This window comes from Chroicocephalus ridibundus, chromosome Z, assembly GCF_963924245.1.
Source record: "Chroicocephalus ridibundus chromosome Z, bChrRid1.1, whole genome shotgun sequence".
Classification (NCBI taxonomy): Eukaryota; Metazoa; Chordata; class Aves; order Charadriiformes; family Laridae; genus Chroicocephalus; species Chroicocephalus ridibundus.
This window is the reverse complement of record NC_086316.1, coordinates 17,207,117-17,351,295: the sequence shown is the minus strand read 5'-3', so window position 1 is coordinate 17,351,295 and position 144,179 is coordinate 17,207,117. Positions and strand designations below refer to the sequence as shown.

The window sequence follows — 144,179 nt, the reverse complement described above, 5'->3', positions numbered from 1 at the left end:
TGCCCCATCCCTGGAAGTGTTCAAGGCCAGGCTGGATGGGGCTTTGAGCAGCCTGGTCTAGTGGGAGGTGTCCCTGCCCATGGTAGTGGGGCTGGAACTAGATAATCTTTAAGGTCCCTACTGACTCTAACAATTCTATGATTCTATGAATGAGAACCCCTACCTCATAATAAGACTGGGTGTAAGTTATGATATTTGAAATCGGTGATGTCTTGCATGGAAAGGAAACACCTGAAACTGAAGAGACTTTTCTGTCCAGAGGCAAAAATGTCCATTCTGTTTACCTGTAGCTATATAATTAATGACCGATCCAGTTTGAGTGTGCCATATGCTGTTAAAAAAAAAAAAAAAAAAATTGCTGACTGAACAAATGTATTGGTTTCAGTCTTGTAGCCTGGGCAGCAAGAAAGAATTGCAGAGTCGTTTCCACTCTCCTCTGCTTTATATACAGAGGAAAGTGGTGACCTAGTTTCAAAGAACAGCGTTATCTCAAATGACTCCTGCCTCACCTGTACAAGACATGAATGCATCAGAAGGAAAAAACACTTGTATAAGCATTCACAAAAGAAAGAGCTGTGTCACACATCTGAGTAAATGAAGCAGAGAAATCAGCAAGAAAATAAACTCCTTACAAGTAACGTGGTTCAGCTTCCCAGGGTAAGAAAATTGTCTTCCCACAGCAGTCCAGACCCCTTCAGTTTTAGAAAGTCAGGATTTAGAGAGGACTGACTAGATGCCGCAGTAAAGCTTGCAAGGATGAGGAAGAATGAAATACGTACTTAATGGGGAAGGTTAAAGTCTGCTAGGTAGGCAGCGATAAAGAAGCACAAGCACCACTGCCAGGCACTTCACTAGAGACAATTCATAAAGCCAAGATCTCCTTTAATAAAATGTGAAGGTTGAAGAACTTTGCTGTCAGAAGAAAATCAGTCAGGGACAGAAAATGGCAACGTGCTTATCACATTGCCAGCTTCAGTCTCAATTGTATCATAAACCCATTTCCTATTGCAGCGACATTCCGGTCCACACTTGTTTGAATTGCATTTGGGGCAAGGATAGAAGCAACCCAGGCAGTTCTTTTCCAGGCAATCACACAAATCGACGTTATTACAAAGCAGCCTGCCGTGTTTGTCATACTTCTTTGTAATTCTGCAAAAGAGAAGAAAAAGTGATTCTCAGAGGATGCTTCAACGTGTTTGAAAACTAAACCAAATGTGGAAAACTTCTGTCCAGGAACAAATATTTCCTCTTTAACAACCTCACAGCATAATGAAAGACCAGCATGATATCCTAATTGCAACAGCCACTGTTGTTAAAAACGAAAGTGTGCCGAAGAAGTAAATCAAAATTCTCTTCAGTCACACAGAAAAAGTTTGTTTTCCCATCACAGCTTTCATATGTAGTAAGAAATTTATCTGCAAAATATTAATGCTTTTATTAATTTCATTAATATTCAGTAAATAGCATACCAGCCATTTTTAAAGTAAAATATGTAATAAATTAGTAAATCTTACTTGGGCTTATTAAAAATATCTTCTTTCATCTGTAACATGCACGCTTTCTTCTTCTGTTCTCTAGCTTCAGGATTGAACTCAGCTACCTGAGGTCCTGGATTTTGAAAGACTAAGGATTTTAATTGTTTCTCAAGTTGTTGCTATAAATAAACAATAGAAAGTTTCCAATTAGTACAATTGGAACAAATATTTATTGGCTGCCAAGTGTCCTCACTGGCTTTCAAATGACATTAAAATTAATATTCTTGGTAACTTAAAACAACATGGGTACGACCTAAATTAAGATCACATTGTTTAACATGTTTGCTTGTCTAACTGTTAATTGAGTATTTCTTTGACCGATTGTGCATCATGACAGGAGAGGGAACAACCATGACTCTGAAGACATGACTCTTGTACAGTGGCATGGAGTTTGAAAGTTGTCTTGTGGAAGGCAGAACCATGCATTTTTTTCTTCAACTTTATCCATAATGTAAAAACAAGTACTGTGATTATAAGCATCTCAACTGGGTTCGCCCTTATCTTCACCGTTCCCTCAGATGCCTAGGATCTACCTTTGTCCAAACAATCTGTGGGCAAGAGAAGTGTCTGGTGGAGCAACTACTGCAGGAAGGAAGCATTTGCACAAGTGAGAAGTATAAAAATAGCACAGACAAAAATAAATAAGCTAAACTGAGCAGTTTTTGAGAAATAGGAGGGAGCATTTTCTTGCCCATTTTATGGAATTCATGTTTGCAATTAGCTAAAACTGCTGAGTAGTTTTGCAGGTTAAAACATCAGCTCTGTGTATTGCTATTCCCCATAGCCTGTGTATGCTGACAGTCATGTCTAAAGTCAGTGCAAACAAACAGGGTCATTCTGTCAAACAATTTATCTTTGGACAGTGATCGTGGACATTGAACATACTCCTTCATTATGCAAAGGCACAGATGTATGTGCAAATTTATCTCTTCACCTCTTAGGTAAATGGATCTAACTGCAACCCCTCAGCTTCACTGGAGGGTGCCGTTGCTTTCAGAGTCCACGGTGTTTTTTCACGAACAAGTGAGTGCCTTCATTGCTTCTCATGGGGGAAGCAGTGACAGTTCTGTGATTCAGTCCAACCTGCTGATACAGTGATTTAGAAATATCCATGCAATTGAGTGCACTTATTTACAGGGTGGTTAATGCTGTGCCTCTTCAGTTGCATCCTCCTGAAAACCTGTAGGGCAATTTCATGCGCCTACATCATTCAGACAGTTCTGCTTTTGAGTCCGGGGTAGATTTTCTGTGCAGAAAGTATGCTTCAGCATCACCATTTGCCACGATCATAACTTATGCAATTTCAACTTGGAAACAAATAATAAGCTATAGGGGTAATCCTCCCTCTAAGAGTACTCTCCTATTTCCCTACTTACTTTTTCATTTGAGCTCAGAAGTGCTTTTGGCCCTCTAAATCACTGCACTGCAAATTTCACTCATTTCACTGTTGTTATTACTGATATTTCCCTATTGACTCCAGCCTTTTATTTCTGTAACTGTGGAAGAAATTTAAGGCAATGGTAAGTGTGTTGATAACAAAATGGTACTGGAGAAGTCATACCAATTGTTTTTGTGTTATTGAGCAGTTGTTAGGAGAGAAATTTCCTTCTGCAGATGTTACCTGGGCAGAAATGCTTTTCTTGCAGTTTTCTTCTGCGTGATCACTCATTTGGCCACCTGTATGAAATATATGCGTGTTAGACGTGTACAGAAGCGCGAGATCCACAGACTTTTTACGTGGAGGTTTCAAGGTGAGCAGGTGATAACCAACAGTAGATGCAGAACAAAATGTGTCTGAGTATTAGCCTCAATTTTAATACGGTATTAAAATAATATAACTAACATCAAAGCTATTGTTCATTAAGCAAACCTCGGAAAATCTCTAGTGTTTAAATAACACAGAAATTTAAAGAAGTGCTGTCACCGCTGTATCTGTTACTGGCACCGCTTCAGCGCATTGGCACGTTATTAATGTGAGGGCGAGAAGTGGTATTCTCACAGAACACGGGAGATCAACTGGCGATGTGCAGTGGGAATGAGAAGAGCGCTCAGGAGCAGTCATTTCGCTTACCAGCAGGTGACACTGTTGTCCTGGATGCGGTTCTTGCAAGGCTCTAAAAAAGATGGGCCGCGGGGACAACGTGGGGGAAACAGGAGGGGCCTGGGCATATCCTCTGATATTTTTCACAGACACACAAAGCGTGTGTCAGGGCTGTGTCCACAGCAACTACACTATTCCCTGCAGATTCACAGTTTTCTTCTTGAAGACTTCAACCAATGGGCTAAAAGTAAACTTCTTGGCTTTCAAATCTCAGTCCTCAGCTTTGCGAAAGATTTTGTGTATAAATAGAACACGTAGCTTTTAGGTTTAACATAAAAAAAAAAAGTGCATCGCTCATTCTGCTAACAAAGCACTCAGGGAGGACTGTGCGTTCTGTGAGTCTGTCCTACAAATGCCGTCCATCACCTCTCCCCCGTCACAGAAATGGTGGTGGCAACTGTTCAGGATGGATGTTAGCTACTTCTTTGTACCCATCTTGTGAAGATACTTAGTTAAAATTTTCTATGTAATATATGCATTTCCAGTGCCTCAGACTTTAATCCCAAATACCACCAGAAATATTTAATTTTTTTTGGAGTTCCTCCACCGCTTCCCCAGGTGCTGCCCAGTCTCTCCCATTGACTCTGTAAGGTAGTGCAGTGGTCTCTGCCAGGTTACCCTGCACTTTAGGATTGTCGCCCGAACCCTGTTGCACAGAAGATCTTCATTTCACCGCTGCCAAAGGGCCAGCACCTCTCTGAGAGGAGCAGGATTGGACTCCAGGCCTTTAGTTCCCTCTGTTGCAACCCCTCCCTGCAGGGCCACAGTCAAAGTGGGTATAGCAACGGGAAGGAAGGGACCTTGTAATGGGAGAGGATGCTTTTTTGAAAGGTGAAAAGAACAGCCTTCAGCCTGTTTTGGAGGGGATTCCCCTTTCTCCTCTTCAGTGACCTGAAGAATGGCTGAGATTATGACACTGTTCATAATGGGATACTCTACAGCAACATTTTAGTCCTGGGACTTGAGCATCTTTTTAGGATTGGAAAAGGAAAGCTATTACCAGGCAATTACTATTTGCTGTACAGGAGAGCCTGCCTCTCTACTGGAAATTTGCTAGGGACCCACAAATAAAACAAGAATGAAGGCCACTGCTCCAGAGAAAGTGAGTATTGCTCTTCATTTGCACTCAAGTTGGGGCCCTGATAAGGATTTGCTTCCTCCATCTTCTCTTGTGTCCAACCATGCATCCAGCATTGTTAAAGCACTTCATGAGTATGCATAACCATCATCCATGCCTGTTTTATTACAGTGTGCAGAGTTCAGGATCAGAACAGCCATCAGCAGCTACCAGCATAAGCATGCAGAATTCCACGTGTCCTCTAATGTTGTAAATATTTGACTCCCTTGGAAACCAGGTCCTAGCAGCTATTTGGAGCCAGACACCCAAAATCAGAAGCCACTTTTTAAATACCAAACGAAAAGGAAAAACTATCTTGTTTCAAACACGTTTCAAATGCCCTTGCACCTCAGTGAAAATATCCTGCACAGAAAATGTAGTATATTTCTCTCTCCATATATATTTTGAAGTTAAAGTGTTAAATTTTTGTCTGCAGGAAAGATACTCAAAAATGAAGCAGACTATGACTAGGAAACTGTGCAAGATTCAGAAATTGGTGAGATTTGTAGTACTGTTTATCTTCCACAGCATGTTCTGAAGGGGGAGAGAGGAACGAGGGAAAGTATGAGACTCAGACATCCACTTTCAAGTCTGCAGAACCTAATTATCCGGAGGAAAGTATTCCTGGTCCTGAAGCAGAGTTTTTCTTCTACTGTTTTTGGTCTGGCTGTAGTGATAACCCAGGGGAAAGGCACTGAACACTAGCCTCTTCCATAAAAATTTCAACTCTGAGGACAACCATCAATTGCACTCTTCCTCCGCCAAAACCTGTGTTCTCCCACACCTTTTGAATACAGCAAGTGCTTCCTGGAGGTGATCATCCACACCTCAATATCCCACTGTGGCCGTAGCGAATGGCTGAGAACTGGCAGTTTCAGCACAGACCCTTGGCACAGCTGACAAGGCTGAAAGCAGATTAAGGGAGGAAGAACATCAGAGGCTGTGTTATATTAAGAGAGACCTGGTCTTATGTGAGAGACAGATGTTTCTGCTCGGATAACAGTTTCAGAAAATGTTGGGATTTGGAAACAACTGCATTTGTTTATGATTTTCATTAGAGGAATATTTTCCCAAATCTGCTCTTTCAGGAATTTAATATTCCTATTTATGATCCTTGCAGATTGCACTGCTAAATAATTCATCTGGTGTGAAATGCGGTGGCCGGCGCTCCCAGATACTTCAAGCCGCTTGATCTCAGCAGCCTAAAGCCAGTGTCTCTGCAGGGCTTGTCAGAGTGAATGCACATTCCTTTTAAGTTGTATTTGTTCATGCCATTGCAGAATTTCTGTCTGAGATCTGTGGGCATGTTCATCGCCTTTACCAGGGCAAGACAAGATGCTGTCCCAACGGCTTTGATCCCCCTGTGCCCACATGGATTAGACTGAGCCATTGCAATAGTCCCACCTTCCTCGTAGCGATGTCTGTGGGCTCAGAAGCCGGCAGTTAAGTTTGTGGCACATTCAAGTATGCATCTTGAAATCTCTATAGGACATCTGGTGCCAGCCAAATTAAGAACGAGCATAAATTAATCTTCCTCAGGTTCAACTGTGGACTGAGGAGTAAAGATGTGGAAAGTCCACTTACCAACTAGTCCATGCCTTCTCTCATAGCCCCGAATGTGCTTGTGTGTTCACAAGACAGAGCTGAAGCCAGCAGGGTAACACAGGCCAAATCAATAAAGAGGTCTTATCTCCTGTAATTCAGCTGTTTTCCCAGAAAACTGATAAACATGGTGACAGGGCAACGGCCCATTCTGTGACAGGAGTCTGGAGGAGCAAATTCTGCCCTCTTCCAGTAAAATAAAACAAATCCTCATGAGTTTTCCCTCCCAAACCCGGAGCCTTTCTGCCATAACTGGAAGCAAGGGGTCCTTTAGCTGAACTCTTAAGAGATAATTATAAAATCATGTGCATGTTCTGGTTGTCGTGCAATAGCCAGAAGAGATTTGCCAGACTCACCTTCTGAAAACCTGAGGCTTTGAAGGGCGTGTGTTCAGAGCAGACAGCAGGAGAGAAAGGAGGTTCCCAAGAATTTTAAATTGTGCTTACCAGAGGAAGAGGCTGGCACAGCAAAGGTTTACTGATGCACAATTCTTCTGATAGCGGAAGCATGACATCAGCCCCAGAGCGACTGAAACAGAAGACAAATAGTCAAAATAATGATCCCCAGAGAAGCAGGCTGAAGATAGTGCCAGGTAACTGCCTTAAAGGACCTCACACTTTCTGTCTCATTAATTATGGCTCTTAAATAGTACTTAGCACAAAGAGTGGAAATAGAGAAATTATATAAACTGGGACAAGAGTCCTCATTTATTACTTGCATCTGTGGTATGTTCACAGAGCAAATGTGAGATTTTTTTTCTTACAGATAAGTAAACAAAAAACCTGTAATAACTACTGCATTTTACAAAAATGGAGATTTTTTTTTTAGGACATGGATGTCGTAAAGGAATATTTTACCAGTTTAGACAAAACATTCTGGATTCTGTTCACCATCTCCAATGGTCTAAAGTCATCAAATAAATATGGTCCCCAATAGCTAAAGTGACAACATAACCTCACAGTTCAGCTTTCTGCCTTTCAGGACGATTTGTTGCACTAGTGGAGACAACCCAGGCTCCTCCTCATACCTCCAAATGCCAATTTCCAGCACACTGCAATCACTTATGGCTTTCATTACTCTTCCCTAGAACATGGCTAAATCCTAATAAACATCCCAAATCGTCAGGTCTTATAAGTTCTCCTGTTGTGCTTAGACAAATAGTCCAACGTGTCTTTTTATCTTCATCAGATGTATCCATCCATTCTCTGAGGCATTTCACAACCCAGTCCGAGGACAAGTAAATTTATTATTTACCATACTATTCTCTTTCCCTCCAAACACTTTTAAAACCAAAAGCTGATGTAACGTTCTAGCAGCAGACCTTACCTAGGCAATTTAAATACTGCTACACAAACCTTCATTTTGTTCCACAGACTGTTTTCCTTGTCGTCAAAAATAAAACAGAAATCCCTCAAGGGAAAAAAAATTCACAATCTCCAGGGTACTCGCACAACAGCAAGCCACAAACGAAAACCTACAACCTGTTTTATTCTCCTGTATTTTTTCCAATCTTCTTCTGGTTTCTCCATATTCTACATCATGGAGAAAACAGGAATTATTAACTCTATAAATATAAAATTTATAAATAAACCACCTTATTCTTAAGATTTCGTTTTCTTCCATTTTGCTAATATTTATCCACACATAGCAGATCTTTTTCTGAATTGTTTGTGCATGAGTTACAATATTTGTTTATCATAGCATACATGACAATGTGCATCCTGTGATCTACTTAGAACAGTTATTACTGAGTGGGTATTAGGCTACGAGTGAGGATATACGTATAGATTAAAATCTTAGGTGGCATTTAGAGAGATTGATTCTGGTGGTGAAACTCCTAATGGTTCCTACAGGGACGAGTCCTCCCCGCCATGAGCATGTGAGTGTAAATACGCCTTGGGAGATATGATACGAATGTCCCTAATATTTTGGGGGGAGGGCAGGGGAGGGGGGAAGGGAAGAGGAAAGCAGAGAAATGGCTACAGTTCTGTTAAATTTCTTTTAAGTTTCTCGGCCATTAACCAATGTCAAGGTAATTGTTCCTTGTACACTTTAGTGCACTCTGCCGCGCAGTATGTGCAGTATCCTGCAGTCAGCACAAAACGGGCAGTGAAATAGAAAAAAAATGGATTTTTCAGTTTTAAAAATCAATGTTCTTATCCCATTGAGAAACAGTTCCTTGGGGCTCTATGATTTTATTGTTAAAAATTAACACAGAGTGAGGTCTTAGTGGTGTTCCTCCCATTTTATAATTCATTTCCCCCTCCTTCTCCTCCCCCCATACCCATTTTTTCTAAATGGCCAGGTTTATCAGGTATTTATGCTTCTTGTTTCCTCCTTTCAGGATGTTCAAATCAACAACAGTCATGGGGGAGGGCAGAACTGACAAGGAGAAAGCACATGAAAGCAGGGAGATAATTTTAGCATCCATGACACCAAGGACAAGAGGCTGTGAAAGGCTCGTGTGAGGCACAAGGGGAAGAACAAAACACCTTTGTCCAGAGAAGACTGTAAATCCTGCCTGTCGACCAGCCCGGCACGGGCAAGTCTCGCCTGCTCTCCATCTGCTGACAGACCGCCTCATGGCTGGCTTATCGCCGCGTCTTCCACACAGGCAAAAGAGAGGCGGCAAAAGCAGCCGCGTCCTTCTCTCCAACGCCTTGTTCCCAAGCCCAAAGCCAGAGATGTGGCGTTATCATTTTCTTGACTGTTTTCTGCAGGGCTGCCTTGGCAGCGGGGTTTGACACCAGTCTGCCCACAGTCTCAAAGGCTCGGTGTTACCCACAGGAGCCAGCCGTCCCACCACAAGGTCACCGTCTCCCCCCTCCTCCTCCTCCAGTTGTGAGAGGCTGCTCACTCCCACTCGCCTTCCTTGCTGTGCCTCCCTCTCTGTCCACCCTGTCACATATAGGCTATAACAACTGTAAGAAAGGCGAGTATTTTTCTTGCAACGGGGAAAAGCTGTTTCTATGAGAGGCTCCAGCAAAGGCTTGTAGAACATCTCTTATCACACAGACAGAAGGACAAACTGATTCTTACCAGATTAGAGTCTAGAAGGGTAGTCAAACATTTAACCAGGGCTAATGACACTGAGCAATTTTACCAAAAAGGAAAGAAATAAACTAGTCAGATAATCCCTTTAGGTGTAGCATAAGAAGAAGTAGAGGCAGGGCATCCGGGAAGGATTTTAGGCCCTCTGGACAGACTATGAACCCTGGAGTACCTAACCAATGGGAAACCAGGGAGGGAAAATTCGGCTGGGATTAGGAAATAAAAAGGTGTGTTTCAAGAACCAAAAGTGTGCCTACTTGCTAGGTCACCACCTCTTGCAAGAACGTTTAAATAAAATGTGCTTCGTGTTGTTCACTGCCTGAGCCATTGTTATTGGATAAGGAGCGTTTCTCACACAACATTCCCTCTTCAAGCGCTATCTCCCTCTCCGTACTAGCTGTGTCGGGGCCCTGTTCCAGTATGTGGGATGTGCCCAAGCCCCTCAGCCAAGCTGATGGCACCTCTGTGAAAACCTACTTAATAAAGAGTAAAAAGGGCAAAAATGCCAGGCCAGCAGAGGAGTGAGGGTTAGAAAAACACAAAGTGAACAACAGCCTGAGCACCAAGGTCATTGAAGCAAGCTGGGGAGGAAGGATGTTCTGTGGGCGCCAGAGCAGGGTCTCCCCTGCAGCCCATGGAGAGGCCATGGTAGAGCAGGTGAATGTTCCCTGAAGGGATGGGGGCCTGTGGGAGGGACCCCACGCTGGGGCAGGGGAACAGCATGAGGAGGAAGGAGCGGCAGGAAGGAGTGGTTATGGACTGACCTCAAACCCCATTCCTTCTTCCCACTGGGCTGCTGGAGGGGAGGAGGTGGAAGAGTTGGGAATGAAGATGAGCCTGGGAAAGAGGGAGGATGGGGGAAGGCAGTGTTTTAATTTTTGTTTTTGTTTTCCACCATGAAAGTCTGTTTTAACTGGCATTAAATCAAATTAATTTCCCCAAGTCAAGTCCGTTTTGTCCATGATGGTAACTGGTCTTCATCTCAACCCACAAGCTTTTTCACCTCTTTTTCTCCCCGCGTCCTGTTGAGGAGTGGAATGGGCATGCCGCAACCAGCCAAGGTCAGCCCATCATCCCCGCTCAGGTCCTTGCCTCAGAGAACATCCCATCACAAACAACATCAGACAACAGCCCCCAGAAGACCAGATCCCATTGTCCCTCTGTCTCGGGGGAGATTTTGACCACCTAAAGAACTGCTGCCAAAGGTAGCAGCACCAGTGGTTTAATTAAGATATTGTAAGAGTGAGACTGAACGAATGGCAAAGTTGCTTACAGCACAGAGAATATAATAGTGATTCAAAGTTACCAATACAAAATCTTAGTGCATTATAATACAAGCTTATGCACACTATCGGTCACTTACCAAAGAGCAACAGCTGGTAAGGGGTCTCTCAGCCTCGAGGAGTAACCCTGAGAGGCATCCCAGCTCAAGGGGAGATCACCACCATGCAGCCAGCTAATTAGCAGGGAAAGCTCGAAGAAGGCGCACTTACGCTGTCTTATTTATGGAATAAAGTCGTTGGCTCACAGTCAAATTACATGCGATGGAAAACGTAAGCATGAGACTCCTTGTACCCACAACTTCCTTTGTTGCTTGACAAATGAGTCTTGGAAGAACCATCTGCTATTCTTGTGTTAATCACATGGTCGGTGTTCCAGTTTCCAAGCTCTTATGCATCAGTGCTCACCATGTCACCCTGTTCCTGCACAAGCTTTCAGAGAACAAGTTGGAACTACAGAAGTTCTTGGGCTGGTTATGGCCCAGGCCTTTACTGACTTTGGAGCCTGAACCAAATTACCACCAATTTGGTCCATCCATCATACATGACTCCGGAGGAGTCCCTGCATCTCTGGGACAAGGGATGCAGAGATGACAGCTCTTTTTGTCCTCTGCGAGTCACAACAGGAATGTGTCGAGGCCACACCTCTGTTCACTTGTGGCACTTTAGCCCCCTGTTACCTTTTTCCTACACCACACTCACCCTTCTGGGACTTGCAACAACACTGAAACGAGCAGGCTGCCATCAGTGCAGCCAAGTGACATGGGGCTTGCACTTTGACCGCCCAGGCCCCACAACGAGCTCTTGCCTGGGAGGCTCCTTGGGGTACCAGGGAGAAAAAGGGCCCTGGGCAGAGTGGTGCGACAGGGCAGCTGTGCGAAGAGGTGCAGAGGCACAGTTGGCTGATGCTCTTGGACCTTGACTTAAACAGCTCTGAAGTCTCTCTTCCTACTGGGAACAGCTTGGCTCGCAGTGATGGAGAAACTGGCAGGGAGAGCACGTGGCAGCAGGGGGACGAGTGGCGACACAGGATTTCTTAGTGCCAGCCCTGGCATTTGGAGGAAAGCTAGAAGCTGTGTGCTGTGGGGCAGCTGGTGATGGCAGCTGCAACAGAGACAACAGGACAATCAGGACCTATTGATCGGCACTGTTAGGGTTTAGGCAGTGGGGGCTGCTGGTGGGCCAGGAACTGCCCTGTGCTCTAACAGCAGCATCCAGCCAGCTTGGAAATGGACAAAACCAGCCCATCACACACCAAAATTGCGGCCAGTCGGGGAACACATGGCATCACTGCTCAAACATGTTTAAGAAAGACCAGTAGCAGGGCAGGAGAAAATGATGGAAACAAACTGGAGAGACACATGGAAGCTGTTGGGGACACAGTGGAGATGCAGACTTGGGAGAAGGTACTTGATACCAGAGGAAGGACACCTCCAAGGTGACTTCAGCCTGTGGGCAACTCATGCGAGGGCAGGGACACTGGTGATGAACTGCAGATGACCAGCACTGGGGCAGGGACACGCCTGAAGACATATCAGCCCTGTTCTAGATGAACAACAGAGGGCCCAAAATATTAAAACATAATCATTCAAAATACCTCAGGTTGAGTTTCTATGGGGAAAGGAAGCAGGACAAGCAACCCACTTAAGAGGAGCCTGAATCTATCTCTTTAGACCATTCTCCTCATTCCCCTCAGATCTTCATTTGCTCCTACAGCTTCCCTCATTTACTCTCTCATCCTGTCTGCTCTTTTGACCTCTGGTCCTCTCACCTCTTTTCATCCTCCCTTCCCAACTATTCTGGACTAAACTTCTCATAACAATATTTTACCCCTAAGCCCAGTAGGGTCTAAACCGTTTCCTTCCAACTATGAGTAACCACTCCACCTTTTCCTAAGGCCCTAATTCTGCCTCAGTCCTTCCACTGCACAATCTCTTCCCCATCCTTTTCAGCTCCCAAGTCTCCTGCCCTGTCATGCATGCATGCTATAAAGGCAGAACAAGTGTAACTTTTTGACTTCCACACTCTCAAGGCAGAGGGCAGGACTGGTCTTTTCCCATCATATCTACTTTTTTTTGTTCCCTCAGGGTCTACTAAATACATCCTGTCTATCAATGACACTTCTCATCTCATTGAAAACTGCCCCATACACACATACGTCTTCACAATTACATGTCCCATAACACCTACACAGTCTATGTAAGTACTGTAAAAGCTCATTTCCTGAAGTCCCGTCCATGTCCTCATACTCATTTTCAGTGAACTTCTTTTCACCCCAACTCCCTTTGCAATAAAGCAGCTTCCCCAGCTTGCCCTGGATTCCTCCCGTGCACCTCTCCTTCCCTTGCTGCATCTCCCAGTTGCCACTCTCCAAATGTCTGTGCACAACTTGTCCACTGCCGCTACACAGCTGTCCATGTTACATGCCAGCAAGTGCAAATGAGCAGACTCTGGAAGGAAGAGAGATTCAGATCTGCTCCTACTCAGGCAGCTTGCCTAGCAATCACCTTCGACATTTCCCTCTGCCATGAAAACTGTGCTGCTATTCTGCAATACAGAATGTCAGCCAAGAGGCACACGTTAGTCAGGAGGAATTATTTGAAAATAAGTTCTATTTAAATTGTTTTAGTAATTGTTTGCATACTGGCATTTCTTGTTCAGATTTTTGTTCAGTAGAAAGAAGAAAAAGGTAACAAAAGAATAATAAGGAAGAGTGGTTAGAAAGGAAGAGTGGTTACTACTCATGGTTGGAAGGAAATGGTTTGGACCTACTGAGCTTTGGGGTAAAATGTTCTTACAGGAAGTTTAGTACATAAATCCTGCAACAATAACTTTCTTGAGCTTTGCTTGTCCCGCCTGACGAGGCATGCAGAGCCAGTGATTAACTAGTGCGAATTACAGGAAATACTGAAACAAACGCCCTCTAACTCATCACAACTTGATGACATCCTCTCTTTCTGAATCAGCTTGATGAAGACTGTCAAGAATGCGTACAATTTTCACTGGCACTACCCTTAACTGGATGAAATGCTAAAGAGGTCGAACGATTCCAGCACAAACCTGGCTGCAGCAGTTTGCAATTCCTATACGCTGAAGGGATCCTCAACTAGTCTCAAAATAAGTACAATTTTTCCTTGCAGACATGCAGAGATTCATTGCAGCCAACATTTTCCTTAAATGTTTTAGAAGATGCCAGTGAAAAATTCTTTGTACTAAACAAGTCTGGGTTTTATTCCTTGTCTCCTCATAGTGCAGTTCTCTAACCTGGGTTTCCTGCGTTCCCACATAACGTTGTTTCCTCTGTTAACCTGAGCACCAGTACAGTAATTTTCTCATAATACTATTACCCCACAAATAAATAAATAAATTGCATGGACTGAGGTTCCCATACTTCTTAAACCACAAGCTAATATGGTTTGCTAATACTAATGGAATGAATTCTGTCTGTCTGTCACTTCCAAAATGCTGCGTAAGCAAGATGATTAACCCCATGTCTACATCAGCGAGCAGCTCAGTGCAGTACGAATGGAAACACTTGGTAATGTTCCAGAGGGGTTAGTGTAGACTAGTTGCACTCTAGTGCCATGGACAAAATGACCATCAGATGGAGGTGTCTGTCAGTTGCACACCAGGAGCTAGCTCATCAGGAGCTAGATAAATTTCATCCAAAAAGAATCCTGTTCACACACTGCAAAATTGTCCTGGGGGTTGAAGCATGCTAAACAGAGACAACTGTGAGGGTCTCTTCAAAAGCACATTCCTAATCAAACACAAATGAGCATGTAGACATGTTAAGTACAGATCTGCTAAGGAAAAATAAAGTTTGAATGACAAGGCATTCATTTATTACAATTAAAATTTGAGGTTCTTTCTTTAGTTCTTTCCTCCCTTCAGCTCTGAAGGCATTCTCAAGTTATGTTTCAAGGTAGTGTTTTCAATTATTGTCCTCTTCACAATTTACAAACATAGAAGTGGAGAGAGACGGATTAAATGACTTAGAATAGAATCATAGAATCTTCATGGTTGGAAGGGACCTTTGAGATCATCAAGTCCAACCAACCAACCTACAATCTCTGCCACTAGAGCGTATGCCCTCAAGTGACACATCTAGATGTTTCTTAAACACCTCTAGGTGTTTAAGACCTTGCCCAAGGTCAATCTGTTGTGGTTAAACCCCAGTCAGCAACCCAACACCACACAGCTACTCACTCACTCCCCCTCCGGCAGGATGGAGGGAGTAAGAGAATTGGAAGAGTAAAAGTGAGAAAACTCATGGGTTGAGATAAGAACAGTTTAATAGTTGAAATAAAATAAAATATAATAATAATAATAAAAATAATAATAATAAATTGTAATGAAAAGGAAAATAACAAAAGGAGAGAGGAATAAAACCCCAGCAAGACAAGTGATGCAAACAAAAAAAACTGCTAGCCACCAACTGACCAATGCCAAGCCAGTCCCTGAGCAGCAGCCCCCCAGACAACTTTCCCCCTAGTTTATATGCTGAGCGTGATGTCACATGGTATGGAATATCCCTTTGGTCAGTTGGGGTCAGCTGTCCTGGCTGTGTCCCCTCCCAGCTTCTTGTGCCCCCCGAGCCTACTCACTGGTGGGGTGGTGTGAGGAGCAGAAAAGGCCTGGACTCTGTGTAAGCACTGCTCAGTAGTGACTACAACATCCCCATATTATCAACACTGTTTCCAGCACAAATCTAAAACATAGTCCCATAGCTACTATGAAGAAAATTAACACTACCCCAGCTAAAAACAGCACAAAATCATAAGCAAAAGGTAATACAAAACTTTATCAGCTTCCTCATGTTTTTTTGCCACAAACTTGTACCACACCTTTCATTCTGATATTCAGAAAAAACAAATGATTTAGGACTGTATATGTTACATTATTATCAGCAATGCATCCCTACTAACAACTCATCCAGTAGGAAATTCATTTAGATATAGTATGAAAATATATCTCTCATTTCTTTTGCTGAATCTTTCTTTTCTTTGTGTATTATTTTAGCTTGACTTCCCAGTTGGGAGGACAACCACAGGACTCATAAAAATGTGCTTCATTTTTAATTACATCCTAAAATGTATACCAAAATGCTAGTGAATCACACGCTAAAATATACTGGAAAATGTTTTCCAAGTCAATCTTCTACATTCTTCTGTAACCAGTTGGCAACTCTGATTAGCAGTTCTCTCCTTTCCATATTTTCAGATTTTGTAAGCTCCAGGAGTAGAGTAGCAGCTACTCTCTCATCCTCTTCCAGTGTAGTGTTATAAAAAACCTGTAGCTGAAGAAATAAACACATGAGATTAGTGCAGATAACTTCACGTGCAGAAAGCAACTGTGTACCTGACAGATGCGTTAGACAGAAGTGCACAGAAAAGGGTGAGATGGCAGACACTAAAGAGGGGATGGGGCAAGCTTACTGATTTACACTAAGGTGGGAAAGCTCCTTGCACATCAGAAACGTGCCCTTTTGCTGTCCCTCTAAAAATCCCTTCAAATGCAGCCAACTTCACTAGTACTGGTGGTACCACACAGTGTCTAGGACTAGTTGTGTAGCAGAATCCTCTTGTGCTGCCTGTTGTACAATCACAGAACAAGAAGTCTTTCCTGTCAGTCTAATGAGCAGAAGACAAGAGAGGACTGGAGAATAGCAAGGAAACATATGGGGGGAGCAGGAAATGAACAAGAGAAATGAGATAGATGTCAGCATGATAACCAGCAATCTAACATGCCAGCAGCCCAACTTTTGGTACGTTTCCTGTAGACGTCACGGTAAAGGTGATCTCTACAGACAGATCTCAAAGAGGAAAAGGAGAAAGCTTTGATAATATTTATTGGGACTCAGTTCCAAACCTGAAGGTTCATTTAAAGGCTGGCACTGGGATATTGCTTTTGCCATAGCAGGAGTTAACTTGTCCCTAAAGGATAAAAGGTGAAAAACTTATGGTTCGTGAATGCTGAAGAGACATTTCTTTGATTTTAGGAGCTAACTCTCTGAATTGCTCTCCTCATTAAGTATCCCATCTCAGCTACTTGCTGTACACATGCATCAATCAACAGCAAAAAAGGGAAGTAAATTTTTCTTGTAATGACAGATACTAGCCGTTCAGGGCTGGCACAGAGATGTGGATCACATGCAGACAGCATAAAAGATGAGCTGTTGAGAAAAGAAAATAATATTTTGGGAAAGAATCTGGGGAGACTTGGGCTGGAGGCGGAAGAACAAGAAAAGAGTATGAAACAAGCAGTGGTAGTTATTAATTTGTCACAGACACTAGTGTGGATTATTGTGGGGAATAACCTAAAACAGCCTACGGTCACCTCCCACAGATTTCCACCCTTCAGCAGGTTTCCCCAAACCCATCCCCTGTTTCCAGATGTACAGCAGCCCAGTTAGAAAGTATTGTTCATGGGTCCATCTGGGCTGCCACGCAGTCAAAAGGAAAGAACTGTGTCACACACGTCGGCCACCGGGCAACCTCTTACACTGCCACCACACAGAGCAAGACAGCGTCCATCCCTGCACAAACGCTCGCTTTCATGCCATGCTTAACCAGCTGCACACACAGACCTGTGGGTGCACGTTCACGTATTTATTTCTCAGATGAGGAGGTATCATTTTTCTCAATGTCTCAACACAGCAACATCATATAATACATTCTATGATTTCTTTAAAAAACAAGATATTTAAAAGCCTGTATTTACAAACGAGCAGTAAAGTTAAAACTAACTGCTTCTCTGATTTACCTCTTGGATCTGTACAACTGTGTTGACAAATCTTCCCATGTCTTTTAATACATCATGTAACAATTCCTTCCCGTACCTGTAAAATTGAGATAAAGGTCCCTCAAATACCATGTTAGCAAATATACTACATTTCATCTCACTTGAAAATATTCCCACTATTTAGTTACTACTTACCATGTTGTAAATACTAACTAAGCTGAAGTTGCAATTGTGTACTCTTTTTTCCTTTTTAAAGAAATACCATTAACGCTCAATTTAGACATTCGAGCAGGATGAAGAACGCTAATTACCCTTCATTTTAATTTCTGGGTAAGATCTGGTATTTCTACTTTGATAACATGTATTCTTTGCTTAAAATACGTAATCTTTGTGAGCCCATACAGCTAAACTGACCTAGAAAGGCTACCTAATAATGATTCTGACAACTTGGTGTTTCTGTTGGTATCTTGAGGATGGCATATAAATTAATGCCCACGCTATTCTTTTAGTTTTAAAATAATGTGTCAGTTTCCCAGCAAATTTCTCATCACAACACAAAAAAGCTTTGTAAGGGAACACGCTGGTGTGACACAAACGAGCTACAGCTTGCCTTTTCTAGCGTTAGCAATAGAGATACACATTTGAATGCTCCCAGAGGGCTGGTCTTGGTTATGCTGCCACTAATGGCTCCCGATGGACCCCGCTGCCACCAAAGGCAGCAGAAATGCACTCTGTCACAGCCCCGCTGTTTTTCACCATTGCCAAGGAGTGAGGGAGCCTTCGATCAGACATCAAAATACTTGTTTTGCTCGAGACAGGTAGCCCAAGCTCATCTGCAGCTTACCTGCATCGGTGCAGGTAGGCTGGAGATGGGTTATGACTTAAATCAGGGACTAATACTGTAGTTGGTCCTTGCAGTGCTTGTGAACCTGTATGCTCCAATCCCCCATCTCTCCATACTCTCTTTGGAAAAGAGGTTACAGTCTTACTCCAGCATTTTATACTATGCTTGTGAAATGCTAGTGGGTAAACACATTTCTAGAGTCAGATGTTCCAGGAAATTTAACACCTAAAAGCACGGAAAGAGTCATGAACAGACTAATTTTTAAAGCATTCTGCATCTGACATGAGGTCTTCTTTGACATTAAGCCCTCATCAGGGTTGAATGCTGTGCATACTTAAGGAATTGCATCTATCATTACAAAAAGGCATCTCTGGACGGAAAGTCTACACCTGGATTTCACATCTCAAACACAAGGATAGAAGAAGAAGCCAAGGAGCCACAGAAGTAAAGGAGACCCAAATCTGATTGCTTACCATACCTTTCACTTAAAAGTGGCCAGTTTTCCGTAATAAATTCCCAGGCTATACGGTGCCCAATATCCTTAGTCGCCACATATAAGATGATGACTGAAGTACAATTGGAAGAAAATAATGTATCGCTGAGTCCATACTGCAAGTATCTGTTAGAAAAGAAGGTAATAATTGTACCTATCACTTGCTGTTTAACAGTGATGGCCTGGAAATACCATCTAGTTTGTGGAAATTCCTGTCTCAACAAATACCAGACTGTGGAAGGTTATCCCAAAGTTATTGTCACTCTGGGCTGTGCATTCAGCTTGGTTTTTGTCCTTCTGTTGGTGAAATCCCCTGTTCTTGCGCACTGACTCTCCACTCCTCAGGAAAATGAGGGTGTAGCACATCAGGTGGATATATGTGTCTTTCTTATCTGTGTTACAGAAAGACCACTCCTACCAGACAATCCTCTGAAAGGGCAAACTTCTTCTCAGTTGCTGGGAACTCACTTTGCTGTGACACAGGCGGAGCCTAGAGAGTGAGCCTGCAGTGAGACACTCTTTATGCAAACAGGACCTGTTTATAGGGTCCCCGATACCAAGACCCTGTAACAAGGGGTCTTGGATGCTTTCATGGGGGCTAAGGCATGATTTCAGAAGTATTTAAGGAAGTACCAGCCAGTGATGTCAGTGGCAGTGAGCACATTAATATCTTGAAAAAGTAAGTTACTATTCTCTTTGTTACCTCAGTTTATCGCCTTGCATGCTCCTGCGTTCAAGGAGCACTGGTAAAGAATTATCTTCTCATAGGGTCTTGCAGGCAGGTGCTTTATGGGTAGAGTAGATGAGTTGGCTTTCTCCCATTTGCATGCCATGACCATGCTTAACAGAATGGAAAAGAATATACCGAGAGCCAGGAAAAGCTCCTCACCCCAAAAGACTTTCAGGGTGGCATTTAGAAAAATAGATCGGCTTATCAACTACTAAGGCACAGGGAGGAAGAAGGTCATCACAGCTCCCTGAGCTTGCCAGGGATCGTTGCTGGCCTGTGCTAATGACGAAGTCAATAAAGGGCCATAACTTAGGTGCAAAATCAACATAGCTGATTGGACATATCTTCACAACCCATCTTGCCTTCTTCTCAGGCATATTTGTTCTGTCTTCTCAAATGACTGCCATCACAAGAGCAGGAGGCTGGCAGGAGAAACATCTCTGCTACTTTCAGAGCTTTAGACCCATTGAGTTTATGCCAGTTCTTGGATGATCATTCTTTAGGCCATCACAGGCAAATTTCTGTCCTTTGACAAATTCATTAGGCAACGTGGACATGACGGATTAAGAGAATTCAGCTTCAACATCTTTTTACTGATAAAGTGAAAAGATTTTATGTGGATGGCAGTAAAAGACAATAAATATAGTACTCCAAACTGTGTTCAGGAAGCATTTGGACAACACTCCTAGATACATGGCTTAACTTTTAGGTTGCCCCACATGGAGTCAGGAGTTAGACTCGATGATCTTCATGGATCCCTTCCAACTCAGGATATGCTATGATTCTGTGAAGCTGGGAATTTTAAAAAAATTACTTTTCAGTGTGAGTGTGCACTTCAAATGGTGAACAGCTTGCTAGTAACTCAATTTTAATTTTTGCCCTTAACCTGGGTGATTTGGCTTCCACACAGAGGCTAAATAGACTGACACTTTAGTTTGGAAACAAAATAAGAAGGGGAGAATGAATATGGGAAAATTACATAAAATCATAAATATAAGGGGAAAATGTCAGCGCAAATTATGGTAACTACGGTTTCTTACAGTGCAGAGAGTAAGGGCAGCTAATGGGTTCCAAGTTAAAAAACAACACGAAAACAGGTTTAAAACAAACCAAAATTGCTTTCAGTCAATATGCAATGTGTTGCGATAGTCTGCTATAAAGTCTGAAGTATAATTTTAGTTAGAAAAGGTCACTAGATATACTAACAGAAGACAGGCCCAGTGTTAGACACGAGACGCTGGTTACCAGCTCAGGAAATCCCTTTCCAGTTATTACCATCTGATTGTTATACCAGCAGAAGGATCATTTGTGATTGCCTTTTTATCGTACTTTCTCTGTTAGAAAACTTTTAAAATTCTTCCAGTGGTCTATAAGACACATGCTTCTGGGGCAGGCTAACCTCTAGCAGGTTTGCACAGTGCAGAATTTGTGTTCTTGTGATATACTTCTACATACAGAAAGATATAGTTTGATCAAGGTCACCTGTAAAGTAACCATGACTCTTTAGCACAGCTCATGGCAGAGAGCAGGATGTCTTTATCTTCCTTTGTGGAGTCGGTATGGTTATACATTTCCCATGCAAAATTCCATTCTTTTTCACCTCCCCCTGCAACACCATAGCAGCAGACCGTTCTTCTAATCAAAAAGGGAATTCTGCAAAGCAATATATGATTAAAAGTCAAAACCAGCAGTTAACGCATAACTGAAAATGAATGTTTATTTACAGTTAAAAGATGCACAAGAAAGGAAATATAAAACAGCAATCTAAATAAAGCTAGGAAATTTGAGGGTTTATTCATGGTTTAAACATTTAAAAAGCATGCAGTTTAAAGGAAAACCCAAAATAAATTTTAAAACCTTTGAGTCAAGCTATTTTGCGTACATACAGTGTCAATGACACTTTTTCACATCACAGATTAAGACATAGATCAGACCATTAAAGAGGGTACAGATGCATATAAACATCACCCCAGACAAGTCTTTTCAAAGTTTTCTGGGTGAATGCATCCAGCAGGGAGAGCCACGTGCATCACAAATGGAAACAGAAGCAACATTTCTCCATGCAACACTCAGCCTCCTATAACTCCCCCCCACCCCAGGGGACAATCCTCAAGATGGCAATGAATTTCGTAACAGAAATTAAATGACGACATTATCAGTGTAATACTCTACTTCATGTGCAAAGGCTGGACAGAAATTTTCTCCTGTGGCAATGATGTGACCCTGACATTAAGACATTCTCAACCCTTTCCAGTGATAGCAAAGTATTCCACTATATAGACTATCTGAAAACAGTTTACATTAGTGGTATTCTGGACTAACTTTCTGTAGGAGAATGGGTACCATTGCTACACGTGAAACGCTGAACATCCCGATGGCATACTGTTAATCTGCTTAGCATTACCAAAGACCAAGATTGTAAGTAGAAGTGTAAACACTATCTTCCATTAGATCAGGACATAGACTGGGAAAACCAGACAAGTTTCTGGTCACAAAAGCTGTTCTCCAGTCCCAAAACCAGAAGCAGATAATTAAAATTTAAATATAAATTGAGGAAAATTTCCTCAAAATTTCACTAGACCATCCTAGAGAAAATGGCGACAATACCAGCAGGAAAAGACAAAACACTAGTCAGAAAAAAGGCTATATGACAGCAATCTTCAAAGCAAAAGGTAGAGAAAACTTGTTTATAAACTTTGGAAACTAAGTGGGAGTGACGGGGATAGTTGGGTGTTCTGAATGGCAGACACCACTTGTTAAGAAAAAAGATGCAGGGATTTTGATACTCCCATTGTGGGTGGGGAATTTCACTGGCCTAATAACAGAAAGTATGGGCACATTTTATGTTTACTGCAAAGAATAATTTGGATTCATTTACCTGGATGTGTGCTGGAACATAGGGGATTTGCCACAGGGAATGATGCTTACTGAGATTGAGTGGTTATGTCAAGGCAAAGAACAGTCCTGCAAGGAATCCTTTCATGACAGATCTTATCTGAGTTACAGCGTCTAGTCATTTGCTTAACAATCATTTCATAACATTGCAGAAAGAGGCCACGGTAGGGTGATAACAGGGTAAAGCTGCTTTGGCTAAAATACAGCTATTTATTTTGCTAGTGCAGCTAGCAATAGTTTCAAGAAAACGTTGGTTACTGAGTGTGGAGTTGTTGTGGGTGAAGAGCAAAGAGACAAGCTCTGTGTATCATTTGGCTGCAGCCTACTCTGGGACATCTAGGGTGGTCCTGAAGTGGTTTATGTTATATAGTTCACAGAGGAAGTCCACTGTGGTCCAGAGGGACTTTGGAGCTTGAGGTTCTATGAGCTGAGGGGTGGGTCTTACTAATCTTGATATTTTGTTCTGGGAGTGGTTGTGTGGTTTGATATTGCAGTCCTGCCAGGATTCTCCCATTTCTGGATCTCGGGGAAGATGCAAAAAGCTGCTGGGAAGGAGGGTGGATTATTTTACGTCGCTTTCCTGGAACCAATGCAGAAGTGACATAGTGATTTCTTAACTTTTGGGGGCAACAGGAGTATATGGTTACCTTCAGTAAATAACTAAAACATACAGCAACATTGTCCCTCCCTCTAGACTAATTTTCTTCTTTCAAAAGAAGACAAGCCAGTAACAGCACCACAGAGAATACATTAATTTAGCTCTCTATCTCCACTTCGCTCCTAGAAGCAAAAACAGAGTAAAACTGAGAATCACAGCTCTTGGCTTGTTACCTCACGGAACAGATAAAAATCCACCGTATCAAGTGCAGTTATGTTCTGCCAGGAACTGTTTGGAAACATTCAGAGGAAAGCTGATCACGTTATTACTCCCTTCCACAGATGTGAGAATCCTGCTGGGTTCCACCTGCAGCAGAACAGCTATAGTGTGCTGCTATGAATTTTGCTCTCAGAATAGAGAACATAAAGGGATCATCTGTCTGTGAAGTCTGAGCCAAAATTTTATTGTGCCCTTTTCCTTTTCTATCCAGCAGATGAAAAGCCTCGTCTTTAACTGAACAGGAACTGTGATCTCTCATTTGAAACCTAAGAAGTGTCCTATCTCCTATGGGTTTTTTTCCTTAAAACATGATGATTTTTTTCATTTAATAAAATTAATAGTTTTTTCCACACTTTTAGCCATGGGAAGTGTGAGGCTGGAGAGTCCCTTTGAACTCATCTCAGTGCCAGGAAGGACAACGAAATCAATCTTCTCCATCTAATTTCACAGACTTTTCAGCTCTTCGACTCATACAAGTTACGTAGTATTCCACCAGGAAAAAAAAATATTTCAAATATTATTGATAGGGGAAGATAGGCGACTGTTTTGAAAACAGCCTCAGGATTCAGCATAGCATTGTTGCTTTTAGTGTGGGTTAGTAAGAATGTTCTCTCTGGAACATAACAGAATGTATTGAGGCTATTTAAACTTTACAGTTTAACTGCAAAGCACAATTTGCTTTTTATGAGGATGATCACTATGAAGCTATTTAAAAAAACTCACAAACATAAAAGTGCAAGTTCAGTTTACTTTGTCAACTACATATATCAACAAAGATACAAGTAACAATAAAATATTTATTACCACTAAGACAAATAATAAAAAAAAAGTTTAAATATTCACTCACCAGTGCCAATACTATTTGGCTATTGCATAGAAAAACATCAAAAGAAAGAAGGAGGAAAAAAGAATAAGAAGTTCAACACATCGTAAATTGTCTTTAACAACGCAATACTCGAATACAGAAAGTCTGATCCTGGTAGAGCCTAGACTCCATCCTCACAGACCAGGAACCTGACCACTGGGATCCTGTATCAGCATACGAACTGACAGCTGTTCCCTGCACCTCGTTACCTGATTACAGAACATGCAAGGCAATCCGATGGGCTCACCATGGGCAGATGCCTGTACCACACAAACATCACTTCACTCAGTATTGCTAAAAGCAGCTTAGAAACAGAGTTGGTGTACACGATAACCCTAAGGCTGTACTGAAGCAAAGGGACTGGAAAATATGGGATATGAGCCCTAATCTGAGGTCCACCTGTTATGCGGCTAAACAGATATTAGTTTTCATGGCAAAAATCTGCGTCTGCCAGGCTGTGAGGTCTATGTAAAAAGCAATAATTATGAAATCATTATAAAGTTGGGATTTGGGGAAGAGGAAGGGGTTAGGGGGGCACAGTTAGGCTTCAATTCTGTCATTCTGTTGAGAAAGCAGAGCAGTGTACAGGAGCGTTTCTCATTCTGCCTCCCCCGTGGAAAAGCCCTTCAACTTTCCACCTCACTTACACATGCACACCTCTAAGAGCACATTATCATTCTTACTTGTACTCGGGGTGGTCCATCCACTTAGCATACAGTTCAGATGACAGGTCCAAACAGTCTTGGAGGCCCAGCCAGCACGCTGTTGCAAAAAGTTTCTCCAAATACACTCTTGAAGGGAAGCCAAAACAGCAAGAATAAAAGACACGTATTCCACATTTGGACTAATGGAACTGTGCTCAACCAGCACAGTTTCAGCACATCATACTGTTAACTCAGGAGAACCTCTGCTAGAAACAGTTGAAGTTTAATTTAAAAGAAGAACCCAAAACCTACCAATAGTGGGTTCCTGACATCAATATTCATGGACATTAGTGAGGCTGCCAACGAACTATATTTTTTCTTAGTTTGTTGCGTGGTTTATATCCCTCTTTGTAATTTTAAAAGACTAGTTGCATCTACTTCAAATCGCTCTGACATTCAAGACTGGCTACAGTAGCGTTTATTTTAAAGTTGTAGGGACTGATCTATAAATCACATCTGAAGTTCATTGCTGTCAGTTTTCCCCCAACTTCCAGCAGCCCATTGAGCCTGTTCCCCAATAAACAAAATCTACCACTGAGCTCATTAAACTACCATCTTTTATGCTCACTAAATAGAATTAAGATATCCCAAACTATCCTGGTAGTGCGGTTTCATTGGAAGTGTCATCTTAAGTAACGCACACTTTTAGGACAGTAAAAATAACAATTCAGTTACATTCAAACTAATTAGAGCATTTTTCCCGTATCTTGTATTTAAATTTATAGAGGCAAACTGCAGCGTATCACATCAAATCAAATCAGAACAAACTTTTGAGAAAAGCAGAATACTTACTGAGCAAAATAATCATCTTCCAAAGCATCAATGTTTTGACGAATAAAACCTGCATAATAATGGTATATTGGCAACATTCTCTTTAAAAGGTATTTCTTTTAAAAGAAGGGAAAGAAAAATTACTTTAATTTAGATGCAAGTTTTTATTTTACTGTATTTTTCTTTACTTGCTCAGATTTTTCCTAAATATTTACCACTATTAATTTCTTGACAACACAGCACATTAAAATAAAGTATATAAATTTGGTTTAAAATTCAATACACCTGTACCTTCATTTAAACTGGCAAGTCAGCATTTCACATCACTTTGAACTCATTGCGAAAGAAAACAAATGCTCATTCTCAGAGAAAAAGACAGAAAAAGAACTTCTCAATAGAAAAGACATTGTTCTCCCATATTTTAAATATACCTTTACTTTTAGAACTTAATAGAACTACTATTGTGGGATTGTATTTTAAACAAAAGTGAAATCTTCTTCAAATAGAAGTCAAGGAAATAAATAAGTATTATCTCGGGTAGCTCAAATATGGGAGCAAATCATCTCATTTAGTATCCAGACCCAATTCCTTCTTTCTCTCCATGAAGACGAACTGAAGACAACACAAACCACAGAGTACATACATACTATATGCCCTTTACACACAGCAGCGTTACTCCCATTACTTCCTACTGACTATTTACTACTGACTGATAGCTGTATTTTCCAGATCCTCAGTTTTACAAAAACCTAGGATGAAGTTTAATATCACGTATATGAACATACTTCTGCTTTACAATAAGAATTGCTTGAGATTCAATTATATCTATCATTGAAGATGTAGCAATAAGTACCTCCTCCTATTAAAAAACAATAAGGTTGACAAAATCATGCAAAGAGAAAAACATGCAAAAGGAACAACAACCCATCATAGTCGTCGTTACATTTTTGAGACTTTAAAAAGCATTCATTTTAGTCTCATTTATTTGAATGGTCTAGCATCTTTGCTAACTAACAAAAAAGGTGATACCTTTAGAAGTGGATATACTTCATAGTTCTTCAGAGTACCTTCCAAATTCTCGGGTACTAGGTTTAACAATACCGCATTCCATACGAAGAGTTCATCTTCTCTGGCAAGGTACTTTGTTAGTTCAAGAGCTGTTTCAATCTGCATGTAGCCAAACCTATTTGAAAATAAAAACACCCTCATACTCGAGCATACCTATTCACATTAATTACCTACCATGAATATCTTTTTATTTGTGAAACTGACAATAAAACATCAGGATACTGCATGGAGAGGGACCTAGAAAAGCCGTTGGAAAAATAAAATAAATATAAAACAACGGTGCTTTTAAGATTTAACTCTCAAAACATTTATTGCAGAGCACAGAGCCACTATGAAAGCGATAAGACAATCACGTCAGTACGCAGACTGTATTCTGCTTGTGTCTGCAGGATACAGTACAGGCACCTTTACAGCATGTGTCAGTCTCACTAGAACAAATGACGGAAAAGAGCACTGTTTGAAGTTATAATACATTTTTATTGCTAAACAACATATTTTCATTACAGGTTCTTTTGTGGAATACACATTTTTGTAAAAAATCAAACAATTCACGTGCACACTATTTGTGGAATTAACAACTTCAGCATGGCATTTTGGTGCCTCAGTGTGGAATAAGCACAGAATTAGGTTTTTTCCCAGTAAAATTCCAATTCCAAAGCCCCTCGCCTCCAGAACAGAAACATTTCTACTGTATTTACAAAGGACCACAGTTCTGAACTTCGCAGTTACAGTCCTTATTAAATAGGAGTTTTGAGCTCTCTTATGAGAAAGGACATTTGTATGAGAAGGGGAATGGGAATTTTTACTTCTTCCTCTCAGAGCGACCTCCAGGGGGCCTGAGGGGAGGCACTATGCTTTGGCCACCCCCTCCCCGAGCTCCCACATCATGGGTGTCTGATGCGTTTGGGATCTCTGGTACCTTTGAGGCACAGACATATTTATTGCTTCTTCAGCTCGACTGCTGACCTCTCTAGCACCACAGGCGCGAACAACCAAGTCATCCTTCAGCGAGGGAAGTAAAAGAGGTGTTAAGAGTGAAGCAGGACAGTGTAGCTGAGCCAGCCCAGAATAAATTAAGGAAAATTCAGAATGTTCGTTCAGAATCGTTTTTTCTGTTACAACAAATATAGGTTAGTCCCTAAAAAAACTCATGACAGTGCCATTATTTAAAATATTTCCTAAGAGTTGGAACAAAAGTTAAAAGAAATTTCGAAAGAAATCACTCAGCACTGACAGAATAATGGATTAAATACTTCTCCACCATTTTTTTCCAAACATCTGTTGTTCTTACAAGGCACATATGGGTAGGAATGAATGAAGCAGAATTAGCAATGTTGAATGCAATAATGTAGTTTAATAATTTTCCATGACGTATTCAAAACATACTTACTGTGTTAATGCAAAAGCATCGTCTATCAGCTGGCACCTGCTGACAGCGGGAATAGCCTGCAGAAAGCATTCATGTGGCGTTAATAGATCTAAACATGTCATTAAGACTTTAAAAAAGCTATACTGTGTTTCAGAAGGATAAGACAAGTCTTTAACACTTCTTCTAAGCCAAAATCTTCTACGGAACATCATAATGTTCTGTTCATCATCATTTCATCCTGGAGGAGAGAAGGCTCCGGGGAGACCTTATAGCCCCTTCCAGTACCTGAAGGGGGCCTACAGGAAAGCTGGGGAGGGGCTGTTTGCAAGGGCATGTAGCGATAGGACGAGGGGCAATGGTTTTAAACTAGAGCTGGGTAGGTTTAGATGAGCCATTAGGAAGAAGTTCTTTACACTGAGGGTGGTGAGACACTGGCACAGGTTGCCCAGAGAGGTGGTGGAGGCCTCATCCCTGGAGACATTCAAGGCCAGGCTTGATGTGCCTCTGAGCAACCTGGTCTAGTTGAAGATGTCCCTGCTGACTGCAGGGGGGTTGGACGAGATGATCTTTAAAGGTCCCTTCCAACCCAACACATTCTATGACTCTATGATAAAATGGATCCTGCATTTTAAGCTGAAGTTACGTGCTTTTAGGAATGTTTATATAGATAAATATATAAATTTACAGCTACATAATATATTTAGACATATAAATAAACAGCTACAGTACATTAAGCACGGAATTTCAAGACCCCTTTTATTTGCATGCCATAATGAAAATTAAAATACGGAAATGCTACATTTCCTAAAAATCTCCTAGTATATATCATTTTGGTACATTTTTTCCTTTTGAGGCTTCAGTTCAGAATACGTGCTCAGATTAGTCAGGAGCAGAGTCCCTGGCACGATCATAAATTAAGTAAGCGAGGCAGAGCCGTGGAAGCCCTGCCTACAGCTGGTGCTCTCGCAAGCACTGCTGGTCCCTCCTTGTCTCCTCCCTGTTTCCATGCCCCTTCGGCTCGGCCGCTGCTTGAGCGAACCTTCCCACTGACCGGTGCCAAAAAGTCAGCTGCCCAAGTCAGCACAGACCTTATTTCCTGCTGCCTTAGATTTGCTGTGAAAGAAAAAAACCCTAGAAGAAAGGAAACCAGTGTGCTGTAGAAAGGTTTAGCCACACCACATGCCCTGATCAGCCAACCTCATGTCTAGACCTTCTGGAGAAGTCATCTGACTGCACTGATTACTATTATGCCGAAAGCTTAAGCTTTCTCACCGTTGTTACTAAAAGCAATGATCTGACATTACTACTGCAGCCTTTGTCTCACTCTAGGGTTAAACAACGTGAAGTACCAGGCAACCCACATGTACAGGCTGTTCCATACTGCTTTCACCTTCAGCCCAAGCTGTGGCAGTGAGGTGGGCTGAAGTCTACTCTGAGTTGCAGTGGTTACAGAGGACTGAAAGAGCCCAAGTAGAACTGATTGGAACTTCTAAGAAAAATCTCCACCAAAAAAACCCAAACCAAGCAACCAAAAAAACCAAGTCAGATGATTTTTTTTTTTATTTTTTTGGAAATTTCACTGGCAGAAATATTGTGGTTTGAGGAAATGGGGAAAGAAAAAGCTTTCTCACAGCTATCCTTCACCATGGTTACTGAACAGTAGATACAGTAGATAAAGCTCTGTTACACATCCATAATGATAACTCTTTGAGCCAAATTTAAGAGACTGGAGGAACGACAAGCTGTTAAGACAACTTTGAAGACAGCATGCCATCTCATGTAAAGTCATTTTTCATGCTTATGTGAAACTATTTGGGACTGTTCCTCTTCCACTATGGAAAGCTGCCAGTGACTTTAGCGGTGCAACAGGGGATCATTTCTTCTTATGTGATACACGAGTTTCTCATTATTCCAGATTTTCATCAATGGGATTACTGGTAAGAACTGCAAGAAGGAAAACCTGGGAAAAGTCTATAAACTTAAGAAAACAAATATGATCTTACCTTTGGATCATTTTCAAGCAAGCGTGCTAGTCTTTTTAAGTTTAATTGATCATAGTTCACTCTGTAGTATCCAGTTAAATTTACATTCAGCAGGATCCAGTCGTATTCTGACTCTGACACTTGCATTTCAGGAAATACGTCTGTAAAGTGACATTAAAATGTATCGGTTTATTTTCCGTGCACTGCTAAATCCTCATGCACTTATAAACACTGGACTTGGTGCCTCTCTGTTTAAGGTTCTCAGTTTGAGGCCGGACTCAAAGAGAATTCCCCAAAAGCGTGGTGCATTTGTGATCTCTGCTCTGCGCAGCAGAAGAATGTCAACAAGCAACTGACCCCTCCGGTACTGAGCGCCTTCAGATGGCAAAGGGGAGGCTGAAGACCCACTTTGCTCCTACCCTTTAGCTCACAGGCAGCCGGGAGAGCTCAGAAAGGCTACCCCAGAATAAACAGCCTGGGTGAAGAGCAATACCCCTCACATACCTGCTGCAGGGCATGCACCCCCAGCACATCTGCTGCTCCCAGCGCTGCTCCAACACACAATGCTCAGGACCTCACAGAAGAACTGAACTGACCACCTACCAGTATTCACATTAATGGAGATCAAGGAAAGCAAAACAGCTAAGTTTATGCAAGAGACAAGTAATAAAAAATTTTTATTTTAAATAAAATAGTCCTGTAGTCTTTTTGAGTTACGTCACTCACTAAAGGCTTCCTCCTGCAGTCCCATTTCATCTCACCTACTTTATGTGTGCTTGTCTGATTACTTGCTCCTGGTAGCCTACATCTGAAGGAGCCGCTGCAGCCTGCCTCATCAGAAAAGGATTCAAATGCTGCTTTAACTGGCTACAATCATCCTGATTTAAGAAGGCAAACTCTCTTGAGACAATAAATCAATATCGGTAAGCAGTCTAGACCCAGCACTGCTTTACTCCCAATAGAAGACTGAGACTTCAGTGTGTTTTGACAGAGCAAGTGCTACAGGATTCATCCTCAGTCACCAAGTTAAATGAGATGGAAAAGCGGCACATGACAGATACTGGCTTACCTATTTAAAAACAGCTAGTGGGTGTCTAGAATATGCCACTAGCAGTACTTCCCCTGTAATGGCGTATTGGTTCAATGCTCTGCTAATCATCAAGGGCACTTTTAGATCCAGCTAAAATAGCAAAACTATGCTCCTCCACTCCCCAGGCTGAGTGAAACATCTTCTGCCATAACAGCCCCACCCTCCCTCCCAGTGCGTCCTTTTCCGCTGTGCAGACATCTCACCCAGGGACAGTGACCAACATGATTGTATGGGCAGGAGCTACGTATGTGGACATGGCCTGAGGAGCCCTACACCAACAGGACAGGCTTTTAACACTGTGCAGTGCAGCGCGGGATGGACACGCTTGGCTGCTGGTAGCAGCCCAGCTTGGACCTTGGAGTTTAATTTAACCGGTTTAGAAGCAAGGTAAGTTAAGTCCTGCAGACCTCTCTGCAGCAAAAATACACATATGTGAAATTACTTTTGAGACGTTTCCTCTTTATGGATTGTTATGCGACTGCAGCAACTATTCCAAAATTCAAGTTAAAACTGTTTTATGTACCAAATCCCTCATTTTCATTTACCAAAACCGTTCTGATGAATACCTCTGAATAACAACGTAACAGTTCTCCACTAGAAGCCATTTCAGTATCACAGGAACAAAATGGTAACTGAATTTAAACTTACCCTTAACATTTCTGCCTTTGTAAGAAACCATTTGGTTTATTTATGCATCAAAAAGTCAAAAATAAAATTATTGTTTTTTAATCTTAAAATGTGAATGCAAGTTCCTTGACTGAATACCGTCTGGTAAGCTTGATACATGGCTTTCAAACACAAGTGGAATGTGTTTTAAAGATTGAATTTCTACTTTATCATAGTCCCTTCAGGCAGATGCAACCTGATGGGTTTTTCTGATAACTTCTGTAGCTTTTAAGTCACATGATGGCTGAGGAAACGGCATTGGTATTACTTCAATAATGCAAGCTAAGCACACGACACTAGTCCTTACAAGCAAGTACTGCCTAACAATTCTTTTCTGCAAATTTTCTAATTTTTCACCTTAGCAATCACTGGTTTATTTAACTTTAAAGCATTCAGAGGAATAAACATCGACTGTTTGCTTATTTACTTGTCCATATACTGTGAAACAATCACTCAAGCTGTCTTATTGCCTGAAAAAGAGAGAAAATAGCACGTGTGAACAAATACATTACTTACTGCTGCTTTTATCTAGCCATATTAAGGGCTGTGATGATCCATTTCTCATCCAAGAAACAGGAATAATCCATGTGTTACTTAACAAAGCAAAACAAAACAGATTAATTCTTATGTTAAACAAAAACCCCTCTCAGATGATGCTAAACTATATTGCAGATGAGTTTCTTCTTACAAGAGACTCCATCTACCTTCTCTCCTCTCTGATGCACAAAAGCTCATGAGATCGTGGTACTTACCCTGAATCAGCACTTTGGTTCATCAAAGATAAGGGAGTTTTAGCATGGCTTTAAATAGGCACTCATATCGAGAACATTGTTCAATGCTAGGTATTTGAATACCACTGTATCTCTGTGCTCTGGCTTTCCTTCTTCAGGCAATAATTTTATTCTCCTCACTTACTACACTTCACCCTATTTCTGGAGAATGTACAGCTCCTTTTCAGAAGGCTATTTACTAAAATAGGCCCCAGGCAAGCAATACAACTGTAATTTCCTTTCTAAGGGAATGTAAAACTCCAAGGGAAAACAGATGAAAGCTTCAAAACCCTGAAAAATTCTGTAATACACGTCCTGGATTTTCTTACATTCACATGGTGTTGCCTCTCGCTAACTACAGTAAAAGATTTAACATTTGTAACTTGGAACTCCTTATCTGAGCTTACCAAAAATGCTGAATGTACTACTGCTCTGCAATCCCTGGAGCTTTGGAGCAAAGGGAACTCTGTGGTTCTCGTCAAAATTTCTTTTGGCTGTGTGTATGACCAACAGTAGCACCCAGGCAAAGAATGCTTTGGGTCTTGCTCTCCTTTATACTGTTCCCCTCCATGAGAACTCATCTCATGGGCCCTGACCATGCAACCCAATGCTCATGACAGCTGCTGAAAGTTCAAACTCTAGCCACGAGTTTCCAAAGTGGGTGACCAAAGGCAGGTCCTTCCATCACCGTTTTTAGGCACCTAAATAAGCAGCACAGCTTTCAAAAGAACCAGGCACACGGCAACGTTCGCTGACAGGAACTTTGGAGCTGTGTGTCAGGTACTCAGCGCTTTCTGAGAAAGGGCTCATTTATGTAAGTACTTAAATGCAACCCCTTTATCCTTGCCAAGCCGAAGAGACTGGGAACACGTGCACTGGAGAGAAGCTACAGCAGGGTTCACCCAGGTCCCTAGTCCATACAACCGAGGGATGAGGAAAGAAGAAAATGCCAGCAAAACTCCTGCAACCTATTCATGGCCTGTGTCTGTCCTTACGAAGCTGTTACGTGGCTGGAAAAGTCACTACTCCAGAGGAAAGCAACCTTTTGGCAAAACAAATAGCTTGCAGAACTATTGCAAACTCCAGTCTCAAGCAGGTTTTACTTGACAGCTCATGACAAGAAAAAACATAAAGTTAAAAAATCAGATAGTCAACACATGTCCTAACTGAAGAGTTTCCTGCAAAAAATAGGGTAAAACCACAATAAAAATACAAGGTAAACATACTTGTAAGAATCAGTATTGTTTTCATTCTTTTTATTAAAAAATTGCTCCTGACTGATTGTGCCAGTCGTTAGATTTAATGTTAAAACTGGGAACCCATTTTGGCATGTCCAGGAATCCATTATTTGTTTTACAGATGCTGGCAACTGAACTTCATCCTGTGCATCTACAACCTGCAAGAGAAACAGGAATTAGAAATAGTAATGATAAATTGCTTACTGATAGGCCTTCAGCAACACTCTAGGGGTTAGTCTAACGTATTAGAGAAAATATAACTGCAGTTTGATGGCCTTTGATTTATGCAAAAAATCAATGTACCAAAGTCCAAACATTATTGACATTATAATAAAGACAGCATAAGCCTTTTTAGGAATTTTGAAATACTGAGATAACATTTCTTATTCTTATAAACTGACTGCTAACTTTTCTCTTTTCGGTATTAATATACTTACACACCTGTATGGCTATGACAGACTTGATTTGTTAATTTCATTCAAATAAAGATGCCGAAACACAAAGATTTTTAAGTATAGTAAAGACAAGTTCTTACTATAGTAAAGAACAGTAAAGACAAATTGAAAAAGATACTAAGCTGGAGTCCCAACTAGTGTGAATTGGTACGGCCTCTGCTGGCTTAAAAGATGTGACAGCCTTGCATATCTGAAATTGTGGCACTCTTGTTCTCAACCTAAGGCTGAGTCTGCCACACAATGGAAGCCTTCTGTAGAGGAACAGGAAAGTAGAGTTTTAGAAAATAAACCTATTATTAGCATCTGTTTACTTAGTCAGATTTCTACCAAAATCAGCAAAGTGTTAAACGCTGAGCTACTGCCCTGCGTATAGACTTTGCTGGATCTGTGACATATCAGCACCTCTGATTATCAAGGCCTGAGCATCACACACTCTGGCCTGGCAAAACTGAAGCTCCAGAAGAACAGGCTATGCAATTTCACATAGGCTTAGGCAACCTCCATGAAACCCAAAACTCCACCTGGCCCTGATTTCCCATCTGATCTCTCTACTCCTTGCACTTTTCTCCACTGATCTCAGGTGCAGTAAAGCAGCCGAATAAACACTTGTGAAGACATTAGCCGAAAGAGCCAGCAAAGCAAATTTTATGTGAGAGAAAGACGGCACTAGGGATAGCCAAATTCCAGTGCAGTCTCCTACAAACAGAATATGCCCTAAACTTGGACGGTGCCAAACACAAGAGCAGGAATACTAGAGATAAAATGAGTACCATCTGTATGTGAGTCCAGAGATCATCTTGGTTAGCATTTGAGAAGGAAAATTCTTTCAGATATGACTGTATGGAAACAAAGAGAAGCATCAGAATTCATGAGGGTTCAATGAAAAACATCAGCAAAGCAAACAGCAATTTGTACAATTTTAATTTTCAAGCTTATAAATCAAGATCAAGGCGTTAGTTTTTCAAACTTACAGTAAGTGCTCTGATAAACAACTTCTCAGTCAGGAAACCAGAAAGCATCCAGGTAATAGAAGCCCCCTGGAGTACAAAAAAAAAAAAAAAAAGCTATGAGGAAACATGAGTTATTATTGCAAGTATTACTGCAGTATTTTTTTAAACTATATTTCAGAGAAGTTAGTCAGGCTACTCCTACGATTCATATTTCACGGAGGTTAAAAATGTTTTCACCGTTTCTTTCATAGCCAAATAGATTTGCAACATCCAGTATATTTGTGTGTGCAGCAGAAACAAATTTTGAATGACAAAACAACCTAAAAAAACATTGTAATTCAAACCTGCTTTGTACCATTAATTCACAATATACAAGAATCAGGAAGAATTTTATAGTTTTTAACCTTGTTGTACGTGATGCTGTCGAACAGAGACATTAAAGAAAATGATCCTTTGATCTTGTCTTCACTCTCTGACAGTGATCGAACTCCTATTTCATTGTCTTCACTTAAGACAGGTTGTACAACATGATCATAGAAGATTTTATCCTGCAAGAAAAAGACAAATCTAAGTGAGCTGAACAGAAAATACTTATTCTCAGGAGAGAATGCAGATTATGGTATCAGCACTAATAGAAATAGTCTGGCAGTAAACAAGGAACACTCCTTTCCCCCCATCTCTAACTTTCCCATGAGTAAAAGGGACCGTACACCTGATCCTAACGTTTTCCACATGCATCATTAGTAACCAGTGAAAATTTTACATCTGAGAAGACAGTGGGCTTGGGCCTGACAAAGACAATTACAGCACAATCCACAGAGAAAAATAAGACAACTATATTAATCAGCCAATGAACAAACACTGAAAACCCATACCTCATTTACATCCATATGTCATCAATAAGGCAGCATCTTCCACCTATATTCTCTGTTCTCCTGATACAACCCTGATCAATAACCTAAAAACTAAGCTACTGAGGATAGCAAAGTTTAACCATGCAGCATTTCTGCCATCACACAGCGAGAAATATGGAGGGAAAATGGCTCCTTTGGTGTACACCAGTGCAGTTCTCTGTTTTACAAATTGTCCTGGTTTGAGCGACACAGGATTAATTTTTCTTCTAATGTTTGGGAAAACTGCACTTTTAGAAGATTCTAGTGTCTGAACTCGTTAAAATATTTACTTTATAGCCAGCTCTGGTACGCGGGTTTCAAGGTCTTGCCAGGGCGAGGATGATTAGGAACGAGACCCGGGCACTTGACCCAAGTTGGCCAACAGGATTATTTCATGGCATGAATGGCACATTCAATACAAATCAGAAAGTTTGCTGAGGAGCTCTCTCTCCCTTGATGGCTGCCATCCTGAGAACTTCTTGCCCTGGGGCCGGACCCCTGAGCCCTTCCCTTCCTCCCAAAGCCGTAGCGCTCGCAGTGCCCCACATTTGTGGGACAGTGTCCCCTGCTGGGAGTGCACAGCTTTCTGCTGGTAGAATGGGCTGAGTATAATCCCTGTGTATTTTATATCAGTATCAGGATCGATACTGGTTCTTTAGCATTATTGTTAATTATTTATTCTTATCCTATTAAATTTATTTATATTTTAACCCTCGTGTTTACTTGTTTTCCCCGATTCCCCTTCCCAGGTGTGGAGGTGTCATCAGGTGACAGAGTAATTGTCTAAATAACAAATCGTCTAAATGGGTTTTTCAAACCATAACACAAAAGATGATCCAGTTTCCCCCAGCTGAGTATCTGTACTAATATGGGATGGAAAACGATATCATTACACGGTAAAGAAGAAAGCCCTACATTTTTAAAAAACTGCAGGCCACTTTGAGCACTTCTGCTTCTCAAGAAGAACACAGGCTTCCAATTAATGGGATCAAATTTGTTGACCAATTTTTCTGCGTGTAAAATTTAATTTTCAGGGTTCAATTTATAACTTGGTGGTGATCAGTGGCACCAAGTCCAGTTGGAGGCCAGTAACTAGCAGTGTACACCAGGGGTCAGTACTGCCTCCAGTCCTGTTCAACATCTTCATTAATGATTTGCATGATGGGGCAGAATGTACCCTCAGCAAGTCTGCAGGTGACAAAAAACTCGGAGGAGTGGCTGATACACCAGGGGGTCATGCTGCCACCCAGAGGGACCTGGACAGGCTGGAGATATGGGCTGACAGGAACCTCAGGAAGTTCAACGAGGGGAAGTGAAAAAGTCCTGCACCGGGGGAGCAACAATCCCAAGCAACAGCAGATGCTGGGCATTGTCCAGCTGGAAGGCAGCTTTGTGAAAAAGGACCTGGAAGTCCTGGTGGACACCCAGTTGAACATGAGCCAGCAATGTGTCCTTGCAGCAAAGAAGGCTAATGGTATCCTGAGCTGCATTAGGAGGAGTATTGCCAGCAGGCTGAGGGAGGTGATCCTTCCCCTCTACCCAACCATGGTGAGGCCGCACCTGGAGTGCTGGGTCCAGTGCTGGGCTCACCAGTATAGGAAAGATACAGAGCTACTGGAGAGAGGTCAGCAAAGGCCACAAAGATGATGAACGACTGGAGCACCTCACATACCAGGAAAGGCTGAGAGACCTGGGACTGTTCAGCCTGGAGAAGACAGGACTCAGGGGAATCTCACTGATGTATACAAATATCTGCAGGGAGGGTGCAAGGAGGGTGGAACCAGGCTCTTTCCAGTGGTGCCCAGTGACAGGACCAGAGGCAATGGGCACAAACTGAAACACAGGAGGTTCCCTCTGAACACCAGGAAACACTTTTTCACTGTGAGGCTGACCAAGCACTGGTACAAGTTGCCCAGAGAGGTGGTGGAGTCTCCATCCTTGGAGATGTTCAAAAGCCTCCAGGACATGGTCCTGGTCAGCTGGCTGTAGGCAGCTTGAGCAGAGGGTTGGACCAGATGATCTCCAGAGGTCCCTTCTAACTTCAGCCATTCTGTGATTCCATGAACATGCATGCCCCACAAGACTGCACAAGAGAGCCCTGTGCTCTCACACATGTGTAATTTACTCTGGATTTCTGAGGCACATCACATAACTGTAATTTATCAAATGGAATTACTGCCTGGTATTAAAATTCACTTTATGGACATAAATAAAATGGTGATTGTTGATTTTTAGAAAGGCAAGCTTCTAAATAAAAAGATTAAAATTAAAAAGGAGACAAGGATTTATTTCCAATTTAAAATTTGGTGTCCTTTACACCCTTCAATGATATTAAAACACCGCATTACAGAGAATAAAGGGAGCTATTGTTGAAGTTCAAAGCAGAAGGTTAGCATATCCCATGACCTAAAAATCCTCCTGACAGAATTTGTTTGACATGCCTGTATTAGTTTCCAATTAAGCATGTAATTAAGTACTTAGGTGAATTAGAAAAGGAAAGTGATGAATGGTATTACATCTGAGCCAAATAAAGAGCAGACTGGATTGACTGCAGTCTCAGCCCTGCCCAGACTAAACGGTCCTCCTTTCTTCAGGAGCTGAGGGGACCGTGTAGAGGCATTTATGATTGCACGGGTGAGTGCACCTCATCTCATGGCTACAATGAGCACACCTGTCCTCCTGTCTCAGAGTGTAATGATGGAGTCTTCTAACACGCTGTGGGATTTATGTTTATTCCCATTTGGGCAGAATGGGGAGGAGCTTTACCCTGCTGTTGGATTAGCAATGTGCATTATATCTGCCTTATCCGCAACCAGACACCCATGGACCCAGCGTGATAAATAGACTCAAAATGGCCCAACTTAAGTCACTGCTTGGTAAAGACAGCTAAGGTATGGGATGCTTGGAAAAGAGCTTAGACTGGCAGGGAAGCCAAGCATCAGCTACAGGAGCCAGGAGAGAAAGCGGGGTTTGCTACGTGACAGATCTAGGGCAGAACACCAACTCCTCGCTGCAGAATCACAGCTGTCCAGGCATCCTCTGCGCCAGCTGCAGGAGAGCTGGGTACGATTGCAGCCCCAGAAGATGGAGACCTTCCAGGGAAGAATCAAGACCTGCCAGTGTTTGCCAGGGGAGTTACGTTACTAATACCACAGATTAATTATATCCCATATCCTGCACCTTCCTTTTATTCGTACGTGCTGGAACTTTGCTACTTTAGCTTACTTCAGTCGGTGTTAGTACTTACCAGTGAAAGCTTGGGTTCGACAAAGGTAGCTCCCAGGTACTCAAAGTAAGATGCCAGTCCCTCATTAAGCCACAGATCGTTCCACCAGCTCATTGTTACCAGATTCCCAAACCACTTAAATAGAAAGAAAAAATGTCTCAACATCTCTTTGGACTGCTGTTTTCATTTTTGCAGGTTAAAAACACATACCTATGCTGAAGTAACTTTATTTAATTGTTTAATATTTAATCAACACATCAAATTAATTAAATGGTCAATATTGCTTCAGATGGTGAAAATTCAGTAGAACAAGATGCACCTTGGAAAAAGTCAGAGGTTCAAGGCAGTTATTTTTTAATTTTTTCACCTACAATTTCATTCCTTGAATATGGATGTCAGTGCTTTACGTCATTCTTTTACTCTATTTAATTTTAAACACTTCGCAATAAAGTTTAAATATTTAAAAGATCATATGAGGCTATGATTACAAGTAGGGCATTTATCAAGCAATTACAAAAACATTTTTCCATGTTCTTAACAAAAGAAAATTGTCAGGGGAATGATAAACAGATCGGGGGAAACAACCATTTCCAAAATCAGCAAATCCCTATCCTGGCAAGCTATAAAACTTCCACAACAGCTGCTACGTACTCATATTTGGCAGTTCATATTTAACAAAAAAACTGATCACTTGTGTATTTGTATTTTATTTGTTAATTCTTAAAAATTTGAACTACAACTTTGTTTTAAAATAAAAGTTTAATTAAGTAGTGACATTTGTTTTATTGGCCTGCAATAAAAACACTCTGCTCATCTGAAGGTCTGAAAAGTTACAGACCTTGTCAGAAAGGCATACAAGTGCACTAGCCAAGTTAAACGCTTTCGCTAACTTTGTTGACTAAGTGCAAACAGTTGTTGCTCTGGCAAACAACTGTAAATGAAACACAGTCAATAAAAAAGTGAAACTGCATTATAAATCCAAAACAAATAAGAAAAATCTGGAAAATCTCTATGAAAACTGGACAAAGGTCCAGCTACAGTGTAAAACGTGATCATGTTAATTTTGTTCTGTCGTACCACAGGCTGCTTCTTACAGAAGAACAAATACCTTTTGCAATATGTACATGCACTGCCACTACAAAAGAATACTTATGAAGTCCATTAATTCTCCCACCGAAGTACTAAGTATACTGTGTATAGCGAGCACTGTGCCATCCCTACAGTATTTTCCAGTATGGCACTCAGGTACTGTGTAAGAAAAAAATAAGTAGCCCATTAACAGTTTTGTATCAATGTACTGTGCAGTCAGTATGCAGTCTGCAATATGACGGAATCTGCTTTTAACATTGTGCGATGTATGAACAAATAGTCTTCCAGTACTCTCATGCTCACACCCCCTACTATTTTTCTTTCACTATTTTTCTTTCTACTAATCAGTGACCGCATTGTCAGCAAACAGAAGGACACAACCTCATAGGCAAATAAATGTACAGAATTTTTTACCACATGCCTGGTGTCCTAGCTCATGTGACACAATTATGGCAATCATTGCTTTTCTGGTGGTGAATTTATCACTTGGGAGGTACATCAGTGATGATTCTTGGAAAGTCATTAGCCCCCAGTTTTCCATAGCACCTGCTCCGAAATCAGGCAGTGCAACCAGATCTAAATTGATTGAAACAGAAAAAAAAAAAAAAAATTAAAACTTTCAGAAGTAAAATGCTCACATGATTTTAATGCTCTCACACTGGTTCAGTGTGCAATTAAAGGATCCTACATTTTAGTGGCCCTTTGTGGTATTACGCAAACACTCTTGCAAATGGTCTGTGAAATTTCTTCTTGTCACACTTTTCATCTGTGGTTGCCACTCTTTCAGGGAGCCACACAATAAATTTCCACAAAGTCCAGATCTGTACTTCATCTTGTACATACAAATGTTTTGAACAAAAATGAAGGCTGTACTCTACCAATGCCAGAAGAGAATATATTCACTTCTGGCTCTCAGAAATCTTTCTCTGTATGAGTTTCTCCCATGTTTGGGAAAGATTATACTTACCTCTTTTTTCAGCCTAGCAACTGATAAAAAAAAAAACAAAACGGTGCCCCTTCATCTCTGTGAGTAGAGGGATCTTTTCCATTCTTATTTGAAAGGTACCTTAGAAACATCATCTCTTTGTTTCCACATTATGGCTGCTACCTCTGCACTCCCCTTCTGCCTCATGCACAGTTTCCCAGTCCAAATGTGAGAGCTGGACAAAACATCAAGGATCTCAAAGAAAGCAGCAAAGAGCAAAATTCGGAAAAGGTACAGAGAGCATTTTGGAAGCAGACACAAGCTTGTACTCCAAACCAGCTGACCATGAGCCAGTTCCAGCCTGAAAGCTGGGCAGTTAACGTACGGGTGATGCTGAACCCAAGCACAGCTTGACCGCATCTCAGCAGGGCTTATCGCCTCAGGCTCACAGCAAAGGTATTTCACTTTTGGGGAGGCCGCCCCCATCTATCCAGCTTGAGGCAAGAGAGCTCACTTACAACTGCATTAAAATCAGGTGAAGACAAACCCTTAATTTATCCCTGATTTTAAATGCCTTTATTCTTAATTTCGCACGTTGAGTTCGCAGTATAAATCTCTAGCATTTACAAAGGAGCTATTCCTGGTTGACCTAATCCTATTGATCTGCAAGTAAAACTTCAAAGAAAGTGAGAGGGAAATGCAGCTGGTATTGCATGATGTTACAGTGAGGATTGTAATGGTATTAAGCATTCTGTGAAACTGAAATGTCACCTCACAGGAAGCCTGCAATACCGTTCTTCTACTTCAATTTTGTAACATGTTTGTACCAGTGAATAAATGCATTGATGTTGCTGCTAAACAGAGGAAACACAAGCGTGAAACAAAAAAAATTGTCTACAGCCCTTGAGCAGCTTGTATGATTACTACGATAAAAAAATTAAAGTGTGAAGACTGCATATATTACATTTTCCATAGAAGTGTAGTGAGTATTTCTGCAAGTTATTCTAAATACACTGGGGGATAATACATTTACACAGATGAAAATTTATTTCTTTCAAGTGCCAAAATATAGATTTGACAAATCAACAAATTATCTAGCCAAGAAAGGAGGGAAATTCTTCCCCCCACAGTCCTGCTATCTGCTAAGATCATGGGCAGGTCCAAAACTCATTTTAAATAAGAACTGCCTTCTGTGTTCTCACTATTCTACCAATTTGTATAAAAGAGCACATTTTCCCCATAATCTTCATGCTGAAGCCCTTGGGAATCCAAGTACAAGTGTTGGACAAATTGTACAGTGGAACTACATGATGGCGCCCTTTTTTCTTGACTGAAGCTTGACTTAACTGATTTACCTGATGTCCATTTTAGGTAGAAACAGTGTTTTCCTGCAGGAGTCTTTTTTTTCTGGGGAGGAACGTGCAGAAACATACACTCAACTCACAGGTAAGACAGGGACATACTGAAGAAGGCAAGGAGTGCTTTGGGGAGACATGGGTTACAGCAAGCCTGGATTTACTAGGAGGAGGCAGGGACTACAACATCCTCGCCTAGTATGGTCTATGCATCCCAGAAATAGCCACATGACTGAAAAACTCTTTTCTATCCTCTGTGTAGTCCCATCTGCCCCTTTATTAGCAAATGATGCTTTAAAAGAATGAGTGGGATATGGAGGTAAGAGTGACGAGTTACAGGTTAACACGAGCCATGATGCAGAAAGGAGAATTCAGTGAGTTAAAGCTTAAGGGTTTTACTCCATGAATGTGGTGAGCTGTAAAAAGACAACACCCCAAAAGTGCCTATTGCTTCTCTGAATGGCACACCAGCAGCAGCCGTTTCTGGCCCATTTAAGAAAATAAGTAATCTCACCTGTCTTTGGCAGAGGGTAGCTGACATTAAGTAAGTCTTCCAGAAATGAAAATATTGGGCCTGTGATATTTAAAGCATAGTCCACATACCCATTTCTAATTGCCTCTTTCCGAGCCCAAATACGTATCTGCAACAAAACAAGGAAGCATCATTTAGATAGCCCTCATATTTTCATTTTCTTTGCTTCTCTTCTGTGAATCATTGTTTGAAAATGCTGTCTCTCCACACCAGACCAAGCAATAAAGCATATAATGAAAAAAATCCCAACTCAAGTTTCGCTGGACCTAATAAAATGTGGCACAGAGCCTAATCCTGCTAAGATCTAGGAGAGTTCCAGTACTTCAAAAGGGCCAAGATTTGAATCCAGCTATACATTGTTGGAACAAACAGAATCCTGTTTTTTCTTTTATTAAATGGGAAATGCTGTAAAACTATTTAGAATCACACATCTTAGGCCAATGTATCCCAGCCAGTGAGTCTGGGTAACGAACCTGCCTTCAGCCCGACGCTCTTTCCCCAAAGAGAGAAAAATGGACGTTCAGAGAGCATCTGCTGTCCGAACGCACACATCTCTCCTCAGAAACCTTCTCACAGCCTGAAACAGACCCCTGGCCTCCCACTGCTGCTGGAGAGAGCAGACGACATCTGAGCAGACAGCATCTGTACCCCTGAGTAATGGAGACAGCAGCAGCAAGGAAAGCTCTCCCCTCCCATGCCCATGTGCTTTGTCGCGACACTGAAAAGGGCGGCTGCTTGCCCAAGGGGACGGAGTAGGCCGAGAAAAGGTTTATGTCTCCATCATATACCTCTGGATGCGAGCACCCCCCGCCATGTGCCTGGCAGTTCAGATCCCAAGCACTTTTTGCATCTAAATGCAATACATGGTCTCACAAGGATCCGCAGAGCCAAAACCTAAAAGCAGAGTTCAGAAGCCTCAGGATTTAATTTACAAGGGAAAAAATAAAGCATATTCAGTCAGTGGAGTATCCTCAGCCTCTGAGCCCCTCTTTATAGCCGAGGCTTCAGAGGAGACTGAAAGACCAGATCACTCCATTTTTCCGAAACCTAAACACAATCGGCAGACTTAAAATCCTAATTCTAGTATGAGCTTTGAGTTATAATACTGGTGTTTCAGGTTGTAAATGACTTACCAGAAATGCCAAAACAGATGCAACACACATGCTCACACAAATACATATGGAAGGCATAAACTGAGCACCTCTGTCTGAAACCAAGGGGCAAAATACCCTCTCCCCTCTATCTCACAGAACACAGGTGGTGCCTCTTCCCTCTGGAAAACACTCTTTTGAGTGCTTTGCTTTGCTGACTGCTGCCAGGACAAACCAGCCCAAGAAAAAGGCACTACAGAGCGAGCTGTAAGCATCCAACATGTTCTGTACAGGGGACGGCAGGTATGATACACCAACTCCAATCTTCACTTAAAAAAGGAGCTAATACTGTGCTACCTAGGTCACCTCGGCACTGTCCTCTCACCTTGTCCCACCCCTCCCCAGTAGGATGACAGTGAACTAACCATGAAGCTAACACTGTGCTCTCATTTATTAAGGACAGCAAGTATATGCTACCCTTAACAGCTTTATGCTTGAGTTTACTATTTATTTTGGAACAACTTGACACATCTCTTCCCTGTTGACTTTCAGCAAGAGAAGGAAAGTGAAACAACTGATGCCAACAGAGTATATTTTTTTACAGCTTCCCTCAAGAAGCTTTGGCCATTGTAGTGTAAGAGAAAAACTGTATACTGACTGATGAAGAAGCCTCAAACACAAACCAGTTGGTTTTGGAGGCTAAAAAATGTGCCCACTGCAGAATAAAAGGTTAAAATACTAGTATACAAAATGCACAGTATTGCTCCTACTGATGTCACAATGCTGCTCATGAAAGGGCCTTGAAGAACAAAGCACTGAACTTCAGTGCTTTGTCACAGCAGTGGAAATGGATATTTGTTTCCAACTAAGACAGCTAAGAAGATAAGATGACCCTGAATTATGACCCGTACTTTCTGCAGAGTAGCTGCTCCCAAAGTTTTAACATCCAGAGTTTATGCCTATTTGTGGAATTGTATGAAATGAACAGTACAGGACAATAAAATAGTTGTCTTAACAGAAAGCTTTCTACAGAAATATCTGCAGGATAAATGTTAGCAGTTTTGCCACATCAGCAAATAGTTTTGGAATGGAAAGCACAGTTAATGTCTGTGATATCTTCTAAAGCACATGATGCACCACAGAGCCAACTTCTGTGGTAAACTGCTATAATGTGTTATGCAGCCTCCTATTTACCTCATTTCCCCGCTCGGTTCTGGTGACATAATCAAAATCACCAATCACAAAAGCAGTCAAGTAAGTTGACATTTTCAGCGAAGTGTTAAACGTGGTAACAGTCCACAGGCTTCCATTTTCATCCTTCATTTCAGATACATCTAGAAAAAAATATCAGAGAAATATTCAAACCATTGCTCTTCCATAACAAACACAGAAATTTGTGTTTTCTGCATGATCTTTTACACCTCTCTTCAATATGCTGAATTTCTGCACCAACTTCATATGCTTCTGGCAGAAGGCGAGCAGCCAGACTTGTTGCTACTGCCACGTATCAGAGTCATGACCTTCCATGCAAACACCAAAAATCCACTCTTGAGCTTCTTAACTGAAGCGTTGGAAGGATATCAAACTGCGACTGTTTTAGGATGTGGGCAATTTATGCCATGCTGCATATCTCTAACATGTATGACTTACTGTGATTCAAATACAGGTCATGTGTGCCTGAGAATTATGAAATACCTCCCTTCTAAATAAGGGGGACATGAGCAAAATTCTCAGGGGAAGAAAATGCTTCAAGTGATTCTCACAGAGATCCCAACTATTATAATTCCTAAGTTACTTAGCTTGCACGGAAATCTCATAAAACTTCCCTTTTATGGCTGAAAATTATTTAGCTGAAGAAGATTCATGGTACTGAACTGCAGAAAAAAGCCATTAAGAAGGAGGCAGGAGATTCAACACATTTCTGTAGGAATACTAAATTATGGAATTTCTTTGGAATCTTATATCCCCCATGCATCCCACACAAGAGCCCAGCAAGGGACAGGAGGAGCATCTCCAGAGCCTTATACTCCTCTCGTTCTTCTTCTGCACATACACAGGAGACTATTGTGTCTCTGCCTGGTAAAACAATTTTTTGTATGTTGTAAATATGTCTTAAAATCTACTTAGAATGAAAGGAATCCCTTAATATCACAATTACAGGCTTTGCATACCGGGGCCGCCACTTAGGCAGGTGTCACGCAGCCAGGCAGACACACTACTGAGCAGTAAATGCCAGGAATCAAACCCTATGCAGCCTCCAGCAACCAGAGGAGAGCGCATCGCAACTGCCAATACCGTGGAATTATTGCCATCAGAGAGGTGAATTATGAATAACTGTCTCCAAATTTTAAGTTCGTAGGCACAGATTTTCTGTGCGTTTTCGAGGTATTAGCACAAGAACAACAGAACACTGCTGTATCAGATGATAGAGCCTGTTCAGATAATACCCTTTTAAAAAGTAATTTAGGGGGGAAAAAAACACATAAGTCTACTTGCTGTTTACCTACCAATAGCAGGCATGTTGGAAAGAGCCACATAGCTTGGGTCATGGATGATTCTGATGTTAAATGTGGCCTTCATGGCAGGTTCATCAAAACATGGGTAAACTGTCCTGGCATACGTTGGTTCCAGTTGGGAGGCAATCAGCATACTGTATCAAAAATACAAGTAAGATTAGTCCAGCATGCTACAGCTGATCAAAATCAATATATAGTGCATAAAAAACGTCAAATAAGCAAGAAGTGATAAGTAGATAAGTAGATTTGGAAAAGGTTTTGTTATTATTTAAAGCCATGATTAAATCCTCATGCCCAACAGACAGTTCAGTTTGGATGCTTCTAGAGAAAAGCAGTCTTTTTTAATTACGTTGTGTTTGTTTGTTTGTTTTTTCTCACAGGCCTTTTCCAGATATCTTATTTTAAATATTTGAACTTTTCTAGTTCGTTTATTAAGACAATAAGTGTAAGGCTATTGGTGAGACCTCAGCACCAAACCCAAAATACAGGTTTGGCTGTAGACTGGGCTGGTAAGCGGCCAAAACTGCAGTAACAGCAGAAAATCCGACTACAAAGCAACCACTTTACCCTATAAATACCTGCAGCCACCAGGGCCTGTTGAGCTCTCCTTCCATAGCGGCAGGCTGCACGGTGGTGGTGTCCCCTTGAGCAGGGACACCTCTCAGGGTCACCCCTCGAGGCTGAGGGAGCCCTTACCTGACACCAGACATCGATGGGTTGGAAGTGACATTTTTTTGCATGCATGGAACATTTAAGATACGTATAGTAAACTTTTGCGATTATCTTTGTATCCCATACTGACTTTAAGTGCAGTCAGTCGTAGAGTATTGACCACCAACCCATCCGTGTTTATGAAGTACTTTACATACCTAAATTTACTGATTTATTCAGCAAACTAACTCTAGATTAGAGCTGTTTGAGTAATCTCTGGCCCTTCTCCTGCAACACAGACTGGCTGGAATCAAAATATAAATCACCGTGTCCTGTGGCCAAAGTTTCAAAGAAGAGCTGGACATCTGGGCCATTCATGTTAAGGCATCTTTGCCAGGAATTAGAAAAAAATATGCATGCAATGGTTTTCAAAGCTCCATAGCGGTCAGCCGAGTAGTAGCCAGCAGCTGAGCATACAAGAATGGCATAATCTGCTGTTTCGGTGACCTCAGTACTATCACAGGGCTAATATTTTTCAGCTGTAGTTGAGGTGCTGTTCACATCAGGTTCACACAGGCTTACACTTAGCACAGAGACGTGCCAAACAAGCCAGGAGCCATCAGGACAGCATCCATACATTAAGTAACAACCCATAATGAGTCATATCTGCACGTCACAGTGGAGTAACAAGTCAGATCTACCCGACAAGCACAGCGTGACCGCACCTGACCACCACAGTCACTGCACCGTGCACTGAACGACATCCAAAACCACCTAAGGTTGTACATTTTAAGATTCCGTTTTCTAGATGCCTGAAATGAATGGATTAGCTCTCCATCGATATTTACATCCCTTTGCAGAAGACATGCTGCATTGCCTGTGATTCGACCCAAGGAGCAGAGTGGTTAGCCTCCTGCTTCCATTGGCACAAGTCAGCAACGCTTTCCACCCAGTTCCCAAGGCCAGAAACTGGCTCCCCCAGGAGCCCTTTTCCTTTGAAAGACGTTTGGCTGTTGCTGTTTTAATAGCTGGGCTATCTCACCCTGCCCAAAGCCAATCTCATCAACCCATCTCAGCGGAGAGCATCAGCAGCTCATCTACGCTGTGTCATCCTCACTGCTGACACTGGGGAACTGAGTTAGTATCAACAGGACGGCTGTGTAAGAGCCCTGTACTCTCAAAACACAGTACATTTTGCATTTAACAGACATACCTGACACCGTACCACAACAAAACTAATGACATTTAAAAGAACACGTGTTGAACACGTGTTGATGCATGGTGACTATTGGGACTGTTACAAAAGCATATCCCTGAAATGTTATTAGTACCTAGTGTTGAAAGGCCTTATGTGTATTGCCATGAACAATGAGGATTCTATCCTTGAATTTATGAAGCATGAGCTAATGAAAAGAACTCCTAATCAAGGGAGTCAAGTATTATGTCATTTTCAAGGAAGCACATCAAGCATAAGAACCTCGAGGATGGTACTAATCTACACGTTTTGAGAAGTTTAGCCAACTTGGCAGGAAAAGTGAAAATTCTTAGTATCCTAAGCTGAACTACCTTCATTATAATACTAAAAATCATGCCCCTAGGTCAAGAAGACCCTTGCCCAGGTGAAGACCCTTCCCTTGAGCATGTGTGGTAGCTATAACTTGATGCCGTAATCGTATGTAAATTACTAACCAGCCAAATATAGGAAGGAGGTAATAATATTATAACGATGTTGTAAAATGTGTATAAAAATCGCACAGAGAGTTCTGATGGGTATGCATGCTAGGAGGAACGATCCCCCGTGCATCCAGCGCTTCAGTAAAGAACACCTAACTTCTAAAACTCAAAACAAGTCTTTGAGGGTTTCCCTTTAACGGGATTTTACGGTAACAGGACCACGACATCTGTTTTGCAGTGAGGAATGGCTCCAGAGAGAGAGCAGCACAGAGTATTTCACTTATCGCCTGTCACTGCACCAACATTTTCTTTATGGACCTGATTCCCTGCAGTCAAGTGTGTGCTCTGCCAGCCAGCATCTGCCCTGACGGATGCAGCTGAGAAGCATCACCTCCCCTCCTCCTTTACCCTCTCCAATGACAGAAAGTGACTTAAACTTCTGCCAGGGTTGCACAGGAGCAGCAAAAGTGGCAGGCCACTTCATCACGGGAATCAGTCACTGAAAATACTCTTTATCTCCGTCTTCCCGTGCGGCAAAGCATGCTTCTGCGTGTTCGGCTGTGCTCTCAGTCTTTGTTCTAGGAAACACTGAGCAACCCCACGACTGCAAATTCCCCACCACCACTGCAATTATCGCCTCAGGAGGCTCTGTCCCAGCAGAAAACAGTGCAGACACTTAACAAATTTGCCCACAAGAAATTCTTGCTCGAGAATACAAAATGGCATATATTGGGCAAAAGCATCGTGATAAAAAAAGAAATACAAGGACGGATTAAATGTTATTTTTCAGCGGGACTCCAAATAAAAAAGAAAAATGGGAAAGTTTCATGCACATTACACAAATAGCTGCTGTTACAAACTCACATTACCTCATATCATTTGTCAGAATGAATCATTGTTGGGGCTCTTTTCTTGGTTGTTTTGTTGGGTTTTTTTTTTAACGTGAAGGTATTAGCATGAACTCAACTACTAGCTAACTTTTTTCCACACTGCAAGATTATCACACAACAAATTACCCAAAAGTAAATTAATTTTTAAAAAAGCCTAACATCGTCTAAGCAAATAAATTCCTCTCTTAAGCCTACAGTTTTGTGCATAGATTTCATTTTCTTTTTTCATAAGTATGATATAATGCCTCCTTTCCCTTGTAAAACAAAATCAAAGCCACCATATTTTAAATAATGAGAAACAAACAGATAACAGCATCTCTTAGCCTAAATCTTTGACAATTTGTACTACACAGGTTCTTTTTTCTTTCCCACTTAGTATATCTGAAAACAAGGAAAGGAAAATGAAGAACGCATCCTGTATGAATGCCTAGTGGACACTGTTTCACCTGATAAAAAAAACAACATAATTATAGAAGAAATGTTTTATGTTGGTGCAAAAAAATTATTCTTCTAAAAATGCCTTCTCATTAAAATAATATTATTTGTAGTACTGATAGCATAATGGGGTTTTGTGTTAACGTCTTTTATATCTGACTTCTTCCACTTTAGAAACATATAAGAATTAAACTGTAAAGCAAGCCCTGAAGCGGCTCGAAGTAAAGGAGTTTTACAGTGCGCAGAATCCTGTTCTGTGCAGGAGCTGCCCCCAACACCCGCTCCCCTTTTCAGGTGAAGACTGCTCAGTACTAACAGGCAGCCCAAGAAAACACCAAACCTGTTATTTGCTCTGATTTCTGTCCCATGCCTTCGATGGTCTTACAAAACAGAGCTAAGAACTTCAGATCCCCTGCTCTGAGGCACAACTAACTGTGACAAAGCTGTTCTAATCCCCTTTCCCCTCATCCTAGTAATTGATGCAGAAGCAACTGATAAAAATGAGTGGAAATGTTGTGTCTGATTACATTTTGGGATGCCTGTCAATACCAGCCCTATCCAGTCAGTTATTTTATAGAAGTCAGAGTGGCTACCAAGCAAAATTCTCCAAGGACTTTGAAAGGCTGCTGTGAACAGTGACATGCAGCGTGCACTGTATGCTAGCCCCCACGTGGATCCTCTAACCCTGGAGTGGCGTACATGGGCTCATTCCCAGCAGCCCAAGCTCCGTATGCAGAACGACGCTACATAAACACCCCCCCCCCCATTGTATATGTTTGAGCCAGCACTGCTGGAGAAGGGCAAAGGTGGGTCCTGTCTATTTCTGCCTACCCAGAACCTTGCATGGACTCTCCCAGCTATGTGCAGAATGCAGATTCCCTATTTCAACAGGAAAGCCTTCAAATACTTAGTGCTGCTGAAGAGGGAAGCATCTTCTTTCTTTACTTTCTTTGCTCCTGCAGACATGGGTGCTATCTCTAAAGAGCGCTCCCGTTCTTCAGAGTTTTCCCTTGCATGCAAGACCCGATCCGGTGGGTAGTACAAACTGTCAGCAACACTAAAAACATGTGCAGTCATCAGTGATCAAACTGATAAACAATTTCGGTGCAGGAAATGGGGTGAAGTTTGGGCTTGGGTTTGTTCTGTTTTCTACAGAGCTGAGGTTTGCGCTTCTGAAAATCGCTGGCTCTGTGAGCAGCTTTCCCCCACCACCTTGACAGTGTGCTCCGGCTCCGGCTTGGAGACAGGACAGGGAACAGTACTTGGTGTCACCTGGCTAATTCTGCCAACCTGCCAAGAGCAATGTGCGTGTTTGACCAAGAAAAAAAAGCCATCAGTGCCAAAGCTCTGATGGAACATTCATTTCAGAGACTTCACTTCTCTTTAGGATCTAGCTGCCTACTGAAAGATTGCCCTTCTGTGTTTAAACTCTTCTGAAATGGGAGGTCTCTAGTGGTTCCACAAACACAAATTTAAAAACAACACTAAGACTTGTAGCACGTGCAAGAAATACAGGAGTCTGCACAAAACCACAGATGAACGGCACGTCATCCTTTTATCGCCGGGGGTTTAGTTACGTGCTGAAGCCAGAAGACCATGCAGAAATTGGACCCCAAAGCTCTGCCAGATCCAGGTACCAGTCACTTTAGAAGAGCTACAGGGCAATCTGCTGGAGGTAGTGGTTTCCTCGCAGAACAGGAATAGGCTTTGCACTGACAGCTACTGAAGGGCACTGAATGTTTTCACATCACTCCTGATCTATGTAATACATTAGAATCCAACTTTTTCCATCATTAACAGCTTGCTAGATCTTAGAGACTACACCCCACAAAATATACCTCCTCCTCCAAAAACAAAGGAAGGCAAAACCCTTTCAGTGTAACTGGACTTCATCAGATTAGGGAACAGCTGGTAAACTGATGACTTGATTCTTACTGAAGGGAAAGAAAACACAACAAGATGCTTGCTGTTGCATACTCTCAATTCAAAGAAAGCCTTTTAAAGCAAAAAAGACATGCAAAATCCATTCAAGAATACCAGGAATGTGGGCAGAAACAAGTAACCAAAACAATATGTTATATCTGCAATCAGTGGATTTCCTTTGATTTATTTCAGTGTCTGAACACCACTGGCATCTCTTTAACCAGACTGCAGTCTCACATTTCGTTACTGCTTCGTGATGAGCTAAGAATGAAATGGAACAATTGTCATCAGTCTTTTAAACAATTGGAAATTGAACTATACACCTTATTTTAATGTTTTAAAAACATTTTTTTCTTATTTTCTACTGTGCAGCACAGCTGACAATAGCTTTTTTTTTTTCAGATCCTCTGAATTTTACACAATCTGAATCAAAAAATGTCATAGTCTAATTCAGTGTTTCTTAGATAGGACTTGATTGAGTTAATACAGCATCAGAAAGCACACTAATACAATAATAAGTAATTAAGTGCTTGTTCCTTTCTTACTTACTTGGATGTTTTTTAATTATGTAAGTTAAGCACAGTGTTCTAGATTTTCCTCTACTCAAAAGTTGCACAAATAACCCTGTGAATGACAATCAGTGAAGGAAGAAAGTGCAAATGAAGAAAAACAGAATATATTTCTTAAAAATACTTATTAACATACCGCATTTTTCTCAAAGGCTAACCAACTTATCGCCTTTCTCTTAAAAAAAAAAAAAAAGAGTCTGCATAAATTAAATTTTCCAGATGTGGCAGACAATGGTATCAGCAAAGATTTACCCAAGAGCTGCCAGCTGAAAAGCCAACTCATTGTTGCAGAAAAACCACACAGTCCTCCTCCATTTCAATAAAAGCTATTAACTTTATTTTGTGGTTTCTTGTTATGGCTACTCATACACGGACGTGCATGTATATGGATCTTTTGGGTAACTGAGATTACCTGCTTTAACAGAAAGTCTATGAACTGCCAAGATACAATTTATTTTAGTGGACTCATTGTCCTGGTTCCGGTGGGGATAGGGTTAATTTTCCCTGGTATTCCATGCCATGTGAGCCACGCCCACCCTGAGCTGCCGGGGGAGGGGGCAGGAAGTTGCTGCTTAAAAGCGGGCTGGGGCGTCCCGGGGCCGGCCGGTCGGCGAGCGGCGGGGAAGGGCGGTTCCGTAATCGCGTTTGTATATTCCCCTACCCGCGTTGTTGTTGTTGTTTGCCTGTTCCCTCTGCTGTTCTGTTAAACTGCCTTTGTCCCAACCCAAGAGTCTTGCCTTTTCTTACGATCCTTCCTCTATTAGGAAGGCACGAGCGAGCGGCACGTGGTTCTTTGTTGCCATCTGAGGCTAAACCACGACACTCATCAATAAGCTGGGAGCCAAGAACACTTTAATTTTAACTCTAGTTTTCCTTCTAAGTCACTGGTTGCTGCTCCTCAGCAATTCACTAAATCTTTAATTATTACAAATGAAATAACTTTAAAATAAGTAACTTATCTGCCTCTCCTTTAAACACCTGTTTTGTAAAACTTTTCTTCTGCTGGAACTATTTGAATCATAATCTTTTTGGTTCATAATTTAACTTCTCTTTAGCAAGTTTCACATCCAGAATTTTGTAACACAATTCACCTTGAGAAGATTCCCAATAAAAAAATAAACAGGCAGGCATTATTTTGAGGGTGAAAATATGTTTTAGATGATTGACTTCTTGATGAGCTCACACTGCCCTGGTACCGATTCTGCAGTTCAAAAGAAAAAAAAATGAAAGGATACTAATAGCACTCGCTAAGGAAATCATCGGTTGTCTGACAACAGCCAAACAACTGCATGTGCAAGAGCACCTACAAAGCCCAGCTGTCTAAAGCGGCCACCCATCCTACTCCGCCATACTTCTGAAACTGCAGGTGGTCAACGACTCTAAAACCATGCTCAAATACACATCCAAAATCCTGGGTTCTAGACAAAGACATGCTCCCCACAGACACAGGCAGAGGAGGTGAGGAGCACTCAGTGCTACACTGACATGTGTGGGGACAGGATGAAGGCTCTGAGCCGGACTGCAGCTCCCAGGAACGGGACGTAGGTGTTGTCTGACCCCCCGCTGCGAGTCAAAGACACAGAAAGAGAGACATGTCCAGAAAACATTGACCAGTGGAGATAGACTCTTTCCTCTGCCAAAGACAGAGATCTTCTGTCTGATCTTCAGTAAGCTCTCCCAGTCTAACTCCGGAGCTGCAGCTCCTCACCAGCCTCTGCGAACCAGGAGGTCTTTGCAAACCATCTCAGCATGGTCCTTGCAAACCACCACTTGAGCTGTGGCTCAAGTCGGCTGCCGAAGAAAAGCCAGGGCCACCCTGCCGGTGCTCTCTGGAGAGGAGAGCGAGCATCACGGAGCGCAGACCTGAATTTCTGACAAGTTATCCTTACAGCCCGTGATGTGCACACACCTGGGGAAAGGGTGCGGGATGCGGGACGCAGCCGAGCCCGCCCCGGGCGTCCCTGCCGTGCGGAGCACCCATTTCTCTTAGGACCACCCAGGTGCCGCCCAGCCCCGCTACCACCGTCTGCGGAGACGCAGCATCTCCCGCAGCCGCGTCCGACGCCTCGAGGGGGGGACCCGGCGGCGGGGGCCGGGGGACCCGCGGGTGCCGTCGGCGGAGGGGCGCGGGGTGCCGGGGGCGGCGGCCGCCGCCTACCTGCTCCGTCCCTGGTCGGTGTAGCGGGTGAGGAAGAGCCCGTCGAGGTCCTCCTCCAGCCGGCCCTGGAAGCCCAGCTGCAGCACGTACCGGCGCCCGGCCCGCAGCCGGCCCCGCAGCTCCAGCACGGCCGTCTCGCCCTCCTCCTCCTGCCGCAGCCCCGCCACCTCCACGGCAGGCCCCGACGCCGGCAAAGGGCCGCGGACGACGGCGGCCCCCCGGCTCCGCAGCCCGGCGCTGTGCAGCACCGCCTCCTCCGTGTCCTGCCGGCAGCGCACCGTGATGTTCACCTGCCCGCTGAAGGCGAAGGGCCCCGCCTGGCCCGGACGCACCCGCGGCCACAGCTCCAGGTCGTAGTGGAGCGGCAGGAGGTGGCGGGGCAGGCGGCGGACGGAGCGGCCGCCGGCGGCGGGACCCGGCGGGGCGGCGGAGCCGGGGGCGGCGGGCGACGGGAGGGGCGGCGGCGGCGCCTCCTGCCGGCAGCGCCCGTAGAGGGCGGCGAGAGCCAGCAGGGCGGCCAGTAGCCCCAGCAGCAGGGCGGCCAGCAGGGCGGCGGCTCTCCGCCCCACGTACAGCCCGCGGCCGCCGCGGGGACCCATCCCCGCCGCTCTGCGCAGCCCGGCGGCCCGGCACTGCCCCTACTTACGGGGCGGCGGCGCGGGGGAGTGAGCGCGACTGAGGGCGGGACGATGGGGACCCCCCCCCTCCCAGGGCAGCCGCTCCCCGGAGGGCTGCTCCGGCCGGGTGGGCAGCCCCGGGACTGGCGGGGAGCGGGGGCGGCGGGGGAGCGGCCCGCGGTCTGCCCCCCTTCCCCCTGCTTCAGCCTGCCGGGGGGACTAGCGAGCAGCGGCTCCTAAAAGCCCCGGGGTGGGCGATGATGCTGGGTGGGGTCCGTGCCCGAGGACCCCCGGGTATGAGTGATAACGGCACCGCCCGGGCAGACGGGACGGGACAGTACCCCGCCGTGGTATCCCGGTGCTCCGTCGCGCTGGAGCTTCGGGGGCTCCCCGCACGCCAGCAGGAACGGCCGATGGAAAAAGGAAAAAAAATAACAACCCAAACCCGCACGTATTCCTACTTTTTTCCCACCACCGTCAGGAATGGCAAGAGAAAGAATGAGGAAAGCGGGGGTTCACTGCTTGAAGCGTGCGGAGGGTTGTGGTAAGAGCGGATCGGCTTATGAGGGAAATCTAACGTGTTGAAAAATTTGGGAGAAAGACAGCGAGTCTGAAAAATTTTTTGGTACATAAAAAAAAGCACAACCAAAGTCGGTTTCTGATGAATCGTCCTCGTCGAGAGCCTCGTTTCCCTGCGTAGTCCAGTTGAGGCGATAAACATCACCATACTGTACAAACATACTTAACCCTATTACAGTCAGTAGGATTCATCCCATGTTCCCAGTTAAACACATACTTAAAGGGTTTGCAGAGTGGAGGCCAGATTGCCAGCAAGATTGCAAAATTAAACCTTTGTCACTTCATAAAACTTGCCTGTTGGTTTTGCTTGGTTGCAGCTCCCCTTTAAAATCACGATGAGCCATGCATTAGCAAGAACAGTAGCCAGGAATGGTGTCCCTTGCATGCCACTGCCTCGGACACTTTTTAATCTGGATTACCAGCGGTTTTTCCCCCCTCCTTTATTTTTTAAATCAGGATTGTTTTTTCTCCCGTTGTTTTGAACCTAAGTCAATTCCCTTGGGCTTGTAGTTCACATGACAGCCACCCCAACACCAGACAGCTCTGTTTGCAAAATCAAGGCATTGGATTAGGTATTACAGTCTGTTTTGTTGCCAGAGTTATAGCTGAGCTGGCTAAAGAAAATTCACCTCAACCACCTAACGCTAAAGGTTATCCCTCCTGCTAATTTAACTGCTAATTGAGAGGGATACTTTCCTCGTGGTCCTGTACAGAATACAGCTATGGCTTTTGTCATGCTGGGCGCAGCAGGGGTGGCTGCTACGGGTCTAGGAATAGCTTTGAGCCACTGAAGAAAGAAAGTTTCTGGTCCCAGCAGAAGGCCATAGTCTGTTGTTTGCCTGTGGCTTGAGGGATGGAGGGGATCCCCTCTGCCAGCCCGTCCCACTGCCTGTGGGCTCTCCCACCCTTCTCATGTCATCTGCTCCCTGCCCCAACGCCTTTGCTGCTGTTACCCATTAGCTTCCCAACAGGCTGTCTTCTGGCACTGGCCCATCTTCTCCTGTTTCCCTTCACACAGTTTGACTTGTATGTTTCTTTTTCTCTGCTTCTTCTCTCATTTTGTTCTCATTTACCACTCATTTACTCCAGTCTTCCCTGCCCGTGCTCTGGGACCTGTTTCTGTTTCTCTGATTCAGACCTCTATGTTCTTTCCGCTCAACCCCTCAACCTTTCACCCTTCTGTCCTTGCACATGTCTCACATACCTTTGCTCTTCATCTTGCACATCAGCGGCTTCTCCCTTTTCTCCTAGAATGTTTTGTAACACCCATTATATTGCTCTCATAGTAAGAATTTACAACAATCTCCAACAAACTTGTTGGAGGTCGCTGGGCCGGCAGCCACACAGAAGCCCCGAACGAACTGTGCTCAAACAAGCATGACCTGCTGCGTGTCCCTTAGATTTCACAGAAACTGTTTTCAAGTGTTTAGGAAAGTATCTTTTCCTTCTTCTTGTCACTGTAAGTTTGGGAGGCAGCTTGTTGTGCCAGTCCACAAGAGTTGCTCCATCCCGTGGGAGTGCTGACGCACTATGGAGACTGGGTAAGATGAATGACCAAGAGCTTCCAAGAAGATCAGGAAAGAAAAGACAGTGCCTCAAAGAAGGAGGTGATGGGAAGAAGAAATCACGGAAGTGCAGCACTGTTTCTAAGGCAAGAGTCCAGACACTGTAGGAAATTATGGAGCATTTCAATATCCTGCTTTCCAACTGTTTTTTATACACCCTCAACATTGTTCTGTAAAGCCATGCTCATCCACTCACCCCCTCAAAACAAGGCAAAGGCAACATCAAAACTGTGAGGCATTTCATTTCACATCTGTGAAAACAAGCAGAACTGCTCAGTAATAAGCCTGTAAGTAGTGCAGACCCCCCGGGAAGGTTGCCCTTCTTAATAGTCCAGGATATGTTTTAAAGTTTAGAGTTCATATCCATAAAATGTCCTTTACTTCCCCTTGTTTGCAGTGGAGAATTCAAACCTGCTCCTTTCCTCAATTGACACATAATAAAAATACAACAGTTACAACTTACAAATATTTTAAGAAGTGTTGTTTATCTACCTTTTCACCCCAAATAATGTATAGCAGTTACCTCACAAAGTGACTGACAGGTGAAGGCTTTTACCAACCTGCAACTGTGGATTCCCTTCCTGGTGGGGACACACACACACACACGCTCTCACATATTTGAAATGGGAAAATACTTTGCATGCGGTACAAAGCGTGTGAGTAGCTTCTGCTGCCGATATTACAGTTCACCATCCTGCTGAACTTATCCGCGGAGCCAAGATGTACGAACGGCACGTTTCTGAAGCCCAAGCTGCAGGAGGTCCTGGGCCAGGACAGGCACAGTTTTTTGCTCAGGCCACCGCTCGTCCTGACCTTTGATGGAAACAGGAGACTTGTATTTAAGTCAGCAGAAGCCCCTGGTACACATCTGAAGGTAGAAACAAATCACCTGTTATCAAAGGAGTCAGACAGCCCTCTCGCCCTGAAGGACACCAAAGCATCAGACAAACTTTACTATCTTGTTCCCGGCAAAGGGGCCTGTGCCGTGCTCACTAGCTGTTCAAAGTCCCATCCGTGTCCACTGGATTTTAAACAACAGAAAAAAGTCACATAGGGCAGCACGGGATCTCCTATCCATTAAGGTGCAGTAAGGTAAACGACACCTCATGTGGCAGCCGCCCAGGAAATATCACATGAAATTTCAGTTAGCAAAATATTGCAAATTTTTTTTCAAGTTCATCAAGATTTTCAGGTCAATAGTATTGTTTTCATAAAAAAAACCCTGTAATAGTATCATAAATCATATGTACTGGATGCTAAGAAAAAGGGTAATCAAGTGTTTAAGCAAAGCGAAACAATTGTGAGGCTGCAAATAGTGGGTACCAGTAAGGACTGTCATCAGTGGCAGAAAGACAGCAACTGGGGCGAAACCAAGCGATTTCTTTGGATACTTCTGCTTGTGGAGCAGAACAGGGTAATCCCTAAATGGTAAAATGAGGGTAAAATGAGGCAGTGATGAACCATAAAACTGGGTGTTAACAAAACAGTTGGTGTGTCCGGTGGGCAGAGTTGTGCTCAGAGCTGGGGAAGACTCCCCCCAGACTGCTCAGGGCTGCTCGAAGGAGCGAGAGAGGGCTGCAGCCCTGGCTGAAGGTGTGATACCGGGAGAGCCAACTCCTCGGAGGGAAGGGTGAAGAAAGCATCTCCAGGGAACAGGAGGAGACCCACAGAGCGGTATGGAGAGTAACCAAGGAGTAACCACAGCAGGCGTGAAAAACACTATCCAGGATATGAACAGGAGGTGAAAATTACACCATAGCTGGAATTAAGGAGGCCGCAGTTTTATCAGTAATTTTTTTTGTATAGTTGGTCACTCTATCATTTGTCTTCTAAGGCGTGGCAGGCAATCAGTAGGATGGATAAACCAAGTCTTGCAACTGATGATGAGCGAGAAAGACGCGTATCATGTTTTCAGCAGTTTGCTTAGCAAGAAAGAAAAAACCTGTAACAATGCACTCTTAATTGGAATGAAGTTTTGAAAAAAAAAAATGTTTTAAGGATTTAATAAGAAAAGGATGAGTGAATGCATGAATCATTGGCGGCATGTGAAACTTTGTTCCAGACGGCATTTAAATTTTTCTTTTGTGAAGTTTAATGTTTTCTTATTATTACTGCACTAAAACCAACTTGAATAGGTATCAGCTTTTCTCCAAATATGCCAAGATTTTCAGGCTTGTGCCTGGTGAGACTGTACGAAAGTGAGCAAACATTTGACCAGAAATAACTTGCAAGTGGATTTTTTTAAAAAGGGTATTAAATGTCAGTAGATTAATATTGCTTAATATGATGGATGGTGGCGTTTTCAAAGTAGTTGGCCCTTTTCATTAAGTATTTTCAAGCTTTCAGATGCCTGGTATTTTTCTGGCAGATTCACTGAAATGAACCAGGAATGTGGTATTTGTCCCCTGGGTGCTAGTCATACAGAGATTTATCAGCTCTCTAGGAGGAATAGCAAGTTGAAGTTTGAAGAACTGACATATTGAGATACTGTAAACTGTTTCTCACCCATGAAGTTGGACCAATGGCGTCGGACCGAGAAGGCACATGTGTCTCTTCTCGTTTCATCTGCTTTTGTTGCAAGTAGGGCCCTTGGATGGTGTGCAGCCTGAGATCGCAACAGCCGAGTACAGGAAATGCTTCACAAAGCTTACTTCAGCCCTGGGGCTGCACAGGGAGCTGGAAGGGAAATAAGCAGAACCTTAGAGCGCCTGACTTGCTCCCCTGTTAGTACGAGGAGGATAGCAGAGGAGAGAGCAATGGCTGTTCCTGCTGGAAAGAACCTCCTTATCCGCACCTGGCAGGTGCCAGGCAGCCTGGCTGTCCAGAATGGTGGGCAACACTCAGTCTTTGTCAGGACTTTTGAAAACGGTCTTCTGGTGCAACCTCTGCTCCAACCACTGATGGGTGTTCAGTCCAGGACACCAGAAGAGAGAGGTCAAGGACACCACAGCTAATCTGAAGTTAACTCCCTGGAAATGCATACGCTTTGAGGACTGGGTCGTCTGTACCAACTGCTTTGCTCTACAGATCCACCCCTTTTGGGCCACCCTATCTATGTATGTCAACTTGACCTTTCTTGCCCCACTGTCCTAGGAAACTGCTTGCTTTTTCTGTGCTGAGAGTTAGCTCTGCAACAGAGCATTATTATTGCGACGATGAGCAAGCACCTCTGGCTCATCATCATCATCACCACCACCACCACCATCATCATCATAATAAAATAACAAAAAAAAAACCATACTTGAGGTACTGAAAGATTGTTTTTAAATCTGTCCTCTTAGCTTGGAAAACAAGATGTTTGCTACATTTTGTGATGTGCCAACCTCTCCAAAATTACTGAGAAATGAGGACAATTGCTTCCTCACAGTTTTTGTTCCTATTAAAATCTTCATTAAACCTTCATAAACCTTCATTATACCTTATAAACCTTCCTTAAACATTAAAAACTTCATCCTACAGAACAACTGAAAATTACTGGTGTGATTTCACGTGCTGGCAGAGAACTAAACACCCAAGACTTCCAACAGCTTTAAAACTTACAGGTGGTCTTTATCACCAGAATCTGGGTATTGTATTTTGCAAGATACCCTTCCTGAAGAAGTTCACAAAACACACCCTGAATCTTTATTGGTCCAGCAAACCTGTGCTTCACTGCAGAACGTGGCTACGTGTCAACTAGTGTTCAAGTTGGCCAAAGCTCTGCGTATCCCTACAGACTCTAGAGAGCCTGTTTTCCAGGGCCTCTTTCTGGCAGACCTTTGGCGGAAACATACTAAGGCTTGAGCTGATTTATAAATGGAATAAAACAGATCTCCAGTTTAACCCTTTAGTATGTTGTTCTTGCATCCCGGAGCACCATGCCTGTTTGGCATTCTTGCAATCCCATTGCAGTTCTCCGTTCCTACTTGCCAGGTTTGCTCTTGCAAACCCTAAATCTGAGCTCATCTGACCCCTAAGCTTCTGATCCCTTCAGAAAAAAAAAAAAAAAAAAAAAAAAAGAGGAAGATCTCTGCTGAAGCCTGTATGATTGGCTGGCAAATAATTTAAATATTTTTGGAAAATCTCTGACTTGGTGGCATGCAACATGGCACAAGAAAACCTGTATGTGACAGAAGTCATGGAAGTGTTTCAAAATGCATGAGTTACAAAATATAATTCATAAAACCTTTGTGTGGGTAGACCTGGGGATGGAACCCAGGGTACTCTGTGCTGCTGTAGAGATCAGTTGCTTACAGAGAATGTGACATAGAATAGGATACGGAAATGGGACATCCCTACTCACAATAGGATAGGAGTAACACTTTCACCTAAAATTAATTAGTGTAAAATAATAATGCTGCTGGGTATCAGACCCTGTCTTTGTTGTAGAAACGATCATGACAGAATAAAGGATGTGGATCAGCCTCTGAATGTCTCCTTTTATTAGTAAAAAAACCACTTATGTGCATTTGTCTGTATTTTAAAAATTGTAGTTAGAAAAGCCAGAGCTTCTCACAGGACTAATGGTACAGCAGATACCTCTGAGGATGGCTCAGTGACAAGAATAGAGTTGGGGAAATATTTCTGATCTTTCTTTTTTGCCGAGCTGGGACTACAGGCTGGTCCATGCCACTGGCTGCCAAGTGTGCTGTGGTGGTTTCCGAGAAGATAGTGGTGTCAGGAGAACACAGTCAGTGCGCGCTTCCGAGGAGGATGGAGATGGCGATATGCGGATCAGCAAGAAGACAACTCCCAGCTGAAGGGCAAGTGAGGAGAAACGGTGGGAAGCCAGAGGGCTTTGAAGGCAGCAGGCTATACCACTAATTTACTCAGGTGGTACTTGCTAATCTGCAGGAATGGTACAGTCAGAGAGCGTCAAGATGAGGAATTTGTGCCATTTGTAATCAAACTATGGCATCAAATTGTCAAACCTCTATGAGGGAGAGGGAGACATGTCACAAAAAGGAGGATCCCAAATTCTTCATGTCTGCTACAGGGGTGGCACAAGGAGAGCACCGCTATTCCCCCTACCCCAAACAAAAAAAAAAAGAGAGGTGACCAAAGACTAACAGAGACTAAGGCAAGTTCAACTTTGGGAGAAAGTTTGGGTGCATGCAACATGTGTTATTAGTTTGTTCTGAAAACAGAAAGCATGATGCCAGTAAATTACAGAAATGGGCTGCTAGCCACACTCGTCACTCTGAAATTAGTAAATCTAGCTGCGAGGCAAGAAGAGAGGGAAGCCTAGCAGGCAGATAACCCAAAGCAAATACCAAGGGAAAAGCAAGTATATTCTGGGAAAGCATTCAAAGCTTCAGGCTATGTGAATTCGATGCTGACATTGGGGAACAGCATGGTTTTGTACTGCTGGTCACTCAGAAGAAAGGTGAGAAGAAAAGTCACCCCACCGCCTGGCGAGCCTTTGGGGTGATGGGCTGTGGTGGCTGGACCTCATGCAGTGAGCCAGTCAGACAGGTTTTAGAAAATTGTGCTCTTGGGCTCGGTGTGGAGAAAGAGAAGCTGTTAAACAACAAACTGGATAAGCCGCTGTGCTGGTTTCAGCTGGAATAGAGTTAATTTTCTTCATAGTAGCTGGTACAGGGCTATGTTTTGTGTCTGTGCTGGAAACAGTGTTGATAATACAGGGATGGTTTCTTGTTGCTGAGCAGCGCTTACACGGAGTCCAGGCCTTTTCTGCTTCTCATCCCACCCCACCAGCGAGGGGCTGGGGAGGCACAAGAAGCTAGGAAGGGACACAGGTGGGACAGCTGACCCCAACCGACCACAGGGTTATTCCACACCGTATGATGCCATGCTTAATATATAGATCAGGGGGAAGAAGAAGGAGGCGGGGAGGGGTGTTGGCTGTTACGGCATTTCTCTTCCCAAGTAACCATTACGTGTGACAGAGCCCTGCTTTCCTGGAGATGGCTGAACACCTGCCCATGGGAAGTGGTGAATGAATTCCTTGTTTTGCCTTGCTCATGTGTGCGGCTTTTGCTGTACCTTTTAAACTGTCTTTATTACAACCCATAAGTTTTCTTACTTTTACTCTTCAGATTCTCTCCCCCATCCCGCCATGGGGGGAGTGACCAAGCAGCTGTGTGGTGCTTAGTTGCCAGCTGGGGTTAAACCATGACAGCCACCTGTCCTTCTCTTATGGCTTGTCTACATCACATACCACTATTACTTTTTAAATTGTCAGCCAGTGACTGGGAAATTGGATAATCCACTCAGTTATTTGGACAGAAAAATATTTGGTGTATTTTTCATGAACTTCACTCCTTATGACACTTTCCTCATAGATGTCCCAAATTATTTTCACTCATATCTTGAAGGAACTGCTTTGGTTCACTATGCTTCCTTTACCGCTCTGGTATATACTGACTCAGTGTCACATCCATCTTTAAGTACCAGCATGCCACTAGATCTGCCTCTTTTTCAAGGATTTATTGCTAGCATCACAGATCCACTCTTGGCCTTACACCAATCACACCTGGTTCTGGAGGGACCACTGCACAGATCATATATTTCCTTATGGTATGGGGTAAGGAGGGGATCACATCCTGTCTCAACAGCATCACTGTAATGCCTAGATCAAGAGAAGCACACGGCAGAATTAAGAAAATGGACAGAGGCCTTTCCGGGGGGAGGCTCCAGTGCTGTGACAAAAGAAAGGGCTCTCGCATAAGAGCAATAATGGACAACAATGGGACAGATGCACAGATTTTCAGTTCCTGCCTCTAACACTATGAATGTGTCTTTTTTTCTTCCCTGGAGTCACTCCTGGTGGGAACGAAGTAACGCTGCGATCACAACTGCAATTTTAACCAGAACTTAAAACCTGGATCCCACAAGATCCATGTCCTACCCCCTGAAGCTGACCCCGAGGAAGAGAAAAACCACAAAGCCCAAGCAGATGTCCAACATAACTATACCAGGATTATCATGGGCTCACTTACAAAAAGGAATTTTAAAATAACTTTTGTTCTGTGGACCTCATGGGAAGCTATTGGATGCTTTTCAAGCAAGCTCAGTTTTTATTACCAACCCCACACCCATTTTATGGACGCTCCAAATGATGTCCAGGATGAACAGTCAATGCTTTGTAGTGTTTCCTTTTCTGAGGCATCAAACCCTCCCAGTTTTCATTACGCTTTTCAAGCACACCCTCAATCCATCTACTCATTTAATATTCCCTCAGTCCCTTGTTGCATGACTTCTTCCCTTACCATGTGCTCAAAATAGTGCCTGTGCCAATAAAATGTGAACTCTCAAGTGTTTATTTCTGTAATATAGCAAAGTGTTGCCTTTACCTTTCAAATGGCTACTGTTCCATACTCCAGCTAATGGCATCTCAGAGGTTACAAACAGACACTTCACAGCAAAGGCTTTTTTCCCTCACTGTGGTTGATACACAAAGATGAATCTCAGCATAGAGAATACATGGCTTCACATCTCATCAACATCTCCAGTTTATAGCTACCTTATGCCTCCATAAAGTATTTTTCCATTAATTGAGACATTTCAAGATGCAGAGGAATGAGTAACAAGGAAAGTGAAAGTGTAAAAACCCAGAATGATTTTGGCATGAATCGCGGAAGGCAAGAAAGTCATTCCAGGGCTGGCAAAAAAGCGACACCAGCACTCCCCTGGTACTGCAGCAAATTTTTGGAGACCGTGGTGTAGAGTAACGTCACCCATATTTTGCTGATAATCCCATTGCTTTCTCTGTATCTTGATCAAACTGATAACATATTTCAAAACATAATTCAAAGTAAAGACAACTCACAATATGAAGAGTTGGGACACCCCTGTTTTGCATGGATTACATAAAAGCATATTCAGCAAACATTTGCCCCAAATATTGCACAGGCAAAGGCTGAGACATCTCACCTACATTGAACAAAGAGTATTACCTTTCTTGTCTTTATTCATTTAGACATACGTATCCCGTTTACTTCATCAGATTGATTTCTGCTCTATACTGATACGGAAGAACAGTATGGATTCTGTAAAGGATGAAAAAGCACTGGTCAAAAATAATCACTTTGTGTTTTATTCATCCCTTTTGTCCACCACTCTTTTCTCTCTGCTCACTGTAGCGTGTTGCTAACCCAGGAGTTAGGCCCCAAGAACTTGTTTAGGCAGACAGCATGTCACCGTTAACTCCACATTTGTGTGAAGAGATCTTTGGGATTCACAAAACTCATAGGTGGAGCTCAGGAATCATGATAACGTGATCCATGAGCCATTATCTGAAAAACTCCATTTTCTTTTTGTTTACTGGGTTTGTTTACTGACATCACACTCATTTGATATGGACTAGCCATTACAGATGTTTCTTCAACTCCCAGGATGGATGACTTCGCAAAACGCTAATAATATCAAGTGCAACCTTTGACCCTTCTGCCAAATCTATCTCTATTCTCCTTAACCTTTTCATATTTTTGTTGCTAGGGCTGTGGGTATTTTCTTTCTTAAAGTTGGATACAAACAGGAGTACATTAGAACCAAACCCTTTACAATAATCTTTCCAATCTCATTTCAAAATACGTGGAAATCTCAAATGTTGAACCCTAACACCCTGTCTCCATTTGGATTTGGGAAGCCAAAGGGCAAAAGGCGGACCTCACATCAGCTGAGTTCTTTCTGCAAGTGTCTGGATCGTAATCCCTGGCCAATGTGTCATAAGATACAGAGTGGGTGCAGACGAGTCAGGAAACAAGTATAGGCAGCAGTGCAATTAATATGGCATTGTATGGGTGTACAGTATTTAACCACTGCTTCTCTAAGCCAGAACGTTGTCAAACGGAAGGAGCAACACAGAGCACAGTGGACAATACACCTTCCAAAAAAAGATCTGCCCTTATTTTACCTCTTTCATTACCCCTTCAGGAGCTACCTCTCCTGATATATGTCACATTCTTTCCCCTTGGTAATTAAGTTTCTCTTAAATAATTCTGTTTGAATGATAATGCACACCAAGTTACAGTGTTTTGCTCCATTCTCAGTTTCTTTACTTCCCTCTGTTCACATTCTGTGCATTATGGGATCAGTCCTATTGCTAGAGAATCTTCTTAGGCAATGAGTAATTTTTCAAAAGAAGATTAGCGGAAATATCCCAAACAAACTTGTTGGACCCAATGCAGCTACACAGGACTCTATCTCTGAATATCTCTGAATAGAACAACAGCATATATCCAATTTGATGGTTTTTATTTCTCAAACTGGGAATATTTTCAAAGGTTAGTCAACACAATTGTATTTTTTATAAAAAGCAAGTGCGCCAAATCCCTGCCAGCATGCCACTTTTGTTATACTATTTAATCATTCTTCTCTTTCACTCACGTAATAGATACTTCAGTTGCGTAAACATATTGTATCATAAAATGACAATCTGGGATCACTTCAAATATCTTGATGGTTCCTTGTTGTGGGTAGCATGTAGCAGAAATAATGAAGCTTGGAGTGCATCCCACGAATTATCTCAGTACTCTCCCCGAATTCATTGTGTCATCCCTAAACAAAGCGGTGTGATCATAATAGGCAAGAACCGAAGACTTCACCATGGGGAACGGTGACTTCATTTTAACATTTTGACTGTCTTTTTGAAACTGCAACAAAGCTGACTGTTGCCCAACGAGTCTGTTTATTGTTATTGCCATCTCTGTTGCCATGCCGTATCCCTTACTGCCATCAGAGAAGGTTATATCAGATAGGTTCCCCACAACCCCAGCACTTCACAGCTCAATGAACCACTTGCTACCACAGCATAGGGAAGAGAGGGCCAAGCTAAAAGTTCATCTAGGAGACATCTTCCACTTGCGCAGCCATCAGTTTTTCTTGCCTGAACTCTCCTTGAAGTATTGCTTATATATCCAGTATAAGAAAGCAACTCAAAATATTTATCATCCAAGTATCTAGCTGGCAGTTGTGAAATAATGATACACGCCAGCAGTCCAAAGCAACCGGGAGGACTCAGGAACCAAGACGAGCCTATTGCCCCATCTACCATCAAACCTGCCATGGAAACAGTATCTAACCATACACAAACGCCTCACATGCAGGAATCTGAGGGTATCTGGTGTGTTTGATATAGTGGTTTGCCACACCAACATTGCCATTGCCACAACTGTTGTGCCAAGCAAAGAAGCTTTCCTGGAATTAGCAGCAGGGGAAAGAAGTATTGTGGTGAGAACTGAGCGACGAATTTGGAATTGGAGAGAACTATGTGATGAAGGCACTGCAAAGTATGAATTTTATATGTCAAAGGAAGGTGTCCATGTATCTCTAAACGCAGAACGTCATAAATATTGCCAATTGAGACAGCATAAATTTCTGATAACCCCTTTTTAAAAACTTAGCATCGTACTGCTGTAAGTATATATCCATTATTATTTTTCTGCTGGCTGATCCTGAAATAGATAGATACCTTTACAAAATGCCACATCTGATTATTTAAAAGAAAAACACTGAATGTGAACATACACAGCTGGTTACAGGCACTTAAAGATTATCTTATTCTGTATTTTAAATACTGTCAGCAAAGTGCTTTTGTTTGCAATTGCAAAAGAAAGAAGCAAACAAGCAGCAAGAAAACATTTCTGGAATTTTTAAGTTAACAAAAAAGAATTCCACAAATGGTTCAGACAATCAGAGAAATGGAACAATAGATTTCCAACAGGAGAGATAAAAAAAAAAAAAAAAGAAAAGAAAAAAAGAAAAAAGAGAAAGGAAATTCTGAACATCTGGTCCCTTATTTACACTACATGTTTTAATATGTGTAGAAAGATTGTTGCCTCAAAACCAAAAAATAAATTAGTAAAGGTCTAATATTACATCTTTTATGCCAAAAACTTCGTGCAGACACACTCCTTTCTAGTTAACCTAGGCAGTCTTTGTGGTTGCTTCTGAAAGTACCTTACCTTTTCGCTTTTGTGTGAAAATTGGTTACCACAACGAAATGACTGCAGTATCAGAAAATGCACACATAGACCGAACTAAGCATCCCACCACACAGAAAGGACCACCCCCTCCAATAGCCTCAGAAATCAGATCTTGACCACGCCATCCACTGGGACCATGTGGTGAAATGAGGCAGAGCTGTGCAAGCAGAGAGCTTGCTAGGTTCCAGCAAAAGACAGAAGTACAAAATAGCTCAGCCATACAGGCTGAAACTAGCGAAACAATACCAGGGGCTTGCCTCTGGCATGCTGGTATTGCAGCTTTTCCTTCTATTTTTGATTTAGTTTTTATTCTATCGTTTCTTTGCCCACTCTTCAAGAGCCTCTCAAAACTGAGGTGGCATGCTCAAGGTTGAATCTTTGGCTTTACACTTGGCAGCTGCAGACAGAGGTTCATAGCCACTGCTGTTAGCACACCTACCGAGGCAAGTCTTGCTACATCGCAGTGGCAGAATGTGTGCGTATCTTCAGCAGCAAACAGGAAATGTTAATTTAGCTGAAAAATACGAAAATGAGACTTCGAGTTAATGTGAAGTAAAACATTTCAAAAGTATTGGACTGTGTAATTTCAAAATTATTTTCACTTTGAAATGTATTTGAAATTGTTCACATTTTAATTTTACACATTTTCTTTGTGTTACCTTTTTAAATATCAGTTATGAAATGGTGAACAATTAAATACCTGAATGTAATTTCCTAACCTCTGTAATTAAATTACGCAGTAAAATTTAATATACTTGTTACCAAAATACCTACTGTAATTCTAATAACAAAATTATGAATGGATATATAATCAAATGATAACTTTAAAATATAAACTATAAAAATAAGGAATAAAAAAAAAATCTACAAAGCTCTAAATTCAAAGTGAAGCATTTAAACTTCAGCAAAACATCTTCAACAAAAGTGAAATGAAAAATATGTAGAAATGCTGGAATTTTTCACCAAATGGATTTATTGCTGCAGCCAGCTCCGTGCTTTCTGGGGATGTGATTTATACAGGCAAGAATGTCACCGCCTGACTTTCGGTATGTTAGCAAATCTTCGGCTCCGTGGTATCAAGGAGGGTGCAATTTCATCTTCCACGTCTCTGGTGGCAACACTGGTTTTAAGGTCTGCCCTCGCCCTTCGCTCTTGCCTGTTTATTCCTGCCCCCGTGCAGCTGCTCACCCCCTCCTGCGCTGAGCCAACGCCATGGGCTGCGAGGGCAGTGGGAAAGAATATGAAACCCCTCATCCCCTTAAAGAAGAAACAGAGAGAGAGGAAGAAGGGAAGCAAGGAAGCGTCGATTGTGCTCTTTCCACTCATATTCAATGAACTACTTGCTTCCCTAAAGTCTGTGTAAATGTTGTCAGTGCCCGTAGAGTGTCACTCTCTGAGTGACCATGTGGCACGGTACTCTTCCCACTTAAAACCTAGACGTCCGAGGGCTGGCAAGCCAGAGCGAACTCCAGGTTAACATAGCAAAACTGGATTCTTACTAAGAACAGTAGGATAAAGCCAAATTAGTGCAAGCGGTATGAGTTTGCCCCCTAAACTTTTTGTTTAGACTCTATTGAATTAATGGATGAATGATTTGCCTGGAGGCTACACCCACTTCTTCTAGGCAGGACTGGCTGAAGAAGGCACTTGTCAGTTACAATAACATTAAAACAAAGGAAGCATCCTCAGAGGAGCAGACGGGAAAGGAACCAAACCACCTTTTTCTCACCCACATCAATATTGCTATTTCTCCTGAGCCCAGAAAAGTCAAGAAAAAATACTGCCCTCCACCTTTGAAGTCTTTGGCTGGGAAGCACTGCTGGAATCCCACATAAATTATCCTTGATTCTTAACTTGTACGCTGTTCTAGAGCCTACAGTGAATACTTCATGTCAAAGGGGTTTATATAGTCCGAAGATTTCTAAGGCAAAGGTAATAAGCTTAAAGAGCATTTTGCAGAATATTTCTCAACTAAAGGAACATGGTGTGATGAATGGGTGTTTATTTTTCAATTGAAGTCACTGTAAGATAAAACACTTTATCCCAAGGCAGATATAACAGAGAATGGCAAATGTAAACCATCTGCCTGTGAAAATATGTAAAGGATTTATGGAATGGTTGGGAGAACTTCTGCACAATGTATGGGCCACAGCAAGCTTTTGCTTTTGATCAAGAGACAGGATATGCTGAAACAGCCACAGACTCTTTGCCAGCACATGGTAAGAAAAACACGGCAGTCGGTGGAGACATAATTCTGACTTTACCATGTGTTTGGAGACATTTGGTCCCAAACCTATTCAGCATTTTAGCACTTTAGCATTTGTCATCTTAGGCTGTTTAACAGAGAAAGCTTTACCCTAGTCTTGGATACATTTAAATAAAACAGCTGCATGTCCAAACTTCTCAGGAAGATTATACAGCATATACTGCCATAGGAGCATCAGAAGGAGCCCCACCATTTGGCTCTCTACATATAAACTTGGCGTTGCTTAAAATGGATGTCACAGGACAGATATGAAGGTTCAGAAAAAAAATACCTAAAAATTGCTCCGGTAAAATGGCTGATGTAACTATCAGATTCATTCAGTTGTAATACCAGGAAAGACAAGAAGTTCCTTTGGGCTCAGCGGTTATCCCGGGCTTGATAGGTGAGGGTAAGACTGTGGTCAGGGGCAGCTGGGCCTTTTGCAGACAGGATATCATGGGAATAGAGAGTCTTGGGGAAAAAGCTTAGTCCAAAATTTATGTTATGTTATTGTTATTCAGTAATCAATTTAGCCAAACCCCTCGAAACATAGCTCAGCTAAAGAGTTACAGGGCACACCGTATTTCACAGGCCAGCAACTCATTTCTATGTGCTGGGGTCGTGGAAAAGCAGAGACTGCCTGAGTGCAAAGTGCTGTGCCCCAGGTCCTATAAAAAACTAAGGAGCAGCACACGGTTGTTGTCCTGAATTACCCGTTCACACTTTCGGTACTGCACGTCTCTGCATCTCCTCTCAATTCCACTTTTTCTTGTGGCTTATCTGCCTTACCCTCGTGGTTTTTAATGGATTGCTAAAGCTGAATCCCCCCGAGAGGAAAAGAGAGGCAGGAGACACTCTGGCACAACCGGGCAGCACAGATAGTCAGACCGATGAGCAGCCTGGCAATCTGTCACGCCCGAATGACAAAGCGTAGGAAGAGACCGCATAAAGGAATAATGTCACGTGTTATGGTAACATCTACCTGGTTCTGAAGAGCATCTTATGACGCGGACAGAGCGAGCGGCTGCCCCTCTCCAGGCAGGTAAGCCAAGGCATTAATGAGCTGAGGCAACAACTACTAGAGGCTACTAAAATGGCACAATGGACATGGATGGTCCAGCCACTTGCCAAACAGAAAACATTGGGTACAAAAGGAAAAAGAAGGGCAGAAAATAGGGGGTTCGGGTGTTAGAAAGAGCAATTAGATTTTTTTTGCCTGCACAGAGTAGTAGATTTTGCTGTAGTCTTATTCAGAGAATGAACTGAGTATCTTAGTTGAAATAGACAGATAATTAATTCTCTCCACAATAGCTAGATAGGTGATAGATACTTAATTCTCCATACTTTTGAACTCCTTTGATGGCAAAGGGTTGTCTATTAAGTAACTTTGTCATGAACAAGCAGCTGAATCAGAAATACATTTTATCTGTAACTGCTGTAACACCAATTATTAAAATTTATTTTGTGAGCTATAAGAAATGCATATATAATTTTGAATTTTTCAAGTTAGTTATTTTTATGTTTCCATGTTGCATGGTATTTACTAGTAATGAATAGCTTATACTTTTGGATCCAGCTAAAATAGCCACTTTTTTAAGCTTAGTCTTGTTTCTTGAGACTTGGATATAATTGCCCTAGCCACGTGAAGAAAGCTCTCCCAATGGGATCAACATGAAAAGACCTCTTGAGAGTAATCGAGTTACATCACTTACAGTGATCTGGACTACATAAGACATAGGAGTCAAATTTTAAATCCTAGCAAGAAATAAGAGAAAGGACTTCGAATAAACCATTTTCTTATGTGACGATTCATAGTGACAGCAAAAATTACAGACGATGGGAGGAAATACATTCATTCTTACAAGAAGAATCTGGATTAGTATTCATGCAAGGGTTAAAGCACTCTTCTCTTCTTCCTCTGTAGATGAAGATCTCATGACAATAACATTTGCAGTGTGGTTATGACATCACAACTGCCATAAATACAATCTATTAGAATTTTTTTTAAATGACTGCATATACCAATGGTTATTTATTAGAATACAGTTGGCATGGCTGGGCAATGGAAAAAAAAATATGACTTTCCAAACCCTAAATACATTTATCCAATCCTAAATAATAACTCATCTGAGGAGTCAGATAGAGTTGTGGTTATTCTATTAAAGAGGGCAAAAGCTTCAAGAAAAGGATCCGTAGAGCTTGAATTTTGTTCTTTATACACCATGTAATTAAGACTAAGGAACTAAGAGCAAACACTGACTCCATTTACTAATTTACAAATGCAGCCTCCAGCTCGATGGCATGAGAGGGCAGCCTGTTGGGTTTTATGCCAAACTCTATACCCTTTGAATCACACAACTCTAGGAGATTACTCTATTTATTTATTTGTCTGTGTTTCTATACTACCATCATTACATGCCATCCAAATGCCTCAAATAGCTTATACTATGCCTATCGATGCTCAATGGCAGATATTCTTACTAGTATTATCGGCATACCTGTCCAAGGAAAAAAAACATCTTCAGTCTGTCCTTCTTCTCACTTTTGAACCTGTTGATCCATTCAGCCTATGTGACAAAACTAGACATCTCAAAGATATTTAATTACCCAGATGTTACATATCTACGGAGAGAGAAAATAAAATCTCATATCCTTATTGAGGGCAAAGCTGGGGGAACACCTATTCCCCGTTCCCTGTGGCATGGAGTGGTGGGCCACTCATCCCACGCGCCTTGGCTGAGCCCTCGGCACGTGGCCCTGCCCAGATCGTTAGCTCATTCCTAACTCTAGCTTGTGTTTCTCCTCTCACCTCAGAAACACAGAGCGGAAAAAAAGAAGACAAGGACACAGAGGCAAGTGGTGAACTGGAAACACTGCCAGCACAGGAAGATCTCAAGTTACTGAGATGCAGATCTCACGACATACTGGAAGGGAAACTAGCATATTGCAGGGAGAGGTGTTGGGTGACAGAGCACACAGATTTGGAGAAAATCAGGCTTCATTAGTTCTGACACTTGCGGAATAACTTGTCCTCCCTTCTGGTTTACTTATCATGTTTCAGCAAGCGTGTGGAACATAACTATGCTATTCTAACAGCATCTTCTGAACCAGGCAAATCTTGAGGAACTGCATTCTAATATAGGTTTTCTTTTTCTAGTTGTTGTGCATTAGAAGAAGGTGTCATGGGATACTGCTGCTCAAAGGCAACGCTCGGCTAAAGCTGTCCAGATAAGAATGGATGATCATTCCAGTTGCAGGAGACAACACAGGTGTCCAGCTATGTGGAAAGGAGGAGGCAAATACACTTACAAATTCCAAATAAGGAAGGCTTCAACTGGAAAAAAATGTCCCTGTTGCAACATGTAACTGGATCCCCACCCTTAAAAACCCCCAGACAGATAACTTCTCCCCTTTGCAGTCATTCGTTTACCTCTATTTAACAGGAAATCTGAGAATATCATGCAGCTGTCTGCGTTCCCCTTGCAGATGGAATAAATTATTTTAGATCTATTCAGTCTAATGTAGGACTAGAAATATTAGTACACCTTTACCCTTCTCAAAATCTCGCGTACCCGTTTGACACTCCAAACAACCGATGTTTTGGTCGCCTTCACACCTGCCAATCAGCTTGGCAATGGACCAAATCCCAAGTCAGAATGCTCCAGTGCTTAGTGAACCGCGAAACGCAGCAGGTCAGTAGGAGCTTCAAGGTATTCAGTGCCTTCCAAAATCAGCTGTTTTGGTGTCACGGATGTTGGCATCTTGTCATTGAGTGGTTAACAAGGGTATACTGGACACATTATATGCTCAGGAAGACACATTCAACCGGATGCCAGCTTTTTTTAACACCTAACCCTGGTTTCTTTCCTCAGCACCTCCAGTGATTATCTTCCAATGCATTACTCTGCTGTGGTGGATAGAGTCTCAGAAGCCCAGCTCTCCAAATCCACTGGGGAAGAAGCTGGGCTGTGAAATCCAGGCGTCAGGAAGGCACTCCAATCCATTTTTTCCTCGTTTTAGATCTTGTTAGACATATTGGTTTCTCTGAACTCTGGAAGCCAATTCACCTAAGCAGGTAGATGGAGACCTGCAATTCCTTATATGAAGGCAGGGCCTCTTGTTAGAGCATTCGTCTACAGCTGGGCACATTACAGGCAGGGATTTTTTTTCTGTGTCAGGAGAGAACTTTGATTTAGACTCCTTCCCTCAGGACCTGACAGTTTGGAAAGAGAAACTGCTACCGAGAAAAAAGAACACTAAAAGCAGAGGTTCAAGCTACTTTATGAACCTTGGCTTATGGCAATATTAGTTAGGTGTTCAAATGCCTTTTATGGACCTTCTTGTCTTTCCACACGGAGCCATATTTTGAACCACTTAGGAATGTTATGATTTGTGGTTTGATATGGCCTGTGGTTTCATAATGATGCTGAGCTTGCCATTGAGGTTACCCTGGAGAGACAGACAGATTTGTTTAGATGATTCTTTGCCAGTCTTTGCTAATCTTTGCACTCTTCAGAGGAGTTTGTGCAAACTGTAACATCTAAGAGGCTTCCAGAATTTCAGAGGTCCCAAAAGAATACAAAAGAGTACAAAAATGCATGGAGCAACACTGGCAAATTTGATCACGGGGTTCAGCTCCCCCCTTCCTACTTTCAAGACCCTTTATGAAACTTGCGTGACCCCTTTGTCCAGTTAAATAAATACTCAGTTAAATAAAGCTACTCTGGCTTCACAGCAAGATCTATCTTTCAGTTCCCATGGTTCCTGTCACGGTCCTGTGCGCTGAGGTGCAAGGATGTCAAGGAAGCTGCTTGGATCAGTGCTGCTCGGCCTCAGAAACATAAAACGGCAGGTTTGTGGGTTTCCTTCCCAATGTGCAGCGATACAGACTGACGGCTCCCGCTGGTTCCGTGTGGAGTCCCAAATGGTTGGCACTGCTGAAAAGTCCAACTTTGTATTTTTTTTAAAACCAGCCTGATTTTTCTTAAAACCCACATTTTCTACGGTCAGTGCTCTGGATTTCCTGATCCCATCACTTCTTGGTACCAAAGACCAAGGAAGAAACATCTGCAGATAGTATAAACCGGCAAAATCAATAGAGTCTGGCTTGTAACCTCTCCCTCAACCTTCATAACCTAACTTAAATTGGAGGGACAGGAAGAATGATATAAAGATATAATGTTTTATATAAACAAATAATGGTAACCATAAACACAGCACCTTTCTCCCTAACATTAATTGCCGCCTGAAATTAAGAATCTTCTCTACCTTTTCAAAATATTAGATTTTTGCTATTGTATTATACAGATAATAGAAAAGCTCCACTTGTATTAGTTTGAGATGTTACATCCTGGAACAATAATGTTTTATAGTAGTTTTAATACAAGATAGATTAATATGTTGGATGTTGTATGTTTTCAAATGGAGAAAAAACATGCAAATTAAGTGAAGGTCAAATTTCTTGTGGTCAAACCCATGAAGTAAATACAGAACATATTTTGTTTGTTTGGATCTTGGGGGAACAAATTGTTTTTATGGTGGAGTTGTCGTATTACACTAAAGCAAGCACTGCAATGTATTGCATTTCAAAATTACATATTTATAAAATACGGAGTGTACTGACATCCAACATAATCAGTCTTGATCACAAAAAGTGGAATCAATTCTGAAAAGTGAAAACTTGGAAAAATGCACCTTTACTTTCTAAGTTATAACATGCAAAGGAGGAAAAAAACCTGCACTGAATGCTGATGTAAACCTTCATATCACTAGGATCTAACAGTGAAAATCTGTTTATCATACATGACTCTCTCACATGAGTATAATTCAGACCAGTCATTCAAAATGGCTACATTTGAAACATCATGTCTTGCTAAATGTCACCAACCTCCTTAGGATCTTGGTCGTCATGATGCAGTATTTTACCTTAATTCCCATACTTGTGTTTCATTAGGAAAATGTATGATAAAAATAAATATTGTATATCATCTGTATTGAATGTGACTTGGCAGACAGTTTGTAAGTTTTACTAGTAAAATTAAAAAAGATGGTATATTAAGACAATTACAGTTCGGAAATGGTTAGGAGGCGTGTCCGGACACTTTTCAAACTTTGAAAACTGTTCCTGTTCCATTCAGGGAGAAAACCAAGATCCTTCAAGATTTCCTGCAAAGAAACAGCTAATGAGAAACTCAGAGTAGAGAATAACGTTTTGTTACTGGAACTACTATTTGACTGCAGGGCACCATCAATCCATGCACAGGTGCTGCTTTCAGAGCTCCTTTGATTTCAAGCAAAAATTGCATGCAGTCAACACCCTTAGCAAAAATTCCTATCAACTCTGATTCACCCATTAACAGCTCTGCTCGCAGCTAATCACCATTTTCCAAAAGCCTTATGTTGCAAAATTCCTAACCTGCTGAATTGATGCCTCTCTCCCAAGATAAACAAGCTGCTCTGTATTTATTTATGAGTGGTTGCATTTGGGAATTACTATGTGGTAGGGAATTATGATATTTCTAAACAAACAACGATGTTGACCATGAAAATGCTAGGCTTGGTGATCCATCGAAACACAAGATGTATCTCAATATTCCTAAAGGAGGAGTCAGTTAAGCTCATTAGTTTTCGGGATACAAATAAACAGAGTGTGTTTCCAATTATATCAGTGAGTCACAGCGCAGTGCGAATGAACAGGATACTTTTGTGTGCCTGAAGTCTGACAGCCCTCTTCAAACACAGTGTGCTTGTGCCTCTTCCTTCCCCAAAGCACAGCCCATCGTGAAGCAGCATGAGTGCACCATCGCAGCCAGGACAGTTTAGGTCACAATCCTTAATCTCCTTTACAGGGGGACATTTATACTGTCACCACGTAAGCGCTACGCAAGGCAGTAACACAGCCTCTTTGCTGGCTGTGCCAAGCAGTATGACTGCTGTGTCTGGTGGAGCTTAAGTGTACTACTTCATAAGTAGATCTGAAGACATCCCGATCACACCTAGTCAGACCACCTCAAGCTCAAAAACATTTAAAAATGTACTTTTCAAGGTTATCCTCATAATAAAAGGGACAGAAAAGAGAACATATTTAAACAAAACGCAGACTTCAGGGATTCAAATATGATGGTCTTCACGACGTCTTACGGATCAACATTTTGCAGGCTATTACTTCTTCATATGATTTTTCAGATTAGAAGTGCACTTTAGACAGCTACAACTCTAACTTCCTGATTGCTTAACTTTTGTAAGATTCTGTTCATTAAGAAAACACAGGAAAGAGAGCAGAGGTTACCTAAATTGGACATTTTGTGTGGGTATCTGTTGTGGAGGGGGTTGTTTTTTTAAACTGCAGAAACACCATGATAAATTATGTTTAATCATGACAGTTATGATTATTCCTCAATCGCCACCTAGCAGTAGACAATACGTACACTGCAAAGTTGTCCTGGCAAAGCTGCCATGTAAGTAAGGCTATGGTTCATTCAGCTTGGACAAAGCATATTTTCATGGTTAGAAAAAGAGTTTAGAGAGGTAGCAGAAAAACAAATTATTGTACTTTTATCTACCTGTCTGTCTGTCTATCTTCCTCCTGAGCCCACTCCTGCACACTAGCTTAGAAATTTCATAAGTCAACAAATTTCCAATAGATCTCTGATGCCATTTTCCTCCATAAGCATCAGCAATAACCCCTAGATCCCTTCCTTGATTCACATTCCTCTCTCTGTTAGTCCCTCCACCCAAACAATTCCATAACCAGAAAGGCACATGCAATACCATTTAAATGTAAGTTTATACTAAAACAATGCACTAATAAAAACAACACAACTTTGACGTATTCACTCCAAGACCAAGAAGTTTTATAGCTCTCATTTGGACCTGTATACTTTGGCAAATAACTTTGGCGTAAGTCATGCAAATTCTCTAGCATGAATAAAATTGCTTTTATTCTGGAGCAATTACTGCGTTCACAAAATAGAATAAATGTGGGTTTGGTATTAAGATTTCGTTTATGGTGGAAAATTCTGTCCACCTGGAGAAGACATTCCAGACCAGTCTGAAGAGAAAATTTCCCCTTAGTCCTCCCCAATGGCTTGATCGGATCCGTACTCTTTATCCAGTCAAACAGCTTTGCAGCAAACTCACAGCCCTTCCTGATTTTCTTACCTGGCAGTCCTCCAGCAAACTTCACCCTGTGCAGCAGACTCTCCCAGTAGCATCTTACTCTCCCATCCTACATACATGAGTCATCCTTCTGTTTTCTCTTCAGAAATTTCTTAACATGCCCTCCGTGTACATGTCCTCCGTCCCATGACTTTCTCCACCACCTCCCTCTCTCAAACTGTTTTTCCCAAACTGTCCTCAACTCCCGTTCTCTCCTTGCCAAGAAACTCCCTTTTTCAGCCCCTACTCCCATCCCAAAGTTTTCTACTCCTTTGATTTGAATCCATTAAATTGAGGGATTTTGTCAAAAACAGACTCTCGCCTGATTCCAAGCAAGGGAGCTAAATGGCCCCTCATGCAGAGAAGCTGGGGTTACAGTTGCTTCTCCAGCTAAATGGGGGCTCTGCAGCTCCCCGTGTGCGCTGTGAGCCAGTGGGTTAGAGGATCTGCCACAACGTGAAGCTGTGAACCCTTGCTGTCCCTCAGATCAACTATAAACCAATGCTACCCTTGAACTTCCTCCCCAAAACTCTCACCTGTTAGATCTTTACGAAGAAGAATTAAGACCTCTACAAGAACTCTGAAGGAAGGGATAGATTATTTTTTTTTAATACGGAAACCCAGAAACCCTACGGAGGGGAAAAGAGAACAATTTTGTTAAGGCAAAGGAAACACATGGTGTAATAATTAAGTTGGGGGCAACATAAAATCATACTATAATATATTTGTACTGGCCCTGTGCTGCAACTCAGTGTGCTAAACACATCTTTGTTTGGTCATTAGTCACTGAAACTCCCAAACCTCCAGCAGTGTTTAAATGTAATAAAAAGACTAAACAAAGTGGAAAGCCACTGGTGGCACATCTTCTGGCCACAGACTGACTCTCCTTTCTTGACTGTTCTCCCTAACTTGAAACATCCCGCGCTCAGCCTCCCCACTGCTGCCCAGGCACAGCTCTGCTTTTGCCACCCGCCGTGGGGTGGGTCTGCAGCCGGCCGCCACAGCAGCACGTCCTCAGCCCTTACAGGCCAAGGGCCGGGGGGGGAACTCAGCTGCTACCACTACGCACCTTAAATACTCACCCCACCAGCAGCCCTAGTACCTGTTTGGTGTCAGAAAGCGCACAAACATCATCTAAGTAATTTCTTATGTTTGCAAACACTTTTAATACCATGCAGCACTTAGTATGAAACATCACATTTTCTCTTTTCTCATATTCAAATCCAATTTGCTTCCTTCTTGTGTGTTTCTCTGTTACTGCTTCCTTATCGCTCATGCCAGCTTTAGATGTCATTTGTCAGAAAAGTAATACTAGACCAACCAGCAACTGTCAGAAAAAACCACATGTATCTTAGAAGCAATTTAAAGCTTGCTGCCTTTTGCCGTGAAAAAGATCTGGTTTTGCAAAGGCTTGTCCATTTTTCTGTATGTATCAGTTAACCTAATAAATTATTCCGTAACGCTGTCACACTTTTATCCCTGGATTATAAAACAACCCATTCAGCACCTTCTTCTTTTACAACCTTCCTTATCCTGTGTTTTCCTTCCTTTAGGCTTTTCTTTTGGGCAGCATTCTTTTTAAGCTGCTCTTCAAACTACCGATTTCTTTTCATCCAAGCCCTCTCCTGACTCTTTCCCTCACGGGAAACCTAAGTAAGATTTAGCAGGAAGCCCTTCATTATACACACTTACGAAAGAATGAATTCAAAATAATGACTTTAATCACGATGCAAAGCCCTACTGAGTTACTACCCTACCACCTTGTCTTCCCTCATCCTACTACCTGTCTTACTATTTTCTTGGGTTTGGGTGGGATAGAGTTAATTGTCTTCACAGTAGCTCATATGGTGCCATGTTTCAGATTTGTGGCCAGAACAGTGCTGATAGCATACTGATGTCCCAGCTGTTGCTGAGCAGTTCTTACACAGCGTCAAAGCCTTTTCTCACGCTGCCCCATCAGCGAGGAGGCTGGGCGTGCACAAGAAGTTGGGAGAGGACACAGACAGGACAGCTGTATTTGGTGGTGTGCTAACCCACAACGCCTGGATATTAGTATTTTAGTAATCCAACTTAAACTAAAGAGATACTATAGTGGGATTAAACTACTTAAATGGCCTATAACAGATTCCTAAGAACCGCAATTTCCACAGCCAAGGGGGCTTATTAACTTTTTCCCTCCTTTGCCTGCACCACGACTCCAGCATGCAGGTCTGTGTAATAATGGCTTGTCCCTAACCAGTGCTTACCTGTCCTTGTTTTCAACTGAGCAGGGGAAACCTGAGCCAGGATGCAGGTACATGCATTAACATATTTCTATATAGCAACGTATTCTATACATTGCCAGGGAAATCGCATATTGTGTGAGTGTACACCACCTTGCAGAGGGACGGCAGCCAGGATGTGTCCTGCTGATCGTATCTGTGATGATACCTGTCCTGAAAAAGACACAGAAGAATGACAGCCATCCAGCCCTCCCCACTGAAGCAGACTATGACACTCGAGATGCCAGGGCATCCCAGGGAGGAACAGAACCACAAGTTCTGACAATTTCTGACATCAAGTAAAACAGCATCTCACTTGGGAACGGGATGGCTGTTTGAATCATGAAAGATCTTTTCTTTCGTAACACACATCAGCACAACAAATTATTGTAAAGATTATTTTTAAAAGCAGAGTCCATTCCAGTTTTGCTTCTCTCTACGCACTTTTGCAGACTGCTGGCTCAAACTTGTTGGAATGGGCCTTTGGTGGAGAAGATGTGGGTGCAACTTACCATGGCTATACCAAAGGCAAAATGTCTTAGACACACACGCAGATTACTGATCATGCAGGTTCCCTGCAACCATTTGAAGCTGTGAAATTTGACGTGGGTGCCACAGCACCTCTGCTGGCTGAATGCTGAAAATCATACCAGAAGACGGTCTGTGGATGGGACTCTGAAAGCCAAAAGAAAACAGGGAGACCATACTCTTGTCCATCCAAGCAGCTCAGTCATCATTACAGGCCTGCTTTTAGCTCCAGGTCTGGTGACACATTTATAGTTCTGATTGGAGAGAATCTGGAGGCGGATGTGCTCCACTCCTGGTACAGTCCTGGTGGCTGGCCAGACAAGCAGAGCCAGCCCAGAAGGGGACACTTGGAGCCTGTGCGTGCTGCTGAGTTTCAGAAGAGCTACACTGGGCAGGAAAGCAGTGGAATATGGCAGAAGTGTGCCTGTCACCCTCCTCATGGGACAGATGGCGGATCAGCTCAAATGTCTCTAGCACTCCAGCCACAGGCAGACTCAGTCTGCGCAAAGAGGGGATGTCTCAACCTCCGGTTCCTCCCCAGTCAAACCACACCGTCACCGCACTCCTAATGCACCACAAGGCCAAAACTTCTGCAGGCGAGAAATCTGCCTGCTAAGCTGACACTGCAGCCTGACTACCTTTGCATTTCCACCCATGGAATGGAGGTAATAACATTACCTGAGCTCATTGAGCAGACTGGGGTAAACACTGAACACCAAAAATTGCAATGATAGATAATTTCCTTAAATGAAGAACAGAAGAGAGATTTATAATTTATTATGATAATCATTAAACAACAAGAGATTACTTTTTGTGAAATTAACTGTTCACCTTTAGTCAGTTTTGGCAGTATTTGGCTGCTTTCCTTGCTCCTAGTAAAATTATGGATACTCTGTGAAGAAGTTGAGAAATATATTTTGTGCAAGACTTAGGCTCTGTTTTTCTTTACCAGTTATAAACAGACAACTATTTGATTTGTGACATTTAAATTTCCAGTTCCTTCAGTATTTTGAGCCCCACATATACTATAATTCAGTAGCAAGGAGCTTTATGGGGTAACCCTTAGAACATTAGCAAGTTCCCATTTGGCTGTCAGCATAGGCCTAAGTAAAACTCAGGACTAATTTTAGCATTTATTGGAATATGCTTCTAGAAAGAAAAGGTCAAATATGCTCACAGGAAGGCAGCGCCAATTCGAGTTTCTGGCTTGAACCTGCCTCTCCCTTGCAACAAGTGACACTCTCCTCCACCCACTCCCATCAAGCAGAATAAATCAGAGCAGTAACATCTGTTTAAGGGGAGGAATTTTTTTACACACTTGTAATGTAAAATATTCCCCCTTCCCAAAATATATTCAAAACAGGGCTTCACTATTCAGGTAGGAGAGGGAGGTGCATTGACACAGTACCTGTCATGTCTGTGCTGTCAACTATGCAGACAGCATTCTCAGTGATTCTAACATGAGATGCTTCTCTTTTAGCAGTAAAGAGTCAAAAGATTTTTTCAGCAGCACTCATTGCCCCTGCCAGAGTGGGAAAACTAGCTGCTGTGTTTCAAGTCTATGGAGGCAGCTGGGAATGTCCCCTCACTCTGTAGGAATTTTATCCTTTCTGCCCTTTCTCCATTTGTTTAGAAGAATCCATCCTGCAAGAAGCAAGAAAATCATCTGCTCCACATGGGCCTTCAGAGAAAGTCTTTGGCTTCTGAAAGGAAAATGCCACGAACACCTTTCCTCTCAATACTTGAGAGGGAGTCTGTACCCCAGAAAATATTTTTTTTTGTCAAAGACAAAAAAATTACTTGCCAGAATTAGCAGTTGCTCTCATGGGCTAATCAGACTTAATCTTCTCCTCGTTACTCAGTTTCACAATAAATATCTTTGAATTTGGAAGGCGTAATTCATAATGAGAGAGACAATCACAGTTTGGAGACAAGCAAACTTAACAGCCGCTACACCCAAGCCTCCAACTTGCTTTCTGAGGACACTTCACCCTGCATCCCCAGAACACAAACAAATGTGGAAAATACTTAACTTGTGGAATATTGAGACAAGTAACCACCCATGACACAAGGACTTCCTGACAATAGAAAAACAGGAGGTGTGGGGAAATGCAGGAAAAATAGATTAGTTAAGACATTCTGAAGGCTTAAATACTAATTTGTATTATTAATGTTATAGTCTCCATAAAATTAGCTCTGTACATAATTTATCAAGGACTATCAAAGAGTAGTACAAATACCTACTACAGTTAAATTGCTATGATCACATGAAAAGGTTTCTCCCCAGAGAATTTCACTAGCAGAGAAACTGAACTAAATAGGAAAGAAAACCTTACGTGACAAATCAACTCGAGCTGTTGTCTCACATACCGTAAGTACCAAATAGCCTCAGCTACTGTTTAGTAACATTTCACTTGCAGTTCTAAGAAATGCCCAGTTAGGAAAAATGGCTTTCAGTGATTCATTTACTGATAAGGGCACCCTGATGAACATCACTTAAAAGGCAGGCCCTGTGGAGGTACAGTATTGCAAATTAGTTGCCAGGCTTCTGCAGCTAAAGGACAACTCAAGATGACTTCTCCTCCTTCTTAACAACAGCTAGTGAAAATGACTAATATTATTTTTACATATATATATGTGTGTGTGTATACACACACGCATACATATATATGTGTTGAGGGTGGGTTTTTTTCAGTTTCAGAGGCATTAAAAACATTTAAATTTATAATTAAGAGCTTAATCATTTACAGCCCTCAGCTTATTTCCATTTTAAATTCTAAGCAGTAGTTAAGAGGACACTGGTGAAATAGGAGAAAGAATTGAAAAGGCAGATCACTCTCATGAAAGGGATGAATACAAGCAGATCAGCATGGTGGAAAACCTCTGAATATCAGCAATACAAAGCAAGCCCTAGAAGGTCAAGAGTAAGAATACCGTCAGAAATTTCCATCATTTCTGTCAATCAAGTATCCCATCTCACTCTGACTGGTTTTAGTTTAAGGCCTGTCAGTATCATATGACATGGTAAGAGGAAAACACCTCCCCCTGGCAAACTAAGACACTCCTCTGGCAAAGGGGTGGCAAATAGACAGGCTCAGCTACTATGAGGAAGCCCACATTGTCATACCATCTGTTTTTATTTATGAAAAAATACTACCATTCAGACTTCCTGTACAGTACCTCTTGTGTGTGCGAGAGAAAATTTCTCTTTGAATGGAGTGCAATTTTACTGTGAAAATCTGATATAGAATTTCTTCCCGTCCAAAGATTTTCTGAGTAAGAAATCTCCAGCTGTCAGTCGCAGCCTTGCATTAAATATTTGCCGGCCAGTAACAAACTGAGAAGCTTCTTGAAAAGTCTGGAAGAATTGTCCAGAGAAGAATCCTTTCCAGCAGAAGCCATGTTGTCAGGTAAGAGAAAGGTAGCATAAACAACAGTAATGCAAAAGACAAAGCTAAAAAAAAAGAAAAAAAGCTTTAAAATAGTCATATAATTGTTAAGAATTAAGATCTAGTTCACTAAAATGAATGAAAGCCTGGCAATTGACAAATAAGAGGTACAAATTTAACCTGACATATGCTTCATGTCAAGATGCATCTCAGACATATTTTTCTCATTTCAAAAAATGTTTGATTGAAACAAACCCAGAAAAGATTTCTCTGTGAGGAACAAAAAACTTTTTAACTACATAAGCTTACAAATCTGAAAATGAACCACAGGGAAAAAACTAAGACAAAATATAGAGGGCTTGGAATAATTTCTGAAATTGTGAGCTCCTCTCATAAATAGCCAGAAAAACTCTCTATAGGTCAAGAGTACCAAATGTTTCAAAATTTCCCATTTATCCTTCAGCAGCAGCACTAACTAAATCCTCACGGGGGAACAATGTGGAAAATTTTCAACATCTTTACTTTGAACATCACATGGTCTATGCATTAAGCACAAAAACAAAAGTTGGCAAAAGCAGGTGAAATTATAACGGTTCCAGATTTGTACTAGCTAAGCTGTCTAACTTGGGAATACTAAAGAATACCCTACTTCATAGGGGGGGAAAACATGCTGCACACTTCATTCTCTCCATTTCTTCAATGGAAATGAGAAAGTGGCATTTTTCTACCCAAGCCCCACCTGAAATTTCCTGAAGCCTAAAACTAAGAAAGTTAATATGAAGAATAAATATTCTTTTCAAGAGGTAGAGAGGGCAATGCTGTTTTAAAAAGCATTTATACAATAGTAAGTGTTACCTGATGATTAGTAACTGTACACATCTGTACAATACACATGAAGTTTCTTTATTTCCCCTTAAGAAATACATTGAAATTCCTTGGATCATAACCTATTTTCTCCTTCAAAAGTAAGTTTCTTTTTCTCTCTCTCAAATGCTCTCAAAAGGCACCAATGATAGTTACTATTGATCAAACAGAGAATGTGATGTGATTCCAAGTTTATCCTATGGGGTATGTCTTAACATTCAACTCAAAGGAAAAGAGTGCTTGGTTTACATCAAATCCAAATTTCTGAAGTAACACAGGACCTCTCAAGACTAGTCCTGAAATGTGTTGCCCTTGCATTTTCATATATAGTATTAACTGCATACTTTTTTGCGGAAGAAAACTTTACAGGAATTCTTAAATATCCCAATGATATTTTTATTATTCATTTAAACAGACTTGTACATCACACAGAGCTTAAGAGCATGATTATAAAAACCAATCACTATCCCCCTTTATTCTTTTCAAATCACAGAAGAGTTTAAGAGCTGAGCAACTTACACAGAGGTGATAGCACTTAGATTTTCTGAGGTCTTGACAATATTAAATATCTCATAAATCTAGTTCTCGAAGTAGAGAATCATAAGTGTCACCAGGCACAGTGGGCCTATTAAAGTATCCCCATTTATCTTTCCAGAGTGCCTTTCTTTATCACAATACTTGATGCACTCACATTTACAGTTCTGAGCTGCCCGATCTCCTCAGCCCATTCCGTACTTCTCACAACACACACAGCAACTGCAGAGACCCTTTTTCCCAAAACAAAGTCAGACCGTCAGGGAAAGTCTATCAGATTGTGTAAGTATCTTCTCAACATCTATATGTAAACAGAAGTCATCAGATCTTCAGTAAAGGCAGTTTTTCCTTCAGAATAATAATGAACAGCTTTTGTTAGGAATGTAAGGAGCCAATATGTTACACAATATCCCCGTGTAATTCCTTCAGAGATTAAACTACAACATTAATGCTTGCTACAACAGTACTTATATATAGTCAATTGGCTCCATGAATAGGATATAACATGATTTATTGCAAAGAGTAGATTTCAGACTAACAGGTATTTAGAAGTCCAGTTGGTTATGATTTTATTTGAACAAAACAAGAGTTTAATGTTTTCATGCAACATTTGCACTTAAGTCTTAAATAATCATGACAAACAGCAGAAGTAGTTAAGGAATGCACTAATTATAGACCTTAGTGAATATACAAAAAAATCAGCATTATAGGTTATACAAAGTAAAGAACATCTTAAATACTTTCCCAAAATACTGCAGCAGCCGAGACACAGTGATATGCCTTACACGGGCATAGGAATGTAATTTAGAAGTCACATGGGAACTACCCATTTCCTTTAATTTCACAAACAAGACAAAAGCAACATTCAACTCCACACACTGATTTTTCAAATTATGTCTATACAGTACCTTGAGTTTTATCCAAATAGCAAAAGTTAGACATATCATTTATTTAGTAAACAATTATGCGGTAAATCTCTATTACATTTCTTCCTTGGCTTTACCTGGAGTAGCCATGTTATTTAAAAGAGGGCAGGTTTGGCACTTTTATACTGATGTCACCAATATTAATATTTCTTGGGATCTCTGGCAGATTCATATTCTTTACAGCTGAAACAGCCCGGGCTGGAGCTCCTGCTAAACCAGCCTGTGTACAAAGTGAGGAAAAATGCAAGTCAGGCAAAGTTGGTCACAAGAAGATTCACTAGCAATATACACAGGCAACTAACTTTTCAAGTATTTCCATGGTTACACATTTAGAAAGACCAGATGGTAATTGTGTTTGGAATGAAATGGGTTATTTGGAAATATTAAACCAGAAAGAGAAAACAGTTCACACACTCCTTTTTATATGGTAAAACATGTAATGTCAACTTGATGGAAAAGTATGTGGGGAGGAAGAGGAGGCTTATCCAAGCATGTGTAATGCGCAGGTTACGGAACAGACAATCCTGAGGTATTTAAAGTCCAGCATGATGTCTTTGTCTCTTACCTATTCTAAAAGTTCACATGGTTCACAGCTGACTAACACTGGTTATGGGTTCAGAATATGTAACCTCAAAGTAACAAGTTACTGAGTATCAGTTGAACCATTATTACTTATCTAAGTACAAAAAAATAAATATATATGTATATATAAAAAAAAGGTATTTCAAGGTGGCTTAGCCTAAAATGAAAAGGAGAAGCACCTTGCATTTGTGGGTGATAAAGAGCATGCAAAGAGATCACTTGTATAGACCCACTGGAGTAATCTGTTATCCCACAGTATCTAATTTTATATGCTAACTTATCTGCAGCCTGCAGGCACACTGGAACATTACATAACAACCTGGTTACGCCAAATTAAACATTGATGTACGTATTTTGTATTGAAGTCCTCTACTGCATGTAGTCTCTCTTCATTTAAAGTCTGAGCCTTTCTGTATAAATATGCAAGTTTTACAATATAGAAGTAAGTTCATTACTGAGTTCCATGCAGTTCTGCCTTTTAGACAATATAACTGCCAAGTTTACACATTAAGGTATATTACTGAAATGCTAACAAGGATCATTTACAGCTCAGAGGTCTGAAGACATACAGAACGTGATCTTTCCCTTTTCCCTTTCTTGCTTCTGAAGCACAGCTCTTCAAAACCTTGCTATTTTAAAGACTATTAAAAAAAGGCCAATAATTAAGGTGCTATTGTATTTGAGGCTGTGTAGAAAAGATACTATTTATTTTAAGTATGGAAATGTTTCTCTTAAGAGTTCAGATTCTCTATGCATATTTAGAATTAGCTGTGTGGTTTTACTTGAGGCCTGCCACAAAAGCGTGAAAATCATTTTTGTTCTTGCCGGGGAAGATTTTAAAACCAGAGCTCTTATTTGCAGAAAAACACATCACATTCTAAGTTCTGTGAATATTGAAAAAAAATTAGTTGTATTTTGGTGTTTTAAAAGTAGGATAAAAATATTCAAAAATAATAAAACCCACAACGTGATTTTCAGAACTACTTCAGTTTCAGAGTGTGGCATCTTGCAGGCCCAGTAAGAAGGAGCAATCCACAATAAACAAAGCAACATGCCAAGAACTAGTTAAACAAAAGCCTAAATCTGTAGAAATAGAAAGTCTTTCATTGTAAGAGTGTCGAAGACTGAAGAAACCAGTGCATTTGCAGATAAAATAATTCTGCGCAAGAAATGCAGCAAAACAGAAGAAGAAAAAATTCTGTGAAAGTTTGTGTCATATTTGATTATTAAGCAGTGTTGGTATGTGACTGCTGCTCAAAGTATAACCTTTTCAGATTCTTGATATTCACTGAAATTCATTGCAATTGCAGGTTATAATTACTGAGGAGTACACCTGACTTATGTGGTGTCCACCTGAACTACTGCACAAAAGGAGACAGACACGTCATATACTCCTCAGATAACAACTCTACTTTTTGAAGGCTGTCCAAAAATGTATTTTCTCCCTTTTGCTACTCTCTTATAAGAAATAAATGTAAGGTCAAATTAACATAAGATTTCCACTGAAAATCCTACCTACTGTTCTCACTCTCCCTTCAGAAACATAACATATAGTCAAAATAAAACCAATTAAAGTTTCTAATTTTCAAATAACCCTTTTTATACCATGTGGAAAGGCTAAAGCATCACAAATGGCTAGATTTTAGTCACAGGAGGACTCCCAGTACCAGGAACAGAGACCAGAAAGCCTTGAGTCATTTGTTATAACATCCCCCCCTGCCAAACACTCATATGAGACATGCCAAAGTTGGGAAAGGCATGGTGGGGTAGAGGAGAAAGCTCGTGAAATCTTAAATCTCTAATGCAACCAAATCATTTGCTCACTTTGTCCCTGACATAATCCAAATCATCAGTTTTCAGACGTACAGACTAAGTAAAACTAAAAGGGTGCAAATAAGTATTTTCAAAGCCTCTTTTTCCTTGGTTTTCTTTAATATCACCAAGTCTACCAGGTCATTCACTTCAGAGGCTGCGTTCCCCTCATGAAGGGGAAAATCTGGACCTAACACTACCAGTATTAAGAAATGCAAGTATCCAAAATTAGCATCCCTGAATGTGCAGGAGTAGTATTAGACACTACAATTTCTTGCTATTTATTAAAAAACTGGGCAGAAGATATGAAGCTGCTCGACACTGTCCTTTTATATTTGAGAACCTGGAAATACCAATTTGAAATCAGGAAGTAACTACCATTGAAGTTTTACCAGATAAAGCAATAAATGCATTTCCTTTTTATTTGCTTCTATCCTTTAAGTTCTATATTCAGTAACTGAAGAAATATTCTTTAAGCAAAACCAAAAGTGGGGCAATGTAAACTGTTTTCCATAGAGAAGATGAAAATACTAATAAAGTAGTAACAAAAGCAATGAATTATACAATTTGTAACTGAAACAATGGGAAACCAGAAAAATATTGTTAAGTGATGGACATGGTCCACACAAACAGGCATGGCTGGCAATTCAAAAGAGAGATGCCTTCTAGGTGACTAGGATGGAGATTCCTTACCCTAATTTAATGAAAGTTAATTATTCTTAATGGACAAATAAAAGTTTTAGTATAACTGGTCATTATTTTTACCTACCTGCAGCTATCCTCTTTACACAGACTTACAGTCCCTGCCTCCCGCCCCAATGGCATAGGATACAATGGAGACACAATTGAGAATTATTTAAAATACCACAATTGACATGACCATTGCCCTTCCACCCCCCTATACAGTCACGACTTCCAACAGTCACATTTCATGAGGATCACTCTGGATCAGGATCAGCGAAGATCCCTAACAAAAATACTAGGAATTTCAGATTACCTCTTTGGTTTTTTGCCAGCAAGATTGTTGATTGTCTTTCACTATCATATGCTGGAGTAGAGATTTTCAAACTATCACATTCTCTTCTCATGTAATTCTCTATATTAAGTAGGTTTGTAATGCATTGTATACATAATATGCATAGCAGAATGCTATTTATCACAATGTCAACCCTATCAAGCACATTACAGTCATACAGTATTTCTAAGAGCGAGCAAACAGTTCATAAAAAATGTCTAATGGATAAAGTGACTGAAAAGTACTTAAACTCCCCAAACTGGATAATTAATACATTATTTCAAATGCTGTTATATCCAAATGCCTTAGCATTCTTTTTTAGCATGTCAAACAGTGAACTAGTACACAGTCCTTCCATTAATTTATCATTTCTGTTACAGAAAGTGAAGACTGTATTTACAAACACAAAGATAGTCCAAGAAGTATTTCCACCCCAGTGTGTGTGTTTAAGCAGTTTTATAGAGGTACCTGATTAAAAGAGCCATCACTGTAACATTGAACTGGCCAAGTTTCAACTGCCTTTTTTTATCAAATAATTCAGCAGGTAAAGTTGGTGAGGTGCAAAGAAAAAACTGTTTCACTTGGAAAAAAAAAAAAAAAAACAAACACGTAGCAAGCTTTAAACATGCAATGAATGATGAATTGTCTGTCACAGCGAGCAAATGACATAAGCAAGTGAAAATGAAATTTCTTAAGACATATTAATGAAACTTCAGAAATACAGTACGAATTGCATACAGCTGGTAATACAATAAGCCCATACACCACATTTTTGCCACAGCTGCTTTGTATTCTCAATTTCATTATTGAAGGTTGTACTTTAGTGTAGAAACACTGTATATGAAAATTTTAGGTTCAGTTACTGCAAAAAATCCTTTTAAACATGTTCATATACTTCATATGCAATATATGCAAAACAATAATGCTATTTAAAGATTGGAACAGACACATTTAATAACAGAACTTTTATTCTACTGGTCGTTGTCTATAAAGTGAGAAATATGAGCTGGTGTTAGCTTACTTGCGTCATTATTTATCACTATAGGAAACAATTTTCTTCATTCTTATCATCATCCTTTCTCATAACACCCCACTGATAACTCTATATGAAAGTGATCCCAGAAACATTGTTTTACTCTTTAAAAAGAAACTCAGGTCATTTGGAAAAAGTACTGCACATCACAAGTGTACTTAATATGCATATACAAATATTAACAAAAAAAAAAGATTCAAACCGCCATCCCAAACGACTCTACACATGAGCTAGCTATGACTAAAATAAATATATAAAAATATACAGCCTACTGGAAAACAAAATAATGAAGGCTAACACTTTGCAAAATAAGCCACCCTTTTCCAGATATTTTGGAGGTACTAGGACCTCTCTGCTGCTGGTGTTTCATAACAATGCTTCTTTCCAGAATAAGTATGACCTCAAAGCAGCAGGGTTATGAAATCATGAAAGGATGCAATACATAATATAAAGGAATGATCATGTCCCCTGCTTATGAAGTTAAATAAATGAACATAATTAGAGAAAAAACAAAATGAAGTCTGCAAGTATATCAAAATGAGGCCAAACAGATAAGACTTAACACGTACTCTTAGAAATTTTAAGCACTTGAATCACAAAGAGAGTAATGGATGGGAATGATTGATTAATTATTTGTTCGTTTGTTTTTCATTGCCAGACCCAAAAATAAAAACAAAACATGTGTGAGCAGAACAGAGAATAAGAAAAGTAGCTTTGCATAAATAAAAAAAAAAAACCCAAAACCTGAAATCAAGCTCCCTAGTGTTACAATGAAACACAGATTATATATTACAAATGTTGATATATTAGGCAGAGGAAGGTCATTTGCTTGATTTTCGTCATGTGCTATAGCACACTTCAAATTTAGGTAAAATGTTTCATACTACCCAAAAACATTTTTAACTAATGCTTCATAACTTAGTGCTACTAAATCCAATTACAGAATTGTATTTGTTAAATCTTAAAGATATTACACTACTTTATCCTAGAAAGATCATGTAAAAAGTAAAGAGCAAAGCTATTCATAAATTAAATAAACTTCGTCTGCAGTTTGAATACACAGATACTTAAAGTGAGTGGAAATGAATTTTGAAGTACTGCAATTAACATCGACTGACATTCAAACTGTTGAGCTGAACTAAATGTTTCAAACGGCAAATGATGGGGGGCAGTGACCATAAACTGAACTTCAAACATACATTTTCCTCCTTTTTCAGTTCCTTGTTAATATTCATGTTCAGTGACTGCAGGTATCAGGATATCTTAAAGAAAAATCCAGTGATTCAGGTGGCGAGGGCAGCAAATGTACATCTGAAGTTGAGTACGTGCTGACAGCCCTTCTCATTTTATGTTTGATATACTTAAGGTTGAAAGATCAACTTTGGTATTTCTACATCATCTTTACAAATTGCAACAGTAATTTTATTCTGTTTGTATAAAACTATTTGAGTTCCTTGGTTTGGTGGTTTTGGTGTGGTTTTTTTTTTTTTAAAGTTTTGTTCACCTCAAACTTCTCTCTGCAAGCAGGTAAAAGTTCTTTGTTTTCTTTTGGAAATACTAAATAGTGAAGCAAAAGAATTCAAACCACCTATTCTAAATTATCAGGTACAAAATTCTCCCAATAAGAAAGCTATTTCTACTACGCCATCGTATCATATTTTCTTATCTGTGTGTTCAATTTTTATTCAAATTAGTTTTACAGGTTTTTTTGTTAATATTCATACAAGTTCATATTCCTTTGTTTCTTAAACAATGATATAAAGAAAAGTTAAATTCTAAAATGCAGGAAGAGAAATAAAATAAAAAATATGATGTCAATGGAAAGCTAGTAAAATACACTATAGCCAATAAAAAGATGAGGGAACTACAAGAAGAAAACTAGCACAAAAAGTAGGCTACAAGGACTAGTATGGGTATTTTTACATATAATTTTTGAGTCTGGCCTACGTAATTTATTGCCTTTGACATCATTTTGCTTTCCCTTTTTGTTAAAAGTACATTTTTTCTAAAAGTCAGCAATACCTTTGTCTACCTGTCCTGTCTGGGAGACTGAAAGATAAAGGTCTGTAAGAGAGAAGAATGGAAAGAGCTAGAAAAGATCAGGAGGTTCGGAAAAAGTGAGGTCCAACTTAAAAGTCTAAATCACACGCAGTTGAACACTCCAAATAGAGAAGAGGTAGCCCAGGTTTACCTACAATACTTCCAGAGGCTCTGGATAAAATCCCAATGACCCCTCTCCCAAAAATTCCTTCCCTTAATCATAATGATCCTTTGGCTTTAGGAGGATTGACGAGAAATCCATTCACAGATAAACACTAAACTGAAAGGTAGGGAAATGCATTAAAGACAACATTTCTCATCGTAGAAACAGAATTTCCTCTGTAGCCCATCCAAGCAATGTAAGAGCTGAATCAGAAATCAAAGCTAGGGACTCCCTCATAGTGGTTTAAATAATTAATCTCTGTTGAAAGCATTAACAAATTCTTTGAGTTGATAACTTTGCTCAAATATTTGTGAATTTAACAAGTACATTTGACCTTCTTCACTAAATTCTAACTGAAATCCTGTTCAGAAACATAACACATAACTAAACAAATACCTGATGTCAAATGCCTACATTTTGCATATTAAATCAAGTGGGCACAATACAAAATTTAAAATATTCTGAAAATGTAGCTAAGTACGATGTTATTAGCTTCATCATTTCAGCTATAAAAGAAAAGGCAATTTCACTTTAAAGCAGATGTTATGGATGCAAGAACTATGGCAGAGGTCTAACAAGCCGAACAGACTAAAGCGAGAGTGCTGTGGCATAGCTGGCAATCCTATGAACTAGAGACTATATCAATAATAATTTATAAATTTAAAAAAAATTTTTTTATTAAATAAAGCTAAGAAGATCCACTAGTTTTGATTTCTTCGTGACCAGCATTCAAAAATATTATTAAGTTATTACTGATTTTGAGTTACATGAACTGGATTTGCTTGTATCTTGAAAATACATGTTCAGGAAAGACACGTCGAAAGATTTACAATCTTGATCAAAAAGACAAAAGGAAAAGAAATAGCAATCAGGAAATTTCTGTGGATATACATGAAACAACTGATTAATGATCTGAGGAAATAGTTACCAGGTACTGTGAAGTATCTCAGCATTACAGTAACTGTTAAATTTGAAAAGAAACAGTCACTGAACTAACAAAAAAAATTCATTTGTGGTGAGCAGACTGTGAAATGTTCTACTCCATCCCAGTCACCAAGTGTTTTAATTTACCACTGCTGCTTCTTTACCTTCTATAATTCATTGCTGATTATAAAAGAAAAAGTTGCTATTTGCCTTGCTCTGAGCTCTACATGGTTTTTTATATCTTCTACCACTTTTATACTAAAAGCATCTTAAAAGAAAGAATGACTTACTGATGAATAATGGAAAACAGCAAGTATTGCAGCTGGCTGCATTGAATTGATGTGTTTCAGATGACTAATCAGAGACTGGTCTACAGATGATTTGGTAACAGAATTCACATAATTAAGAATAAATTCTTTCACAGGTAAAACTGATATGCACATAATACACAGCAGAACATAGCTGCTCGGTAAGTCCAGCTTTTGGGACACTATGTTACTTTTCCATTAAATAAAGAAAAATACATATATACAGCAGTTATTCAAATTTAGTAAAAATTTATGAGAATAATCCCAAATATTCATCTCTGTGATCAATGGTTCACTCTGAGTTTTAGAAAAATGTTAAAATGAACATTTTGGACATCTTCATGATGTACAATACAATCCTTCTGGATGTATATTGCTATGCACTGTACCAGATCATACCTAGCTTTTTCCTGGTTTTCACACAATGTTGTCCTGTTCTTGGATACAGTTTGGAACTTGTGCAAAACAGACAACTAGATCTATTCTAAGACTTGAGGTGATGCAGTGTCAGATTGCAGAATTAGGAGAACAGTATACATTGTACCACAAAAACGCTGAAGAATTCATTTCTTTCTTTGTTCCAATTCAGTTAAAATTAGGAAGTTCTCTGGGTCTTCTCCTAAAATGTCATTTAGTTCATATTTATGCCACCTGCAATATGTCAATCTACTCAGATGACTTCAACTTTAGAAATAGTCTCCAATTCAAGCAAAGGTTTGTTTAGAAATTTGAATATTAGGCTTTGAAAATCAGATTATGTGTTCTTCTGTGGAATTAATCTCATCAATAAGCATCAATCACAGACTTAGCAAAGATGTACTAGTAGAATTTTGGCTTATAAGGCACATCTGGTGATGTTAAAAGAACAGTAATATTCTGTGTCATAGCTAAAGTAATTCTAAAATCCTTTCTTAGTCTAAATTTCTTTCCTAAACACAAATTCAACAATTGCTGAGTTGCAAAGTGATTCCCACAACTTATGTGAGCATCCTCACTCAGACTGTTACAGGCATATACAGAATACAATTTTCTCACTTGAATCTACTCAGCTGAAGACCAAATGTTCAGACTACCAAAATGGTAGAATTTGTATTTACTTTAAAGGGTCTAAAACTGGGTTTTAAATTCTATCTAGTCCATTTCAGTCCAATTATTTTGTGTTGCAGTATTTTTGTGATACTGAATATGCTGCCATTTATTTCATGCGCTAGAAACATGCTAGCAGACAGGAATATGTAGTCTTTGTATACACACTTTGGTTCTTTATCTAATTTCACTTGAAGTGTAATAGTCACCAGTCCAGCATAATAAATGCACTGGAAATAAAATGCTTTCTGTGAGAGAAAACTTTGAGAACTACAGAAGTATCTCAATAGCAATGGTGCACAATGCTATTAGATACAAATAGCAAAAACTAATCAGCAATAACTCTATGCAATTATTACTTATGAAAGGTACAATATCCTAGCCTAATGATACATTGTCAATTTTTAGCATTATAAGCAAGCAGCTGTATATAGTTTGCTACTGAAGGACAAACAGCAAACTACACAGTGCATCACACTTACCTCAGATTTCTCCAGTTTATTTTGAGCATCAATCTGAGTGACAATTTCATTCATGTTGGTCTCCAAAACCATTCCACCCATGACCATTTCGGCCAATATATTGTGGACCTAAAAAAGACCAAAGGAAAATTTAAAAATGCAAAGTGACCTACACAGATCTATACAGATGATACCTAGATTCATCAGTACAGGAACACATACGTTCTTTAAGTCACTTAATTGATGTTAGCAATTTATTCAAAACATTTGGGAACAAAGCTCGTAACTTGATGTTCATTTCTCCAGTATCTTCTTCGCTCGTAGTTCAGTTACAAACTCATCACTTTGGTTATTAATGCTAGAAGAAACTTTCACATTCATCTTTCTTTCAGTGCCTGTTTTCTAACCATGTTTCAGTGCCTGTTTTCTGACTATGGAGAAGAGTTCTAATTAGTATCAATAGTAGTAACAACTCTAAGGAGCAGGTTCTGCAAGACTAAACAAATTGCTCACAAATAGATGTGTAAAAACTACTTTGGGCTACATCTATGAAGGAAGAGAGACACAGAGGTCCTCACCCACCACTGGTACCAAGATTAGGCTTAGAAGTAGAATTAACATACCTGAGCTGACACATACCTGAACTACACCATAAACAGGGAGTCTTCAGCGTCTAGAACTCAAACTGAAGGACTACATAAGCCAGACAGGGACATTAGTGAAATGGATATGTCTAAAATCCCCATTCCTTGCAACTCTGATTTGGGATGTGAGCCCTGGTTCACGAACCTCTGCTTCAAAGTCTGTATCTGCACTTTATCGAAAGACTAATTGTTTTTAAAAAATGCTTTCACGTGCTTTCTAGTAAAAATCCAGAGTTAATATACAGAGTAATATATAGAGTTAATATGGAATAATGTATAATATTTTAATCCCATTATCATTCTTAAGACAAGGAACGTTTTATTACCTTTTCTGAAATAAACACATTGTACAATTTGATACATCAAAAGAAGTAAATCTAAATGAAACACTTCTAAAGATGAGTTGCAAGCAGTATATCAAAAACCACCACACTTCCCATTTGTGTGCCATACCCCAAAACAAAATTGAAGAAACCTTTCCCTGATAAGTGATTAGTGTATTTCAGTAGAAACTTACAATGAATGTGTTTGGAGAGGCTGAAAACAGCTCTTCCTCTCTGCCTATTGCTCCTGAGTAGAGCTTTAAGAATCAAATACTTATGAGAAAGATTAACAATCCTTAACGAGCCACTCTCTTAGTCCTGGCATATGTATATACCTTGTAACATACCAAGCTAAAAAGCATAATATAAAAGTGGTGCCAAAGAATTAATTCTTCTGGTTTGTTATTAAGTGAATTTAAAAGCTTTTTAGCATCACAATCAGAAAAAAAGATAAAAACCACGGTAATCTAACATCAATTTACTCAACACTGACAATCCAAACGCACTGAAAGATGTCACCAGTATTCACTTCTTTTACTGAAAAATTGTTTTCACTCATAACATAAGGAAACAGTTTATAGCTATACACAAACAGGAGTCTGTAAATACACTGTATGGGCAAACCTAAAAAACTCACATGTATTAGACTACATCTAGAACACTGTCTAGTTTGGGGCCTACAAGTGCAAGAAAGACATCAATGGAATGGAGTGAGTTCAGCAGAGGGACACCAAAATGGTTGGGGCTAGTGCATTCATCCTGGGCAGAGACGCTGGAGCACCAGGGGTTTTTCAGCCTGCAGAAGGGATGGTCTAACAGCACCTGCCATGCCTACAGGGGGCTGCCGGGGAGCTGGGCTCTTTCAGAGGGGCACAGTGGGATGGGTCAAGGACAGGAAAGGCTGGGACGGGCTGTAAATAAACCTTTCCCCAGGAGGAGAGGCATGTGGTGGCACAGGCTGCCTGGTGGCTGTGCAGGCTCCCTCGCGCCCTGAGCAGCTTGGTCTGACCCCATGGCTGACCCTGGCTGTACCAGGCACTTGCCAAGGTCTATAATTGAATTATCTTACCATCTTATGGTTAAAAACATGCTACTTCATAATGTGGAGAGAGTTTCACTGGTAAAAACAAATGCTTCAGAGCTAGAAACTTGCTCTATCCATTACAGGCAGAAAATCCAAATTTCTGGAAAAAGCCAGATGCAGAGCAGGAGGGACAATTTAAGTGTAATGTGTATGTCAGCAATATTAATAGTATCAAAAATGCTTGTATATATACATAGAACGTGCTGGGTTGGAAGGGACCTTTAAACGTCATCTAGTCCAACCCCCCTGCAGTCAGCAGGGACATCTTCAACTAGACCAGGTTGCTCAGAGCCTCATCAAGCCTGGCCTTGAATGTCTCCAGCGGTGGGGCCTCCACCACCTCTCTGGGCAACCTGTGCCAGTGTCTCACCACCCTCAGTGTAAAGAACTTCTTCCTAATGGCTCACCTAAACCTACCCAGCTCTAGTTTAAAACCATTGCCCCTCGTCCTATCACTACATGCCCTTGCAAACAGCCCCTCCCAGCTTTCCTGTAGGCCCCCTTCAGGTACTAGAAGGCTGCTATAAGGTCTCCCCGGAGCCTTCTTGTCTCCAGGCTTAACAACCCCAACTCTCTCAGCCTGTCCTCACGGCAGAAGTGCTCCAGCCCTTTGATCATCTTTCTGGCCCTCCTCTGGACCCGCTCCAATGGGTCCATGTCCTTCTTGTACTGAGGGTTCCAGAGTTGGACACAGTACTCCAGGTGGGGTCTCACGAGATCAGAGTAGAGGGGGAGAATCACCTCTCTGGATCTGCTGGCCACGCTTCTTTTGATGCGGCCCAGGATGCGACTGGCCTTCTGGGCTGCAAGTGCACAAAAGCTCATGTCCAACTTTTCATCCACCAGTACCCCCAAGTCCTTTTCCACAGGGCTACTCTCTATCACATCACCCCCCAAGCCTTTATTGATAACAAGGATTGTCCCGACCCAAGTGTAGAACCTTGCACTTGGCCTTGTTGAACTTCATAAGGTTTGCTCAGGCCCACCTCTCTAGCTCATCCAGGTCCCTCTGGATGACATCCAGTCCCTCTGGTTTGTCAACTGCACCACTCAGCTTGGTGTCATCAGCAAACTTGCTCAGGGTGCACTTGTTCCCACTGTCTAAATCATTGATGAAGATATTGAACAGCACCGGTCCCAGTACAGATCCCTGAGGGACACCACTTGTCACCCCTCTCCATCTGGACGTCGAGCCATTGACCACCACCCTCTGGATGCAACCGTCTAGCCAGTTCCTTATCCACCGAACAGTCCACCCATCAAAGCCCACCTTCCCTAGAGAGAAGGATGTTGTGGGGGACCATGTCAAAGGCCTTCCAGAAGTCCAGACAGATGATATCCATTGCTCTTCCCTTGTCCACTGATGCAGTCACTCCTTTGTAGAAAGCCACCAGATTGGTCAGACAGGACTTGCCCCTGGTGAAGCCATGCTGGCTGTCTCGAATCACCTCCCTGTCCTCCATGTGCCTTAGCATAGCTTCTAGGAGGATCTGTTCCACGATCTTCCCAGGTACAGAGGTGAGGCTGACAGGGCGGTAGCTCCCAGGGTCCTCCTTTCTACCCTTTTTAAAAATGGGTGCGATGTTTCCCTTTTCCAGTCACCAGGGACTCCACCTGACTGCCATGACTTTTCAAATATCATGGAGAGTGCCTTGGCAACTACATCAGCCAATTACCTAAGGACTCTGGGGTGCATCTCATCACGTGCCATAGACTTGTGTATGTCCAGGTTCCTCAGATGGTCACGAACCTTGTCTTCACTTATAGTGGGAGGGACTTTGTCCCACAGGTGCCTGTCTTGCGCTCCTTCAAATTGCGAGGCATGAGGAACAAGGCTGTCAGCGAAGACTGATGCAAAAAAGTTGTTGAGAACCTCAGCCTTTTCCTTGCCTGTTGTTACTAGTTTGCCATTCTTGGTCACCAGGGAGGGTACGCTTTCTTTAACCTTCCTTTTCTGGTTGACATACCTGTAGAAGCCCTTCTTGTTATTCTTAGCATCCCTTGCCAAGTGCAGCTCCAGCAGCGCCTTGGCCTTCCTGACCTCATCCCTACATAACGGGGCAGCATCCCTATACTCTTCCCAGGACACCTGATCCTGCTTGAACTGCCTGTGCAGTTCCTTCTTGCCTTTTAGTTTGACCAGCAGGCCCCAGCTCAGCCATGGTCTCTTCCCTTTCTTGCTTGATTTCTTACAACTGGGGATCGAGAGCTCTTGTGCTCTATGGAAAGCATCCTTGAAGATCTGCCAGCTCTGTTCTGCCCCCTTGTCCCTGAGGACCATTTCCCAGGGGGTCTTATTGACTAACTCCTTGAAGAGTCGGAGGTTTGCTTTCCTAAAATTCAGGGTCCTGACTAGGCTCCTCGTCTGGCACATATCCCTCATGACCTCAACTCCACCAGTGCGTGGTCACTGCAGCCCAGGCTGCCTCCAGTCTTGACATCCCCGATGACCTCACTTGCACTGGTGACTATGAGGTCCAGTATGGCATCCCCTAAATATATATATTTTAATAACATGTATTTTATATAAAAATATAAATAACATAATTTTTATAAAATATATGAAAATATAATAATATATTTTTACATAAGAATATTTTTATATATTTAAAAATAGGAAAGAAAAAATCATGTATTCATATATATGAAAATAGGACAGATGAATTCATTGAATTTCTAAATACAATGGTTTGGCTGGGCAGAGAATGGATTGAGAGCAGCCCGAAGGAGAGAAGCTCAACATGAGCCAGCAATGGGATGATTTTCTAAATAACAAAATAACTATTTTTTCTTTCTTTTTCATTGCAAATATACACTAAATTAACAAACACACACTATTTTCTCTACCTTTTCAAATTAAAAATTTCACTAATTATTTTCCTAAAGAAGCAAAAAGATTTCTGAAATCATTAAGTGGCAATGAAGCGCAAAATACACTTCAATGGTGTATTCAAAATACTGAAGTAAAAGGCAGAAAGTACATGGAATACAACTCTTACATTTATATTCTGAAAGCAACCAAACTGTCGGGAACATCAACTTTTCAAAATCTGAAATTGCCATTCTGCAATAATAGATTTGAGGGTTTGGGTTTTTTTTGTTTTTTTGTTTTTTTTTTTTTACAAAAATCAAGAGTGCTTCCTACTTCTGTTTCATGTGCTGTCTAAAAGTATGAATGCGTGCTTTAACAAATGTGGAGAAGGAACACATTAAGAAAAAATTCTCCCAGGAAGATTTCGCAAACATATTTTCTTCTCTTCAAGCTGCAATCTGATTATAGAGGGTCCACTGTTCTGGTCAGATAATAAACTCTTGGAACAGATCATGATACTCCCAGGGATATTTCAATAGGTGCCAAAAATCTTGTGGAAAAATAAAAGTATTTCCTTACATCTGAATGTATTCTAGTATTTTAGTTGATGCTTATGATAGCTTTCTATGATGTGTTTTCCATCAGTAAGTGTTACACTTCTGGACTCAGTGTAGGAATTGGTACAGGACGGAAATAAACCTCCTTCTCTGGAAAACATTTTACTCCTGCTATAGGAAATTTGTTTGCTTGTTTTTAATACAATTGATCTGTAAAAGAGAAGCACAATTCTCTCTCCCTGACACCCCAAGTTCTCACCTGCTACAGTGCATAAGAAACACTATCTCACTCCCACTTATATTCCATTCTCCAAATGAATTTCTAGTACTAGACCAATATTCTTCTTGAATAAGCATCTCTCTTGGCTCCAGGTTAATATAAGCCATCATTGGGTCCTGTATAATGATGGCTGCCTGATGAAGGTAAATGTTTCCTTACAGAAATGCCACATAAAATGCTACTAAGGAGACAACAGCTGTTGAGATTATATAGTTTGACTCTTTCACATGCTACATCATTTTTTACAAGAAAGATATTTCTTGGTTTTAGGCAGTTCTGGCAAGAGGACTGGAAGAAAGCCACCTTCCACAGCTCCATCAAGAACTGAAGACACAGATCAACTCTCATCCAAATCAATTAGTCAATACTCACTTTTCTCAACACCAGGCCACTCAACATGCAAATATTTGGAATGATTCACCTCAAACAGCTTCCACATGGAAGCATCCACTATAACTAAAATTCTGTTCAGACCAAACATCCATCAGCAGTTGCTGTTTTTCCCTACTGCACACTTGAAATCTATTAACAAGCCAGGCCAGAAATAGTTGACAAAAGAAAGTCAACGTGATGTAACTCAGAAGACTCAATGCATTTTGCTTCCTGACAAGATGGCCTTATCAGCAGTTCAAAGATAATTTAATGCTGTAATTTTCATTCTCACGGATACATCTTCCTGGTTTTTTTTCTTACAGAGCTACAAGAATACTAATGAACTTAAACTGTACCACATCAAATGTTTTGATCCTATGCTATGGTATAAAGTAAGTCTTACAAACCAATTACACTGGTGTAAAAAAAAAAAAAAAGAATGGAGATGGTATCATATTAGTCACAACTGCACAACTAATGCTACTGTACCGCTGACAGTAGCCTGGCATTACTGCAGTTTTCTGTATTGTATTCTTTTGTTGACTTACTCTTTAGTCTTATGCTCAAATTCAAAATTACTGCACTGTGTAATGCCAAATTAAAAAATTTTTTAACTCAAGGTTTCACTGATCTTTTATTTTGGAAATGGGTTACTTCTGCTAAAATATCTAATTAGTATTTAGGGTTCACATTTTCCTCAGAGGTTGAAAATTCTAGCCTAAACATTTAATGGGATTGCAGTCTTTTAGTAAATCAAATTGAACACCTTAATTTTAGCTTCCCTTTGACAAATAGTTTTCAAGAAGAAAGTATCATCTCGTATCCAATACAAAGTAAAACATTCTTCCAGAAATTTCACATTTTGAAGCATTTAAAAAGATCTTTCTCCTATAAAGTGTAAAAGACTACTTATTTTAAGGAATGCTACTCAATAAAACATGCTACAGAGCAACAGCTTCGATTGCATAGCAGCGGAAGTATTCTGCAGCTAAAGATAAAGATCAAACTCCTCGCCAAAAAAAGGATTGCAGCATTTAGGTTCTTTAAGCTCAGACGCCAATATATAAACCGCTCAAATCCTTTTGTACTTTAATCTGCCATTTTGGAAACAGTAAATGTGTTCCAGCCAGGCTAGAAATCGTAAGGACTAGTCATGAGCACAGTATCAGTTCAAACACCTACTCAATGTTATTTGCATTTCACTGTCTGGTCAAGGTACAAGTGTTTCTTCCAAAAGAACCTCCTGATTTTGAAACAAATTGAGTCAGTTCCAAATGGTTATTTCAGATACTTATTTTTCTTTTTAGTCCACTTTTAGTGATTTTTGTCTTAGTTTCCTTTCATGCCTTTTGCTGTTGATGCAAAAAGATGTTCACAGATGGGGAATGGTGACTGCACAGAAAGTAGCCATAAAATGCAACCGAAGGAATTAATTCTGTATATTCAATTCTCATAATTTTAGGTATTACACCAAGAGGTGCCAATGTCCTTATAATGAAAGATTACTACAGTAATAATGTGTCTCAAAATTAGACTAATATATAAACACTTGTTCCTCATAGCTAGAAATATTCAAACAAGATTGCTTCTAAATGTGCAAAAAAAGACATAACATCTCTTTGAGATTTAGAAGAGAAAGACCCACACAGCATTTAAGTTACATAATCATAGCATTTGAAAGGCAACTACCAGCCCCAACTGGAAAACCCCGTAACAGTTTCAGTTCTGAGTAATATAACACCTACATAAACAAAATAGAACAAATTATTTCTTGAAACTAAGGCCTAGTCTGAGAATATTCAGATGTCTCCAATTTGGCAATTATATATGCAATAACACTACACAAATCTCACACGTTATTTTATTTTTCCTCAGAAAGACATGTTCCACCATAGCTTTCAAGTCTTGAAAATAATATGTTGATAGAAACAGTCTAGATTTTACTAACAATAAAAGTAGAATCACTGTAGACTTTAATACCAGGTATCAGTTGAACCAAACATTTTACTTAACAAGAAAGGAGCTCATCACAGTACCTTGTCTACATGGAAAATTAAATCCAGTTCACAGACATTTTCAAAACATTTATCTAGTGTTTCCACAAATACCTGCAAAGAGGAAACAAAAAGCCAGAGGTCAAGATTTAACAGAAACTCAGTAGTTCCATTAGATGTGATGTTTAACAACAGCAAATACAGAAAATAAACACTGGGCAGATTTTAAGGCATTATAAGCATCCATAGAAATTATGTGGTTAATGTTATTATGTCAAGAGTATGTTAACTGTAGAGGGCAAAACTATATGCACAAGTTGGTTTATGTTATAACTCCACTAAAAGTCACACAGTTTTGAACAACAGTTGCACCTTGAAAAAACAGTAACATCATCTATGCTACAATTTTCTCAGCTGTGATTCAAAGCATTCCTTCCCATTTCATTAGAATGCAATTATTAAGCAACAATCAGCTAGTTTTTTCCATTATTATTATTAATTTTAATAATCCCTACATTGCGGGCATCTCCCAGTTAACCAGCCTACTGTTAACTTCGCCACACAGAGACACATGTGCAATGCAAACTGTCAGCATTATGCAAGTTTGTCAGCATTATTGCTTCCAGCAACAGTACAGCAGCTTTCACCTTGTTTAGACCTGTTGAATTCAGGCTGGACCGAGGAAAAAGGTAGCTGTCTTAACGTCACACATGCTGATCCTGTCAGGCATACCACCACATAAATTTAGAAAAGTCCAGCAGTTTGTACCACAGGAAACAGCCCCTCCCTGAATCTAGAATGCAAGTGCACAAAGCAGAAGAATCCAACCAGCTGCTGAAATTCAGCCACTGATGATCTCCGCCAAATACGGACTGTACATTACCCTGCTCTGCATACTTCTGTAACAGATTCCTTGGTACGTACTCGGTAGCCAGTTTTGGTACACTAAGAGCATCCTAGCCCCCATTTAGACTAGATAATGAAAAGATAAGTGTACTTGCACTCACAAAGCTCCTGAAAGTCAATCACCACGTGCTTGTGGTGAGTGCTACGAAAGACTCCAGTCTTGGGAGAGGTACAAGCACAGTCCCCTTTATGCAAGGGATAACTCATAGTGACTTAGGTGAGATGTGTCAAGACACTAAGTTAAACATATGCTTGAGTTTGAGAGCTTAGAGTCCTCAAAATTAAAAAGAATTTCTGTAACAATTTACAGATCATTTATTAATGACTAGTAAAAAAGCTGAAACTTGTGGGAAATTTTAACCTCAGCTTTATATGTTTCAAGGCTGTTCTGTCAAATATGCATTTAATAGTATTTATTAAGAGGTCTGTGTATGTAAATTATTTTTTTTCAATTTTAAACTCAAACCCCAAAGCAACAATACAGAAGAAGTTAAACACCTGGTTTTGATTCTCTTTTCAACATGATTTATTAATCCTATCTTAGTCTTTGAGAGGAACCAGATTTCAAAATGCCTAGGCACACAGAAGTAGTAATGAGAAATCATGTCCTGCTGACAAAAATAAAGTGGATAAGAGACCTGTTTCTATAGATACATATTTACGTCTACAGACCCAGTGAAACAGGTCTAGTTGGCATTAGCCACTTCCAGTTGTCTACCTTGCATATCAAGAAAGTTTACTCTTACTTCTGAATCCCCGGTCTCAGATCCTGCTTACACTATAAAAGAATTTATGTGTATACTTACACATATGCATACACATAAGTGTAAAAGTTTACACTATAAAAAAGTATAAAAGAAAAGAGGATCACACTCTGCTGTTGCTATTACTGCTATTATCAGTCTCCATTTTAAAGCCAAACTACATCTAACTGATGTTCCATGCACTTAGAACAAGGACTATTCTTTAATACCAAAATTCTAATTCATAACTTAAACTAGAAACATAGAGCATTTTCACAGGCAGACTCAAGACAGTAAGGCTCACTAACAACAGTTAAATAAGTAAATGAATATGCTTATGTTAAATTGTACTGAAACTAAGTGAAGCAGATCTTTTTTTTTTTCCTTCAAGTAGTTGTTTGTTTGTTGTGATAATAACAGTCTTCTTTATAGAAGGGAGGCGAGTAAACCAAAAACTTGTATGTTAAGCAGAACAAAATACACAGTTCACAACTACATGCGCCAAGGCAAATGACCAGAGACGTTCTCTTATTTCCCTTGTACCTTAGGAGAATGTGGTTACAAGGATGGTACTGTTTGATACTAGCTGCATGAAGATAGGAAATAGAGTGTAAACGTAACCTTTACCCAAAGGTTTCAGTTTCAAGAGCTAGCAGTTTGACACTATTTCTGAAAGAAAATAATATATTCCTCATATACATCACCAAGTTTGCACATGAATGCACATACTCAGACCTTGACATCCATCTAGTTCCTTGGAAAACAAAGGAACATGTTAAAAAAAAAAAACAAAACACCACCAAAACAACTCAAGAATCCTCAAAAAAGGCCCTCACAGATATGTGTATTTAGTAGCAGGATGTGTACCCCCACATCAACAACACAGAAGTTTTATTTTTGTGACCTTCCAGTAACTAGGGCTTCTTCTATAACAACACTTGTTTCACAGTTACAATGGTTACTTTTAAACCTTTACCCATCACATAGTGACACCATCACACACTGAATGAACTCCCAGATCTCTGCCTGCAACGCATGACCAGTAATGCACACAAATATTTTTTTAATCTAAGGGAAATCAGCTGGCACTGGTATTCTTCAGAGAGATTTTTTACTGGCTAAGGATTTCTCATGCAAACTTTCTCAATCTTCCACTCACAATGGAGAGTTGACTCAGAGTAACACCAGTACTGACAAGGTATACATCTGTTATGAATAACTGGTCTTTAAAAGCATTAGTCTACAAGGTAAACTAGATATTTTACACGAACATTCCTTGACCTATTTTAGGACACCTTCAAATAATCAATATGGTAAATAAAATTAGAGCCACTTTAATCGTAATTTTAGTTGAGAGCCAAATGAATTGCACACTATGGCAAGTAGCACTTAGAATATAAGCACTTCACTAACAGATGCTGCAGACTTGTAGATCAAAATAACCAGAAGAGAAAACAAACCAATTGTTTCAGGACGGACACACACACCCACCACACATCATTTCAAATGTACCTTGTGCTGTTATTGGAAAAGAAACATAAATAAACGAGTCAAATAGCAGGAAAATAAGGATGCATGTACAACGAATTACTAGCTCCCCCTTGTGCTTCATTTTTGAAATCATCGTCTTTCACTGGTCAAAGAAAAACCCATGCACATCTCCATGTAAGTAAACAGAAAAAAGAAAAAGATAAGGAAAAAAACCCACACCTTTCTTTTGCAGTAAATATGCTTTAATAAATCCAGATACACACTTGGAGAGTAAAGTATATGAATCAAAATACCACATTGTTTTTGGATATATACAAGCCAGGAGCTCCCTATACTCAGTAATATGTCAAAACATAAAACACTACCTTTACCATGAAGGGTTTATTAATCTCTATTGCAAATAACACAACAAAGGAATAAAACATTAATATTGGGAAGATAACAAGGCTAGCAGAAAAATCAGAACACTTAATCAATTAAATGCACCTCATGCTAGATAATGCCAAATACTAACAAAAGCAGGTAGAAAAAAAATTAAAAACAACAGAAGTAGCTCATCAAGAATATCCCATCCTTCTTCCTAGGCTAAACAGCAATGGCAAACCTTAAGACAGAATAAATTCAATCTGCCCATGGACAGTCGTCTCCTTCACTGCCTTTGACTGCTCAAATGTTTCTTGAGACTACAACTAGCACATAATAGTCTGATTATATAGCCAGTTCTCCAAACACAAGACTGGTTTCTCTTCTGCTCTAAGAGTGACCTTTAATAAGTCATCGTTCACGTATCATTGCAAGCATATGCAATCAACTACAGTGTTTCCACAGCATTTCTAATTCATAAATCCTTGGCACATCCGCTGCATTTTCCCCACACTTACCCTGGCATCCCAGTTTTCTTTCAATAATTTTTTTTTTTAAACTACTCACAGCTTATACAGAAAATGCCAAGATTACTGTGTAAGGGAAAGACTGTAATGTCCTGCCAATTAGTCAAAACAGAAGTGTGCTAGGCTTTTCAAGCAGACCTGCCAAGAGACTTAATGCATTACGAATAAGGCTTTTTAGGTCAAAATGCTCTTTTTCTTCTTAATTTCTGCTCCTTACTTTCCACCCAACTCTAAAATAAACTAATAGTGTTAACTTAAAATTAGTTAGGGATTTTTTCTGCCAAAATAGGTATTCAAGTCATATGCCTCTCCTTTTTTTATTTAATTAGCATAAAAGCATCTCTGGTCAGGATTTATCTTTAAGAACTGAGAAAAACGTCCTTCATGGACTGCACTGCATTTCCCATATGCATCTTACTGAACAACATTAATCTTGCAAGGCTATATACAACTTTTCACAGAAGACTGATCTCATAGATTTAGCTGCTCACTGAGTCAACATGTCTTGGAAGTACAGCAATGGATTAAAATTATAAAAAATGCCTAGAGTTGACATGGGCTTTTACGTCCATAAGATAGTTAGGTACCATTGTAAATGCTACTCCATTTTTCCTTATCTCAGTATACTGCTACTTATATTTTCTTATGTACTCTATTTCCATGCACTATAACCTTACACTTCACAGGCTAATAACAAGAGTCTAAAATAGCTACAACTCGTGATATAATTTACACTGAATCCAAACTGACTGCGAAACCTACCAAGCATAGCACAGATGCTGACCTATCTCCCAAAAGCAATCAACAGAATCTTGTGTTTGTATTCAAAAAAAGAAAGAAAACTGACAAAATTAACAGTCTGAATTTGCCTAAGGTTTTCATATACATCTAGTTGGAACACAAAGGAGAGTCTACGATTTGTAACACATACAGTGCATTCATTAAGCCTGAGCTTAATGAAGACTTACCTGTGATACAGTTCTGACCTAATGGTGATGCAAGTGGCCTTCACAGAAATATCTTAAGTATTACAACAAAACCTTTATGCTGAAAAGAACTGCAGACTGCCACATGTAATCTAATGTAGTTCTGTTTTTATTTATTCCATTTACAAGACAGAAAACCTAAGTGCTAGACTGAGTTCTAGGTTCATTTCACCAGTTTATTTTCATGAGATCATAAACTGTCCCTCTACTGAACTACTTATTTAAACAATTCAGTGTACGTATGATTAATAACAAACTCCAGATGACTTACTCTTACCTGTGCTGTCTCTGAACTATAGTAAACAAAGATGTATGAAAATGGTTCAACACTTCTCAACAAAAAACAAACAAAGCTTATTTGCTTGAGTAGACCTGTATGTGTATATATTGCCAGTCTGCGTTGCAGGTGGGGTTGACATGTAATAATAAACTTTCTGAGGGCATTTTTCCAGTGTAAGATACATTTAATTCTGATTATTGTTGCTAAGAAGATTAAACAGATCCTTTTCGTGAGCAAGACTGGAAGCTAAAAATGTTTAATTAATCTCTGTATACTTTCTACTGTAATCAAATGGTTGAATTACAATGATCTAGAGCAATGGGAATACTGGAACAGCTGCAGGTACTGTGGTGAGACTGTATTTATAAACAAAATCATACAGGTCAAAAAAATGAAAGTATTTCTATAAATAGAAATAGCATTTCTACTATTTCTGCTTCCTTTGAGTAATTATACTGGCATGTAATTAAACACTGGGGCATAATGGAAAAGATGTGTAATAAAAAAACCTGAGAGACTGAAATCCAAAGTACTTCTGGTACAAGAAGCAACACAATTTAGAGGAAAGTTTAACATCTCCCTAATTCAGAGCGTTTAGAGGCTATACAAATATAGGTGGTAGTAGTAAGCTCAAGCAATTTGCTTCAACACCTTAAAGTAAAATGTAGGTTACACTGTGTAACTGGAAATAACCAATGCTACTGATATGACATTTTTAATATACCACAATGAATAAAATCTTAGTTGAACTTGAATAGTGGCCCTGCAAAATAAAACAGATCAGACTGACTGACCTAGATAGTCTTTCCTATCTTTATTATCTGATTAAACATAAGATACTTATAATATCCACTTTATCTGAAAAACATCCCTAAGTCACATGAAACTTTAACATGCTTCTTTTTCACAGTTCATAAATATTTAAGCACTTCCAAGAAGACACTCTAAGCAACAAGTAACTCTGCACAATGAACTGCTAAGAACAGGTAAGGCCATCATATATCTCACTCAGCAACTTGTACTATTCAGCTATTGCAGACGGTTTTTCTGACCAAAGATGATGTAAGAATCTAGAAACAGTTTCCTTCCCTGCTATCCACACAGCCACTCAAAAAGACAATTTAGATCTAGTGACCAGAAGAGTTAAACGCTGAAGAGGTGTTCTGAACACTCAAAGGTGACTATGAGAAGCTATTCAACTCCATGAAAGGTCTGCAGGGAAACGTGAGGCCTTTTAAGGCTCACAGTGCTTTCTGCAGTGAAATAATCAATAGATACAGGCCCGTGACTCAGGATACCATAGATTTTACTTATGAAGTAAATAATTTCTCTTGATGTGCAAGCTTTTGAAAGGCTTAACAGGAAGAGAATCATACATATACATATCTGAGACCCATCTTACGTAACGACATACATCACTACATGGTGTGAAACTGTTTTTTGCCACATCTGGCTACATGAACAATCAACAGTGAAACTGTTTATGTGCAAATTTTAAGTTGAAAAATCATTGGTGTGATCGAAATTGTCTTGACATAAGAACGTTCACGTTACCAGACATGATTTTTGTTGCTGAGTTGATACAGACATATTTAACAGTTTAAATCATAAATGCTGTATTGGGAGGCTTGCAGAAGACATTGTACTCGATGAGTTAAGAGATCTTGAACAGACGATGTCTGCTCTACTGAGCTTGAGAAGCCTGTATCTTATTAGTGTAATCTATAACTTATAACGTCTTTGGGAAACATGAACCGTAGGTGGATCAAGGAGTGGAATGTATTGATCCTGACCAAGAGACCATTGCATGTTTAGGAGTTAGTGATCCATATAACACTTGACCTGACTAGGAACAGACCTGTGCTGTGCTGCACAAATTCCTCAGCTGCAGGATGAACTCAACCAGCTCACTGTAAAAGAGGAGCCTGCAGGCAGCGCCCACTTGGTACCAGTGATTACACCCACCTACATGGCCTTGCCTGTACCTCAAAGTCCAGCAAGAAGTTCTCATGACAACATCCTTCAGGAATAGAGTTCTTTTTTTATGAGGAAAGTATATAACTGCTCAAAGGTCCGAAAAGTGAGAGCTTTTCTCCGTGGACAGAATCTGCTCTGCACAGCACAACTGGGCTCCATTGGATGCTGCATGATCACAGGATGCCCAGCATCCGAAGGCATGTAATATTTTTACTGTCTACATTCTTCTTATTCTGTTTTATTAAACAGTTATATTATTAAGCCCTTTTTTTGTCAAGGCTTTCCTATTGATATCCAGAAAGAACACGTACCGGCTCTTTCTCCTCATCTGCGTCCACCCAACGCCCCCAGTGGCAAACACATGCTTAGGGCAGCATTTGCACTCATTTTCTAAAGTACATCTGGCAAAAGCTCATAAACCACAAGGGCTTAATCCAAAGAGGTTTTGGATGTGTTAATCCATCAAGTATTTGTAGTCAATAGACATACATATATATGTGTGTGTGTCTGTGTGTGTATATACACACACAGAGCTTTATGTATAAAAGGTTCTCATAACAAACTTGTCTAGCGAGTGTTTGAACTGCACCATTTTTACCTGCAGCTAAAACAAGGCTTTGAAAAGCTGCAGCAAAAAACAGCTGCTGATTTGTTCAGTAGGTTCCAAACAAATTGTTCCCTTACTTTCTCATCAACTTGGGAAACAACTTTTTCAAAGACAGTCCGGAAAACTGCAAACAATCTAAAAGTAATACTCAGCACTTTGGCTGTGTTCACAGTATGAAAGCCACCTTCACTTCCAAATATTACAGAAAAAGACACAGCTAAATATTGACATTCTAAGATAATTCGAAGTAAAATTCCACTTATCAAAAAAGACAGCGCAGCAAAAAATACTTACTTGTATAAGGTCTAAAATGCCAAGCTCACTTTCTGAGGAATCAACACAGAAGACAAAATACAAGGTAGCATAGTGTCGGTAAATTAGTTTGTTATCAGATCCACCTATTAATCTAAATAGGAAAGAAAACATGAAAGCTTAGTTAGCATTTAAAGATAAGCTGGGAAAATCCTCACAGTTATTTCAGTTAATAAGAGGCCTATTGTTAATGGCTGGCGCTTTCCAACAATATCACAACTTTTATTTTGTGATATAATTATAATGGAGAATAGTAAGTAACAAACCAGCCAAAGTTACGTTTACCACACAAGCACCGTTATTGTTATCCATATGGATAATAATTACATCAACATATATACCTTTTTATTAGAATCAATTCAAACAGCTCATGCAGTTTCAGCAAAAAAAATAGGTGTTAAATGTGCTTCCATTACACGCTACTAGGCACCATACAGGGATTAATCTACTTTACAGATTAACAGAGAGTATGCCTCTGAATCCTTCCCTGCCGTTCTCAGAGGAGCATCAACAGAAAAAGAAAACTATAATGCAGACTGGCATTTACATAACAGGAAAAGCCTTAAATCAGGCTTATGGTCTACTTAGTAACCATGTAACACTCTTGTGCTATAAAATTTTTGATATCTTGAGAAATAAGACTGTACTACAACCAAAAGTTTGTGATGCAATGGTAAAGTCACAGAAGCAATTAAATTTTTATGGACTCACTAATCATCAAGTTACTGAACAAGAACAGAAGAGGCCTAAACAGGTATTTCCTTCCACTCTTCTGTTACAGCCATTGCAAAGAAAGTACATAAATCATAAAAAGAGATGTTCTTCAGATCACTGATCTTTACTTTGAGCTGTAGGAGGCACGCTCAAATAGAAATGAAAATATTTTGTAGTGTGAACATACATGGCTACAAACGTTATAATTCTCCCTTAATTCTCTACCAGAACTGAATCACCTGTTTGGTGTATGATAAATCATTCCTTTAGTATCTACCTTTAACACAGGGAGAAAATACGTCAACAAATAAAAAGAATGAGAAATCTTTAAGGTCACTTTTGCTTAAGCATATTACTTTGCATTAATGCTTGGGTCAGGGGAGGGGGAACCCTTTGTTCCTCAAGAGCATGAACAATGTTTAAGAAGTATCAGACAAAAATATTACAAACAAATATGAAAATGGAAAGAAATGGCAATTAAAGTTTCCTCTTTTGTGCTTTATTTACCCAATTCTTTCAAATACTTCAGTACACAGAGTTAGTTTATATAAACTGTTGAGGCCTTTGGATAAATCACAAACTATAAAGTGATCCCTGTCCTAAAAAAAGATACTGAAAAAAAATACTGAATTGAGCAGTACGAAGAAAGACAGAATTACATCCTCTGTCTTAGGGGTTTTTTTTTTTGTTGCAGAGATGTGATTTTTTTTTTTAAAAGGCTCCAAAATGGCTTATGTCCTTCACTTACAGAATTCAAGCCAGCATGCCTCCAGCTTGAAATATGTCCAAGGACCTAACAACAGAATCACCAGCTGAGTAGTTGGAAAAGAATTATTTTGATTTAAAAAATAACAAAATAAAAAAATCAGGAATCACCTTGATCAGAAAAAAAGACATCATAGCTGACAGGGTACAGCAAAGCATTTAACTGACTCTGCACACAGACAATTTAGGCATTAACATAATAACTTTCAGTAACCAGCAGTTTCCATAATTTCAGTATTTAATAGGCTGTGACAATCTCTATGTTTAGACTGGAGATCATGAGTTTGCTCCATCAATTATGACCCCTTTTCCTAGAAGGCGGGTTTGCAACTATTTACTCTTGATGACAAATATCTCAAAATAAAACACTTTTCCGTTTCAGAATTTCTTCTCTTCAACTAAAGCAAGACCATACTAAAAAAACAACCAAGGTGATTCAAGAAAGAATCTAGAGACAGAAGACATAAGTCTGGCTTTCCTCCTACCTTGCTCTACCCCTTGTTTGAAACTGCATTAGCTAGCACATTTAAAACCTTTTTTTATTTTTTTCTTTCTATAGCAAGCCTGAACACTGATAAAAAGGCTGAGGAATCCTACTACCAGAGGCTGTCCACTCAAATTTTAGGAGCTCAAGCTACAAAATATTTTCATTTTCTCAGTGGGTATGGCAAATACCAATGCCTCTTCAAATAAGGCCAGAAATCTTTAGCTTGATTATAAGGAAACTGGTTAGGTATGATCTGCCTGTTTCTTCCCTATTTGTGTCTGAAACAATTATAGCACTAGATTGGCACTACGGCACTGCGTCAGTTACAGCATTAGAAAAAATTTGGTTTATTGCCTAACTCATTTTGATACATACATATATATATATACACACATGTATGCTTCAGTTAGTAAAGAATATGTATACCTGGTGCATCATGATATTATTCTTTGTGTATTAAAATATCTCAAGTGACATGGTACTTACACTACAACTGTAAAAACAGTTATATTACAATCAGCAGTAATAATATTTGCCAGCCAATAAGCATTGGGCATTTTTTTCAAATATGATACTTACAGTCCTCCTTCTAGGAAATTACAGACATTTTCATCACGTTTCGATACTAAATGGAAAGTTTCTCTGATAATTTGTTGTTGCGTATCTTCACTCTATGAAAGAAAACATATTTTGCTATGAAGTTAAAATGAATTAATTAACAATGCACAGTACACACAACTAATAAATAGAACACAAAATATATCAGCACCCACAAACTACCTACTTCTGAAGCCTTAAATCTGCTAATTAACAGGCAGCATATTGTTTCTGTCATTTCAACCCAAAAAGATATTTTCACAAGTTAAGTTGCAGAAGAATACCTTGCTGAGAAACAACTGTGAAAAAAGTGATTGTTTTTAAGAAACTGCTAAAAAAACCCAAACCACCAAAAAATAGTTTCTGCAAGTAAACAGGAAGCCTTCTTACCTATTCTGAATTTTCCATATCTACACCATAGCCTGAACAGCTACAGACATGCTTTGAAACTACTTTCACCCATGAACAGTGTGGGGAAGCAGCCTCAAAAGCTTGAAGGGGGTGGGGAAGCTAAAAATCCCACAATACATAACTTTTTCAGAAATAGCTTAAAATGCAACGGCATTATAAGCAACAGCTTCTCCTAAGCCATTAACTTTCCTTCTATCAGATCAGAAACATCACTTCCGAGTTTGAATTCGCTTGACTCTTGTGGAGTCGCAGCGGGGACTCCATCATGCCTGCACACTTACTTTTGCTACCCTTCCGAACAAGCAGCATTTTTTTTAACAAGGCTGCACTTTCATAATAAAAAAAAAATTAGACACAATTCGTAAAATCCTGCATTTGTTTTATAGCACAGAACCCTAAAGTTATCAAGTACAGACAGCTCCTATACCTGCTCAAGCACGTAAGTCAGCATTTTAAACCATTATGTGAACAAACACTTTAAGCAAAACTAACTGGTGCAAGTATCTTAAAAGTTTTTTTAGCTAGAACAGTGAAGTACCCTGAATGATGGCTAAGCAAACAAAGCATGGCATTGGTTAGCATTCATCACCTTAAATTCATGTGTTATTTTACAGAAAATCTCCAGAACCCACAAAGACCACAGCAAACAGCTCCAGCAGAAGTAAACTGCTCCATAAAACACAGAAAGTGCAGGTTCCTCTGCTTCTGTATTATCTGTTCTTTAAACTATGCCTGCCTTATTCGACTGTAGTTATCTCAGTTACTTCCGCCATATTTTCTATGGTAGCAGGAAGCAGACAATGTGTCTTTTTTCCCTAAGAAACAGAGATACTAAGTATTTAAAATAACTTGTTTAGTTGTTCAGAAACTTATTTTTAACTTTGAAATGATGGCCACAGATCTATATTCTGAAACAAAACCATGGCACATACGTCTTCCTATTTAATTGCCATGAATTGTTACTTTTCTGTCTAATTGCAAAAGATTAACTTCATTTTATGCAGTAGAAACTCCATTCTCATATATATCAGGGAAAAAAAAGTTACACACATTTTATAAGTCTTGGTACCATGAAGCAAACAAATACATCTTTCACAGATCAGATCAAATTAATTTATCTAGAACACGAGATGCTTCCACTTGGAGAAAGAAAAAAAAAAAAAAAAAGAGATTTGCCTCCAATATCAGTTCAAGCAATATTAAAGCATGCAAAAGTTTCAAAAAGTCCATAAGTAAGCCTGTCTTACTGAAGTCGCACACAAAAAGATAATCAAGACAATTGCACCTGTTTCTGTGCACCACAAAGCTTTAATGAAATCACCTAATGACATAATTTCTTAGTTTCATTTGCTATTCACATTTTCAAAATTTCAAGGTGTTCTGTTTATAGAGACATATTACCCTACTTTAAGCATTGAGGATTTGTTCTAATTTCAGTTATGAAGGTAGTAGAGCAAAATGGAGTTGACAAGAAAAATCTGGTATTCTCCTGCCATTCACTCCTCTCTGTCTCCTGCATCCTCCCCCTCCCAGGACTTTGATTAAACAACAGTAACAGAAGACACAAAAATATAATTACATTTGAATAGAAAATAAGAACTGAAGTCAACTGTCTGACATTAATGCAAGTTTTGTATACCTTTCCAAAGCCTTTCATATACCTATTTAATTGTTACCTCAACACAGACAGGGAAAAAAAAAAAAAAAAAAAAAAAAGAAACTTCTTTAGTAAGTTACCATAGCTCTGCAATAGAAGCTACCAAGAACAGAGTGGGGATGCACAGAAGGGGAATGCTTATCAATATGTGTAGGTGAGAATATTCAATTTTAGTTTTTAATTTAAAAGTGGTAAACAAAAAACATCTGCTTGGTAACCTAGAACTTGTGAGAAAGAAGAAAACAGGTTCACAAATGTGTATTAGAATTTTCCAATGTTGCTTTTCTAAGGAGAAGGGATCAAATTCTGTCATCCATAGCAATGATCTGTATCAGTTACACTCCTTTAATTAAAAGCCTGACAGTGCAAACTGAAGTGTCTGGGTCATCGTTTCTGCTCCGAGATGTAGAAGAAAGATACATCCTTTCCAATAAAGTTAAATATGACTTCTGTAATAGCCAAAATTGCAAGTGAGTATCCCCAAATCTGAGTAAGTAATAGCACTAATGAAAAACAATATTTTGTTTATAAGATTCCAGGAAGCATCAGTTGTTTTCTTGTGTTTTATTGACCAAGGGCAGCCCAAGTGGAGCTTAGCCTATTGGTTAGAAAACACAGTACATGCCCAAAACATTACCTTAAATTCTCCTATCATTGAATTAAACCAACTGTTTCCACATTATTTCTTAATTCCCTGCAGCTGCACTTGCTTTCATTCTGATCGTTTGTGCTGCATTTTCAGAGCTGCTTTGCTACTTGCTTTCTCCCAAATAAAAGAATATACTATTCCATTTCATTATATCTCTTTTTCATGTCAACTGCAATATTTTAGTACTCTGAAAGCTTCCAAAGGAAAAGCCTCTGCTTATTGAACCTATGAGTCCCGTAAAACTCATCTTCCCAACTCTAACACCTCTGCCACAGCATGGAGACAGGCAGGGCGACATCAGCGACGCCAAAAGCCAGGATAAATGGCACAGCAGAGCTCGGAGCATGGCTCAACAGCACGGCAGGCCTTCCACGAATAAGCTCAGAGAACCGTTGAACGAGACTCCCCTTCCTTCACCTTCAGCCCCCACTAAAAGACAATCTCCTTTTCTGGGAAATCCCCTTTTCCTTGCGGACGGCTCTTAGAAGGTCTCACCACCCTCCATCTTCCCTCGCCCCAACCCCAGAGCAGCAAAGCCGGCGGCTTCCCCCGCCCCCGCTTCTCCGAACCGCCGGCCCTGAGGAGACCCCCGCCGCCTCAGACGGCCGCCCGCCCCCCCCTCAGCCGCCGGCCCGCCCGTACATAGCGCTGGTAGAACTTGGAGAGCCGCGGCTTGCCGTGGTTGTTGAAGATGAGGATGGCTTTGATCATGGTGGGGCGGGAGGGCGGCGGCCGCCGGGCTCGCTGCCTTGCGCCCTCCTCTTCCTCTTCCTCTTCTTCTTCTTCTTCTTCCTCTTCCTCCTCTCGTCCCCTCCCCCGCCCTCGCGCTCTCGAGGCGGCAGCAGCCGGTCGCGCGCACCAGCCGTTAGCGGCGTGAACGGCCGCCCCCGCGCACGTGACGCAGACCCTCTCCCCCGCGCCCCGTCACCTGACGGGAAGACGGTGTCCCGTAAGGGACGTCACTTCCGCCGGCAGATGGAAGCAGCATGGCGGAAGCGGAGGAGCAGCCGCTGCCCGTGTCGCCTCAGAGTGAGGGCCGGAGCGAGGGCGGGGAGGAGGCCCCGGAAGGCGGAGCGGCGGCCCCGGAAGGCGGAGCGGCAGCGGGGGCCACCGACACGGCCCCCCCTACGGCCGGCTCACCGGGCACCGAGGAGCCCGCCGGTGACACGAAAAAGAAAAGTAATGGGGCGAGAAGTCACCGCCGGGGGCGGGTGGGTGGGCGAGCCTCTGCGATGACGGGTGGGCGCGCTGGCCAATTGGCGGTGGGAGTGGTGTGGTTCCGGCCAATGAGGGCGCGGGAGTGGGCGGGTCTGCGGCCTTAACGCGCGCCCCTCCCCAACAGTTGACATCCTGCTGAAGGCCGTGGGAGACACCCCCATCATGAAGACCAAGAAGTGGGCCGTGGAGCGAACCCGGACCATCCAGGGCCTCGTTGACTTCATCAAGAAGTTCCTCAAGCTGATGGCCTCCGAGCAGCTGGTAGGGGCAGGTCTACCTGGTGCCCCGGCATGCTCAACGTGTGGCGGGGGAGGCTGGGAGCCAGCCGTGGCAAGGACCTCTGCTCACCCTGGGTCCAAGCTGTCACACCTTGCAGGGAGACTGTTTCAATCTAGACTATGGCTTTTAGCAGGAAATTTGGCGTATGGGCACTAGTAGAACTCTTGAAAGTACATATCTGTCGTGGGTTAACCTCAGCTGTCAACTAGAACCACGTAGCTCCTTGCTTACACACACACTCCCTCCCCACCCCCACTCCTGCCCACCGCAAGAAGGACAGGGAGAAGAGGGGAAAAAAGAAGGGGAAGGCCAGGAAAAAATCTTCATAAAAGAATAACAGATAAGGGAAAATAATAATAACACGTGTCACACTCGCTGCCTGGTGAATTGGCACCATCTTGAGCAGTGATTGCAGTTTCTTCCCCCTCCCTCGCTAACCCCTGTATGTCTATGGTGTGGAATATTTCATTAGCCATTCCATCCTTCCTTCTATGCTTCTATGCGAAGCTGAAAAAAATTCTTGAATCATGTAAACATCACATAGCAACAACTAAAAACTAGTTATTGACACTCCTTTCACAGCAATCCCTAGAAAGAAAATTAACTCTTTTCCAGCTGAAACCAGGACAACACCACAGTGTAACGTTGAGATGAGCTGTAGCGGTGTGGTTTGGATGTGCTTGGGTGCTCAGGTCCAGCCTTTGGGCTTTTTGCAGCATCTCCATTTCTTCTTGTCTGATGCTGACATGCAGAGCGGTGTGCATGTTGTGCAGCGATGCATTTCACTGAAAGGTTCATATGCACAGTGTAACTGTAGAAGTCAGGTATGCGGAAGGAGTATTTGGGGAGGTGTTTGGAGTTGACTTTCTGAATATTAGTGTCTGTTTCCTTCAGAACTTACTTCTCAAACAGTTTAATTACTGTCATAGGACTGATTTATTTTTTTAAATGGGTAGTTTGGAAATGTCTGCAGTTTGGCAGCACAATACTGCCTTCAGTATTCCTTCCTGTGAAGCCCAAGTGGCCTTCTGATAACATTGGAAGAGCTAGAACAGATTCAGAAATTGCGATTAGCAGTAAACTCTTAACGTCCACACACTCCAAAGTTTCATTTAAGATGTATAGTTAAAACTAGACTCATTAAAACAGTCAAATGTGTAGCTAAAGTATAGATGAAATCACTCTGTTCTTCATCCCTTATTTAAGGCTCTTATTTAAGCATATAGGTGTAAGCAGTTTCAGTAGCCATCTCTTTCACTGGGAAATCATGAAGGGTTTCTTTTTGCCAGGGCTTAATATCTCAAAGAGAAGTAAAAGTTCAGGTATTTACTGTTCTTGGATATTCTCAACAATTTAATTCATTAACAGGCACGTTATTGTCTCAGGAAAAAAATAATATAGGAACATGGAATCTTCCAGTGTGGTTTAAGCTTAAGGCTGTACTTCAGGAACAAAGACATTGGAATTTTATGACTCTTCTTTGTAAATAGCACCCAATCCCCTACTACACATTGCCATCTCACGCTGCAAATCCCAAGGCCCTCTTTGACATTATGGACTGGCTACTCTATGCGTATATATGTCTGGAGCAGGAAGTGAGAAAGATTACTTTAAAAAAGAACAAAAGAATTCTAATTTCTGAGACTGCTGTTATAATTGACCAAATTTGGAATAGCAGGAATAGTTGCGGTACTTGAAAGAAGAGCAAGAATAAACCAGTGAGTTCACTTTATGCTGCTGTATGGGAGACTAATGGGTCAACTTGCAGGAGAAGGCAGTCAGCATGCTTGCTTTGGCTTGGTCTGGTCAGCCAGTCAGAGGTGACTCCTGGAAGTCATGTTGCCCCTCCACACTGAAGTGAAAATGCTAATTCATGGTATTTTGGTGTGGACTGTAAACATTGTAAAATTAATGGTGAACAGAGGACAGATTTATCCACCTCTGGCTGCAGAATGTTTGTTCTATGGGAGATGTCCATCTTCTCTTTTCTTTTCTTGCAGTTCATATACGTAAACCAGTCTTTTGCTCCATCTCCAGACCAAGAAGTTGGGACCCTCTATGAGGTGACTTTCGTCTTAAGTATCTTTTCCAAATGTGCTTAGTAGAACTTGTCAGTACGCTTCTGGCACTTGAAATCTGTTACTGCCCCTAGCTATGCTGGTAATATCTTGCATTTAATGTAACGTAGTTGATATTCACAGATCTGTATGAATATGATATAAGGAGATATGACTTCATACAATCTCTGGAAATGCATTACTTCATATGCAGTATGTTGTCATGGTTCCCGTTATGGTGGAGAGCTTTGTTATAAGTAACAGTATTCCAGGACACCATTATCTGGTGAGGGGCTTTTTTGTTTGTTTTCTTTCATGTATATGCTAGTCCATGAATAATCTAACACCTCTTGTTTTGTTTTGTGTTTTTCCTTGCAGTGTTTTGGAAGTGATGGCAAGCTTGTACTGCATTATTGTAAAACCCAAGCATGGGGATGAATATCAAGCCATACAATTGTTTAGGTGTTGATTTCAAAAATGGAAAAGGGATTAACTTTCTTAAATTCAACCTGTAAACACACAGAAAGAAGGATTTTTTGCATTTCTGCTTATTACTGTACATTTATAAAAATGATACAGATGAATAGCATAAAAGAAGAGCTACCAAGGCTATGTGATCATGTAGCTTTTTTTCTGGTGCACATCTGAGTTACAGAAAAAAATCTGCATCTGCCACTTATAAAGCAGAGCCAGCTCTCTTGCTGCGGAGTTCTTAATTGCTGTATCTGAAGGGAAACTATTTCATAGTTGAGTGGAGGACTGGACAGCTCTGCCAGTCGATATGCTGTACTGAAGGTAAAAGTTCCATTTTATTAAAAGGGATGTTTATTGTACATGTAGCCCAGGATTTAGTCTACTTCTGACATGTTGTCCATCTGTTATGTGCATCCTTGTTCTTTGTGAAGTCTTCATCTTGAACATGCATTATCTCATGTTATTTCAAGACAGTATTCTGATTTTTTTTCTCATAATTAATATGAGAATTGGCATATAATCTGGTATTGGTATATAATTGAATTACTTCACTCTGTGCCTTCATTGTGTTGGTAGTCTAAGTACCTCATTTATATGGCACAGTATAATGATAGGCCTCAGAAACACTTTCCTCCTGCTTAAATTGTGTAGTGATTTGTTGAAGGCTGAACACTTTAGCAGTTGCCAGGGTGTTCTTCTGGCACTGTTTAACGACTAGCATCATTAGTTGAATGATGCAACTAGCTGTTGCATCTTCAGTTAATGAAGAAATAGACATGAGGTGCTAAAAATCTACTCTATATGTTCTCCTTTTGGCTGCTGTTACTTTACTGTTTAACCAGCTGCATGTTCCATCAATAAAATAGAATGCAGTTTATATCCTTTTGCTAAGTGATAATGAGGATTATTTTGTTTCATCCTGGAAAGGACTTGGTGCCTTGGCTAGGGTACAGACCTTTGTTTTTATTTATTGGAGGGTTTTGATGTGGGAGGAGGGGGTTTTGTGGCTTTATTTTAAATGTACAATCTTTTATGTTTGTTTAAACTGTACTAAATTAAATGTTAGCTGTTTGCTTGCAGTGTGTTCTTATGCTGGATGACACTTTTGGTCCCTGACGTAATCTAATTCTTCAGCACATGCAGGCAAAACAGCCTGTTCTAGTTTAAAGCATGCTTGTACAATACTCTCAAGCCATTCCTTGCCGTTTCATGTATAAGTGGCTCTTAGTGGTCTCTGCAACCTGTGTATCAGATTGTTTCCACCCTTGGAGGACTTCTGGAGAAGTAATACTCAGCTTAATTTACTGATGTTACTAAGGTTGGCATGCAATCTGCATATGTATGGCGCAGTATCACTTGCTTGCTGTTTGAATAGCTTGATGTATTTTACCGCTTTTTAAGTGGAAAGCCTGGATTCATTGGATTAAGCTAACGAGGCAGAATTGGTTGTAGACTTAAAGACTTCAAATAATCCATACTTGTGCCTGGTCAGAACCCTGATCTCATGAATCTCTATCTATTTAAGAGAACTATTGCAGAGGTAAGCACTTTGCTTCTGTCTTGAAGAAATTGCCTGCTCAGTTACTGTGGGGCCAGCGTAACCTTGCACAGCCACTAGAGGGTACACAAGGACAAAGGTATTTGCATAGTTTTTCCTGGTTTGGTTGGTGTTTTCTTTTCCCCAGTCTTTTTCGTAATATGTCCACTTGCTGGCCTTACAAATATAAGTAGTTTATTCTCCCGTGTGGCAGTATATTTACCTAAGATAAGCTACTAGTCTGCCTGTCTTTAAAGAATGTTCTGTTGGTGCCTTTCACCTCATTTGACCTTAAATGAAATTACTGATACAGTGCAAATGTGCTCTTCAAAAGTGGTGCAAGAAGACTGGGTTTTGTGTGTGTGTGTTTTGGGGGTTTTGTGGTTTATCCTAGGTTTTTTTTTCTTAAAAAAAGAACAAATAAAAACCCACTCAAGGTGAAGGAGGACTGTAGGTCACTATATCTCGCCAGCTAATGGTTGAAGGTTGTCCTTCATGTTGCATCTATAGATAATTTTTATCCTCTGGAGTTGGAAAAAAAAAAAAAGTTTGCCTCTGTCCCTTCAAAGGTAATAGTTCGGTAGCATAAACCCCACAGTAATGGTTTGGATTTACCATTCTGTGTTTTCTTTTATTTACCACATGCATTTTTGAACTTGGATAACTTATTCATGCAGATTAGAATTATTCATTTATTTAAGATTCAGCTTGTTCCTTGAACAATACTTATTTATTACTGTTTGCTCCTGCACTTTTCTGCTTTTATTTTTTCTGCAGTCCCAACTAATTATTTCTTGGCCCCTAGTTTACCAGTACACAGTGACTACTCACCTGATTCAGTTCTTTTTTCTGTTTCCTGAATGCTCTGAGTGGCTGCCTGTATTCTGTTTCTTTCCTTTTAGTGACTGTCAGTTCCAGTTCTTCTAATTCCCCCCATTGCGTCTGTACATCTTTATGGAGGGACTTCTCCATTTTGCTGCTTTTCTCTGTAGTTTTCTGGCTTCTCACATCAGGAGGGTAGTCAGTGCTTCTTTATCTCTGGTAACTCCTTAATGACCATGGGCTCTTTCTGTCTGAAGACAGGGTGTGACTGTTTGACACAAACTTTTCCTTGTGCATATTCTTAAATAACAGTCTTAAATGCAAACATGAGAAGTAGATAATGTGTTGGGTGAACAGCTAAAGGATTAGCAGGACGTTACTTGTAGAATTTGCAAAAGATAGAGCTTGCAAAAAACATATTAAATCTAATACTTCAAAAAGTGACAGTTACAGCATCTAAAATCATAGATGATCCTGAAATGCTTTAAAATTTATGCACTTATCTCTTTATAAAGAATAATTCCAGTAAACTGGAAACATCAGAAGCTTAAGTAGAAAATGAAGCATGTTCTCTGTATTTAGTATGTCTTGAGCAAAAGTGTTGACTGTATGATTTAGGTGACTTCAATTACATCAGTGGGAGGAAAACGGACACAAAAGTAAGGGTTGACCTTTTGGGGGAAAAAAAAAAAGGAAAAAAAAAGAGACAAAAAGAAAGTGTAGGCTTAGAGGAGTACTGTGTTCCCTCAAAGATGCTACAGTACCGAGCTACCAATATTTGTAATATTTAATTCACTTGGGTTTATTTAATTCACTTGGGTTTATGTAATTGAATTAATAGAATAGGCAAATCAGAAAAAATTAGTAAATAAACTAATTTTTAAACATTGAGAAATTAAGATGAGTATCGGAAAGGAATATTATTATACTGGTTTTATGAAAGGCTTAGTACTTCACAAATCCTGATACTTAATAGTGCTATGCAAAATTCAGTTGTCCTGTTCCCAAGGTAACAATCATCAAGGTCAAACCCTCTAAACTGGGGGGCATTATTTATATGAACTGTTATTTAGATAATGGTTTAGAGATTAGCATTCATTACAAATTTCTAATTTGTAGCTTGAACTAGTCTTAATAGCACATGGAAAACATGGAGGATCTAAGTGAAACTAAAGTTACCTTGAGAGCGAAATGATAAAATACGTAGTCATATTGCCTGTATGCATAATGAGCAAATGTTATTTTTACTTTTAAATCTTGAGGAATTACTGCTAAGGTATTAACAGAAGATGTGTCTCTGTTCATTATCCCCACAATGTAATCTTGAACGTACTGATCTGCAGGTGGTGGGGTAGGAATCCAAACATCGTTCTGCAAACTTCTCAACTCTAAAGCAGCTTCTGTTTATCCATTGCTGCTGTTCATGCTCATTTTGCAGATCAAATTCTGCTTCTTATTGCATGAGCTTTTGGCTTTCGGTGTTCTTGACTATCCTGAACTCTTAATTACTGTTCAAGGATGTTGTACAAAGGTTACTCAAGGCATTATCGTACTACAACATCTTCATACTTGGAGATGAGACAAAAAAAGGGGGAAAATGGCTTTAGCACTGTGGTTTTTATGGTGATTATGACTATTACAAGCATATATAAATTCCGTGGGCATTAAAAAACACAACAAAACTGTTGTCAGCCTTGGTTTGTATTGGATTATCAGGAGAACAAAAACATTTGACAAGAAAGGATGTTGACTGTGTTTGCTTTTATTTGTGGAGACCTTGCTTCAGCTTTGCTAGTATCATACTTAATATGCTTCCAAGGCTAAACATCATAAAATTCTAGATATTTTTCTTGTCCCTGCTTTGCACTTCTTCCAGTAGCCATAATGCCATGAGATGTCACATGCATATCACTGTATTTTAGCCAGAAAACTTGAGGCCAAAATATCTAGACAGAAAAATTCATTTAAAGATTGTTTCATCCTAAAATAGGTGGTTAAGAAAGGTTGAATGAAACACATCGCTGACTAAAGGGAGAGCAAAATAAGTACATTAAAAGCTTAAGATTAAGACAGTCACACTACACTAGACTCAGTACTGCCAGGAAATGTTCTGGGGCACTGTAGCTCAGTCATCTGTACGGTTAGCTGGTAGAACATTTGCTGGTGCAGATTTTGGCCTGTGCACAATTCAGGACTTGGCAAGGCACCATTTCTGGTGGGCACTTTGGACGTGACCAGCCTGTTCTGGAGGTTAAAAAGTAAATACTGTGGTTGCAAACTGTGCTTTGCAAGTTTGCTTCTGTGCCAGAGGGCGATCCTTGGGATATTTGTTAGTGGATACACAGCCACAATTTCAGGTGAGATTTGATCCCTTGTATGCACACTGAGAAGAATTAGACTTTGGGGAGAAAAACATTTTCCCTCTTCAAACTTCAGGAGCTATCTCAGAACCCTTTTAAAACGGTTCTCCAGCTTTCCCTCCATGTAGTCATCACATATATGGTTGCTCTAAATGCCTACCAATAGCTAGATTCTGCAACAGTTTTTGTTAAGGCTGCAGATTACAGACAGTGAGGAAGCACTACTTAAACATCTCAATTTGCTCATACCTTTCCTTATTAGAAATAGATGATGAACATTTATTAATAAGATATAGGAAAAAGTACAGGAGTCTCGGTATCCTTGCTCTGTATTTTCTCATGTAATAATTCCACATGAAGATTATTTTTATGTCTATAAAAAACCATACATATCAGTTGGAATGAGTGAATATAGTGTTAAAATATAATTGCACAGAGAGCTTAAGCATAAAAAAAAAGAGGTTCGAGTTACATGTTCCAACTGCAAAAATCACTATATGACGTTAAAGTAGACAAAAATGTCTTTCCCTCAAACCCAGTTTGGTAACAGAACTAATAACCCTAGCAACTCTGGGGAACTAAAATGCATTAAGAGCTCTTTGGCTCTGAAACAGGAAACCTCAAGGAAGAGAAGAGCTCAAAACAGAAAACTACACAGTAAATATTGTCAGCACAGAGAAGAGTAGCCAGCGCTTTAGCTTTCTCATATAAACACCACAAGTTGAAAGAAACGGAAACTTATTTTAAAGTGGTTTTCTCACAGAGAGAAATGTCAATATTTTACTTATAACACATGCCTGGTGTACTAACCTCCCACCAAAAGTGTATTAAAATTATTTATTCCAAGAGTCCTTTCTGTGCTATGTGGTTTAATGCTTCACAGCTCTTCAGTGCGGTTTATTTTTTTCCTTCAGTGGTACACATGCTGTTCAGTAGTTGTGTTTTCAACGTATAGCATGACTTAGCATGTGGTGCCCTCATTTCACTGACTGATTACTCCATTTTGTAGTCTGATGATGTTTCACTGCATGATCTGTGTTTGATACGATTTGTTCTCAGGCTTTTTTTGTAAATCACTGTGCAAGCAGCAGGTTCTCTTGCAAAATCTGTTGTGTACTGAGAGATCAATCTCACTTTCCAAGTTGTATGACTGAGGAACAGCTGCAGTGCTGCTCCACAGCCCCAGAAGGAGTCATCCCACTTGGATGTAGGGCTCCATAATCATTTAGCTTGGTCTTCCAGATCAGAGTTTGGGAACTGCTGATTTAGATGGTGCATTGCTTCCAAGTCGCAATCTGAGTGACGTCTGCAACAAACATTTACTTATGTTTCCCCCTGACTATAATCCGGAGAGTCTCTTCTGTGCAATTGGTATCCTTCCAAGAGTTCAAAGACCTTCATGTGAAATAAAAGGGACAGAACTCGGCATCATAGGCTGGGGCACTTGAGGTTTTCTGATGCAGGTTGCAGTCCTTAAATCACACAAAGCTTAAAGTAAGGGGCAGTAAGCCTTTTGTAATGCTTTGGGACTACACAACACAATGCTGTATTTCAGTAAGGTGAGTTTCCTTGGCGCAGGTCATTAACTTTTTATCTGTATTATGATCTGTGTGACGAAGTATTCTCTTAAGCTTCCTCAGAGAGGTATTGCCATCGAGTCATGTAGCCCCAAAACTTGCACTACAGCTGCAGATCCAGGTTTTCTTCTAAAAAAGCCCCCTCTCCTAACATAAAGAAACTTAGGTAATACCATTGGTAAAGGGGTGAAAGTTGTATTATGTAGAGGAGGAGATGTAAATGCTGATTATGGGGTTGAAGTGCTGTTGTCTGTCCAGTCTAACAGACCAAAGAGGCACGGTATAGTTGTTTGCTGCAGCAGTCTGAGGATTCAGACACCTTGGATCCCACTTTCAACCTGACCACAATTTTTCTTTGGAATAACAAGATTCATCATAAAATCTCGAATCCCAAGCTACATATTCAGGCATATTCATGATGCAAAGTGTCTAACACTGGAGTTTGGTAATTCCATCAATCTTAATTGAAGATTTTCCTCAATGAGTCAGGAGAAAAACCTGGTGAGCTGCACCCCAATAGGAGATGAGGTACCAATATATGCTCAGGCACTTCGGCTGGTAAGTCTCTCTTGGAGCTAAACGTCATGTCCAATGATTGCTTGAAGTCTTTTGGATAATAGTGGAGTGGTTGGGCATTTGTCTATAAAGCTAAGTTTCTGTGGTCGAAGCCCCAAACTCCCATTTTCCAAGACAAGGTTTTCACTGTCAGGGTATCAGCAGGAATAGTTTATTGTTTTCCTCTCTGCCTCTCAATGAAGTTATGTAATGAAGAATGCAAGAATGATTTACTTTCTGTGTGAACCCTCTGAGCTTCTGTGCTTTTCACAAGGGCGGCACAATGTGAAATACAGGAAAAGACCTTACACCTTGTTGCTTCTTCCCTGAAGCTACACGCTTTGCCTCAACTTTGGACTTATTTTTCAAATAACCTTTACGTAATTGCTCTTGAGAGGGACCAAAGCTTTTTGCTATAAAATTGAAAGTTACAACATCCCTTACACTTCTTGGAATAAAGCCTATTACAGTCTGAGTATTATTCGACAATAATAGAACCATTGAGAATACGTGCAATAGTTAATTTTTGCAGGGATGTGAAGGTATGATTTTCAGAAATGAAAAGAAATGGGGAAAATGCTTTACACTCCTTTATAAGAAACACAACTGAGAATGTGAAAGCAATTCCCATGCTGTGTGGATTACAACGTGCTCTTTTCTTTCTTTTTTTTTTAAATTTTCAGTGGCAGATACCCTCACTGACTAAAGCTAGAATCTGTTAACTGCTGTATGTGCTCAGGTCCTTGTGCCATTTCTGTCAATGGGGTATTAGTGAAAACACAAGCTAGGGAGCTGTAGATACTGTTCCTAGTGATTTTTATGCAGTCAAATAATCAACTCATATAGAAGTTTTCAGGCTCAACAAGTAATGTTGAAAGATTCAAAATTAAACACTGTGTAAACTCTTTTGAATAGGAGCAAATAAAAGTATAAAATTTTGTGTTACTACTGGAGAAAGTTAAGGTTTCGGTAATCAAGGAAAAAGCTTTGACAAATTGGTACAGCAACGTAGGTGAGCTAATAAACAACAGCAGCAGTTCAAAACTGCAATAGGAAGATCCAGGTATATCCCTTAGTTGTAACAGAGGAAGGTAAAAAATGTCCTTTTGCTTTTACTAGCAGTATTTAAAGACATCACTAATGATCCCATCAACATCGTGGCAAAGGAATCAAAGTTCTGAGGTTTCTGAGGTTAACAGTGGAAGGATAATCCTTTTTTTTATTCTGGATTTAAATACCAGAACTACACCAAACACATAGGTGTACAGATAAGCAGAGCGACATTGTAACTGCTGGAAAATAATTTAAATCAGATCTTGGGAATATGGGAATAAAAAAATGATTGAAAGGTTATCTCAGTCTTCATTTCATTACCCATTTTGGTGATCCTTACAGCATCTTATTCTTGTAAGATATTTTATTCCTTTGGGCAGTGGTTCCAGCAACCTATAAAATGATATGAATTCTGCCTTTGAAATATATGGTATAGGGTGTTTTTCACTAATTCTAACTCTTTGCAACCTACAGCAGTTTTAATGGTGCCCATATGGGAATACTCAAGCAAGTACTGAAAAGAAGTGCTATTTGCCCATACGGTCTTTTGACACCAACCAATAACTGAAATGGACCCGAGGCAAATTTCATTAAGAAATAAGGCACTCGTTCCTAACTGTGAGTTTGAACATGTTACCAGGGGAAGTGATGTGTTTGTTCTGTACCCACGGTTCTCCCGAGAAGGCTGGATGTTTTCTTCTTTAACCACACCATGGCTGTGGATATCAGTGCCGGCGTATCCTGGTTTGCATTTCAGAGGTGGTTTTAGGTTCTTTCAGACCTTAAAAAATCTGCTTGAAATCATCACGGTTCTCTCTCGCAGAGATGCACACATAAGCACAGCTTGTTAAAAAAGTAACGATAGGGTTGGGTCTGCTTTCTGTATGCCAAGAGAGATTCTGGACTGGTGCCTGACAATGTACCTATTCAGTACATTCATTCGTATTTCACTCCAGTGTTCCAGATCATCCCCATTTAAATCTATGGGGATGTATTCCCGACTGCAGTGGAGCCAGAAATTCATCCAGACTCTCAAGTTGTAGCTACTTTATTAATGGTGCTTCTTTTTCTCACACCCATTTGATGAACAGGCCAGGAAGAGGGAAGAGAAATCAGGCATGCTAGAAATCCCTCAGTGTAACCGTCTCTAAGGCAAATCGCAAGCTGCCAGCATTCTGAGCACCTTTAAGCCTCAGAGCTACAGCAGACCACACCACCAGCCTGCTTACTTCCAGCCCCACAACCGTCAGGCAGACCTAAATAGCTGAACTCGGGGATTTTTTTAGAAAGGAAAGACGGGTCTTTAAAGCACAATTCTCTGACGTATGGTGAATTCCATTGCCAGAATTTGTGACTAATAAACATCCTATTAACAGTTAAACTGGAAATGAAGACAGCTAGCATGGCATCTGCGTGCTCTGCAGAGAGTACATAGGTTTGACAGACTGAGGAGTGCGAGAGAGGGTCTGTCCTCTCAGCCTGGCCTCCTTTGTCCCATTCATTACATTTCTCGGTGTCACACCGAGTGCTAATGGTCACAGCAATCCCCTAAATGGGACTGCAGAATGCAGAGTGGTTTTCAAGGACCAGCACTTTCAACAGGCAGGCTGCACTCCTGTAATCTCCAGCGGCAACTTTCTGTGTGGATTAGGTACCAGTGTTTTTTGTTTTGCTTTTACATAAGAGCTTCTAGATGTATTTTTTGCGAAGCCAGCCTCAAATTAGCGCTTCTTTGCTGCAGCTTATCTGCCTGGAAGCTTCTTCCTCTGTGATACAAGTGAGGGAGGCAGCGGCAGGCCGGGCTTTGTAAAACGCAGACCTCGTCGGAAGGGGATGAAGATGCGCAGACAACAGAGAGGCCTGGCAGGGAGAGGGAGAGCTGCGCGGAGACCGCCGCCGGCAGAGATGCTTCTCCTCGTACTCCCTCCACCGGGGATACCGGAGGAGAGCCAAACGCCCGCCTGCCCGCGGGGCCAGAGACCTGCACGCACGCACACCCCCCGCCCCGGACCGGGGGCTGCCAAAGGGGAGGCAGAAGCAGGCGGTGGGAGGCCAGCCCTCGCAGCCAGCCCCCGTTGCCCCCGCCCGTCGGGGTCGGTGGCCCCGCTGCCGGGGACGGCTGGCCGCGGTCCCGCCCGCCGCCGCCCGGCCCCTCCGCCCGCCGGGGCGGTGGTAGGCTCCCGCCGTGCCTCCCGGCGCATAAAGGGAGGCGACGGGGCGACAGGCCGGGGGCAGCGGTTGGCCGGCGATGGAGCAACCGGCGGTGGTGATGATGGAGCAGCAGCCGGTGCAGACGGAGACGTGGAAGGCGCGGAGCCTGGAGGAGCTGATCCGCATCCTCCATCGGATATTCGCCGAGGACAAAGTCAGCGTGGAGGAAGTGCAGGAGCTGATGGAGTCCTACGAGAGCAACCCCGAGGAGTGGCTGCAATACGCCAAATTCGACCAGTACAGGTACAAAACCACCCCAGCAGTCGTGTGTGTGTCGTCGTCGTCCCCGCCGCCCCGGGAGCACGCACCCCCCCCCCCCCCCCCCCCCGGCGCGCCGCGCCTCTCACCGTGCAAGCGGGGCGGCGGGGAAGAACACCCCCACACCCCCCTTCACCGACCCGGCAGCGCCATGGCGGGGGAGCGGAGGGGGAACGGACGAAGGGCAAACACACACACCTCCCCCGCTTCTCCCGGGGAGGTGGGGGGGGACCGCGGTGCCCGGTGTCGGGGCAGGGCGGGGGCGGGGAGCGGGCGGGGCGGCGGCGGCCAATGGAGGCACCGACGGGCCCCCGGTTGCGGGTCGGCGGGTCGGTCCCGTCGGGCGGGACCCCCCGCCCGACGGGACCGACCCGCCGACCCGCAACCGGGGGCCCGCCGGGTCGTGGTACCCACGGAGGAGAGAGAAACATGCTGAAGCAACCAAAAAAACTATTTTTTTATTTTTTAAAAAGCCCAAAAGAAGCCTGTCAGCAGCAGAAACTCTTCCAAAGTGGGTTTTTGGTGTCTATAGACGAGCCGGTGCGTGGCTTATCCACCTTAGCGGTGGGTCGGGAGCCGTCTGCCCCCCAAGATTCGGTCTCTTTCTTCTCTGGCGTCGAGGCTTTTTTGCTGCTTCCTAACAGGAAAATAGTTGTAAGGGTTTTGAATCGCTCCTACTTGGCTAACAACTGATTTATTCCTGCCATTGATGTCTCCCCTGTCTTAAATTTCAATATAAATACATTTTATTTGAGCACTTCCTTTAAAAACCCATACAAAACCCCCACCCGAACCCTAAAACTCTTCCTTTTAACCTTGCTATCATGAAAGCATCATTCTGGCTTGCCATTTTTAGCCTCCTTCGACCTCGTTTTGACTATCCTCCATTCAGAACAAATCACAAAATTTGTAACAGAACATAGGAAACCAAGAATCAGAAAAACAAAGTGTGCTAACATGAGAGGTATGCATGGCAGCCTTTTTCTTTTTTTTTTTTTCTTTTTTTTTTTTGGCCAGACAGACCTGCTGTACAGAAATAACAGCACTTATAAAGTTCAGTCAAATGCCAGCATTGATTGCTTATATGCTGACATCATAGGAAAAATATGTGTACCTGATATATGCACAAATTGTGAATGCAGTGAGGGGCAGCATGTAGATATACTGGTTATACTTTGAAAGTAGTTCATTATGAGCATCCTATCTTGAGTAAAATAGAGTGTTCTTATGGGGAAACTAATTAAAAAACACTCAGTTTACATCAGTGCACTTTCTGTGTGCCCCTGCTTGCATCTTTTAGGTGAGAGTGAGGCGTCCTGTCATCGGCACAAATGCTTGCTTCACTTGGCAAAGTAAGGTGCAAAGAGTCATGACTAAAGCTACCCTGAAATTGGAAGGTCCCACTGGGTTACTTGCACCATAACAGCTAGAAGCACCAAGCCTGGATCAGAAGAACGCCACTTTGGAAATTAATGAGCGATACCCCAGCCCCTTCTCTAGTGAACTTTTCAATAGAACGAGACAAGCAGCAGCTCAGAAGAGGCTTGCAGGAGAATACGAGGAAAGATACATAAGATGTTGCTATTAAAGATGTTTTCAAGCCCTGTCTAGGACGTGCATACCGATAGAAAGCCTTTAGAAGCAAGCTTATTCTGTGCCACCTGTAAGTTAGCACATGAAAAATCTCTTTAAGAAATTTTGCTCTGATAAACTTTGTTTAGAAGTAGATGCTGGCAGAAGTTATCCCGCAGGTGTCTTATCCACACACAAATGCTGCAGTACCAGACATAGAACTTTCAGGAACAGAGTAGGAGGACCGCGTACGGAAAGCCTGACATCGTATTTCTTTGGTTTTTTGGCTTTGTACAAATGAGTGCTGCGTAACAGAAGGAAAGCCAAGAATATCTGAAAAGGAGCTGCAGAACAATGTAATCATATATTTTTCTTGTTTCATTGCAATCCTCTGTTTCTAATTATAAGCCAGCTGCTGAAGTGACTTCATTCAATAACTATCTCAATTTGATCCCGTCTACCACTCCAGTCTCAGACTCACAGTTCCCAAACTCCCATCATCTATGTTGTTTAAAAGCAATATGGTTATAAAATATTAAATATGTCCATTTTCATCTTCCCAGAAAAAGAACCCTTACCAAAAAAAAAGCTTAAAAATACAATTCCATTTTTTTCCAAGTAAAACTTAGCTTTCAACAAAAAGAAGAAAAAGGGGTTTTACATGTCACAACCTTCCTTCATAAGCATGTTTGTATAATTTTGTCTTTTATAGGGATATCAGTACAGTAAAAAGAAACATTTTGTGTTTCAGGTATACAAGAAATCTTGTGGACAATGGAAATGGAAAATTCAACTTGATGATCTTGTGCTGGGGTGAAGGGCATGGCAGGTTTGTATCCAAAGACCATGGCTTTAGCAAACAGATATAAAGCCACTGTATCTTTCACTGTCATACAAAAAGAAAAAAATAATCATCCCTATGTGAGCTATCAGAAAGCATCTGGAAACTAAGCAATGCAGAGCTCCTATTGGTATAGCAGTCCTGAATATTTGCTTTATCTTTAGCAAGTTTGTACCTCACGGACATTTTTAGGGCACGCTTTTGTAAATGCGCTGATTTTCTACCAAATCTAAGCTTCCCTTCTGTCAGAGGAAGTTTTTAGTCCCAGAGATACAGCGGGTCCTGTGGGCAGGGTCGGTTCAACCTGTCCCATACAACAGACCCATGCAACACTTGGCTGCAGAAACAGGAGTTGGTGCTGTTTAAATAGTCTTTGTTCTCTCAAGGCGTTTAAATCCTGCCTCTGTGACAAGGTGGGAAAAGTAGTTTTGGGTTGGGACTGCAGGTTGTGAGGAGGGAGCCCCTTTCCAGGAGTACTTGGCTTTCTTTAGGTTCACGCATCCCATGCCTTCCCTCAAAACAGACGACACTGCTGATGTGGCCTCCTGAGTCATGTACGTGGACTGTATGCTGGGTTGTGTAGTCCTACAAATGTGAGGGCAGCATCTGTCCCTTGGAGGGTCTTTCACAAAACGTTGGCTGAAACTAAATGTAGAATAACAAAACTTGCAAGTTTTGACTGATTATTCTTGCATATAAATAGAAAACCTAAGGATGTGTCGGAGTGGTTTTTTGTTTGTTTTAATTGAGGGTGCAATTGAACATTGGCAGTATTGTCTGGGGGATGCCATGACATTATACTCAGAGGAATATAGGAACCAAGCCCAGCACCTCTACTCCTTCCGGGCTATTCCCACAAAGCCTGTAATTTATGTCAAGCTGTGTTTGAGTTGGACGAGCATTTGCTAGAGCTAGATTGAGACCACAAGTTGTTTTTGCTTCCTGCATGAGGAGGATCAGATTGTTCTCATGGCTTGTGGAAGGAGCGTGACAACGTGGCATTTGTGAACTGTTCTGTGCCTGAAGCAAGCTCTGCTCTCTTGGCATCTCAGTTTGTAAGAAACCCCGGCATTTGTTTACTGAAAACAGTAACGTACAAGTACCGAGTTTTTGATTGAAACTTGTTAGTACTGTACTTCCAAGAGGGTAAAATTCCTCCTCCTCCCTTGCCCCTGATGAGTGGAGAGCTCTCCCTTTGTCCCAGTCCCATTGTCATCTATAACAGTTAATCCTCTATTTAAAAATACAAAACCAAAACTAAACTACATATCTAGCCCATATGTCTCCAAATGTAGCAACTAAAGCATACTTTGGAGCAAGAAAACAGATAAAACAAGCAGACAAATCGTACCAGATCCTGCTGTTTTGTTCATGTTTTGCCAAACTAGTGAAATGAGCATCTTACTGTAGCTGGTTGTACTTAGTACTATCAGAGTGAGAGGTACAGCAATTTTTCTTCCACAAATACCTGTGCACGCCAGCCATAAAGAGACCATAGAAATTCATCAGAAGCAGCTCATTTCTCCCATGATTTTGGAGTGAGCATGGTGGATCTGCAAATATCAGGTTTACTTGCAGGTTTCTGCCAGCCTTTGCCTGGGGTCGCTGTGGAAAGCGTTGTTTTGTTTCTTGGCCCACGAGATTTTTTTGTGTTCAGAGGAATTTTGCTGTCCTCCTCCAGACCTCCTTTGTATTTCTCTGTGGCAAAGTCATAGGTTGATCAATATCTAACTCCTCTCCAAGTACTGTTATATGTGAGCTTATCTCAAGACATTTCTAAAGTAGCAGTTTTAAGTAGGCATACCTTAATCACTGTGAATGTTTTTTCCTAAGACTTTTGTGCATGACCCATGTGCAATGGCATTTCATTCCAGGGCTATGTCCATATACAATATCCTATGCCATCTGTCCTGTTTGCTGTACTGAAATTAAATATGCACATCACACTGAGTTTGGTTATCCTTTTTACATATATAGCAGTATCCATGATCACACTGACTCACACTGCTTTATGAAGATCCTCCAGGGAAATCTAAAGGAGACTCTGTTTGAATGGCCTGAGAAGAAAGGGAATGGTGAAATGACCAAGAAATCAGAACGAGTTTTGAGGGAAAATCGATGTGCCTACATTAATGGTAAGCTATTAAGATTGTTTTGACAGCACCCATCCATGAGTCTCATTCCTAACAGAAGAGTTCTGCTCTCTAGTCTCCTACCTTTAACAGTACAACACTAATGGCTTTATGCACAGTTTAAGACTGTGGCTCTCTAGATTCTGCACAAACCTGTATTTAGATTCAGTAAAACAAACAACCAAAAATGTCCTTTTAACTCACTCTTAACACATTGCAGCAATTGCTTGATGCTTAAATATGCTGGATATATCCTCTAGATCAAGCAGGCTTCAGCATTGTTTCCCTAATAACTATCTGAAATTGCCTGTAAACATAGACCTTGAATAGTACTTTGTGAGAAATAAGGGAACCAACGTTTAGATAGTTTAATCATCTTGATCTTTTTTCAAAGAAAAAATCCTTTTGGTCAGTCCTAGAAATCTGAGGTCAAAAAATGTAACAGCTGTCAATGGAATAAATTGATAAGCCAAGAGCAGAGGCCTATACTCAGTGCCACATCTTGTCCACACCAACAAAAGACTGTAGTGCTGAAGTGCAGTGTCAGCAGAATTGAAATGCTCAAGTCTACCCAATCTACAAAAAAGTTGCCTGACTCCACAGATGCTGAGAGACTCCACCAGTCTCCACCAGTAAGGCTCCCTACATACCTAAATCCATGCCATTACATGTGCCTGTAACTCTCACCACCTTGTGCTACACTGGAGGCCATCCTGGAGTGGCCAGCTGCATGTAACGTATCCTGATACTATGAAAGACATAGCACATCATGCTGAACAGCAAAGAGTTCAGCAGGACTAAGGCAAAGCATCGGAGAAGGAGGCCATCTGCCTTTTATGTTGTGAGCTAATAACTGGAACACAGACCTTGTGGGGCTGAGCTTGGGAAATCCCCAGTTGGAGGGAGCTCCGTGTTGGGTTATGGACTTAGGCAGGGTGAGGGCATTGGAGAAGAAAGGCTAGTGCTCAGCAGCCCTCTGTTGGAGGTGTGCTGTGTTAAGTGAAAACACAAAATCCACAGGATGGGAAATGCAAGAAGGAGCTTGACACATCTGCTCATGCTCCCATGCCAGGGACGTGGGTTCTCAGACTCAGGTTTTCCTACTGAAGTGGTTCTTTCCGATGCAAACAATTGCACCCTCTGTGCATCTGGTCCAAAGCTTCCTTGCTTGTTCTGAACAAATTCGGTATCCAGTTCTCTCAGGCAGTCTGGATCTCTGCCACGTTTCATAACATATGTCCTGGTTTAAAAGAAACAGGTAAAACACGTAGAAGGAAAACACTGACAGCGCGTTGATTGCCCTAACTACTTCAGTAGTGAGTGACCTTCATGTTTCTATTGCGTGCTTCTTGCTTGCTCTTGTACTTGATTTTTAAGGTTAGAACCCACTGAACAGTGTTTGTTTGAGTCTCCCACTAGATGAGCAGATGTAGGACTTTTTGCCCCTACCTACTCTATTTAGGTAAACTATGTTAACGACACTTAGGGCTTACATTTCAAATTTATCAGAGTTAAGAGTGTACTCATGATTCTCAGGGTATCATACCTACATTGCACAATACAGGTCTAGGTATTATATAACATATTAATTCAAGTACAAAGGCCTGAGTTACAGCAGGGTCATAAATTTAAATTCAAAGTCTCTTTTAAGTAACTCAAAAACTCCACTTTAGTGTAGAATGGAAATGGTTTCTTTTGTGGATGTGGTTCTTCATACCTTACATTTTTACATAATAGCTTGATTTCTACTCCACTGTTGCAGAAAGTGCTATTACTTCATTAGTAACCACACAACAGACAGTGCCTTGTTTTATTACGTGTTCAATTATGCTTACTATTCAGTTAAGGTTGGAAGTATGCCGGTCACTACTAATTTGTCACCTTAGTCAAAAGAGCAGACAAATGAAAAGCATGTTCTCCAAACTAATAAACTGGAAGGATTAATTAGGAAACAAATGCCTGCAGTAGAAGACAACTACATCTCTGTCCATAAGTCCGTGCCCCAAATACACATAGCTGACTTTTAATGTGACTGATATCCTTGTTACCGGGCCAAGAACTAGCAGTACAAAAACCGTTTTTTCCCTGTGAAATGTCTTGCTAATTTTTACAGGCACAAACCTTCCTCCTTCTGGAGCATCTAGAACAACATCATCTCCTGGGAAAGTAAATAACCTTAAAGTCCTCTGAGAATAATGACTGAAAAATTACTGACAGCATGGCCTTCCTTGAATTTCTCTGGATTTCTGTTGGCATTTGTCCTGTAACAGATAATCCAGAAGTTACAGGAAGTGTGTAAGGCAATAACGTATTTTGAATTGCCACTGTTTTGAGGAATCTGTGCTAGAGAACAGCAGTCAGAATCCCTGTACCAAGTTACTTGTTACCCATAAATGTGCAGGCATGCCTAACTGTCTTGCTCATGAGTTTTGGTTTAGAAAGCATTTTTCCAGGCATCTGAGCTGTCATTAATTCTTCCCACTAACACTGCCTCTCCTTTCATGCCCTTGCTGGTGTAGACTCCATTGGCCTGCACCGTGTGGAGAACATAAGCCACACAGAGCCTGCTGTTAGCCTGCATTTGTACAGCCCACCCTTCGACAGCTGTAACACCTTTGATCAGAGGACCGGACACAAGCACAAAGTCAAGATGACTTTCTACAGCCAGTTTGGAGAAAGGACTGTCTGCGTAAGTATGAGACAACACCCTCCTGGCCCAGCCTCGAGCCCCCCAGGCAAGTGGGAGGTCCGGCAGCCCTGACTTTCCCCGGGCATCCCCACCCAGGACCAGCGTAAAATCTGTTTCCAAATTCTACTCGATTTGCACTTCCCTCGTGGGGAGTTCCCTGCTTTGTAGCTTCCTTCCCCTTCATCAGCAGGAGATCAGTTCTGAGCAGAGAGGGGGATTTAATGAGAGTTTTACTACTAGCTAAGCCTCTTCAGGCAGCAAATGATGGTAAACACGACCCAGCCAATGGAAACCTGTGAAGCAGCCACATTGTTTTGGCCAGATTAAGTCATGTGTAATATTTCCTGCTTAAACTGTTCTGCCAAAAGGCATCACATTTCAAGTTGGTTGTTTTAAACCTTGTAGCTTACTGTAGAGTAAAGAATTCTTTAATAAATTTGATTTAATTCTTTAAAATCAAAACTTTGACACAGTAAGACTTGCTCTGAGAGTGAGAGTAGGCCGGTTGGCTGTTGTCTGCATTCTTGAGCAACGGCATGAGATTTTATTTGGATAGAAAAGAAATCTTCAGATCGGCTTTGGAGGACCAGGCTAGGACATCTGGGAGAGTTTAATAGAGTTCCTTCTAGCACACTTCCATGCATTGGGAAACATAACTACTCATACAGGGAGAAAAGACAGATTCTTGATGTTTAGCCACAGAGTTTCAAAGACTGCTCGGTTTTGTTAGATACAGAACACTTTCACCTCTCAGTGAAGCCAGAAATTCAATGCTCAGGAGTTTCCTGGAGCGAGCCCTTAGCAAGATCCAGTTAAAGTTTTATATAATCGGCAAGTACCATGTAAATTATTTCTTTGAAGCCTGTCACATTACATGATTACAACTTCACCAAACAGCTGAAACACAAACTTTGACCTTCCTGAGTTTGAAAGGTCCTTGAGAAAGTAAGCTCAAACTTATAATTCAGATTTTAAAGGGAAATTAACATGGAAAAATGTTAAACAAAATTTACACAATAATTCAGTGCTCTCTTGCTTTCTTTTTGGTTTAAGTGTTTATTGAATATGAAGTATGTAAGATAACAAATGAGCCTAGATTTTTGACTTGGACTGCTTTGCTACTCTTGATCTGTAACCATCTGGCAGTGTTTGTACATTTTGTGGGAAATTGGATCTGGCTTACAGGAGGTAAATCATTGGGTCTCTTTCATGAATTCCCGTAAACGGAATTCCAGTCAGGGGGAAAGTGGTAGTGAGTCTGGGCCATCCAGCTGCCTGAAATGACTTCACAGTACAAAAACCTTCTGGTCTCAGTGAGGGTTTCTGGAAAGCTGACTGGAAAATCAAATTTTCTTCTGCTTACCAGATCTCAGAAGGATGTAGGAAGACAGAGAGCTATAAGATAAAAACACTAGGAGAATAATGTAAAGTATACTCATGCATATTTTATGAGTGAGAAGTTCTGCCTCGCTAAAGCACATTCAGTGCCTAATCTTTGTCTTAAATTTTTCTGAAGGTAAATCCCTAGTGGCTTCTGGCCATGATGAAATCTTAATTAACTAAATCTCCAGTAAATGCACAATAAGTTATATAGGCTTGAAAATTAAAATGGTATCTAGTATGTCCAAAGACTTGCCCGTGGAAGTAACTGTTTACACTGTTCAGGTTCATCAGCCATGAGAGTGCTGATGTGAAAGTTCACAGAAGGAAAACTGATTTTGTCTTGGGTGTTGCAGCACATCAGTTCTGGATGCCAGGATTTTTCCTGGGGGAGGTGGTTTCTGGGGGCAGCCCATCTTCCAAGCTGGACTTTCAAGCAGTTTCTGTCAAAGCGAAGTAGAGCAGATTATCGGGGAGAACAGATAACCTGAAGGAGGAAGCACTCCTCAGCTGTCCTTTCTGCTGTGGGCTTGCTCGTGGTGACACAGAGCCAACGGACAGGGTGATTTTGTCAGGTGCACAGTGCCCTCTGTAAAACTCTGGCAAGGAGTACTGAAAACATATACACTAAGTATTTTAAGGTGCTGAGCTACTCCAGCAATAAAGGCCTATGCTGAGAACATGAAGTAGGTGGTGACTGTCTCCTAACCTCTCTCCTCTTCCCTTTTAGGCAACAGCAGTGCCGCAGGAGAACAACTGAGAGGCACCAGCACGCGTTTGCATAAGACCTGCTGAATGTTTAACTGGGGATAGAAGACTTGCATGGCTAAGGCTGACAGCCGGCTATATTTCAATACCTTGTACATAGAATTACACTAGGGCAGCTTCCAGGCCACCCGCAGTTCCCCCGAGCGAATGCCGATTATGGGACACTAAGCTAACTAGTGCCATAAACTACTTCAGAGGTTAGATGCCTTTTCTTAGGCTCCTGTCAGAGTTAAGTAGTTTGTTTTCTGATTCTAGCCTCCTTTTAATTCCACTTCTGATACCAACACTGAGAATATCAGAAATAGGGTTTTTAAATGTTGTCTGACACTACTTAATAGGCCAATGTGTATGTATACTCTCAATATAATTAATAACTACATAAACTACTAAGCTTCCAGTCACTTGTACCTATGGGTAGTACACTAGATACAACTAACAGCAGCTCTTTTTTTTTTTTTTTAATTAAGTCTTTTAGGTTTTAATGCTCTAGGCCATCTTGATAGTTTTGTGCATTTTTTACATTTTATTTTTTACAATTTCGTTTGTCAGATCTTGTTTTAAATAGGAGCAGCGAAATGCTTCATGCACAATGATTTTCAAAACTGATTGGGCAGAGATTTGGATTTTTAATAAGACTAATCATACTTAATTCAGCTAATGTCCAGTTTCAAAGTATTCTGTGTTGCTACTGAAGAAGGTAACTGAAATAAAACTGGATTTGTGCACATATTTCAAAGTTTTCAGCCTTTTTCTCCTGGTAACTTAAATACTCATCACACTTTACCAAAATCCACATTCCTCATGATCATCTAAGTCTTTTCCAAGCAGTACACTATTATAAAAGGCTTTAAAAAGTTAAAAGTATTTCAAACATGCGAAGAATTCTGATCCCAATTAAGTTGGTGGGAGTTCTGCCACAGAGCTCACTGATGCTTAGTTTTATCCCCCAGATTTAGTTACAAGGAAAGAACCATCTTGAAAAAAGTTAACTCTAATTAAACATACCAAAACCAGCAAAGCTCTCTGCATGGAGGCTATCCTGTTCATTTAATGCAGCTGGTACAGAAGACAAGTATAGAATGTGTAGCGAGTCTCATAGGGGACTGCTGGTTACTCAGGCAGCAGTTTGAAGTTTTAACAGTATCCCTTTCAGGTGGGTCACATATTTCCCTCCATATTGACAAGCCCAGAAAATATTTACTTTACGAGACCCTGTTTCCATGGAGGCTGTGTCAAATTTAAAAAAAAATGTTTGAGCTATGCCCTTAGGCTGCAATTACTTCTTGAGGGCCAGTGGGAAAGCAGTAGGTGCTTTGCAATAGTCTCTTTTCTTTTTTTCTTTTTTTCTTTTTTTTTTTTTTTTGGGGGGGGGTGGGCAGGCATGGGAAGAAAAGGGCATGGAAGAAGGAAAAAAAAAAAAAAAAAAGAAAAGATAAGGCAGGCCTAAAGGCAAAATAAAAGGGATAATGATCAGCAGTTAGTGGGGACTGTCTGCATGAGGTGGACCTGGAGGCTTTGCCAAAGAGGGGTCAAGGGAACTTGCAGCCCAAAGCTGGAAGAAGCATTAGAAGCGATGACACCTCAGGCATAAAGAATCCCCTGTGCTTTTCCTCAGGCTCCAGCATACCCTAGAGTTTAGCATGTTTCTTTCTCATTTGCTGTGAACCAATTATTGAAAAATCTTGCCAAGCCAGATGTTGGGTTTGAGCATCTTAAT

The 144,179-nt window shown here is 41.0% G+C and overlaps 5 protein-coding genes across 10 annotated transcripts; 2 read left to right on the top strand and 3 right to left on the bottom strand.

The window, feature by feature from the left end:
- Nucleotides 1-821: 821 nt before the first annotated feature.
- Nucleotides 822-3,204, bottom strand: ARL14EPL (ADP ribosylation factor like GTPase 14 effector protein like). The gene is made up of 3 exons (XM_063321313.1): nucleotides 3,097-3,204; nucleotides 1,515-1,654; nucleotides 822-1,149 (listed from the first exon to the last, which is right to left on the bottom strand). The coding sequence occupies exons 1-3, from the start codon at nucleotides 3,202-3,204 to the stop codon at nucleotides 927-929; spliced, it is 471 nt and encodes a 156-aa protein (XP_063177383.1). The 3' UTR covers nucleotides 822-926.
- Nucleotides 3,205-15,838: 12,634 nt separating this feature from the next.
- On the bottom strand, nucleotides 15,839-55,723 carry LVRN (laeverin). Its single transcript, XM_063320422.1, has 20 exons — nucleotides 55,125-55,723; nucleotides 46,816-46,958; nucleotides 45,503-45,642; nucleotides 43,200-43,326; nucleotides 40,827-40,981; nucleotides 39,338-39,451; nucleotides 35,602-35,745; nucleotides 35,219-35,284; nucleotides 35,018-35,083; nucleotides 33,781-33,950; nucleotides 32,301-32,377; nucleotides 30,050-30,189; nucleotides 28,068-28,123; nucleotides 26,639-26,792; nucleotides 25,631-25,725; nucleotides 24,818-24,925; nucleotides 20,980-21,150; nucleotides 18,753-18,893; nucleotides 17,452-17,527; nucleotides 15,839-15,985 (listed from the first exon to the last, which is right to left on the bottom strand). The coding sequence occupies exons 1-20, from the start codon at nucleotides 55,721-55,723 to the stop codon at nucleotides 15,839-15,841; spliced, it is 2,889 nt and encodes a 962-aa protein (XP_063176492.1).
- A 21,088-nt stretch (nucleotides 55,724-76,811) lies between these two features.
- AP3S1 (adaptor related protein complex 3 subunit sigma 1) lies at nucleotides 76,812-119,555 on the bottom strand. Of its 5 annotated transcripts, XR_010069060.1 has the most exons (9): nucleotides 119,322-119,554; nucleotides 115,945-116,036; nucleotides 113,382-113,493; nucleotides 105,250-105,321; nucleotides 97,163-97,270; nucleotides 87,795-87,937; nucleotides 81,462-85,458; nucleotides 79,752-79,844; nucleotides 76,813-77,223 (listed from the first exon to the last, which is right to left on the bottom strand). XR_010069060.1 is itself a non-coding variant. In XM_063320175.1 (7 exons), the coding sequence occupies exons 1-6, from the start codon at nucleotides 119,388-119,390 to the stop codon at nucleotides 87,809-87,811; spliced, it is 582 nt and encodes a 193-aa protein (XP_063176245.1). In that variant the 5' UTR covers nucleotides 119,391-119,554; the 3' UTR covers nucleotides 76,812-85,458; nucleotides 87,795-87,808. The 5 variants fall into 5 exon arrangements, 3 of the variants coding, with proteins under 3 accessions (XP_063176245.1, XP_063176244.1, XP_063176246.1); XR_010069059.1 differs by having other exon boundaries at nucleotides 76,812-79,844; XM_063320175.1 differs by having other exon boundaries at nucleotides 76,812-85,458.
- Nucleotides 119,556-119,665: 110 nt separating this feature from the next.
- On the top strand, nucleotides 119,666-130,911 carry ATG12 (autophagy related 12). The gene is made up of 4 exons (XM_063320178.1): nucleotides 119,666-119,858; nucleotides 120,022-120,158; nucleotides 122,177-122,239; nucleotides 122,612-130,911. The coding sequence occupies exons 1-4, from the start codon at nucleotides 119,666-119,668 to the stop codon at nucleotides 122,669-122,671; spliced, it is 453 nt and encodes a 150-aa protein (XP_063176248.1). The 3' UTR covers nucleotides 122,672-130,911.
- A 1,862-nt stretch (nucleotides 130,912-132,773) lies between these two features.
- On the top strand, nucleotides 132,774-143,191 carry CDO1 (cysteine dioxygenase type 1). Of its 2 annotated transcripts, XM_063320173.1 has the most exons (6): nucleotides 132,774-133,065; nucleotides 135,404-135,481; nucleotides 137,471-137,628; nucleotides 140,145-140,318; nucleotides 140,573-140,581; nucleotides 142,425-143,191. In XM_063320173.1, the coding sequence occupies exons 1-6, from the start codon at nucleotides 132,860-132,862 to the stop codon at nucleotides 142,487-142,489; spliced, it is 690 nt and encodes a 229-aa protein (XP_063176243.1). In that variant the 5' UTR covers nucleotides 132,774-132,859; the 3' UTR covers nucleotides 142,490-143,191. The 2 variants fall into 2 exon arrangements, with proteins under 2 accessions (XP_063176243.1, XP_063176242.1); XM_063320172.1 differs by lacking the exon at nucleotides 140,573-140,581 and having other exon boundaries at nucleotides 132,788-133,065; nucleotides 140,145-140,314.
- The last annotated feature ends 988 nt before the right edge of the window (nucleotides 143,192-144,179 follow it).

Bases quoted from the DNA above. Each gene is read 5' to 3' on its own strand.
- ARL14EPL (XM_063321313.1), bottom strand. From the start codon at position 3,204: ATGAGTGATCACGCAGAAGAAAACTGCAAGAAAAGCATTTCTGCCCAG. The intron at 1,655-3,096 runs GTATGACTTCTC...GTTTATTTATAG, and splicing joins CAATAACACAAAAACAATTG to CAACAACTTGAGAAACAATT. The intron at 1,150-1,514 runs GTAAGATTTACT...TCTCTTTTGCAG, and splicing joins GATATTTTTAATAAGCCCAA to AATTACAAAGAAGTATGACA.
- LVRN (XM_063320422.1), bottom strand. From the start codon at position 55,723: ATGGGTCCCCGCGGCGGCCGCGGGCTGTACGTGGGGCGGAGAGCCGCC. The intron at 39,452-40,826 runs GCATGTGGTAAA...TTTCTATTTAAG, and splicing joins CACATGAGCTAGGACACCAG to TGGTTTGGGAATCTGGTAAC. The intron at 35,084-35,218 runs GTAAGTTTGAAA...GTTTCCATACAG, and splicing joins TGTTTATCAGAGCACTTACT to TCATATCTGAAAGAATTTTC.
- AP3S1 (XM_063320175.1), bottom strand. From the start codon at position 119,390: ATGATCAAAGCCATCCTCATCTTCAACAACCACGGCAAGCCGCGGCTC. The intron at 116,037-119,321 runs GTACGGGCGGGC...TTTCTTTCATAG, and splicing joins CCAAGTTCTACCAGCGCTAT to AGTGAAGATACGCAACAACA. The intron at 105,322-113,381 runs GTAAGTATTTTT...TCCTCTTTGCAG, and splicing joins GCATTTTAGACCTTATACAA to GTATTTGTGGAAACACTAGA.
- ATG12 (XM_063320178.1), top strand. From the start codon at position 119,666: ATGGCGGAAGCGGAGGAGCAGCCGCTGCCCGTGTCGCCTCAGAGTGAG. The intron at 120,159-122,176 runs GTAGGGGCAGGT...CTTTTCTTGCAG, and splicing joins TGATGGCCTCCGAGCAGCTG to TTCATATACGTAAACCAGTC. The intron at 122,240-122,611 runs GTGACTTTCGTC...TTTTCCTTGCAG, and splicing joins AAGTTGGGACCCTCTATGAG to TGTTTTGGAAGTGATGGCAA.
- CDO1 (XM_063320173.1), top strand. From the start codon at position 132,860: ATGGAGCAACCGGCGGTGGTGATGATGGAGCAGCAGCCGGTGCAGACG. The intron at 133,066-135,403 runs GTACAAAACCAC...TTTGTGTTTCAG, and splicing joins GCCAAATTCGACCAGTACAG to GTATACAAGAAATCTTGTGG. The intron at 137,629-140,144 runs GTAAGCTATTAA...TTGCTGGTGTAG, and splicing joins TCGATGTGCCTACATTAATG to ACTCCATTGGCCTGCACCGT.